This window comes from Topomyia yanbarensis, chromosome 2 (genome assembly GCF_030247195.1).
Source record: "Topomyia yanbarensis strain Yona2022 chromosome 2, ASM3024719v1, whole genome shotgun sequence".
In the NCBI taxonomy this organism is placed as follows: domain Eukaryota; kingdom Metazoa; phylum Arthropoda; class Insecta; order Diptera; family Culicidae; genus Topomyia; species Topomyia yanbarensis.
This window is the reverse complement of record NC_080671.1, coordinates 443,401,983-443,522,123: the sequence shown is the minus strand read 5'-3', so window position 1 is coordinate 443,522,123 and position 120,141 is coordinate 443,401,983. Positions and strand designations below refer to the sequence as shown.

The window sequence follows — 120,141 nt, the reverse complement described above, 5'->3', positions numbered from 1 at the left end:
GCATTAAAAAATCATTTTTCTTATACATATTTTTCATTCGGGGAAATCAAACCAGACATTCTTACTCGGTTGTTTCATTTGAGCTGGAATTCTGCAAGAAACCAGTTGGAATTCCGGATGAGTTTGACTGGGTAATTAGTGCTGTCTTTTTTCACTCGATTAACGCAAATAATCCATTAATTTCTAGAATAATAGAAAAATCAATAATCGATTACAAGCTTTCGGTATTATCGAGCAAATCGAGTAGCTGATATCAATTAATCGAGAGCATAATTAATGAAGGGTGGCATTGAAAACAAAAGTCGCAGAGCCAAAAAATATGACCAAACTTCTCCAAATTTTTCAAAATGTGTAGAGCGATCTTTTTTTATTTTTTGGTTGACAAACTAGGATTTACTAAGTAATCAATTATTGATTTTAATCGATTATTTTGGTCGATTAATCGAATGAATAAATCAAGCCTTCAAAAATGATCGATTAACGGATAATCGATTATTTGCAAAAATCAGGCAACACTATGGGTAATGACAATATCAGCTCCAGCTCAAATTCTCGCTGCCAACAGTGGCCAACAGAGTGGCGGCGAGAAGCTGAGATAGGGCTGGTAATATCAATAGGATGCGAGAAACCTGCTTGCAGGAAAATAGAGCAGGTCAGAGTAAATGTATGTACTCCGAGAAGATTTGCTCGGCTTTCACTTAGACATCATCCCTTTGATTTGCTGGAAGCAGTTTTCTCGCATATCGCATTCTAATGTCAGCTTCAGCTCAAGCTCTATCAGTACCAGCTCCACTTCTTGCCATCACTGCTGGCTAACTCAACGTTTACCTGCTGTTTACTGGGATGCATCGCAGGGTTAAATTATTTTACCTTGCTGTCATGTAAAAAAATCTGTACCAATCTGTACTTTTTAACAAAAATCTGTAATCTGTACCGTACAATATGTACCAAATATGCTTCAAAAATCTGTACCTTTCTAGATAAATCTGTACTTGTGGCATCACTGGTGATGACCTATCCCACTGAGACGTCCAAAAAATTGTTTCAAAATCGTTCAACACGGGTCCAACGATGGACGTTCGTTGAACGGTTATTTGGACGCTGTCCAAATTGGTCCAACGAACGTCCTTCATTGGACGATTTTGAAACCAACCGTTCTTAGAGGGATGCGATGCATAATGGTCGAAAGACAAAAGGTCGAAAGGACAAAAGGTCGAAAGGGAGAAAACGTCGAAAGGATACAATATTGAAAGGCATTAAACGTAAGGGACAATAAGACTTTTTCGCGCAGTTTCTTATTCCATCGCAGTATTTCTTAACATAGATTTTTGATTAGAAGCAAAACTGAGGATAAACAACCAAGACGATCGATTACTGTTTTCTACTGTCTGTTGTTTTTCAATTGCATTTCATTAATAACCATGTATTTTGGTTCGCTGAGTTCGTTACTATCTAGTGTTTAAGTGCAGTGGACTATTCCTTTTTATGTTTGCCTTCACTGACTACTATTAACTGTGTGTTGTTCTGTTTTCATGGTGATTTGGGGCCTTTGAATTAGATAGGAAACCTGTCATAACTGCTGTGTTGCCGTCTGTTATGTCATTTATCATCCGTTTCATACGCATTCTAATTATACTCTCTTCGAGTAGAATTTTCTCAACTTTGAAACCTGCGCTGGTTTTGGCGTAGAGCAATTGGCAATTTTTAAATATAAAAAAATCTGAATAAAGCTATGTTCTTGAAATTACTGAAAGCCGATTTTAACATATATGTTAATGTTAAACAAATAATCAAGCCTACCATTAACTTGAATTTCCCAAAAAAAAAATGATTATAAAACACAACAAATTGAATTGGAGTTTAACCTTCTTTATAACATAAACTGTTCTTTATATGATGATTGACTTGCCAATTATATTCCTTTCTCAATGAGGATTTGAGTTTTGGAGTACAACACATCATATTTGGATCGCCAATCGCAATTAATTATACAGAAAATAGTACTGAAATATTCACCCGAATAGAAATCTCGCCAAACATATGATTACGGCTTAAAAGCCAGCTGTCAAATTTTTTGTGTCTAACTAGTGCTAATTTGGGTACTAGTTTTAGATACATCGTCTAACTAGACACCCAGATGGTGCTAGTTACTGACGAGATGAATTCGAAACACAAAAAAACAAAACTTAATTGTCAAAATTCTCTTTGAAAGAAAATTCCGGATAAACCGTTAATGGCTAAACGCAGTTTATAGCAGTTAATGAAAGAAAAAAAATCTCTTTTGTTTACTACTAATATCTGTGATTGGCGAGTAACGGTTTGTGTGGAATTTCTTTTCAAAGAGAATTTTGCCAGTTGGTTTTTAAGCCGTAATCATATGTTTGTCGAGAAATATACAGTTACAAAACCATGATTTTCGCTGTGACAGTACAGTAATTTTACAATAATTTACAGTAAGTTTTAGTGTTAGGCTACAATACAAAAACAATAAATTTTAACGTTTTTACAGTAAATTTCATTGTAAAATAGACTTTTACAGTGAAAAAGGGAATGGTTATGTATCTTAACATTAAAAAATATCATTTTTTCTCCATTTAAAATTTAATGTGAATGCACTGTATCAGTTTTTTGCTGAACAGTGAAATTTATTGTTGCATGAAATTTTATTGTAAATCTACTGTGAGAACTTGGCATCGAATAATGTTGAAACAGTAATAACTATAATATTTATTGTTTTATGATTGTTTGTATGGTAAATGCAATTGTAAAATTTTATCCGGGCAATAGTCCAAATTTTTCCGAAACTACCAGGCACAAAATATGTTCGATGAAGCTAGGACGAAACTGCTTTGAAGTGAAGTGCAACCGCATAGCCGAGTACAAGGAACAGAAGCGGCGCAAAGCCACTGAGCATCCGCTGGACGATGTGGCCGCCGACCCGCCGTCGGAAACGGCAGCTCCTCGCAAGCAAACCTGTGATCCACTCATTTGCCCGGCTTTCTCAACCATAGGGTCGATAAATTAGTTTAGGTCCGACTGAGCGGAGCGACGGCAATGTTGATTTATTTATTTATTTTACTCTTCTGCTTTAAAAATGATGAACTAACTATGATTGGTATGCGACATTTTTAATTCTATATACAATATTGCTAAACTTTTTTTTGTTGTACTATAATATACAGAAAAACAAATAATTCTTAATATATTATAAACAATCTGTCTGCTTTTGCGTTTCCCGGATCACTCAACAAGTGGTTTAAGTGGCACCTCTTACGAGGACCATTTGTCACTTTTAAAGTTTCCCGACCAGAAAGCCAGCCCCAGGGCGGGTTACTTTTAATAAAGTTCAGGGGAAACGAAACGGCAGATGCTAAAGCCGAAGGGTACTCGATCTCGCGGGATGATACCAAACAGTAATCAAAAGACTAAACTACCAACTCCAACTCCAGACTATCATCACTGGCAGAGTCCCTGATAACTATCAATAATAAGCCAGCTTCCGAAACCAGAATGGGGACTGTTTTCCTGAACAGTCTTACCCGGAGTACATTGGAAAAACTACTGGAATATTAACATGAGACCCTTCAACTAAACAAATCTACAGAAATATCACTTCAAACACCTCAACATTGATTAATGGGGCACGCAATCAATTTTAAAGGTATACTCCACAAAAAGAACATAATTCTTCTTCAAACATTCTTTTTCTTCTGTTTTGCCGGTTTGGGGCCCTAGCATGTGCGGGTGGAGAATCTATTCTACGCTCTAATTTTTACTATTTGGCTTGAGCTTTTTCCACCCTGCGCAGAGACCCGATTATCTCACGCTGCTGCTTTTGATACGCACTCACACCTTTAAAATGTTGACGACTGCTGGTACCGCACTGCGTGCACCAAATTTGATGAAAGCTATTCGACGACGACGCGGCTGTTTTGCGCTGCCTAGCGCCGAGGGTGTTGTTAAGGTTCTTGGATTTCGGTAACTACTGGTACCCTGTCAAAAAATGCGGACGAACATGGTCAGGCGATTTAAAAAGTTTGACGTTTGACTCAACTCGCCTGGGCAATTAGCCCCTCGGAACAAATGCAATTTGCGAATGCGATTTAAAGGCAATTTCAATACTTAGACAAATTTTCTGGCGGCTGAAATGGACTTGGTTGTTTTTCGCGTTTTTCAAACATGGCGGTTCATGTCTGGTTTAAGCTTAAAATTGTTTTTTGAACAATTGGTGTGTTTTCACTTGTACTTTGTTTGTCTAGTGCACTTCATTTAGCCAACGAATGTGGGAAATTGTGGAATCGTGTGTATGTATAGTAGAACAAGATCTCTGACCTAAAGTCTTAATGAACGTCAGATTGTGATAAGTTTTGAAGTGCAATACCAATTTCACCATTGATTCTTCCTATAATTTGGTGATGATTACTTAGTATACTGGTAAGTATATGTAAGTAGATAATGAATCCGAAAATAATTATTTTTAATTTTCATATTAGGCACTTAAGGGCGATTAAATGGACGGGTTGGGCGGCAAAAAAAGACGGCGGCAAATCGCCCAAATGTTGCATTTGAAATAGCCCCCTAAATGCCAGCAATTTGCTGGCAAATTGAAGGGCAATTAGCGCATCCGAGTTGGCAAATAGCCCCCCGTTAGCCAGCAACTTGCCTTTTTTGACTGGGTAGTGTCGGATCGCCGGGCAGCGTACCAGAAACAAAATACGGATGCTACCGATCCGACTGACAGCGTTTAGTCATGCCGCCTTACGTACGTGGCGGCGTGTCTTTGTCCGGTTTTTTTACTCCAACGGCGGACTTCGTATCGCCTGTAAGTCCAAAGTCCTCGCAAAGAGCAAAAAGAAAACGATATGGAGAGAGAACGTCGTTTAGCTTCTACGCAAGCAGAACATTTGTTCTATCCGTCCGGTATTCATTCTTCATCATAGGAGATGGAAGAAGTGAACAACCTATATTTACAACAGGGAACTGGCGTTATTGAATTGGAAGCTATTTGAACTCTGATACAGGAGATTGCTACAGAACATTGCCAATCCTTTAATGTTTTATCTATGAATATATGCCTATGATATTTGATTTTTCATTCCTGGAAGGGTACTTTGTTCAAAAAACGAAAGGTTAGAAATTTGGCTTGAACTGTAAATTTATCGGATCTTTTGTCTTTTCGAACTTTTGTCTCTTCGAACTTTTGTCATTCGACCTTTTGTCCTTTCGACCTATTGTCTTCCGACCTTTTGTATTTTCGACCTTTCCTCCATTCGACCTTTTGTATTTTCGACCTTTTGTCTCTTCGACCTTTTGTCTTTCGACCTTTTGTCATAGATTCATTGCGAACAAATTTCTATTGCGTAATTGACGAGTAGGAGCATATAAATTTAATTTTGACAATATGTAAGATCAACAAATTCTAAAAGGTTTGTACTAGTTGAACGGCCTTAAAAAACCCATGTTGTGAATTTGTTATTTTATGTTTGACTTGGTTGAAAATGTTTTTTATTTATGATGGATTCGAAAAGACAGAATGGCAATACCACGATAATTGCGAATATCAGATTTTTTACCCGATATATAAATAGGCATTAAAAAGATTTTTTCCAGTCTTGGAAAAATACCAGATTCTAGTGACTTATTGAACAGCCAGAATAAAGGTGACGTGAGCTCAGTTGCTAAATTCTTTACGAAAGCAGGTGGAATTCCATCAGGTCCTGAACCTTTAGTGGCATCTCGATTATTGAGACCAGACAAGATATCTTGAACATTAATGTGACTGACATATCTCAATACGTGTGGTGCGATGGAAAAAGTAGGAGTAAGCATTATATCAGCCGAATATTTCGCCAAAAGTAACTTTGCTATCCTTGTTTTGTAAGCGACTATAGAATAAAACTGATGCCATTTTCACTGCCTTACTGTGATATGCTCTAGCACCGCGGTCGACTTGATTTGGGAACGGAACGGGTGCCATTTTTCCTTCTAAACAGCATTTGCTAATCAACCTGTCACCACAATCAATCAACTTGTTTCCTTTCACATGGAGTCGCTCCTGGGGGCAGATCACTTCTGATGTATTTTTAAAAATCAGCGAAATTAAATGCATTTCTTTCCATCAAAATAGAAATTCATAATGTATTTTGCGCTGCGTGGATTAATATATATGACGACCGGGGTAGAGCCAACAGTGATGCCAAAAAATAACTAGGAATCGACACGGGGGTTGGTCGATTTAGTCTTCAAAATTCGTTTTTTTTCCCGGGCAGTCTACTGCGCAACGTACAAAGGTTTACCAAATGTACTTCAAACGTCCGCTTTGTTCGAAATTTCAGTTGCGGATGTGCACATACATTTCGAATCGAGCCTAAAGTCTGTTATCTGTGGTTTCATTTTGCGGTAGGTTGATACAATCTGAAATGCATGAAATTTGTCGACATTATAGCTATTTAAAACTTATCGTTCTAGGCAAACCAAATCGAAAATATTAATTAACGTAAACAAGGATTTCGATTTTGTTATAATTCAAAATGCAAAAAGGCGGACATGTTTTAAATTTCAGTACAATGGCACTCTTTATTTTCATAAAGGAATTTCTTTCGTATTTTTATCAAAACTATTCACGCATGTCAATAAAAATGTAATTAATAGAACGAAAAATACGTGAATTGTTTGTCTGAAAATAATTGTTTTTTTTTATGTGAAACAAAAATAAATTTAGTATCAGTAACCATAAAATCCTTTCTCCGAAAAAAAACTGTTAAGCACTGAGGGTTCTTTTACATGGTCAATAAAAATTCAATTTCCTAACAAAGTCGCGACAAAAAAACAAAGTAAATTTCCTACACGTCGTTTTTACATGGCCTAATAGGTATAAACTAATCGAATCGTCTGTTGAAAATAGCGTAAAAATCGAGCACACCGAGAAATGTTTAGAAAAAAAGTATATTTATCTAATAACGAATATTTCATAAATCATTCTTTGCTTTTATTATACACATTTGGAAGCTAAAACGAAAATGATTCTCGCTCACGATGTTCGATACCTATGTGACACGCTCACATTTGAAGTTTCATTCGATCGTTAGCAGTGAAATTATTATTTTTTGTTGTCTCTGCATCATTTCCCCGCAGTTCAATTTTCTTTCCACAATGTGGACTCACTTCTTCCGAGACCGCAACACACTGGCAGATCCGCTTACGCAATAGTTTAATTATTTAACAGATAAATTAAAAAGAATATGAGGTGTGTATGAATAAATAAAAATATGCTCCATTTCGTCCACCATCCGAGGAAGGTGAAAATGACAGTCAGTATCATAATAACAACACTTGTACGTCAACAAAACCGAATCCGCTGTATTTGCGTTTCTTCCCGCGGCGCTCTGTGCTTAGCCCAGCCGACTGACTTCCGCTGTTCCTCTTGTCGCTGCGCCTAGTCTATTTCAAACATTTATTAATTTCCTTCATTTTCTCGCTAAAAATAAGCTTTCTTCTATCTCTGCGGTAGAACCGACACGCATCTAACGAGAGCAGGTTACACATATTTAATAACTTTTTCTTTCGCTTCTGTGAAAATTTCACTTTTTTTTGTTTAGCTTAACTCCCGTGTCGCTAGTTCATGTTATTTTTTTCCTACGTCACATGTTCGTTTTCTGTTGATCCATGCTTAATTTTCACAACCTGTCGTACCGCACACACACGCTACACCCCCTCCGCGACACTTTTCTTTGCGCTTTCTTCTGCGGGGCATACTTTTGTGTGAATTCATTTGTTTTCTTTTTCTTCAGCACACATCTCCCTCTAAGAACGGTTGGTTTCAAAATCGTCCAATGAAGGCCGTTCGTTGGACCAATTTGTACAACGTCCAAATAACCGTTCAACGAACGTCCATCGTTGGACCCGTGTTGAACGATTTTGAAACAATTTTTTGGACGTCTCAGTGGGCTCACTCAACGTTCTCGCAGTCACACCCTTGTCAAGTAACCTACTTTTGATTTTCCTTAAGTTTTTTAATAAACTCCTGTTGATATTCGCACTTTAGTTTAATGTCCGGCGGGCAAATCGAAAGACGAAACTCCAGCGAATCATCCTCGCTTAGGTAGCCCTCCTGGCGCAGCCGTTCGTGGTGGATGTACTGCGGCCAGCCCCAAATCTTCTTCAGCTTGAACACGTTGACGCCCTCCATTTTTATGTTGGCCGTTGGGTTCTGATGCAGTAGCTCCACCCGGTACTCGAATCGGCTGTGGAGATTCGAATTAGAATTAGAACTTGGTGAATAAGCGGTAAGGGGTTATGCTAGATTTGGCACTCATTTCGTTTTTATTAATGTCAGAAGTGGCATTTGACATGTGCCATAATTCGTACAGGTTAGTTCGAGATATAGTAGGCGCGTTTTTACGTGAACCTAATGGCGATTTCGCTTGAACCTGAAACTGAGTCAGGTTCTAACCCCAACTGCTGTCAGTTCATACATTTTGACAGCAGTTGGGGTTAGGAACTGACTCAGTTTCGCTTCAAACGAAAACCACATAAGAATTTACATACCTTCCGGAAACGCCCTCGAATAGTATCAGATACACGCTCAAATGGTTTTCTCTTCCTTCGTTGTGTCCGTTAGTGTAGATTAATAGTCGCCAGGTGAAACCTAGGTCGTCGCACAGAGGGTCAGAATAGACAAATCCATCCTTCTGTTGGAGCTCGGAAAAGTTCCTCAACGTGTAGGTGATTGTGTTGAATTCCGGTATTAGTTCACTGGAAATATAGTAAGAAAATGTCAATTGAATTTGTATATTTTACAGGTCTGCTTTTTTTTTGTCTTTGGATTTAGTGTTGCAACCCTGAAAACGAGATTCGCCCTTCATTAGGTATAGGGTAGAACGTAATAGTAATGACATCGTGTTTACGAGGACATTTTTTGCTAACCAATTACCCAGTAAAGTTTCGGAATTCCAGCTCATTTCCGGCTGAACTTTGCTGGTATTTCATTAATCCATGTGATGCGTAGATCGGCCGGTAAGCTAATGGCTGGCGATCGAGAAGTCCAGTTAACTCTACAAAATTACTCCGCTGTTTGACTAAAACGAGTTTGTTCGAATGGAGGACAGAGCTAATCTACGTATTCCAACGATCCTGCCATATCAGCATAGAATCACGCAGCTGATTGTTCAGCATTACCACGAGAAGAGCGGTCACGGATATCGACAAGCGGTGAAGAACGAGCTGAAGCAGCTGTGATCCGCAAGGTGTCGTCGTCTTGCGTATGGTGTAAGGTCGAAGTCGGCCTCGAGTTCCACGAATGGCTCCGCTACCGGTGCAACGGCTAACACCGAGCCGTCGTCCCTTTAGTTGCAAATGTGTGGATTATTTAGGCCCATTTGATGTTACTGTAGGACACCGAACGTAGAAGAGATGGGTCGCATTGTTCACCTGCTCTGCTTGGTAACCCACGCAGTGTACCTGGAGGTGGCTCACGGACTAACTATGCAGTCGTGCTTGATGGCGCTTGCCCGGTTCATTGGTCGGCGAGGTTGACCGATGGAAGTTCTGCCCGACAATGGGATGAACTTCATAGGGTCCTGTAAGAAACTGGTGGGAATTGTCCGAGAAGTAGGAGAAGATTGGGAGGAGTATGAAAGCGTCTCGTTCGGTCGGTTAAGGAGGCATTCGTGGCGCTTCATGAATGGAGACGATTGACAGACGAAATGCTGCAGACAGTAGCGGTTGAAGTGGAAGACATGATAAACTCTTGTCCGCTAACGTACGTGTATCAACAGTCTGTCGAAGCAGAGTCACTCACTCACTCCAAAACACTTTTTGCGGGCACTCTCCCCAAATCAGCCTATCGTGAATCTTCCCCCACCTCATCCAGCAGTAGCACTTCGAGACGCGTTCCAGCGTCCGCAGCAGTTGGCCAGCAATTTATGGGAACGTTGGGTCAAGGAGTACGTTCCTGCGCTGAACCAGAGGACAAAGTGGTACGGTGAGTCGACATCGTTAAGAGTAGGAGACTTGGTTTACGTGGTAGAAGGTAGCAACCGGAAGGGCTAGATCCGCGGGGTGATAGAAGAGGTCATCGTGTCCGGCGATGGACGAATTGGGCAGGCCTGGGTACGCACCAATAGTAGACGATATAGACGAGCAACAGCAAAACTGGTAACTCTGAACCGGATGCAAGCTCCTGGACAGGGTTACGGGCCGGGGACTGTTCTGGCATCACTGGCAGTTGCAACGTTGCACCCGTGTCGAATTGACAAATGCAACAAATTAGCTGTCATGCCGACAGATGAAAAAGTGTATCGCGTAGGTAGAAATAGAACGATTGAAGAGGACTGAAACATAGGTAAACAAACAACATAAGAGGGAAAGCAGAATCGAAACCATTTTGAAACTGTAGACAGTAAAATACGTTGGAGTAGGAAATTAGCATTTGTGCGTAAGAAGATTATTTTTGGATAGTGGATAGATTGCAGATACAGCTGTACAGTAGAAAACAAGTCCAGAACACATACGCGGAGACAAACACTGGACCAGTACGAACGGTGTAGTTTGAGATTAGCAATTCCGTGATAAAACGAATTCAATTGCGATAGACAGCTGACCAACGCAAGAGGTTGCAGCTTGGTGGAAACCCTGGTGAAGCTGGATGTAAGTCTGTGCAACGAAGGTTCCACTAGCACATTTCGTAAAGATGGTCTGAAATCCATCATGGACATAATAGCGGAAGTAGAAAATAAAGGACTTCGATAATGATCTTTTTGTGGAAGCACTTCATGCTGACAGCCTCGCTCCAATTTCGAATGCCGATGAGCTGTCGGAACAATGTCGAGGAAAATGGAGCCAGGAAACTACTGGCGTCCGGCGTATTGACGGAATGAAAGGCTCACCATCCTCCGTGCTGCCCGCTTAAAAGCCACAAGACGCGTTCAGGGAGCAAGATCTGTGGCAGTCTAGGGAAGGGCGAAAGGTGTCATTCCGGGCGGCCAGCGCCACATTTAAACACGAGAAAGTACTGAACAAGTCCACCTGTTGCACAGAGCTTGGCTGAGAAGTGAACACTAACCCCTGGGGCAATGCTTAGCGGGTCGTGATGGCCCTGATCAAGGATCCAACGACGCCAGCTAAAATGCGCGCTGACAAACTGAAAATTATTGTGAAGGATATGTTCGCGCCTCTGTTCAGTGCTAATAACTGCCAAGTAAAATTATTCACACGATTCCATCACAATCGAGCAGAATCTCCAACCGGTAAGAACATTCCAGAATAAACAGTCAGATATTTGACTCGCATACAACAGTAGTAACAATAGCAACAGCAGCAGGCGCGGTAATTCATCATCGTCAGTGAGCGAATGTACCACGCGTTTCTAGAACGCGTGGCGTGTAATATAAATACGCGCGTTCTGCGCATCGCAGCAACCAGTATTATTCCAACAAGTGAAGTGTAAAGTACAAGTAAAGAGTGAAAATACAAGACGCGTGAAGTGTAAAAGTGTTTTCTCTTCCAATCAATCACATCCAGTTAGCAAGTGGTTTTCCAATATACAGTCCGCTAAAGTTGTTTGTGGTTTTGCTTTGAGTGGTCCATCCAAGAGTTTTATTTGTCTGCGGACAAGTGTAAACATAGCCAGCCACCAACAGCAAGCTGCAAATTTCCCACACCAAGGGCCACCCCTAAGCCCAAATAGGATCTCTTCTCGAAGCATGACCGACCGCATGGCCACATTTTACATAGTAGTGGATAGTTCTACAGAAATGCCTGAACAAAGCATGGAAGAAGCTGGCGTTGCTGCCAAAACCAAGGAAACCAGGAGATCCAGCATCGTAGCGGCCTATATGCTTGCTAGGTACTCTCGGTAAACTCCTGGAAAGGGTCATCCTCAACAGGCCTACGCTGAAAATGAGAACGGACTATGGCAGAGGCAGTTCGGGTTCCGGAAAGGGATATCGACGGTGGACGCCATTCGCTCAATCATCGCGAGCGCGAAGAAAGCATTTAAGCAAAAGAGAAGGAGTAATCGTTACTGCGCCATGGTAACGATAGACGCTTTCAACAGTGCTAGCTGGGGGGCTATCGCCGTAGCGCTGCACAGAATGCGGGTTCCGGACTATCTGTGTAAGGTTCTGAAAAGTTACTTCCAGAACCGAGTACTAATCTACGGAACGAACATGGGGCTGAGGTCGAATAGGGTCACGGCGAGAGTACGTCAGGGCTCCATACTCGGCTTTGCAGATGATGTTGTCCTGACGATAACCGGCGAGACCCTTGAAGAGATGGAGATGTTGACGGCAGAGACAACATGCATCGTGGAAACCTGAATAGCTGACGTCAAGTTTCAGCCGGCGCACCACAAGACCGAGGTAGTGTTGGTCAGCAACCGTAAACAAAATCCGGCGTGTCGAGATCAACATCGGGGGACAATCTATCCCATCGATGCAAGCGCTGAATCACCTGGGTGTGATGGTCAACGATCGGTTAAATTACAACAGCCATGTCGACTATGTATGTGAGAACGCTGCGAGGACAACTAATGCGTTGGCAAGGATCATGCCGAACATCGAAGGAGCAAGATACAGCACTGGTGGATGTCTCATCCTCAGTGGGGTATGACGTACCGGCCTGGGCTGCTGCTCTGAACTCAAAGCGGAGCAGGACGAAGTTGACAATCACGTATAGCCTAATGGCTGTTCATGTCGCGAGTGCGTACCGCACAATGTCGTCGGAGGCGGTATGTGTATATACCGGGATGATCCCCATCTGCACCACTCTTGCTAAGGCCGTGGTATGCTTCCAGCAGAGGAAAGCACGAAATGCAAGGGTCAGAGCTGACTCGTTGGCCAAGTGGCAGCAAGAGTGTGACACCACGAAGAAAGGGTGCATAGCAAGCATGGAGAAGTAAACTTCCAGATGACGCAGTTTGTATCGGTTTGGACATGCTGCGTTATCCCTTTTCCCGGAGTGATACAAGAGAAAAAGCTGAACAACAGCTGTTCAAGTCACTATCCAGCTAAATTGTTTGTTGGATGAATGTGAAAGAGACTCCGGAACATGTGGTCTTCGAATGTGTAACCGTTGGTTACACCGTTTATTGTTGGCTTCGTCACAAATTTGATTTGCTCAGTCCTACCTATCCTAAATCCTACCCTGAATATGATGTCAAGCTGTGTGAGTGATAGCCCACCAAGTCTGACGTTTCGTCTGGGACGGAGGGGTCACTCACGCAGAACCGCTCACAGATACACGTTAGGGATACCGGTCACAACGGTTTGAGCAGGCCCCTGCTTGTCCTAGCCAACATCTGCCTTTGTTGAAATCAAAACAACCCAATGCTATTGCACGGGCGACATGGGCCTAGAGCCGGCTAGGCCCACATATGTTGACTACTGTCAAAGTCTGTATATCTCAATAGCGGATGACAGGAGTGACACCCTCCTGGGTTTGAGCGAAAGGTTTCGCGCAGCAAACCATCCACGGACGTTGCAGCCAGTGGAAGGGTTGCCAATTCTATGTGTCAAAGCTTTTGTCAAATACCCGATCGTATGTCATCGTAGGTTTTTGTTTGATATAGCTTAGCAAGGAGACGGACCGATCTCTTTCTGTTCCCAACCTTCCAACGAGTTAGAAGTGCGCGTCGTGTTATTTCGTTTATGTCAAGTAATGTCGTTAGAGTGAAGTGTGTATAGTTGTTAATGTTGTGCATTTCATTGTAGGTTAGATAATTAGATATATAGCGGTCAGTTAAAGTAGATACAGAAAGTGACGTTTGGTGGTAAGATATTAAGGAAGTTTAGCAAAATAGAGATAATAGATAGATTTTTCAATAGATTTAAGTGGATAGAAGAAAAGCGAAATTCGCTATTGTTAAAGGGTACAATACAACAGGTGAAAGGTAATTGAATAACTCAATTTAAGGGTTGATAATGCGCAAAAAAGTGACGTCGCTGGTACTAATTCACTGGGAAGGTCCCCCAGCGGACCTTTTTATCTTGGGCCGAAACACAATTTCGGAAAATTTCTTCCCCGGATCGCCACCGCCTCGATAGACCACCATTTTGGTATCTCCGGTCGCCATCTTTACGGATTAGAGTCAGCGTGGTCAAGAAGCTGACTAATCACGCCTGTGTGGATCGAAAAAGGGCAACGGAAAGTTAGTCGAAGTATTTCGTCGTACTCCTGGGTCGGACACGACCATAACAAACAGTTACCAACCGCCGTAACCATTCACCAGCTAGAACCACCATCGGAAACTATCATCGCCGCCAGCCAACTCCACTACCAGCAAACCACAACAGGAATCGCCCCGAGTACTCGTCGCAGCTACCGTCACCGTAATTGCAACACCGTAAAAGCGCAAGTACCTCTGTGACGTCACAATTAGATATATGCCTTGTAGGATTAATAAAATTGTAATATGTATCGAATTTGGTGGTTTGGTAGTGTCCTTTAACTACAGTGAGCCCTGCTTAACTTCTATACACGTGTTTTTCCATCTTTCGTATTCCGTGCTCGTTAAAGGAGTTTCAAGCCTCATCGTTGGATGGTGGCATAGAAACTGGTCGTTTGTTGCCTGCTTTTGAGCTTTCGTCTTTTATTTTAGAGTCTTTGAATCGGCATTCCTTCACCCTGGATGAATACGTCAGTTGACGGACCCGTTTCCACCTGTTCCCGTTGACGAATGAGTTACCTAGTGAGTATGTGTGAAGCATTGGATTGACAACATTGAACATATTTCCCCTCCCAACACCCACTGAGCAAGTCGAGTGGCTACAAATGCCCTGAGTTCGAAAGGGTATGTCTGGGGTAACAGTTGACAATATCGTCGAAAAGATGTGACACGATAAGTATATCTTGGATGCTGTTAACAAAGTAGTTACGAGTACACTCTCCGAGTTGCAGACAAAGTGGCGAAGGGACCAACAAAATAGCGTCACCGGCGTAAAACCACAAATTGGGTTCCGAACGAAATTCCGTGGGTGTAGATTAGATTCACCGCCGGGGATTGGTAGTGTAGTACGCAACATAGCACCGTGTTAGGGTCGTCGGTGCGCCAGCGAACTGGACGTCAGGCTCTACCGGAACCACCAGACCGACCACGATACCCAACCGTGTTACTCGCGAGTAGACTAGATCCAACGCTGGGGATTGGAGCGAGTAGATTGCATCGAACAGTTAGCACAAATGAATCGGAAGCTACGCTCCACTCGGAATCGCTGGACAGAATTCAACACCTGCTGGTTGGCCCGTTGAGAAGGCTAGGTCCACCACCGGTGACTAGATCGAGTAGAACAGGACGAAGCGGGGAGCTAAATAGCTTGAGAAAAGCATCGGTATCGTGATAAATCCACCGCTGAGAAATTCACAGTGGGGAAGATTCTAATTGGCGGGAAGCTAATTGGCTCGCGAAACAGGCATCGGTATCGAGAGAAATTCTGCCGCCGGGGAACTCTCAGTCGGAGTAGGTTGAGTTCACCGCCGGGGGCTATCCGAGTAGATAGTGATAAAGGTGGGAGTTGAATAACGCACGGTAACAGGAGCTAAATGTCTCAGGAAATGAGCAGCTAAACTGTTCACTGAGACAAATGAACTAAATGGTGACGTGGTGACGAAAAGCAAGAGAAGAGTTTACCATTTCATGGATCGTGTGTGGCTCCGAAAAAGCCACGGAAAACTCGTAAGTAAAAGGAAGCACCTCGCCCGATTTGAATCTTCCTCGGTTAGGGCTCGATATCGCACACGTTCAAATCGCCGACGATCGGCACTTTGATGGATACGCAAGGATTTGATTTCATTGGATGGCGGAGACGCGATCAGTTCACCGGTTTAAAATTACGATTTCGATGAAGTTTAGCCTACTTTAGAATTTGCGCTCTTGATACCTGTGATAGGTTCGCATCCAGTTGATGTTGTTGCGCTAGAGGTTTTTCAACATGGTTTGCCGTAGTGTGTCTTCTTGTTAGAAGATTGACATTGATTTGAGATTCAATTTCGTATTGAAAGTTCAGGTAGGACGGCGTAGGTTTTGTCACTCGCATTTTCACCACACGAACATCGTTAGATATACCCGGAAAAAAATTTCTCTAGGTTTCATATTTAACGGATTTCACCGTTCCGTATACCGACATGATGGTTGAAATGAATTTATCGGTAGTACACGGGGATAGATCGTGTAGACGCACATTAATCTTATCATCGTCAATATCACCGGGTATCTTGATCCTAACATTATCATGCTCAACGACGTGTTGCATATTGTTTTCCATAGCAAAACTTTCCGCCAATCAATTTTGACGTGTGAGTCGATCCAGTTATTGTCGGGCTTCGAAACTTATCTTGAATCGGGTTTGTAGTACGTATATGGATCCTGCTGCCTCTCTTGTAGCAATCTTCAGCTTTGGGTCGGTTCCTCGGTCTGCATGCACCAATTTTTTATGGAGAAGGGGTCAGTGTGGAGATGTTTATGGTTTCCTGATTCATTGGTGACTCTTAATAACAGCACTTGCCGATCAATTATGTTCCCAAAGATTCGCCGTCTCAGTCACGGCGAGAGAGCACAGCATTACACTTGTTGGATGGCTCGTTGAGGAGTTTAACGGTTTGCTAGATACCTACTATTTTACAGGAAGGAGCGTAGTGGCGTAATGTACCCTGTTTGCAGATGCAGAGCACTGCCCCGTGACGCTATGAATCACGCTAGAGTTCCGTCACTGCACTTTCGTAGAGGTCACCGGTGAACGGAACCATCGCCCGTTTTCAGTCTTCTTCGTTTCCGGTTGGATATAGCACACGCGTATCAGTAGTTAACTTTCGGTACGTTGATGGAGACGCAAGTTTTTCGCCGCGTTTGAATTTACTTGGGGGTGAAGGTGCGATCGATTTGAAATTTCAATTTCGATGAAAGCGCAAATAGTTTACCTATTTGAAAGTAGGCACTCTTATTACCTGTCACGGTTATTACTTTCAAACAAATTATTTATTACAGTTTTCCGCGAAAAAGTCGTAGTGGACATCAACTTTTAATCGATTTGGGTGGTAGGCCAAACCCATTTGAGGTTTGGCCAACAAGGCCCAGAAAGCCAAGAAGCGATAGCCGGCATATATGTTTTTCGCACTACTGACCGCGTGATGAAACACTACACTAGCGTAAAGCTATCACCGGGTTTCGTGAAGTACCGTTACTAATAATGCTGAATGGCGGGAAGCCGCGCTGATAAGCTCCGGGTGGGTGAATTCGAGATTCGGGTAGTCCGTATACCGAGCACTTGCTTTTTCAAGCGATCACGGGGCCAAAGCGAGGACGCAACCGTTCACCCCCGAATAATTGATACAATCTGAATAAGTATACTATGAATAGCATGTATTATAGATTGAATTCAATGCAATGTTACAAACGCAGTTAGAAGTAATTTTATCTTGCTTCGCTGTAGGGGTGGATTCACGTATGCACCTAGCATACTATTTCAAAAAGACACAACAATCTGGTGTAATGATTTGGTAAACAATGCGAAAGTAGCAGTGTTTCAAATAAACCACACGATTCACTCCAAGGAGCCTGTTTCCAAAGGAGCGGTGGAAATCAATCATTGTTATGCACGTTTCTGGAAGTGAGTAAAAAAATCAAAGCAATCCAAATAAATTTTGACTTTTATGTTTTCACTCCTGGTTTTGGCTCCTCTAGTACACTCCGGTTTGTGATTTTTGTGCTGTCGCCGCTTCTAAAACGAATTTCATTTCAAACTTTGCCAACAGTTCTTCAAGATTTGTACGTTTAATTTCTTCATTATTCAAGCAGCACGTATAAATTGAAACTAGTCTTTTGTTTTCAATTTACTTTTCCTTGACAAATATATTATTAAAACAATAGTCACGGGGAAACATCCCAAATTCGGTGAAATATGTCTGCTGAAGTGAAAAAACCAAATTGTTCAAATGCGTAGTGGAAGGATGTAAAGCAGGTGTACTATTTATTACTGTAATAGCCGAGTACGCTAACCATTGAATGCTAACCTACGAGGTCTATCAAAAAATAAGGTTTCGCCACGAACTGTTCCAAGGTTCTGTTTTGCTTTTGTGCTTGATAAAAATGAACATTAAAAATCTAAATTGGGTTCAACATCGGGCTTTTAAGCTGTATGCTGCAATTATAATCTAGTAACCTGTTTTCAATCCCTGGCGGTTTTCACTCCACAGGAGCCAACAAACCATGAGTGATGAAATCATGGATTTTAATGATTCGAAAAACTATGGTTTTTTTCAACGCATGCTGATTGGAGTGATTTTTGAAACACGGGAAAGTAGGATTGTAGATTGAAGAATAAAATAATAATAAAATAATTTTATACTACATACATCGAAAAGCTCAACAATTTTAATATATAGTATTTTTTAATGATTACACCAGTCGTTTGACACTATCGGTAGTACTTAACTGCGATTTCAGCCACAAGAGTCAGCTACTTTTACAGTTAACCAAGCAAAAGAATGGGTTTCAAGGCGGTTGAATGAAAAATGTTATCGACGTTCATTTTAGCTATTGAAAAAAATGCCTTTATAACGTTAAAGATATTCAGGACATTCAGTGTTCGATTGATACCAAGTTTCGACGGACTGTTTCAATCCATCTGCGGTACTCTGGTTATTTCCTTCAACTATTTTATTCCACAACCGAGCTTTCAAACCGTAAAATACTATATGGAGATCTAGTCGTTTGATGAAAAATGTCTTATAAAATAGAAGTATTTTCCAGTTCATTTGAAATCGAGCCGTAATTTAACAACTTACCGTCGCAGCATCTCGTTCTCTCGCTTCGCATCCACCCGTACTAACTGTTGATATTCGCACTTGGTCTTAAAATTAGGAGGTCTGAGCGAGAACCGGAAGTACAGGGCATCATGCTCTTCGTTAACGAATCCATTCGCACAAATCATATCTAGCCGTGCAAAGCGGGACCATCCGAACCGCTCCTGAATCTCAAACCTTTCCGTTCCTTCCATCTTGACTGTCTTCGTTACGTCGTTATGTAGCAACTCCACGCAATAATCATAACTGGAACGAAAATAATGATTTATATTAAAATCTATTTGTTAGTACACCTTTTCAAGCTCCAACTACCTTCCAGGAATCCCTTCTAGTAAACGCAGATACACGCTCAACCACTCGCCCCGTCCATCCTTGTCCCCATTGGCGTACGCTATCAATCGCCAGCAGCAGCCCAAATCATCGTAACTGTTGTCCGAACAGATATCCTCGTTGTTTTGCCGCAAACTGGTAAAGTTGCGCATAACAAAGATATTAGAGTTATATTCCGGATATGCTATGCTTTGCAGCGAACTATTTTCCTCCCGTAGATTCCTGATGCGCGTTAGGTGTTGGCTCAGTTGACTGTTAAACTGGAAGAGTATCTTCTCCTCCTTGAGCGTTTGGTATTCCTCCTGGTACTGACAGCGCAAGGCCAGCGTCGCCGGTCTGATCGACAGCCGAATGTAGATAGAACCATCCTCGTTGAGGTACCCCTCCTCTAGGACCCGTTTAACCCGAATAAACTTCTGGTAGCCTCGGATTTCGCCTACTCTGAAGTGATCTTCTGACTGGAACTTTACCTGCCGATGCGTGTCACTGTGCAACAGTTCCACAATGTATTGGTATCTATGGACGGAAGAGAGCCGATAGGTTACTAGTGGCTGACTAAGTTTTAAGGGAAAGGGTTATGTCGTACTTTCCTGCGATACCGTCACACAATTCGACGTACGTGCTGAGATAGCGGTAGTTGGTATTGTTACCCTTGGGGTATACGTTAAGGCGCCACCTGGAGCCTACCGTGTCCGTGTACTGTTTGGAAAGCACAATAGATGTCATTGGATCCCGTATGTTGCAGATGGTGATCACGTTGCTGTCATATTCACTGAAAGAGGAAATGAAGATATTTGTTTAGAATGGTGCATTTCATAGTTAATCAAAAACATCAGCAGGCCTCGAAGGAAAGTGACGTGATTTTAGATTTTCCGATTATATTCCCTCATATTGGAGTATAGCAAAAATTAAGAAGATGACAATCGACTAGAAAAAAATGGATATACAGGACAAGGTTGTCCAAATCGGTGTCGATGGGTCCCCTGTAAGACCAACTAAGAAGAAAGTGACGAACGGTAACGGGTATCGAAGAAATTGAAGCAATTAATGGATTCAAATCAGTAAACGTCCATGGTCAGGTTGAAACAAACGGATTAAGTAAACCTCTACGAGTACCAAAAGGATCTCCAGAAACGAATAGCAGGTAAGGATTTTGGAGTTGAAACAGGAAGTGAAGCGGTTAAATTCGTTAAGCATATTTTATGTGTAAGCTGTATCGTGTTTATGGAAAGTCGTTTCGATTCGTTCCAAAACAATAGCGAGAAGAACGCCACAGGTACAACAATGTGATCAAAGAAAAGCAGTTAAATCGTTCCAGAACGACTCGGAGCAACTTTTCCAAATCACCTATGAAGATCAAACGATCACTCTCTCTCTCTTTTTCTTCCTCTCTGTACAGGTCTCACGGCAATCCCATCGGCTTCCGAATCAGCTGTTCCAATTCAATGTTCATCCACACCCACCCATCAAACGTGTTTGATTTATACACCCATCGGCGGAACACCCCCAATCGAAGCAGTATGGCCCAAACGCAATCCACTCTCATCACATGACTTTGAAGGAAAAACACAACCTGATTTAACGCGAATAATTAGTGCACAAGTTTAAACCACATCAAGGTTGGTGATTCTTTTTCTCTCTTTCTCCTCTACCATACGGTTTCATAGTTGCTAAAAATATCGATTTACATAAAGATCGCCCCGCCATCGCAAGTCAGTAGCAGAACCCGGTCATTTCACGTACGCGCTTTGAATGCGGGGGTGCGTGTTGTCCGGCGGTAGCGGATTTTTCGGGGGGGCAGTACGGTCGAATGTTGTTACAAGGCGCATACCTATTTGATGATCTTAATGATGCGTAAAAAGCGGTACTGCGCCAAGAAGAAAATTTCCCCCGAAGTAGCTGGCAAATTTGTTGGATAAATAGCGGCACTCCGGCTCATTTATGGAACTCTTCAGTTCAGTTTTTGGATGTCGGGGGTACACAGTTTGGAGGGTTTATCCGCACCGTGGTTTGATTGCCGCTGCTGCGGTCATATGTTACAGAATGCTCGGACGAGCACATACATATGCAGTGTATCGCAGCATGCGTCTGATGTTGCATAAAGGCCAATTGGAGGCGATCTTTGCACATCAGCAAAGTGGCACTGACTGAATACCAGCCGGCAGTCGGTCCGTGGCTGTAATGAAAGATGCAAATGACCGACAATTAATTGTCCGCTTGGTTTGATTTATCTGGTACGTAGCACACATCGCTTCTTGAATTCGTGTCACTTTTCATGAGAGCCTAAAAATAAGTTTATCGTAACTGGTGGCAGTCGGTCGGTAGACGAAGAGACTCTTCGTTTATGAATGTAATCTACCGAAGCTATATGTGCTCCCGGTGGTGAAAGTCGCCGGGATTTCCGCGTTTCGCTGGGTAATCGATGTCATGTTTTTGCTGGGAAACTGAAATCAAGTTTCTGTTTCTCGGTTTTAATACATGAGTGAGGAAGAGGAAAACTAAGAGTAAGGATTTTAAACCAAGTATATCGGGAACCGTCATAAACACTGTCCGAATATTTTAGTTTAAATTATTGCGGAATCGTAAGACTAATTGATAAAACTACAGAACATGTAGTAGTCGTGCTTGAATGGTTTGATTTTATTTCTAACACTCATGATGACTCCGGAGGGATCTCTGAGTCTCCGGGTATTACGTCAATTTCTCTGTGCGAGGCGATGGAGAAGAAGCATTTTTTGGTTTGTTGATACTGTGGGACGGAAGTCCTGTCTGAGTTGCGACGCCGTAAGAATGGTGGAATCAAATGAAGCTGGTCAGTATGTTCAGGCTCATGGCCATGCGAGGTGCGAGCGCGTATAGAAATATTTCATTGGAGGCAGTGTGCTTCATTGCTGGAATGATTTCTACTGGAATATGAAAAAGACTATCAGTGCTTAAGTGACTTAAGTTTTTTGATAAGAATATTTTGTCTCACATTAGTGACAGCTTTAAAAATCATCAGATACCCATATGACTTACGTGTTTTAGTAAGGGAGAAATTGGACACTTGTTTGTTGGGGGCGTGTGATCCCTTGACCACATTTCGTAGTCTGTATATTATGATGATAAAGAATAATGGAAGACAATACAATCACTCTGAACCTCGACTTTTATAGCGAGACCCTGAGTGCTGAGTATCATATATCATTACACCTAGTTCGTCGAGATCTGGAAACGTCTGTGTGTGTTTCTATAGTAAGTTTAAAAAGATCCAAAAGCCTGACCTGTGATGAATTGGCACTGGCTGGGACTCACTTCCATAGGCGGTTCCAGCTAGCTGATAAAGGAGGGGCACGTCTTTCTGAAAAATATTTCTTATAGACGATTTAAAAAATAATTACACTTGGAAGCATAGAATTTTAGAAACTCATTTCTTAACTCGGTTCATATTTAGGGATTGGCGACTAATTAATTAAACACCATCCTTGCATGAAATCACAATTTTTATTTATAATTCGTTTATTCTATACGGCTTATTGCGGTGTCTTAACAGAGCCGAGGATGTTTTATATATTTATAATATGTAAATAAAAACAAAACCAAATGTTATTGAGCGTTCCTCGGATTTTGTACGTGCTACTTTCTATAGATTCTTTCGCGACGGGGAAACACTTGTCTGGTCGCCTGCTGCATCTTACGCTTTATTTACTTTTCTCTTATCAGTCACATAAAGATGAGAAATCCGTTCGAGAAAGGCTGTTCGGCCATCTATGGAAGTTGTCCTTTAATGTCAGCTTCTTTCTCCGAACAGCCTAGATAAGCCGTGTAGTGGTTGCTTCAACCGGCTAAGAATTACACTACGGACTACCTGTTCCAGTGGTAAAAATCCACCAAACAGGGAACCCCAATTCCATAGTGTCATGCGACCCGTGCTATGGGTAAAATTGTTGAGGGGGTTTAAAACATTCTCAATGGCGAACGGAGCCTGGGAAGAGCCGGGCGAACTCCCCAGTATGCTGCATTACGCAGCGGAACGTTCACTCTACACACCGAAGTTTTTTCACCGATGATCCACTTAATCTTGCCGAATTTTTGTTGGCTGGGGGTTTGCTGAGACTCTCGGTTGATGGTAGTTCGGTGAAGTTTTGTTGAGTTTCGATTATCAAATTTCGATGTGTACAGATGAACCTGCCCAGAGACCGTGTGGTATCCGGCCTAGACTTGAGCTACTGGTGTCCTGCTACCATGTCGTAGGAGGCGACTGAAAGTAGGACACCCTAAGTCAAGGTGTAGGTCCGTTCCGAGGACTTAATGACTGGAGGGTCTAAAATATGCCAGTCGCGCACGGAGCATTTTGGGTTTTGCCCTTACTGTGTTATGCGAATCTCTGACACAGTGGACCATTATTTTCTTCGCAAATAATGGGAATCAAATGATCATGTCGCATTTAAACCTGATAATGCTCGCTATATGCGTTAACATCCCAACTCGCTTGTTCTGTTACCGTACCGATGCAACAAGGCTCATACGGCAGAACCGACTCATTTGCTGGTATCGCAGGGTCGGCTAGCTACCGGGTAATCAAGGGCTACGCGGATCAAGAACAAAAGCCTAGAGCTTTCACTTTTCTTGAACTTTTTATTCAGGTGTATTTGTAGTGTGTGGGTGTGGGGTGTAATTTACAATTTTTACTGTGGAGTGTACACTATTATTTTCACCAAACGTACCGTACTGTTGCTGCTTCTGTTGATTTGCGTCGCGACGCTGACGATGCCGACGGGCGAGATCCCCTCACGGACGTCGGCGAAACGGATGAAGGCCCCGGTACGATGGTGATCCAGATGGCAGTTGGACGGACCAGCGGGCGTTGCTGGCTTGGATGCAGGCAGGCGTGTTCCCTCCTTGGCGAGCATCGGCGTGACCGCGGCTAACTGCAATGGCCACCACCGAGAGGGGACCCTCCTTTTCGATTAGGGCCTTTGCCCGAGGGTATGAAGCGATGGCGCGCAGCGCCGGATGACGAACGACGGTCCTTTACGATTAGGCGCGGAATCCTCCCGGATTCGCGTGCCGAACCGTGTGCTGGTGTATGGTGCTAAGAAGCGCTAAGAGGCACTAAGAGGTCCTGGTGAAGAAAATTGCAACGCAAAGTTGCTAAATAACTCCATCGATTCCACAGGGTAAATCTTTAACTACCTGAACGAATCGCAACAATTGAAACCAACTTCCCGCCCCAAAGGGGGGGGGGGGCTATACACTTAACTTCACCAGTTAAAATAAACTACAGCACACGGACGCCTGATATTAAAAGAGACCAGAGCTGAGAACTGCTGGTCATTTTATAAGAATTTCAGGTTGCATTTCCCTCCAATTCCTTATCCGCAATCCATTTTTAAAAGTTTCGCGCCATCCGCGATCAGTGCCATACGTTTTCTTAAAGATGGCAAACTCTCTTTACAGCGGTACGAACCCTTTAGCTTCCGTACTTACTGTTGTGTATTGCAGCACATGAAACGTGAATGTTCAACAAATAACACATATTATTTACATCAAAAATCTAAATGATGGAACCAACGGTTACAGTCCTCTAAACGTACAGCAACTGTGAATTTATCTCGACTAATGCAGGAAGGTAAAATTGCCATAGCATTGGTTCAAGAATCGTATTTCCATAAAGGAAACTTCTATTTTGGAAAGCTACTTAACGCTGCCTTCATTGCTTACAACAAGACAGGCATGACTAACCCACGCGAAATGCCTCGTGCTTGCATTCTTGCAAATAAGTCTATTGACGCGTGTCTCATATCGGAGCTCACAACTCGCGATATCTGTGTTGTCACAGTTACACTGACTGTCGGAAACGTAGACAAAATATATATATATATATATATATATATATATATATATATATATATATATATATATATATATATATATATATATATATATATATATATATATATATATATATATATATATATATATATATATATATATATATATATATATATATATATATATATATATATATATATATATATATTGTTCAGCATATCTACCGCATAACAAGTCATCTCCTTCTCATGATTTCAAAAGCGTTGTATCATATTGTAGCAGAAATGGGCTTCCGCTCATTATCGGCAGTGATGCGAATGCTCATCACATCATTTGGGGCAGCTCAGACATCAATCTGAGAGGCTCTGAACTGATGGAGTACATAAGTAGTACAAATCTCCATATTCTGAATGTGGGAAACCGACCAACTTTTGCGAGATCTGGGAGGGATGAGGTGTTAGACATAACACTTTGCTCTGATAGAATTTTGCATGAGCTGGGAAATTGGCAGGTTCCAAATGAAACTGAACCGTCTCTATCCGATCATAAATATATATTTTTCGATCATTTTGATGTCACCTTCAATGTGGTAACTTATCGTAATCCTAAATCTACAAACTCTTTTTAGAAAACTTGGCGACTAAATTTCATGGATATTTTCCAACAATTAGTCAACTAGACGACTTAGATGACGTCGTGGATACGACAAACTCATTCAGAATTAGCATCCTACGAAGAAGCTTTTCCACTTCGTACTGTTAAATCGACTAGGGGAACCCCTTGGTGGAGGGCTGAGCTTGAAAGAATGAAGAAAGTTATGAGAAGAGCTTGGAACCGGCGCCAGCGTGATGCCTCCAGGGCTTTCAGGTCAGCTCGTAGTGCATATAAGAAATGTCTTAGATCTGCAGAACGGGCTGGCTAGCAAAACCTATGCACTAATGTCTCTAGTCTGAACGAGGCTAGCAGGTTAAATAAAATTCTCTCTAAATCGAATGATTTTCAGATGAGCTCCTTAAAAACCAGAGATGGTGTTTATGTGACGGAAGAAAAAGATGTTCTTAATTGTCTGTTCGACACACACTTTCCAGGTTGTATCGATCCGGAGTTGATCAATGTTCACAGATCTCATTCTGGTGATTCGGACTCGTGGGCGCTAGCACGCACATTGGTTTCCACTGAATCGGTCAAGTGGGCAGTTGACAGCTTTGCTCCATACAAATCACCCGGAAAAGATGGAATACTTCCCGTGCTACTGCAAAAGGGATTTGATATTCTTAAACATGTCTTGAAAAAGATTTTGCTTTCCAGTCTTGCTACCGGGTATATCCCGAAAGCATGGCGAGAAATAACTGTTAGATTTATTCCAAAAGGGGGGGGCGCTCAAGCTATGAAGAAGCCAAGATTTTTAGGCCTCTCAGCTAAAGTTCTTTTCTTCTGAAAGCTTTGGAACGGATAATCGATCATCACATCAGGAACGTTAGTTTAGTTGAATATCCACTGCACAAAATGCAACATGCATATCAGTGTGGGAAATCCACGATCACTCTGCTTCACGATGTTGTTTACAACATTGAGAAAGCCTTCTCGCTCAAGCAATCTAGCTTGGGTGTATTCCTAGATATTGAGGGTGCTTTTGACAATGTGCCCTTCCAGTCTATTCTGGAAGCGACGCGCGGTCATGGGATACCTGCATGTATCTCGGGTTGGATAAACGCAATGCTTAGTAACCGCATACTTTGCTCGTCACTGCGACAGGCTGAGATACGGAAGTTAAGTATTTGCGGTTGTCCTCAGGGCGCCGTCACCTTTGTTATGGAACTTGGTAGCTGACGACTTGTTGAAGAAACTCAATGAGCTTGGATTTCCAACCTACGGGTTTGCTGACGATTACCAAATACTAATTACTGGATTTTGCATCAGAACAATCTTTGACTTAATGCAACAGGCATTAAGAGCTGTCGAACAGTGGTGTCGACAAGTTAAACTATCAGTTAACCCAAGCAAAAATTTAATGGTTCTTTTCACGAAGAAGCCGGGGTTCGTCCCTTGCAGTTCTTTGACTCTGAGCTACTGTGTGCAGATCAAGTCAAATACGTTGGAGTCATATTGGATTCCAAACTTAATTGGTCTGCATACATTGAATTCAGAGTCAAGAAAGCGTGCATGGCCTTCGGGCAGTGCAGACGAATTTTTGGAAAGACCTGGGGTCTCAAACCTAAATACATCTATTGGATTTACACGACAATTGTACGTCCAATACTGTCATATGGATGCCTTGTGTGGTGGCAGAGAGGAGAGGTGGTGACAGTCCAGTCAAAGCTAAACCATCTGCAAAGAATGGCGCTCATGGCGTTGACTGGTGCTTTCACCACGACTCCGACTGCTGCTCTTGAGGCACTTCTAAATATCAAACCATTACACATACACCTCAAACAAGAGGCACTATCATGTGCATACTGACTGCAGGTTACTGGGCTTTGGAACAGTAACCATGTTGATCTTGCTACCAGTCATACACGATTGTGGTCACAAATGGTTACATGGGGTGAAGATATTCTTGCTCCCAGCGATATTACACTCACATGTAGTTTTCCTTACAGGACATTCCATGTGAAGATTCCCTCTCGAGAGGAGTGGTTGTCTGGCTTTATGGAAAGACAACAACAAACGCAAGTGGTCGGTTCTCTGATGGAGGGACGTGCTGGTGCTGGTGTCTACTGTCGTGAAATGAGATTGGAACAATCTCACTCACTAGGTAGATACTGTACTGTATTCCAAGCAGAAATCTTTGCGATTATGTGCGGGGTGCAATCGGCCCTTCAACTGAGTTTGTCCGGCAGAGTTATAAACTTCTGCTCCGATAGTCAGGCTGCAATCAATGCCCTTAGCTCAGATAAATCCCAGTCCAAGCTAGTGATCGCGTGCCGAACCCAAATCGAAGAATAGACCATAGACCATGCGGTAGACTTGGGTGCAACGCCTAACTCCTACTCTGCAGAAGGCAAAGAATTCTTCACATTTCCTTTCGATCATGCCCATATGAGCCTGCCTAGTTCTAGTTTTCCGTTCTATGTTTATAACTGATTCGCTCTAGAATACCTATCCGTCTTTCAATTTCATTGCTTTCGTTTCTCTTAGTCTCAAATTTGCCGAAAATAGCCAACAAAATCGATACAGTAGAACCTTGCGGCAATTAAAACATAGTAACATAATAATGGTTTATGTACGTTTCTTTTCAACGAATTTTGTTGTAGAAACTGCTAGTCAACAAGCGGTGCTGCTTGGGTTGTCTCTAATCTCTCAGGTGCCCGACACTCGCCAGGTTCTGCTCCACTTGGTCCAGCCACCGGGAACGCTGCGCTCCTCTCCGTCTTGTTCCTGCCGAGTCGGAGGAGAAAACCAACTTGGTGGGGTTGTTGTTCGGCATCCTCACAACATGCCCCGCCCACCGTACCCTTCCAGCTTGAGCTACTGTCCGGATACTTGGCTCACCATAGAGTCGAGCAAGTTCGAGGTTCATCCTTCTCCTCCACACGCCATCCTCCTGCACACCACCGAAGATCGTTCTCAGCACCCTTCTTTCGAAGACTTCGAGCACTTGCAGATCCTCCTCGAGCATTGTCCACGTTTCGTGCCCGTAGCGAACCACCGGTCTAATCAGTGTGTTGTACATGGCGAATTTCGTGCGGTGGTGAAGCTTCCTGGATCTCAAAGTTTTGTGGAGCTCATAGTAAGCACGACTTCCAGAGATAATACGCCTTCTGACCTCCCGGCTGGTGTTATTGTCCGCAGACACCAATGAGCCTAGATAGATGAACTCGTCAACCACCTCGAACTCGTCGCCGTCGATCGGAATACTACTGCCCAAGCGTTCCCTATCGCGATTGGTTCCGCCAGCCAGCATATACTTCGTCTTAGACACATTTATTTTCAGTCCTACTCATGCTGCTTCGCGCTTCAGTCGGGTATACAGATCTGCTACCATCTCCTTGTTTCTACCGATTATGTCCACGTCGTCAGCGAAGCACACGAACTGTCCGGATCTCGTGAAAATCGTGCCCCGCATGTTGAACCCTGCTTTTCGCATTACACCTTCCAGCGCTATATTGAACAGTAGGCAGGACAACCCATCGCCTTGTCTTAGTCCCCGGCTTGTTTTGAACGGACCCGAGATGCCGCCCGAAATTTTGACACAATACCTTACACCATCCATCGTAGACTTAATCAGTCTTGTCAGCTTCCCAGGGAAGCCGTTTTCGTCCATCATTTTCCAAAGCTCTACACGGTCCACCGTGTCATATGTGGGTTTAAAGTCGATGAACAGGTGATGTGTCGTCACAGGCCCGATGAGAGGGGGAGGCAGCCAGGGCAATTGCTCTGGGGCCCGGGTCGTATTTGGGGGCCCGCGTTTTTACCCGGAAGATGGGCGAACACGTCCGGTATTCATAGAAGAGCAAAAAAATAGCAATAGTCATTTCTTTGTAATCATACGCCTTTTTAAATTATTAGATGATGAAAGCGTAAAAAAATTAAAACTTTATTTGATAGTTGACATTTGTTATACCAAACGTTCTTAAGGGAGTTGTCTACTTTGTGTACAAGTTTAAAATACGAGTTTTATTGCTTGAATCGACGGAATACACTACAAAATATTGAGAAGCCATTTCAAAGTATTTTCGAAGAAAGCACTAGAGCGTCAAACAGAAATGCGAGCCAACGGACAAACGCATCCGTCCTCTTCTACGTTCGCTTCTTTGCTGGTGGTTCCGGTTGTTGGCTTGGAGTTACTGGGCGTGATTGTTGTTGAGTGAATATTTGTTCATATCAGACCCGTAGGTATTTGTTTTGTAGCCGTTTGTGGTTTAGCATAAGATAACGGTGTGTTGTTTACGGTTATAGTAGGTGTGCTTTTTTTTAGCTACTTTTGCACAAAGTTTTCCGTGGTGCAGGGTCTTTGTGTAGAATTCGCGCATAGGAATCTACCATGGTTGCATAACCAGTATTGTCTGATGAAACGTCCCATTTTTGGTTGATCCGCATAAAATGGTTACGTATGAAAAAGTTGGTTTGTACGGAAGTATTCTCACCACAAGAACAACGTTAGGGACACCCGGTAAAAGGCGAAGCTGCAGCTCTTATGGAAGCCACTTCTCCGTATCTTGACATAAATTTGTTAATCACGACATCACGCGTGTGTAGATAATTCGTGTAAGCACATCTCTCTAGAGCCCTTACCTATTTATACTGGGATGATGTTAACGTGGCAGCTTTCGTTGGTATACTGTTTCGTGAAACAAACGATGTTTGATATGGTGCATATGCAGGGCTTTAACTTCTCCCGGATTGAGCACAATCTGCATATTTAGTAAGGCCATTACAAATCTTTTTTAAAAATTATGTTTTTTCTTTTTACATTTTCTTTCTATTGTTCTCGTGGACGTTTCCGCAGGGTGATTTCGAGGTTGAGCTATTTGTTTTATTTGTTTTTGCCTTTCTCAATAGAAAGGTATTGCAATTGCTCTGAAAACCGACTTCTTAACGGAGGCCCGGAGGGCCGAGTGACATATACCATTCGATTCAGTTCGTCGAGTTCGGCAAATGTCTGTGTGTGTGTATGTATGTGTGTATGTATGTATGTGTGTGTGTATGTGTGTGTGTATGTGACCAAAAATGTCACTCATTTTTCTCAGAGATGGCTGAACCGATTTTGACAAACTTAGTCTCAAATGAAAGGTGCAACGTTCCCATAGGCTGCTATTGAATTTCTAATTGATCCGACTTCCGGTTCCGGAATTACAGGGTGATAAGTACGAACACGCAGAAAATGTCGATTTTAATAAATTCTGCAATGAATGTATAAAGGTGAAAAATTTTCCAAAATATGACCACAACTGCTTCGATTTGTAGTATTAGGTCACTAACATCCATTCAAAGTCTATTTGGCCGCATTGGCCACCATCCTCGGTTCCGGAAGCCCCGGCGGAAGTATCTAAATTCAGAATAACAGTCACATCGGTTTCTCGGAGATGGCTAGACCGATTCGACTAAACTTGGCCTCAAATGAAAGGTATTGCGTCCCCGTAAATGGCTATTTAATTTCATCCCGATCCGACTTCCGGTTCCGGAGTTACAGGTTGTGGCGTGCGATCACATAGCAAATTGTGATTCAAACCGATACTCCGATGAAAGCAAAAAAGGTAAAAATTTCGCTAAAATGTCTCTCAAACAACTTAAATTTGCTGTTCTAGGTCACCGACGGCCAACCAAACTTTCGTTGACTACATTAACCACCATAGACGGTTCCGGAAGTGCCCGGGAAAAGCGGCCATCTTTCAAAATTTACGAACTCACATCAGTTTCCCGGAAATGGTTGGGCCAATTTTCACAAACTTAGTCCCAAATGATAGCTATAATATCCCCATAGATGTCTATAAAATTTCGTACGGATCGCTTATATGGTTCCGGAAATATAGACTAAACCGTCCGGTCACATATGAAATTCCCATATAAGCCGGAACTCAAATTTTTTTTTCAAAGGGGGGACCCCATGAAATTTCAGAAATCGAATTCGTATTTTTGATGCCAAACATCTTTAAAATGCATGAAACGTCGAGATTTTATGTTATCTCGAAATTTTTTTTTTATAAAAATCGACTTTTTGGGACTTTGCCGATTTTGCACCTTTTTTCAGTTCAATATTACCGTGGCTGTTTTTTCTTTTTCAAAATTTTAGAACTCGAATAATGATTTATTTTCCTGTATATAGTTGTCATGTGATGTATAATAATAAAATGTAATATATGCAATTAAAGCTTTTAATGAATATAAACAACGCACACATTCTCGTGATTCATGATTGAGAAAGGCACAATTGCACCGCTAGGTGGATTAAAATAGGTTTTTATTTAAGCAAACATTACTGAATCAATCAAAAGTTCACATTGGAAAGGGATGCTAAAGTTTTCGTTTTAAATAATTTTCCGAACAGTGCAATTTCTAAAATCCCAATAAAAGCTTGAAAGTTCTCTAAGAACTTAATGTAAACATTTAAGAGTACATTAAGGTATTAACTTTTGGTTGCTTGAATAGGTTTCGTTCCGTTGTGGCGGCACATGGACCGACTGTACACACAAGGCATGAAAATCGGTCAAAGGTGAACATGCTCGATAACAATGTACAGAAACAGGATTGCAACATTTCACTTTTGGAAAACATTCTGGAATGAATCCAAAGGTAAAGTGTGCGTCAATGTAATTATTCATCTCAGATATGGTTTTCTCTGATATTTTTTTCTATTGCGTATTTCGTATACAGTAGCTTGGCGAACGTACATCCTGTGCATACTATACTTTTTCGAACTCTAGTGGAAACATCAGCTTTGGTTTATCGCTTGTGCTTGAAGACTTGTAGATTTGTTTGCTTGGTACATGATAGTAATTCGGCTCGGTTCCGTGTACATCTTCGAAATCTTTGCATGTTTCTCCATCTTGTTGCGCAGTAGGTAGCCACATCAGAGAAACTCATTTGATAGTCGTACGGATTTATGAAATGTATAGCAATCATCAGTTCATTTTTTGCCTTTTTCATATAAGGAAGACTGTGCAATCACTCTGAAACTCGACTTTTTAAGCTACACCCGTCATATATCACTAGATTCAGTTCGTCGATATCTGAAAACGTCTGTATGTTTTATAGTATGCTTAAATAGCTTCAAAACTGCATTGGCCCTAGGTGGGACTCACTTTTGTGCCTAACCACTACTAACAGTCCTCACTTTTCTTCCTTCCTTTTGTTCCACGAGACTGCATTGAAGCGTTATATCGTAGGGAGGCTGATTCAGTCTTAAGACAAAATGATACATTAGAGCGGTTTAGCTCCGAACACATATCCGGCTAATCGCAGTGGTGAACTTCCGTTAGCCATTTGGTTCCCGTTTCTGTGGAACATTTAGTTCCTGTTTTCGCGAGCCATCTCAATTCCTCGTCGGAAGTTCTCCCGATACCGATGCCTGTTGCGCGAGTCATTTAGCTCCCAGTTTTGTCGCAATCTACTCGCATAGTCCATAAATCCTACTCAAAGGGCCAACCAGTACTTGGCGAGGACAATTTGGCGATACCGGATGGAGCGTAGCTTCTGGTTCGCTGCTTTCGGTTCGTTGAAAACTCGACGACCCACCGCTGGTGCTTCACTCGACCTACTCGATCTTGTTCCTGACGGTGAAACTAGTCTGCCCACATGCTTCGGTCCAGCGATTTCCGCTGATTCGTGGTGCCCAGTACACTGGCACCTCAAGCAAAGCTGTGGTTGCTCTCACAGCCTTCCCCTTACATAATCATCGTAACTTTAAAAGTTCAAATCGATGATATATTTTCCGACCGCGCTGTCTTTCGGCTGCTAGTCATCACCAACTCTGTTTTATGATGGGCAATCGTCTCCGTGTCGAGTGTCTCCTCTTCTAGCGATTGTCCGATTACTTGGAACACCACATCATCCGTGAAGCCGAAACTCGTTATGTCTCTGGGAAGGTTCAGCTTCAATACTTCATCGTACACTGCGTTCCACAGCGTCGAGTCGAGGAACGTCAGTTGTAGTTGTGATTCCCCCTTGTCTGTCTCGTAGATCAGTGTTCGGTACTGAAAGTAGCACTATAATATCCTGCAGAGTTACTCATGCTGTACAGCGAATGGGCGATTGCTTCCCAGCTAGTACTATTGAAGCATTCTTCACGCCTAAGGGAACCACCACGCCAAAACGATATCCTTATCTCTGCTGTCTCCACAGTCCCCACAACCGTTTGGATGGATTTCACTGTAGACCTGCCTATAAGGAAGCCGAATTACATGAGATGCCGTTCTCACGGTCCGCGTACTTCGTTAGCTTGTTCAGGATTACTTAATCTCTCTAACATTACCAGGGATATATTAACTACGCTGAAAGATTTCCATGTTGTCCCGGCATCGGAAGCAACATCAGCTTTTGTCGCTTCCAATTATCGGATCGTTTTGAACATATCCGGGCTCTCATGTATCGCTCCACTTTTATGGCTTTCGCCATCTCGATAAGCTGTTTGTTGGTAAATCGATCTTCATCTTTGTGATCATCCTCCTCACTGTACGGCGAAAATAGATTCATGTTGTGGGGAAAACCTTTCGATGATGACCTCCATCTTTTCCGGGCACCTTTCAGGTGGTGCAGCTGAGCCTTTTATCTTTGTTATGCCAACTTTGTAGGTCTCTCCTAAGGAAATTCGCGTTGGCTTTGTGGCAAGGCTTTCTTGTACAGCTTGACTGCTTTGTTGAGAGCGGTTCTTGCAGCTCGTTTCCCTCGAGCTTTCTGACTTCTTTTTAATTTTAAATATATTTGACACGGCTCAATGCGTTAGCACAACTGAGCCGTGGAGCGCACCTTGGGGGTCATTTGGTCCGTCTTCTCTTGAGTTTTCGTTTACATCCATGTCATCATCGGTACTGCATTCATCTTGCTCATCGTCGGATGTTCTTATTTGTTGTTTGTGCTTACGGGTCGCTATTGTAAATCCTTCTTCATCGGTATTAGATTCCTTATTGGTGGTGTTGGTTGTTGGTTTAGAAACATTTGCTGTAATCGTTGTTACTTCGATGTTGGTAATGGCAGTTAGTTTAGTGGTACTGGGACCGATCGTTGTTGAGCTGGTGGTTGTGAATGCCCGGTCTGCAGTCGTTGGTTTACCAACTGGTTGTGGTTTAACATACGATGATTGTATACCGGCTTTGGTCGTATCAGGTGGAATTTCTTTAGCAGTCTCTGCGCAAGGTTTCCCGTGGTGTAGCGGATGATCACAACATTGGCAGGTAGGAATCTGTCCTGGGTGCGTGACTAGTGTTCGTTGAGAATATTCAACACCATGAGGTGATTTGCATGTGAAAGTCAAGTAAGAGGGAATAGGTTTTGTCGGACGCATTCTCACCACACGAACTCCGTTGCGGCGTCTTGGGAAGAAGTTCCTCCAACTATCTTCCTTAACACGTGGTGCCAGGTCATGTCAACATTTATATACGTTGGGATACTGTATAAAATGTCATTACATTCGATGACGTGTTTCATGTTGTTCTGGGAAGCGAATGATTCTGCTTGACTAATATTTTTTAACATATTCAGTACCGCATGACGTAAATGGTGGAATTGCACCGCATAAAGTACCGCAAGCTACGTTGAACTTCAAGTTCACCTTCAACATTTGCTCCCCTTCATGAATTGATGGTATTACCGGATATTTCGTGTAGTCAACAGCAACACAGTTTGCCCGCATCGTGATATACTTTAGCTTGGCATTGTCACTCATTGTTTGTTCACGTATCACACACTAGGCAGAAGGAATCAATTTTTGCTAAGCGTCGCGCGGGTAAATTTGATTACTTGCCCTGCTATTGCAGCGGAGCGATTTCTAGCTTCTGAACTGAGCGAGATGAGAAACCGAAGTGATCTCCGACTTCTTCTCCAAGCTCGGAGGCAACTTATACGTAAATCGATAATCGTTGTATTGCACCCGGCGACCGTTTCTCAGTTTCCCATCTCTTGGTATGGTCGCATTACACGCCTTTGTTAGTAGTGCCGTGAACTCGTTCGCATTTAGGTTGAAGAGGATACCCTCAAATTCAAGTTCTTCGACGGACACGTTCATGTGAAAAATCGCTGTTTTCCATCTTCACTCGTTTATATATCTCCCACATATTCATATTCATGTGTAGTTCATAGTCCTGTTATCAATGCTGTACCAGATCGCTTGGTGGTCGCTGTGGATATATCCTCTATATTTAGCTTTGCTAGAGCATTCTTGATCGCTGATGGCCAGACAAAGTTCTTTTGATTCCAGCGTCTATCTCGAAAATTTCGCATGTTTCTGGTTCTTGGAATATTTCAGAATTAATGTCTCTTCGGCTTCTTGGAAAACGGCTTATTCGATTTTCACAAGCTTAGCCTTAAATGGAAGGTTTGGTAGCAGATTTTGATCTGATCAAGTTCATAAGAATCGCACATATGGCTGCGGAAATACGGTATGAATACTACGATCCCATATGAAATCTTTAAATGTCAAAAACCTTTCGCTAAAGCTCATGTATATTGAATATTGAACCACATATAAATCTCCAGGAGTCTGATTTTAATTCAGGTTGTTTCTTTATCTAAATTATTTTCGAATGCAACGATCGATTATGTCTCTATCGACTGTGGCGTTTAAAATGGAATCGATTCAGAAGTCGGTCTGTATTAGCCTTTCCATGAGATGTTTGTTTGATAATACACAGATGGGTCCTTCCTTCCGCGACCAGCAAACGTTTCACTTGATGATGGGATGGTAATTTCTAAAACTACCATAATAGTTTTCAGTTACGAAAAGCAAAACTCTATGGAAGTTATTGTTGTTATATAAAACGTGAAAATTTTTTGAATTTTGATTATTTTAAAAAAAATTATTTGCCCCCTGATTTTTTTCAGCGATTTTGAAGGGGGGGGGGGGTGACATAATTTTTAAAAAATATTTGTAATGGCCTAATTGTGTTACTTCCAGAATTGATGGTCTTACAGGACTTTTTCAAAAATCAATAGCAACACAATTCGACTGCAGTCGTTTTTGCCGTGTATCGATAGCGGAACGATTTTTAGTTTCTACTATGGGCGAGATGAGAAGGTAGACCGACCTTAACCTTAATCACCGGTTATAAAATGAATAATTGTATTTTTATAACAAGTTCAAGGAATTTTTCTTCTAAAGGTGCACTATGTTGAGATAGAATGGTGATTTTGGGCCTCGCCAAAGATGCGTGTGATGTCTATAAGAACCTCTAATTATAATGTGCGAAATAGAGAAATCAAATCAGTTCAGTTCATCCAATAGCAGCAGTACACGGTAACCCGTTGCACTTGCAGTTGTTTAATTTGAGTTTTATTATTGCGTTCTGTGTCTATATTGTTGTCGGGTCCTCACAGCATATCAAAACCGGCTCCTGCGTTAGACATATCACATTGTTTATTAATTAAACCTGCATAAAATCTATTATTAGAAATGATTTTATTGGATTCAATATGAGATAAGCTTATGTAAATTGAAAATCCTTTTGATTTAGTAATGTTCAATGAGAATTTCGAACTGATTCATCTACCTTCTCATTTTGCTTACAACAAAAGCTAGAAACTGATCCATTGCTACCAGCAAATAAATCAATCCGTGTGTCGCTTTGTCTGCACAGTAGAAGCAAAATATCGTGTGTCAATATTTCGAAAAATATGACTGGCGATTACAAGCAGAAAAATATGACTGGCGATTACAAGCAGTTTTTAGAGACGGTCTTTAAGGTCTATTGTTAAAAGTACAAAGGGAGCTAAAGATGTCCACTGTTTACACCCTACAATTTCACCATGTTAGACATAGCGTACTGATTATGTTCCAGCTTCAATGCACCTAAAATGTAAAGCATTAAATCTAGCACTATATTGACATACAGAACATAGACATCGCGCTAAAAAGCTTTTGAAGATAAATGCTATGAAGCTTTTATAGAAAACTCTAAGTGCAAATATAGAATCTTCTTATACTGTTTTGAGACACCGAACAATAACAAATATACATATGCGGCACCTAAACTCGTATGCCTTCATGTAATAAAGGATGATGCAATAAACTTAAAATCAAAATGCAAATTCTGCATATTTTTCGAAAAAATGCAATTGCAAATATAATCCATGTTTGCGTTATTTCAACCAAACATCTAGATAGATTTAGCATTAAACCAAGTATACATGCAAATCTTTTTACAACTCAGTGATCAAACGCGTATACCAAATTGAGACGAGGTTTTCGACTGCGGATCGAATCCCATTTCTATAGGCACTAAATCGTCCATTTAAACAGTCCGCATGTCAAACGAAAAAAAAAGCGAGGAAGGGTGGGTACGTTATCGAAAGATACTTTTTTTCATTTACTGTGTCGATGAAGAAGGGAAGAATAAAGAAGAGCTGTTTTAAAAAAACACGTCTCTATGTTAACCCATTCATGCCCATGTTGTTTGTGGACAACAACGTTTTAAAACAGTCATAACTTTTGATTGAGGCAAGATTTGCTCACAAAAACAAGTAAAGCTAATAAATGTGACTAATGCCTTTCATTTGAGTATTAACAGTTACAAATATCAGCTCTAGAACTGAAGTTATTGCAATTAGTCTGATAAGATTCCGACGGAACAGTGCTGCCAGGGACAGTTTGCTTTGCGTTGATGACGGCAAATAATTTTTTCATATATCTTCCTTATATTGCAATATTATTGAAAACTGATAAATCTTATCAATTTAGACTGTCTTCCGCTACGTTTTCCACGCAATTAGACTATTGTAAATATTCTTGGAGAATTGTATTGAGCATTGGAAGGTAAAAATTGAGTAGCTTGTAACACTGCGAGGGAAGCATCTTTTTGAAAAAGAGGCTTTTCGTGTGTCTTGACCCCACCGTTTTCAAGGAAAAATAGTTTTGAAACTCTACCTGAACTAGAAAAAAGTTGGGCATGAAAGGGTTAACATTGCTAACAACCATTAAGGTGCTTCTGAACTAGCTCTATTCTGGCACACTATTTCGCGTTTTTTCCGACACTAAGTGTGCTTTAATGATCTCCATAGAACTATGAAACCGTAAAGAATATGTGTTGTATGCGAATATAGAACATATCCAAAGCCATTAAATAATGGTTCGTGGTCTCTTGGGTATATTCCTTACCCCTGACCTAACCACTTCCCCAATCCTTCCCATCAGGGAAATCATGAAAGACGATTCATTGCAAGGCACAAATATCCGATCAACATTGGGAACGTACCATTTGAGCTAGACGCCACTGATTCCTCAGTATTCGCTAATTGAAAAACTCGTAGCTATGACAGTTTTACCCGATTTGGATACCACGGAATAAGAAGTTGTCGAAATTCATCTGTCTCGCACGCTATCTGTGGGTGTGGCAATATGAGTCAACCGGAGACTAATCGAAACCACGGACTCACGAGTTTCCCATGGCTGAAGAGATACTATATCATACTGAACTAGAGGGCTTAGGTTTAATAGGGCCCGGCAGTAATGCAAGCCTTGGGGCCCGACGCGGCTCTCGACGGCCCTGAAGTGTCGGGACCTGGTATTCACGGCATTTTTGGAGGATTTGCCGTATAGTTAAGATTTGGTCGTTTGTTGATCTGCCGTTGATGAAACCGGCCATTTACCAGCGGTGATATGCGCCGGAACAGAATCTGGGATAGCACTTTGTAAGCGGCATGTAGTTTTCACAGTCCAATTTGTCGCCTTACTTGTATATCGGGGTGATGACCCCTTCCTTCCACTCCTCCGGTAGCTGTTCTTCTGTTGTATGATCATGAAAAAAAATCATATTTATTTATATGTATGAAACTCGACCCAAGATATGTAATATCGGAATTTACTGTGAGTTATTTTGCCCCTTTTCTAAGGATACACAACAATAGTTCACGCGATCACGGAATATTACCAACGTGTACGGTAAATAATGAAAGCAAATCTGACGCTGACCTCCAAACTACATTTCGTACATTATTTACAATAGTACCAACTGCCAATAAAGAATCCGCTATGGAACCTGCAGCACCTCGTCTACGAAACTTCATGGATATGTGCCACTATTGTACCTACCCACTTATTGAATCACGATCTCACCGATCGCAATCATCAATGGTGGTTTTATGTTTCGGCATGGACTACTGGATCAGAAGCAACTTCACGAGGTTTCAAAATAAGCACTTGAAACGCACTCGAGCACTTCGAGTAGCACTCAAATAAGGAAACCGCCGTAAAAGGGAATATGTAACAAGAAGGTCATTCAGTGAGCCCTCGAGATCGGAATTACGTGTGTGTACCTTTTACTGGTGGATCTAGCTTCGATTCGCTATGATCTTTGCTTGTCTTGTTTAGCATAAGTACGGCGAAGGGTGAACTGAAGAATTCTGTGCAGCTAATACCACGTTGGACTAATGTGTGAAGATCAATCATGAAAATTTTAATTGGCTTCTAGGATAATCACTCTGCAGAATGTTTCCTCGCTCTTCTCTTGTTTGATCGCAACCTGATCGTCATGGAGAACGCCGACGAGTAGCCCCGCCGGATATAAATAGTTTTCTATGCGGTAAGATCATGATTCTGCGTCCCTTTTTGCACCGGTCCAACACCACAGGATGCACGTGCAAAAAAATTGCACGATCTTGTTTACATTCAACGACGAGACGGGAACGGTTTAAAGAAGGGTGAAACTGTGATTCATTGGTTCAGTGCGGAACATATTAAATGCAGGTTATTTATTCGCACCAATGTGCGCTTACAAAAAGGCTTTGCGCATTACACCTTTCCTTTCACCATGGATCCAAATTCTTGGTGTTGAAGACTTAGTAAGTGTTCGTCTTGGCCGCCAGTCAATAATGGTCACGCCAAAATAAACATTGTTTCGAGAGCGATTCAATTAAGGCATAATTGAATCTAATTTAAATACTACAAATTTCAGGCTAACCACTTGTTTGACCCATGCTAGAAGGTGTCGCCGTTTGGCGCTGAATTCGAAACAGTTTAAGCTGTCGTAGGAACGTGAGGGACACGACGAGTTGGGTTGGCTGGCTGACGGGAGAAATTGCAGTGCGGCATCAGCTGTGATCGTGGTTGACATTTTAGAATTGCTTGAACTATGCTCGAGGATGGTGGTGTGTGCTGATTGTGGTGTGGCATCCGTTGACTACGATTAATTCATGTTGCCCGCGGGATTGAAATGTAACTTTCTAGGAAAAACTGAGCCGTAAGCTCGGTGATCTTAACTAGCCACAGTTTCAAGTGTCGAACAAGTCTACCAAGAATGTGCGCAAATTGATTATTTTTATGTTAATAAAATCAAATTACTTTTCTTTTTGAAGTTCAATTAATTTAGCTAGGCTTTCGGTTGAACGAATCCGAATATTCAGGCATTTGGTTTTATTCTAGTAAACTTGTTCGCTTTGCTCGCCGCAGAACGACTGCGATATCCTGCCGATCTAGGTTTCGTGACCATTTATTACGTTGGTGATAGTTGACTTGGCCATTTTAAACGACTTCGCTAACTCGGAGATCGAAAAGTCAGAATTTTAGAAATGCGCCAATAAAACTTTGATGTGTTGCTCCGCTTGCTTAGATGCTATTTGTGATAACTGATGAGCAAATATCAAAGGTATAATTTTTCACGCACACACCCACAAAATGGGAAGCATTAATGCACGGTTAAAATAAATATATCAAGTTTAAGGTAATTTCAAGGGAATCGCACTACTCTAAAGAATAGAACGCGAAGGCACTGAACTGTCAGTCAGTTCCTTAAAACACGTACCACTTGTGTAAACTGTTTTTATCGATTTGAACACACCTCGCTCGCTACGAGGATAAGTGGATTATTTCCATCAGAGAAAGACATAGTTCAGCTTAGGATCGGTGCACTCTGACATACTTCATTAGATGTCGACCCGACGCAACGACGCCGCCGCCGGTCGAACCGAATGTGAGGGATTATTTCGAAGCTCGGAGACTCGGGGGCCATGCAGATTTAGCCAAACAACACAAGTAGCGCGCCATTGAGCCGCCAAAACATTTAGGCGCCCGAGCAAAAAAAAACATTCGACTGCATTCATTTTCGCCTGGTTGAGGTTCAAAAGTCGTAGGCAAAGGAAGGGAGATGTACGAAAGGAAAATCTCGTAATCGCACTTTCGAAGGCCTGTGCGATTGATGAACGTGCGATTTGATCTTGTTTTGGTTTTGGTAAGTACACTTGGCTACTGGTTTTGGAGCGCATTTTGTGCCGACGAATTGAAAGTTTTGCAGTTGATGTTTGCTTCAGCGTTGTACCTTTCTTTGAGACGAGATGATTTTTCAAGAGTATGCTTTAGATAGAGCCGAAGGTATGCTCTGTGTACTATCATTTGGTCATTCATCACCATTATTGTACTTTTATTTCAGCGTGAAATAAACCAAATGAATGTTAAGAAATGTTATTAATGATTTGGTAATTTCTTTGAATTTAATCACTGTGTACAAAAAAGAGTCCTACTTAGGACGAAACATTAGTACAACTTCATCGAAGATAATAAAGCGCATCCTTAGAATTTAGATAAATTAGAACCACACTAGCCCTCGTCTCAATTGAAAGAAATAAATTCAAATTTACAAATTACCGTATAGTTTTGACATTACCTACATTGTATAGCAATAATTTCTTGTATGTAGCATAGCATAAACTAAGCCACTAATGATTTCCTGCGCTGTGAATCACCATATTGAATTGACTACATGACTGATGACTATGCTGCAACATAAACAGAGCAACCTGTTTGCTCTAACCGGTTGCTTCACCGCACGCACGTGACCGTGAAATTTCCCTGATAACCTCAAAATAGCATCCAATGTGAGTATGAACCTGTCACTCAAAAATGCGTTCGGAATGGGGCTGGTCTACGCTTGTATCGGTGTTGATCGTTGTCTTCCGTTGGTAGTTTTGTTGGTCAAGGTCATCAAGGTGGATGTGAGGAGAGAGTTATTTCTCAAGTGTTCTCCATCATTTGCCTGTGTTTACGTTTACTGCCTAACTACCGTACCCTATTCGTTATTGTTACTTTGCCCATTTGAAGACACAGGTTAATATAGCGCACAGTAGAAAAAATGATCAAAACGTGACTTTACTTAATAGCTTCATAGAAGACTAAGTGCGGTTATCGAAAAATTATTACTGGCTATACAACTTGGAAGAAATCTGAATGCGCAGGACCGGCGGAACATTTTTTCCCGAGCAATATTCGGAATGATTTCTACCCGTGCTGACGAAAGTTCAGACATGGCGTGTGTAGTAAAATGTAAATTTCCTGATAATAGTTGGTGGCCATTTGGAAACCTGCTTTGCTAACGGGTTGTATTACCGACGGCGCAGCGAAAATGCGTTTGTTGATTACTGATACTACATGGGACATTTGTACAGCTACAACATTCGTTGCATTGATTTTCTGTTCCCAGCGGTAGAACCTGGGGCTACTGAAGCCTGCATGATAGTATTGACTAATGGTATCTCTGACGACCGACATTCAGGCTTAATGTAGGACGATTTGCATATTTTTACAATGGCAGAAATGTCGATAAGTCTCGTCTTCAATGTAAACCATATTCATCTAATACAATCGGCCCTTGGGTGGTCTTCTTCCGGACGCAAGATAAGCTATTTGACATCATCGATATATCGCGTGATCAACCTAAACAACAACCGGGCGTGTAGCAATAAGTATTTTGTCTACGTACCAGCCCGGGAAGTAGAAATTGATGGTTTGGTCTCCGGGAGGGGCCCCAATTACGTAATATGGGGTTGGATCCTACCAGAATCCTTCGCTTCAGTCAGTGGAAATTCTGGTATGCAAATAATTACGTGCTTGACTTTTGTCTTCTGCTGATGGGGGTCGAGCTTAGGCAGCACAACTACGAATCACTCAAGTCCACCAGCATGTCTCCTGGCAAAGCCAGACTTGTCCCTCTTTACCGTGAGACCTCTTGGGGGCGAACTGGAGCTATCGGAAAAAGCTCATATTTTGCATATAATTTGTGCATCACATTACGATTTGAATTAGCAGTGTTCCGAAAAAAATCAATATTGTTGCCGGTCTAATGACTATATATCCTGGAAGGAGGCTGATCAATCAACTGTAAAAAACACAGCGCAGTGATCTGCTTCGCCAGCTGTTCAACAGGCAACTGAGCTTGTCTGGCCAAGTCCGTTCTTTAAATAGTCGATGATGACGTCATTCATAGAAGCGTAGCGCGCTAGGTGCACAAATCTGTCTTGCCGGATTTGGGAAGCGCTACCTTCTGTGTGTAAATGCGCGATATTTTGACTAGGTTGTACATTATTTAAATTTTTAATGCCATGATATTAAAAATCTTTGGGTTTATCTATTGGAATCTATTCTTAAAAGTATTTCGGGACGATATGAACAAAAAATTTGAAAATTTATCGTGAGATGGCTGTATTACATGCGTTTAAAATTGGACCACTTTTCGTTACATACCATTTTTGTAGAATTTGCAACGTGCACCCCCATATCGAAAACAAAAACGTAGTCCTACGTCAAAAATAGGATGTACCTATTAATGTGGGACACAGTGAATAATAAATACAGTAAAGACCCGTTTTTATCAGCCTCATGGTGTGTTTTAAGCTGACATTGACTAAATCGGGACATATTTTTTTTCCATCTCTATAATAAACTCAAGCTGTTAAAATATTCTTCCCTTCCCTTGATCTAGTCTGATAGGTATTTCGGATTATATAATATAAATTTCTCTTAAAGGGGCCTTCTAGTGCAAATTTAAGAAAAAAAATGATTTTTTTTATGTTTGCATATTTGCATCTTTAAGATAAGAAAAATATGCTCAAGAAAGGATTTACTCGAATTCAGCCTTGTTCGTCTGCTAGATCCTACCAAACATATTTTCATATGAGGCTGACAAAATCGGGGGCTGATCAAATGGGGTCTTCACTGTATTATAATAGATAGGGAGTATTCGAAGAAGTTTCTTGTGGACGAGTGTAGAACGACTTTGTTTCTACTTACTTATGGTCAGCGTCGTAGCTAGAAATTCGATTTGGTGGGGGTTTGGTGAAAATCGATGTCCAATTGGCATAATTCCGAAGCTATCATATTTGAAGTTTTAAAATTTAGGGAGAATTAATTTTTCAAAAAATAGTAACAGAATTCGTTTATTTAGCGAATTTGTTGAGACTATCATTTCAAACATCTTTATTGCAGGAATGAATACTACGTGTATCCTGAAGCCTTCTCTTGACTACGTCGTTGCTTGGAGTTATTTATATAGCTTTTCACTTTCCAAGATATGTTTCAGATCGATCCGATGTTTGTAGCTTAGAAACTTTGCAGTTATCAGGTTCGCGCAAATAAAAGCTTTTGCATCGACTAGTGATCAATTTCCATGTAGACAACTTGGAATTGTTCGGCGGTTATTTCTAGTGATTGTAAATAGAAAAAGGAAATACGAAATTCGTTTTATCGAAATAATATTTGGCTAATTTAAATGCTTCACTATTAGATTGAACAATAAATAGGCGACAAAGGGTAATCCACAAACAACTTTTAAAGTATTCAAAATAGATATTGGATGTCTTCAGTAAAATTATTCGCAAAAATAAGAGCTACAAATTTGCTGAACACATCATTTCAATACAATCACTTCTTAGAAAATTTCTGAAAATATCTCACTTGTAGGTGATTTATCAGCAAAAAAATAATTCCAAATGAAAGGCCATATTGCACCCATTAAATTCTCCGAAGATACTATTGACCAAAAATTAGCCGTTTTGGCGTTGAAAATAGATTGCATGTGTTTGGTCTTATTTGTGGATATGGGAAATGATAAAAATCTTTCGTCCATATTTAATGATAAATATCTCTTTTGATAAAAGTAAGATTTCAACAATCTATAGCTCGTTCACAATCGTCTGAGCTCTCGATCGAAGCAGATCGTTTTCTTGTACTGTGCATATATATATATATATATATATATATATATATATATATATATATATATATATATATATATATATATATATATATATATATATATATATATATATATATATATATATATATATATATATATATATATATATATATATATATATATATATATATATATATATATATATATATATATACATTGTGAAGGTCAACCATTGCGTAAGGCTGGCTTTGTTCGCCGGTGCCCAGGCTGGTGAAGTGAATACCAGAATAGCCGGACACGCCGCTATATAAACTAAGTATTTTTTTTTTACTTTTTTTTTTACTTCTTAGATCCCTTCCCCCTGAATATAAGTTTAATCTCTCGTTTACACCACGTGCTATCCTCGTGCCTAAATGGCCGAGGGCGAAGTAACATTGGATGGGAATGATGTTCCCATGGATTTACCGGATAAACCCGAAATAACTCCCTCCACTGATTCCCCCAGTCCTCCTCGTATTAAAACATACCCACCCAGTTCAATTGGGCCCTGGGTGGTCTATTTCCGGCCCATCACGAAATCGCTTAATATTTTAGAAATCTCACGAGAGCTGACTGCTAACTACCCGGCCGTAGCTCAGATAACACGTGTTAGAGCTAATAAGATACGCATATTAGTGAATGACCTCGACCAGGCAAACCAGATTGCACGCAGCGAGCGTTTTACAAAGTAATTTAAAGCGCATATACCTTGTTTAGCAGTGGAGATCGACGGGGTCGTCGCCGAGCCGGGTTTGAAGTGCGAAGACGTGTTGAAGTACGGAGTTGGTTGCTTTAAGGACCCCTCACTTGAACATGTGAAGATTCTGGAATGCAAGCAATTGTATTCCGCAAAAACTGAGAATAATAAGACAACTTATTCATTGTCAGACTCGCTTCGGGTGACTTTCTCCGGGTCTTCCCTCCCCAACTATCTCCTCCTGGATAAGGTTCGGCTACTTGTTCGCCTGTTTGTACCGCGGGTAATGAACTACAGCAATTGCAAGCAGCTGGGCCACACAGCCACCTATTGTGGCAATAAGAAAAGGTGCGGCAAATGCGAGGGAGAACATGAGGATGACTCTTGCGGTGGAGAAACTGAAAAGTGTATTTACTGCAGGGGCCTTCCGCATGATCTTAAATCATGCCCCGCGTACAAACAGCGCGGGGATAAAATTAAGCGCTCCCTTAAGGAACGCTCGAAGCGCTCTTATGCAGAAATTCTTAAGAATGCTTCGCCATCTATCCCTTCCGAAAATTCCTTTGCTCTTTTGGCTGGCGTTGAGCAAGAATCTGACGACCCACAAGAGGGAACATCATTGGTTAACCCAGGGGAATCCAGGAAGAGAAGAAATCTAGCCTCCCCGTAAGGATGCCAAGGTGTCGTCCACTCAGAGTGCGCCAACTACAATCAATCAATCCAATGGAAGTGATGCACTAAAGCCGAAGCAAGTTGCTCCAGGACTTGGAAATTTTAATTCTAACAAGGAGTATCCATCACTTCCAGGGACACCAAAAACCCCAAGTGTTCCCTTTTTTCAAACAGATACTCAGTCCAGTAGCGGACTAATGAAATTTTCTGACATAGTGGACTTAATTTTTACTTACTTAAATTTTGGCCCCTCCTTGCAGCGATCGTATCCTTCGATGGCTAAGTCATCAAACGAGGTCACTGATTCGATCACTGTCCTACAGTGGAATTGCAGAAGTATCCTCCCGAAAATCGATTCCTTCAAATTCTTACTAAACAGTTTAAAATGTGATGCTTTTGCATTATGTGAGACCTGGTTAACTTCTGATATAAATCTCAACTTCCACGACTTTAATATAATCCGTCTGGATCGAGAAAACCCTTATGGAGGAGTACTTTTGGGGATCAAAAAGTGCTATTCTTTCAACCGAATTAACCTCCCTTCGACACCAGGCATTGAAATTGTCGCTTGTCAAGTTCTAATCAAAGGTAAAGACCTTTGTACGGCACGGTACGGTATGGGGCTGTCTTCATGATGATAATAGATCAACATTAATCCAAGATCTTTGCGACAATTTCAACATGACCATCTTAAACAGGGGAGAAATGACTCGGATTCCTACATCACCAGCACGCGCAAGCGCGTTGGATTTATCGCTTTGCTCGACATCGCTACAGTTAGATTGCATGTGGAAGGTGATCCCTGATCCCCACGGTAGCGATCATTTGCCTATCGTGATTTCAATTGCTAACGGTTCAAGACCATCGGAAACAATCAATGTCTCGTATGACCTCACAAGGAACATTGATTGGAAGAGTTACGCGACCGCGATATCCGTTAAAATCGAATCCACTCAAGAACTTCCTCCGGAGGAAGAGTACGGGTTTTTGGCTGGCTTGATTCTCGACAGTGCGAATCAAGCTCAGACTAAACCAGTACCCAGCGCGAATACCCATGGACGGTCTCCCACCCTGTGGTGGGATAAAGAGTGCTCAGAGCTGTACGCGGAAAAGTCCACTGCATATAAGGCCTTCCGGGAAGACGGGTTACCCGCTAGCTATCAACAGTATGCGTCGTTAGAAAGGCGAATGAAGAGTCTAATGAAAGCCAAAAAACGCAGTTATTGGCGCCGGTTCGTCGACGGGTTAACGAGAGAAACTGCGATGAGCACTCCTTGGGGGTACGGCTCGACGTATGCGTACCAACGAGAACGTGGAATATTCAAACCGTTGGATATTCGCTTTCGCCAAGAAGATCTGTCCGGACTCTGTCCCGGTACAGAAAACGTGCCGCGCCGCGTCTCCTCACGATACCGCGAACGAAACACCGTTTTCGATGGTGGAGTTCTCACTTGCTCTCTTATCATGCAACAAAAACGCCCCAGGGTTAGACAGAATCAAATTCAACTTGCTGAAGAATCTGCCTGACACTGCAAAAAGGCGCTTATTGAATTTATTTAACAAGTTTCTTGAGGGTAACATTGTCCCTCATGACTGGAGGCAAGTGAAGGTCATCGCCATCCAAAAACCAGGAAAACCAGTCTCCGACCACAACTCGTATCGGCCGATTGCAATGCTGTCCTGTATTCGGAAGTTGTTCGAGAAAATGATCTTGTTTCGCCTCGACAATTGGGTTGAAGCAAATGGCTTACTGTCAGGTACACAATTTGGCTTCCGCAAAGGCAAAGGGACGAGCGATTGCCTTGCGTTGCTTTCTACAGAAATCCAAATGGCCTATGCTAACAAAGAGCAGATGGCATCAGTCTTCTTGGATATTAAGGGGGCTTTTGACTCAGTTTCTATCAACATTCTGTCAGAGAAGCTGCACCAGCATGGTCTTTCACCAATTTTAAATAACTTTTTGCTAAACCTGTTGTCTGAAAAGCACATGCACTTTTCGCATGGCGATTTAACAACATCGCGATTTAGCTACATGGGTCTTCCCCAGGGCTCATGTCTAAGTCCCCTGCTCTACAATTTTTACGTGAATGACATTGACGATTGTCTTGCCAATTCATGCACGCTAAGGCAACTTGCCGACGACGGCGTGGTCTCTGTTACAGGGCCCAAAGCTGCCGACTTGCAAGGACCATTACAAAATACCTTGGACAATTTGTCTGCTTGGGCTCTTCAGCTGGGTATTGAGTTCTCCACGGAGAAAACTGAGTTGGTTGTTTTTTCTAGGAAGCGTGAGCCGGCGCAACTCCAGCTACTATTAATGGGTGCAACGATCAACCAGGTTTTCATATTTAAATATCTCGGGGTCTGGTTCGACTCTAAAGGTACCTGGGGATGTCACATTAGGTATCTGAAACAGAAATGCCAACAAAGGATCAATTTTCTCCGAACAATAACTGGAACATGGTGGGGTGCTCACCCAGGAGACCTGATCAGGTTATACCAAACAACGATATTGTCGGTGATGGAGTACGGGTGTTTCTGTTCCCGCTCCGCTGCGAACATACACTTCATCAAACTGGAGAGAATCCAGTATCGTTGCTGGCGCATTGCCTTGGGTTGCATGCACTCGACCCATACTATGAATCTCGAAGTGCTGGCGGGCGTTCTTCCGCTAAAAAATCCATTTCGGGAACTCTCATATCGATTGCTCATCCGATGCGACATTCTGAACCCGTTGATAATTCAAAACTTCGAGAGGCTCGTCGAGCTTAATTCTCAAACCCGATTTATGGTCTTGTACTTCGACTACATGGCACAGAGCATTAATCCTTCTTCATATACTCCCAACCGTGTTCGTTTCCTAGATATTTCTGAGTATACTGTATTCTTCGATACATCCATGAAGGAAGAGATTTGTGGAATCCCGGACCATATACGCCCGCAAGTGATCCCCAATATATTTTATAATAAATTCCGAGAAGTCGACTGTGACAAAATGTTTTACACTGACGGATCAAATCTCGATAGGTCCACTGGCTTCGGTATCTTCAATGATAATGTCACCGCTTCATTTAAGCTCAATGATCCTGCTTCAGTTTACGTCGCCAAATTAGCCGCTATTCACCATGCCCTTGGGATCATTGACACTTTGCCCACAGATCACTACTTCATCATTTCGGACAGCCTCAGTTCTATCGAGGCTCTTCGTGCGGGGAAGCCTAAAAAGCAATTCCCGTATTTTCTGGGGAAGATACGGGAGTCCTTGTGTACGTTATCTGAAAATTGCTCATTGCTCTATCCCGGGCAATGAAAAGGCCGACTCATTAGCAAAGTGGGCGCATTAAATGGTGACATATACGAAAGACCAATCTGCTTCAACGAATTTTTTAGTATTTGTCGTCAGAGGACACTCAACAGTTGGCAAACCTCGTGGAGCAATGGTGAACTTGGACGATGGCTACATTCCATTATCCCAAAGGTATCAACGAAGCCTTGGTTCAGGGGGATGGATGTGGGTCGGGATTTTATTCGTGTAATGTCCCGACTTATGTCCAACCACTACACCTTGGATGCGCATTTGCGGCGTATTGGGCTTGCGGAGAGTAGTCTGTGCGCTTGTGACGAGGGCTATCACGACATCGAGCACGTTGTCTGGGTATGCGCCGGGTACTTGGACGCCAGGTCTCAGTTAAAGGATTCCCTTCGGGCCCGAGGTAGACCACCCAATGTCCCAGTCCGAGAAATGCTGGCAATCGTGATTTCCCCTATATGTCCCTTATTTATACTTTCATAAAAACGATAAATATCCCAATTTAGCCCCTCGCTTTTTATTTCTCGTTTTAGAAGTTTTCTTCTGCCTTGTTGGACCGATCAGCTCCAGACTGAAACTATGTAACCGCCGTCGCACTTACCACTACGGAAACTGAAGCGAGAGCGACTCGAGGTCCGATGACTTTTGAAGGATTCCCCGCGGGTCCGAAGAATACCATCCTCGAATCCGACCTACTAGACTGAGGCGCTAATTTGTTTCGCTGATCTCCCGTTTGCCCGAAAGTTGCAAGTTTTGCTCTTCGCTCCCGGTCACCATCTACGCTTTCTCTCCCCTGTCCTTGATACAACTTCTACAGCCCCCTCTGAATATCTTGACCAAGCATAAGTCTCCGCTAAAAAAGTTCAAATTTGTGTTCTGTATTCCTAGTTTTAAGATAGTTGTAATTTTACCTCTTTGTTAAAACTATTGTCCCCCATCTTGTAAATAGAATTGTATCCCTAGTTTTAAAATACCTGTGAATTTTCTCATAAATATTTGTTCTCTCTTTTGTGTACCAAACTATATTGTTAGTTTTAAGATAACTGTAAATATTTCCTAAAAAACTATTACTATTGAATTCCTTGTTTTAAAATTTTCATAAAAAAAAAATCTTTTGTCCCCTCTCTTGTATATATAATCCTATTACTAGTCTTAAGATAGCTGTAAAATTTTTCTCTTTAAAAAAAAATTTCAACATTGTAACCTTCTAGTTTTAAAATATCGAAAATGTAAAAATAAAAGAATTTAACACCGCCAAGCTAACGCATTTGTGCCTATCAAATAAGTGAAATGAATAAAAAAAAATCTATAGCTCGTTCGAAAGGTATTCGTATAGGCTGTCCAAATATATATAAAGCTTTTATCTATATTGTCAATTTCTGCAGATAATTTAAAAACTGCAAAAAACACCATTTTTACACTTTTAAACATTCATATCTTGGAAACTAAACATCAGAATCAAAAACAAAACAATAGCGTTCTGTCTGGGTCTTTCATTTAAAATTAGTTTGGATACGATCGGTTCAGCCATTGCTGAGAAACACGAATGAGAGTTTGTCCGTTGCATACATACACACACAGGGCAACATTGTCCGAAATCGTCGAGCTGATTCGATCGTTGTATAAGACTCGGCCCTCCGGGCCTCGGAAAGAATCTTGAAAGTTTATGCGAATTCTACAAAGAATTTTATAAGAAATGTAAAAAGTTTTTAACAAAAGTTGCCTCACTGATATTTTTAATTTTTAAGCTGAGATTTTCAAATAAAAATCAAAAAATGTATTTTTTACTGACAGCAGATTTCGAAACATTTAACATACAAAAGAAATAAAAGCTGCATTGTAACATTTTTTTCAACATTAAACATTAGATCTCCACCCTGACATTGCTGTATGGGGACTTTTTTCGGAGTACCAAAACTTGAGGTGCGTGTTTGAAATTTCAGGAAGACCATAAATATTTGCACTCTGCCATGTATCACGTATACCGAGGACACAATTTTGGGAGCTGATTGGTGGATTGTGATTACGGTGCATATCATTAGATTTGAATTACCATTCCAAGAGTCGTCACAACATTTTGATTGTATTCCAGACTAAACCCACTCATCTTTTTGCACAAGCAAATGAAACATGATTATGATCTACTGCTGATTAAGTTTTTCACATGTTCTTCGTTCCAGTTTCTAATAAAATAGATTGAATCCATATATCGTGTGAAGACAGATGACCACGTCATTCCTTTGCTATCGAATTCAGATTGTTCTTCAAATTATATCCCCATGATTTCTAAAGATTTTTTTCCATAAAGAATACTTTCTGTCTCTTCCTTCCTATTCTTCAATTATCACTTTTCGTCTGGCTCTAGGTTCGTGCATAAATAAACTATCCTGAATTGACCCAAATGTTCCTAAAATGAATGTCGAACAAGATTCGTCGCAACATACTCCAAGCTCCCATTTAAAATCAAACACATTGAACTGGGTTTGACCATATCCGATCTTCTTTCGGATCAAAGATAGTTCGCGAAGTATTTTAATATTCCGCAAGACGCAGAATAACTCAACGCATCAGCTATCTCGAAAGTTTGTCTAGATAAGCTCAGAATTGCGAAAATTTGTCTAAAGCAAACAAATGAGGTTACTGGCGACAAGACATTCATGAAGAACTAACGCGTTTACATGCCCGCTCACAAAGTTGAGATCGATGGTGTAGTTAGTGATTTGAACTTGGCATGCGTGGATCTACTGAAGGAGGGGATTGGCTGTTTCAAAAACCCCTTGCTCCAGTGAGCGAAGGTTTTGAGTGAAAATCGCAGGGCAAGACTTCTTTGCGTCTTCTTCGACAAGGATCCTCTGCATGATCGGTTATTTGGGTCGCGCTTCATGCATGCAGTATTGCATTAATTACAAGCAAATGGGTCTTTGCATCAATAATTATTTCTCTCTCTTGAAAGACCGCCAAATATTCCAGCAAGCGAAAACTCTGCCATAAATCCGAAGCAAACAGCGCCTGGTCTTAGACAATTGAGAAGAAACAAAGAATTTTCAATGCTTCCAGGAACACCAAAAACCTCATGTGACATGTCAATTAGAGATTCAACTTATTCAATACAGTGCATCTCAGCATATATAACCCCTTAAAAAAACACGGAGGAAGCGAAAGCGGGAGCCAGTGAGACGCCAATGAGTGACCGACATATCCGTTCTGTGAAAGAGTCAAGACAGGAAGATGAAGCGGAGAAATTTAAGATTGTTCAGTAGTTTGGCAAAGTACGGAGGAATGATGTAAAGATGGACAGCAGTGGATATGGAACAATAGATACCATAGAAAAAAGATCGAAAACATAGACTGAGGAAGAAAATATAAAGAAAGAAGAGCTTCGGCCGCACCAGCTGATTTATCTTGAAAACTAAACACTGGAATATAAAACAAAATTACGGTGCTCATTTCTAATGTTGGACTTCTTTTAAACTGGTTTGGTTAAGAACGGTCCAGCCGTTCCCAAGATCCACGTCTGAAAATGGCGCACACGCATGTATTGACCCAATTCGCCGAGCTGAGCCGAAAAGCATATATGACATAGCACTCTGAGCCTCGGAAAAAGTCTCCAAACGTTCAGCGATTTATATACCAATTTATTATGAAAAATAAAATTACTAGAAAATGACGCAAGTGTGTTTAGTCGATTTAAAAAGTTTAAAAAATTCATTTTGATCAAAGTGACAAATATTCAAATTCATTGAATGAAAGTTGATTATATTCAGTCGCAGCCATTTTCAATATTCAGTGATGCAACTGAAAACATCAAACTAACAAACTGCCCATTCATTCCATATAGGTTTTCATTCGTTTCCGCTTATTGCACGAAATGAACGTGCAGCAATGAATCAAACGTATCAAAGTAGGCACTGGCACAATGTAAGCGAAGATAATTATTATTGTATATGCTTTACCAACATTTTAAAAATATTATTGTACGATATTCAACTGAATGAATACCATAGATTTTTGAATGATTTTTTTTATTCATCACGAGTCGCATCAAGTTCATTTTTAGCCGTCAAAAAGAGCTTCGATTTTTTTAAGCTTCGCATTTGATATTATTACTTTTATTTTTTTACATTTTAACAACATTCAATTAGCTAGAAATTACTAGGTAGGGAAAGTTATGAAAATTAGAGTCATAGTACTCATGAGTGAGAACAAGGATGTGAAGTAAACAGATAGGAAAACTAGAAGTGGCAGGGTCATTAGAACAGGCTCAATATCGTACGGGCTTAATCTTTGTCTTCTGTTAATGAGGGTCGAGCTTAGGCAGTATATTACTTTTATTCCTATCGATACTAATACCATGTTCACACTACAGAGTTAAAACATGTTATAATAATTAGCAACAAGAAAAATGTCATCAAGATAGCGTTAAAACACGTTTTAACTCGTAGTGTAAACGTAGTATAACACTTCTCTTACATATCCACTAAAACAAGAACGTTTGTTTACTTTGCTTAGGTAGCCGCTGACATGTTCCGTGGATATATTTGGCTTCAATCTCTACGGGCTTTTATATAACGCCTTTGGTGCAGAACGATTCGCATGCTGTACTTACACGAGTTTTCACTTGCTCGAACACGGGTGCTGCTACCACCGCGGTGATGCTAAACCACCCGGACGAAATGGTCAAGGTGCACTTGCGCTCGGCAACGGATCGCCGCTAGTATTTAATTCGGATATAAGATACACCACTAGCGCTTGCCAAGTACTAGGATAACTGATCTTGGATTTACAAGGAAATACTATATACTACATAAAATGCCCAAAAATTAAATTAATCTTAGAAACTAATTGGTAGTAAAACACATTAGTAAACATGTGTCTTTTCTGAAGTTACAGTGCATTTCCTTAAGGTGGAATGCTTACCGTAAACAAGTATTATTCCTAAAGAGAATTGTCATGAATACATGTGAAGAATGGTTGCGTCAAGAGATGTGAGCGCCGTGAGTTGTTAATTGGAATGGCCGCAGAGTGGCGATTTTATCATCGCTCTAATTAAGCTGTATGTTAACTTGTCTGAGTACGAGACAAGCATTTGAGTACGCAGCGCGACAATAGGAGTACTGATTATTTTCAGTTTCCATAGAGACGAATGGTAGGTTTCTTTGAAAAAAAAACTAATAAAAATTCTATACTTACTTGACATTATCTTTGCGCGTTCGGTCGATGTACTCCTGCTGATAGCGACTCTTCATCACGATCGTCGGCGGCCTGACGGAAAACTTAATCCTGAGTGTGGCGTTCATGGCACTCAGGAAGCCCTCTTCCACCAACCGTTCGTTTTCGATCAAATCGTGCACCGGTCCCGTTTGATGCCACTCGAAATGATCGATTTGGGTTAACTTGATCGATTTAACCGGATCGGTTTCATGCAGCAGCTCGATGCAGTACTCGTATCTGGAAGTATGAAGAATAACGCTATATGTTCAGTCGTTTCAACGCGTCAACTATCGATTCGAACCTTCCAGTGACACCTTCCGTCATTATCAAAGTAACCGAGAGGTGGTCACTTTTCCACGCATGCAGACGCCAACCGAAGCCTACTACGTCGTACAAAACGTCGGATGTGCGACACTCTTCGATCGGTTCGATCGCCTGGTAGTCTTTGATGATGAAGATCTCTGATCGGAACTCAGGAATAAAGTCGCTGCAAATGAAACAAAAATATTTTCACGCCTTCGGACATAACAATAATATAAATTACCATTCCAAATCTGTCGGAACGGGCTGGAGAACAATAGGCCCATCTGGATTTTCTATCAAAAGACTACATCTTCTGAGAAACTCGCCGTCCTTCGCAACCAGCTCTGGCTTCGAACATGCTTTCAGTTCGGCTTCCAATTTGTTGTATGCCGATGTCACTCGAAAGATTTCGTTGGCAATGGTATCTTTCTGGTCCTGAAGAAGTGTTAACTTTCGATTGATTTGCCGTTCGATACATTCTGCTTCGGAATGCAGCAATCGGCTCAGTTCCTGGAGTTTGCGAGCTTTGGATGTTTTCACCAAGTCGATGTTTCGTTCTACGCTTTGGATAACTTGCCCATTACGTTCCAAGTATCCAGTGACGGCAGCAAGTTCCTGCCTAATTCTGTCCAATTTAGTGTCATAGACCGTGGAAATTTTTTGCAAAGAATGATTAGAATGTTGACCATCGTGGAAGGCACAGGTTTCGCAGATGCAACAATTACAGGACAGGCAATATAAAATTAGTGGCAGTGAATGTAGTGTACATAGGAGTTTATTGCCGTCCTGATCATCTACCGATGGAAATGACGGGGCTCCCAGCGAAACAATATGCCCGTTAATGTTTGGTTTGATTTTGTTCGGTATTACCGCTTCGGGTGTAACCTTTTTAGCCGTCGTCGCCGTCGGGCCAGAAATCTTAAATCCATTCTTGCGATGCTGAGTTGCATCTTTCTCGGATTGTTCGCTTCCATTATCTCCATTTAAATAACTTTTTTCGGATATTCCTTTATTGCATACAATTCCATTGCTAAGAGATTTAAGATTCACTTCACCCTCCGTCAACTTTCCACTGTTTTTCGACTGATTTTGTTGAGTTTGTTGTTTTCTGTTCACATCCTTTGATTTCTTCGCTTGACGCCCATTAATGGCAAGCATTTTCCCCGGCGCGGCACCATTAACCATAGACTCGGTGCCAGCTGCATCCCCATTCATCAACCGCCCGCCGAGCGAATCATTCTCGATCACTTTCACAACCAATTTTATAGAACCGGACTCGACTCCATTCGTCCGATACAGTTTCCCATAATCGGCGACATTAGCGTCCGCTCTGCCGTTCGTCAATAGATCTGCGGCACAGCGAACCAGATCGTCGATCGGTAACTTCGATTTGCAGTTAGGACACTCGCTGGTTTTGGTTTTATTGTCCGTCAGCCACTTCCTAATGCACTGGAAGCAGTACTGCTTCGAACACTTGGGACACAGACACTTTGGGCTACGGGCTTCCTTCCAGCACAGAAGACACTCGTCGGATTTTTTCGATTGAAGTTTACGCAGGATGGTTCCGTTCGGTAAGACACTGGTTACGTTGTTGTTGTTCCGATCGCGACCATTGCGATTTTCCATTATACGTGGGACGCCAGATTGAATTGTGTATGTGCGTGGGAACTGGGGCAACTAGAGAATACCTGCTGTACTATTGGCAGCAGAAAAGGGTTATATATTACATGGATTATTTTATCTTTTCACGGAGTCTAGTACGCTGTCATAGGATTGATGTTTAAAGAAATATGTTCAGTTTTAAAACGATACGAAAAATTGATAAAATTTGTAAGTGGAACAAAACGAGGTAGCCCAGATAGAACTCGACTTGCGGAGCATTTATTTGAGTAGGTATGGCCGTTTTGCTACGAAGTTTCATCTTTTTGCTACGAAATCATTTTGCAACATTATTACGTACCTCGCATATTACACAGCAAAAATCATAAATTCTTAAATTCAAGAAAATCACAATTTCATGAACCGTTTACGAAAATCGTGACTAGGCTCTCGGAATCACGAATAATTAATTTCTTATTCATTAAATTATTTGTGTTTTCACAAAACTATTTCACGTCAAAAATCGCCATACATTACACTCAAATACTTCGTAGGGTTATTATGGTTATGTCCTGCATAAATTTAGCTTTTTGCCTTTCTCATATAAAGAAAGGCCATGCAATCACTGTAAAATTCAACTTTTTAACCGAGGCCCGGAGGGCCGAGTGTCATACACCATTCGATTCAGTTCGTCGAGATCGGCAAATGTCTGTGTGTGTATGTATGTGTGAGTGTCATTTAAACTCACACAATGGCTGAACCGATTTTCGCAAAGTTAGTTTCATCTGAAAGGTATAACGCTCCCATAAGCTGCTATTGAATTTTTAGTTGATCCGACTGCCGGTTCCGGAGTTACGGGTTGAAGAGTGCGGTCACACAGCAAATTCCCATATAAACTGGTACCACCATGATGTTCAAATGATGTAAAACATATTAAAATTGACGTAACATTACTCTAGTTTGCGGGTCTGGATCACTAATGATCAATCAAAGCAGCCCCCGGGGAAACCGGCAAGTTCCGAAGCTAATATCACACCCATTCCCCAACGAGTTCTCTACCGATTTTTACAAACTTGATTTCAAATGAAAGATACAGTAATACCATTGACTGCTTCTGAATTTCATTCGGTTCTGATTCTTGCTTTCGGAGTTACAGGGGTGTTAGTAAGCATACACTGGAATTTCCCATATAAATCGGTACAATCGTAATACCTCAGAGGCTAAAAACTATTGAAATGGTCACCAAATTACTTCTAATCGCAGATCTAAATCACTGATTGCCAATCAAACATTCTTTGAATATATTGTCCACTATCGACGATTCCGGAAGTCCGGAATTCCGGGCATATTCCATAATTAAAGTCACATCGGTTCTTCGGTGATGACTGAACCGATTTTCTCAAATCAAGTCTCAAATGGAAGGCAAAATATGCAGTTGAGTATTGTGTCGCCGCCCCTCCCCCCGCCTTGCCCTTACACCTCCCTCCTTCATAACTCCCCTCCCCTTGGACCACCCTCACGCCCGCATTTCCTTCATCGACCCCGTATACCGAAATAAGATGAAGGATTTCTGACGCATCCTCCACTCCCACTCTACTAACCCCCCATTCCCTCCACTTTCAAACCCATTCCACCAACATTTCAAAATATAATCACATGAAGATAACATTGAACTCATGCTGATAAAGCTAATTAAATATTATTCTTTTGCCTTTCTCATATAGAAAGGTTATGCAATTGCTCCAAAAACCGACTTTCCAACCGAGACCGCAAAATATCTGTGTGTATGTATGTGTGTATGTATGTGTGTATGTATGTATGTATGTATGTATGTATGTATGTATGTATGTATGTATGCATGTATGTATGTATGTATGTATGTATGTATGTATGTCTGTATGTATGTCTGTATGTATGTATGTGTGTGTATGTGCGGATTTGTTAACAAAATGTCCACATCGGTTTCTCGAAGATGGCAGAACCGATTTTTACAAACTAAGATTCAAATAAAAGGTATAATATTCCCATAGGTTGCTATTGAATTTCATTTTCAACCGACATCTTGTTCCGGAGTACGAGTTGAAGAGTATGGTTACAAAACAAAATTTGTTGATTTGTCCACATCGGTTTCTCGGAATTTTCTGAACCGATTTTGACAAACTTGATTTTAAATGAAAGGTCCATCAGCTGCTGTTGAATTTTGTGTGGATCCGAGTTCTGGTTCCTGAATTACAGGGTGATACGTACGATCACGCAGCAAATCCCGATTCTAACGAATTCTGCGATGAATCATAAAAAGGTGAATTTTTTTTTTTCCAAAATGTAAACACAACTGTTGAATTTGTAGATCTAGGTCACCAACAGTCATTCAAAGTCTCTTTGGCCACACTGGCCACCATCGACGGATCCGGAAGCATCCAAATTCAGAATACCCGTTATTTTGGTTACTCGAAAATGGCTAGACCGATTTGATAAACTTAGTCTCAAATGAAAGGTGTTGCGTTCCCGGAAACTGATATTAAATTCCACCTCCATCCGACTTCCGGCTCCGGAGTTACGGGTTGTGGAGTGCGATCACATAGAAAACTCCGACTCAAACCGATACCGCGATGAATGCAAAAAGGTGCTCTTATATATACTTACCAAGTGTAATAAGAACGAAAGACATTTCCATAATGTTATATTGTACGAACCAGCTATAAAATAATAGTTTGTAGAAATGAGAAAGGCACAATTGCACCTGTAGGTGGATTAAAACAGGTTTTTATAATTATAATTCATAAATTGATGACACATAGATTTGTTGTAAAGGGAGGAAAAGGGTTTCAGCGTAAAAAAAACATTTTTTTGTGATTTTTTCAGAAATTTGGGTGAAGCGAATTGGATGAAACTTTTGTTCATTATAACAATTATTTCAAGAACATTCTGTAATTTTTCCATACAAAATATTGACAAGCGACTCGGTGACGAAGATTTTTGTAGAATGTCTCGGGAAAAACACGATTTGCAGTGTTACCTGCCATTCGAAAAAAACTTAATCGAATTATTTCAAACTTTGCATACACTTTATATGTAAAAAATACCTAACCCCCTGGATTCTGAGATAATTTTTCTATGGGTTTTTTGTTTCGATTGTAGAGGTTTTAACTTTAAAGTCATTCACCTCTTCGGGTTAAAAAAACTTTTTAGAAAAATCTAACTCGATAGGCGGGGTTGGGATTTGAACCCATGCGAGCTGCGTACAAGGCAATCGATTTACCAACTACGCTATGCTCGTGCCTAATTAAGGGGGTTTTTTACTCATAAAATGGCGAATTCTTGACCGATTTTTACAAACTTGATTTCAAATAAGAGATACAATAACCCCATAGACTGCTGAAAAATTTAATTCGGTTTCTGGATTCTGGTTCCGGAGTTACCGGTTAGTTAGGAAAGTCACACACGGTGTCTTTGTCGAACAACTTTATTCAAAAAAATTCCGCGAAACTTCACGATACGAAAGATCGGACTGTTCCCATTCATTTGCAACCGATCGAAAAATAATCGGTCAGGGGGCCTAGAACAACTTTTTATTTCAAAGATTTTTGGTTTGGTTTGGTTTTGCAATGATACTAGTTCACACTTTTTCCATCAGGTGGTACTATAGATATTCAAATAATACTAAAATTGAGAATCTGATGAAATTTCGTTGTCTACAACATTGTAGAGAAATATAAATTTATATATAAGCATCCGAGAAAGTTTTTAACATTTTACCCGTTTTTATATTTGCACTGGTTAAAAATTCGTTTTGCAAGGACTGGAAAAATGATGGGTTTAGTTGAACAGTGTATCAGATAAATTTAAGTGTTTACAAAGTCCCATTTTAAACGGAAAAATTATGTTTTCAGATTCCGGCGGTTCTTGAGCGCCAATGACATTTTATGAATATGGAAGTATAGAGAAATGTTGACCATAGATTTATTCGATACTCTTACTTTTTAAAGATGTTAATTAAAATAGTTAACAGATTCTATTTTTTCAATCTTGTATTCATGACTTCTTTATAATATCTATTTCTGTTGCAGGGGATGGCTATTGTAATCTAGAATTACTCTTCTTCCTGATCAGATTCTGCATGGTAAAATACAATAGGTTTAAATTCACAATTTTCTATTTTAATAAACTTAATCAGGCTATTCAAGTCATTATAACACATGACAGATTTTATTTCAACTTTTGATTGAAAATTATGTTAGTTCTTTTCAAGGTTAGAAGAAAGAAGATTGAAAGAGAGAAGCAATTTTGGGTTTTAGGTATACGTTTGATAATTTTTGGAGAAGATTCCATTCATCAGAATGTAAAAATGTTGGGTTTCGCTTTCACTCAAACCGCGTTATTTTCAAAAGAAACACACTTCCCAAAGGCATCAAAAACAAGTTACATAATTTTCTATAAAAGAAATTCCGGAAACGTTACTCGCAGAACATGGATCACAACAGTGTTTACAAGACATCGCGCTGAACCATACATTCAGTGAATTCTTCTAGTAATTTATGTCTTTAAATTGAATATTTCTCGCATAATATGAGCCTAGACCGTATATCTGAAAACTCAGTACAGAATCTAGTGACGACCAACCCCTCTTTCGGGTAAAGGTTGTAATTTCTATATCTACTTTTATGTGAACCTCCGTATTTTCGTACAATAGACAAAACTTTTATTTATCATTGAGTATTGCGATATGTGTTCAGCGTATAGCAATTCCGGAAATTTTGTTCTCAAAGAGAATTATGACAGTATGCTTTGACATCTTTCTCCTAGGTTATGTGAATTGTGTTCCTTTCAAAGCCAAAGTGTGATTGGAGTACAAGAAAGGCCTTGTAGGTATATCGTTCGATGAACAGAAATCCTCCAATTTTTTCTAAAAGTTAACAAACTCAAACTAACTCATAGAATTATTTTTTTTTCATCATTTTTATAATAATTTTAAAACAATCAGGATTTTTAAATGACTAAATATCTAAATATCTCCAGAACGAGGGTAGAAATGAAAAATAAGAAACGAATATAGTTATGCCAAAAAAACTGTTCCTTTTTACTACATTCCTTAAAAAGAGTCCCAATTTAATACCAATTTTGTATCGTCTTCTATATACCTCCTTGGTCATAAGATATCATTTGTCTGTAAGAACCGGTGGAATCTGGAGTTATGTTTTCCTGCTTTCAGGTGGGATTTTGCCAGCACTCAGATTTCTCTGAATACACTGCTCAATTAAAGCAAATCATGTTTCACATATGAATTTTTTTTTTAAATTGGCTTATTAACCAATAGGCTCCATGTAAATTTAAAACTTTTGCAAAATTTAAATAACGATTTTAGATCGATTTGTACATAGTTGTAGACAATTAAATTGCCTAATCGATACTCACTTTTAGTAATATTTGAATGTCTATAGCAATACCTAGTGGTAAATTGGAAAACCTACGTTTTCAAACAAAAAGTCTTTAAAATAAAAAGTTGTTCTGGAGCCCCCGACAGAATATTTTACTTTTGAGCGTAAATGAAAGGGTAAAGTCCATTCTATGACACACTGATGTTTTAAAGACGCCGATTTTTCTCGAATAAACTTGTTCTACCAAACACACCGTGAAACTGTAATTTCCCATATAAACGGTTACCTACAATCGTAATACCTCAGAGGCTATTGAAATGGTCACCAAATTACTTCGATTCGCAGATCAAGATAACTGATTGCCAATGAAAAATTCTTTAAATATATGGTCCACTACCGACGATTCCGGAAGTCCCGGATTCTGGGCATATTCGACAATTAAAGTCCATTGATTCTTCAGCGATGACTAAACCGATTTTCACAAATCAAGTCTCAAATTGAAGGCATAGTATGCAGTTGAATATTGCATCGCCTTCCTCCTTCCACCTCCCTACTTCATCACCCCCCCTCCCCTCCCCCGCCTCCGTGGACCACCCTCATACCCGCATTTTCTTCATCCATATCGCATACCGATATTAAATGAAGTATTTCTGACGCATCCTCCACTCTCATTCTGCCAGCCCTAACCCACTCCCTTTTCAAAGCCATTCTCTAAGCATTTCAAATTATGATCACATAAAAATAACATTAAACTCATGCTGATTAAGCTAATTAGGGCAATGAGCCTATTTTCGCCAAGCTTGGACATTTTCGTGCACGCATATTTGCGAACAGCGCAATTGCTACATATTTTCTATTCGACTTCACAGCCCATGATATTCATGGCGTCATATTCAATTCGTGTATTGATTGACACATTTGCCGCATAATGAATTAGTCTAACCGAAATGGGATTCAACTCATAATCGACACTGATGCGAATGTCCATCACTTAATTTGGGGCAGCTCAGCTAACACTTTGAGCACAAATCACACACAATTTGCACGGCCTGGCAGGAAATTGGTGCTAGATATAACTCGCTGCTCTGACGGTACTACGCATAAGTTCGCAAACTCGCTCGTACCGCTCGAGCTCGAATCGTCGTTATCTTATCATCATTGTCATCATCTCCGAGCACTTTAATGTCACGCTAGATATCATCACATATCGTAATCCCAAATCTACGAACTGGAACCTCTACCGACTGAGTTTTATGAGTATTTTCCAACGAATGAATCTCCAGGTGATTTAGGTGAGGTCATAAAAAGAACAAACATACTCCTAGTAGCCGAAAACCAAGAAGCTTGTCCGCTTCTGTTTCGACGTGCTGGTGCTAGGGTCGGACACCGTCGTGCTATTGCTGGTACATGTTCGATCGGCATGCGCCAGTTCACGTAAACGAAAACCACTTCTACCACTACCCAGCCCCACCAATCAGTGTTATGTTAGGGCTTTCCAAGAAGGACCGTCTGGCTTTTGCGTGGTCATATACAGGCCCAATGATAAATGTCATTCAAAAAGCGAAGTACCTCACAAAAAGGTATTCGGTCGTAATCAAAATTACAAAAGTTAGACCAAACAAGGTTCGCGTTATTTTGTCTAACCTGAAGCGACGCGTCTAACGCGGTTGTTTGCGATCAGCTATTCACGTTGGAGTACCAAGTATATGTACCTTTACGGGACTATGAGAATAATAATGTTACTAAATCGAGACGGACCGCCGAAGACTTGCTAAAGCACGGAGTTGGCCGTTTCAAGGACTCCTCGCTTCAGTCAGTTGAGATCAGAGCCGTAGCAATTCTGTTTTGCGTGAGCGGGAGCAATTTTTTTTACTAAAATTTAGGTCTATTTAAACTTTTTATGTTGCAATGACATTGATTCAGCAAGGAACTGGAAGACAAGAAGTATTTTTTTTAAATATTAAGAGCCATAGTAGTCAAGGACACTGTCTTGATTCCTGCAGTAGAAGACAAAGGGATAAGTCTTTGGGAAATTCTGATCTTGCTCATATTACCCTATTCCACGCTTTTCTAAACATTATTCCTTCACCGTTTCGCTCGTTACAGCAAAAAATGACTCATTCTTAGTCGTTAATAAAAAGGAAAAGAAAGAGAACCATTGCAAGAAGACCCACCCGTTGATCAGCAGCTACTACGTGATTTGGTCTTCAATATCGACAAAGCGGTTGCACAGTATCGCGGCATGGACCCAATGTCGCACCCCAGGATCCCGAAGATGCAGTATTCTTTTAAATTTACTTGTGAATTTCTTATCATGAATGCTAACGTTATTCCGATGTACCTGGAATTTGTGCAGAGCCTGAAAGATCTGCAGCTAATAGTATTCTGTGCTGCAGTGGTGTCCGCAAGATGTTTAGGATACCGACTTACACGTAGAGGCGACCCGCCTCAATATCACCGGGATCTCGAGCACACGTGCCGCTATTGGGCTATTGGCGTACAGAGGCGGCAAAAGATCGGTGAAATTTTGTCGATCATTGCATTTACTGAGCTTCACGTGTGAGGAGCTCATCGGAAAAACTCGACGCACTAGAACAGCAATAGAGTGTCTTATAAAAATGGCCAAGGTGATACACTTCTATGTCATTATTTGGGAGACCCCCGTTCAACATCGCGAAGGACAACCGCGGCTAAGGCGCGAGGAGTAAATTTAGAAACTGATATCTCAGTGAAGTGATATTTGTTTGCAGATTTTCAGTGAAATATTTTCCGAGTGTTAGCTGAGACAACGTAACTTTTTCTGAGATCTCAGCAAAAAAATTGTTTACTGAGATCTCAATTGTTGAGATTTCGTCAAAAGATGCGAAAAAAAAATCTGAGATTCGACAGAAAAAATTAAGTGTGTACGCGAACCACGCTTATTACCGGATTCAATCACCCGTGGTACTACAATTCTCCTCCCCAAGGACAACAACACGTCCAACCCATCAAAGTACAGACCAAGTCCGCAATAAATCATGAGCACCTTTATCACCACATACGTATGGGCACACTGTAAGTAGAATAGCATCCTGACAGAGGAGCAGAAGGGATACAAGAAAAACACACTTGACTGCAAAGATCAAAGCATCATCGATGCAATCGTTGTTAAACAAGTAGTGTGTAACCAACGGAACCTTAGTATGGCCTAAATCGATTACAAGAAAGTATACGACTCCGTGCGGCACTCGTTCCTCATCAAGGTATTGGAGATGTATAAAGTAAATCCTGCAACCGTGAGATTCCTGCGGTAGGCGATGGAGAGGAAGACGGCGACTCTGCAGTTCAGACTTGGGAAATACGAGTTGCAGTCTAGAACGTTCAGTAGGAAACTCAATCGAAACGGGCATGGATATCAGATAAGGTATGAAAAAAGCTCACCGGAAGAGATTACCCATATCTTCACATGGACGATTTTAAGATCTATGATGACTCAACGGAACGACTGGATGTAGTCATCAAGCTAGTCGAAAGGATTAGTGACGTCATCATCATTACATTTGCCCTAGAGAAATTCCGATCTGATCAGCTACAGCTACCGGGGCGATTAGTCGACACTGGTGGCTGCGAGATCGACGAAGGTGTGCTGATTCGGGACATAGTTCTTTTCTGTACGTGGGGCATATGTGCTGAGCAATAACACGTTTGCTGTCCCCGCGTTGACCTACAGTCTCGGCATCATCAAATGGAGCTGGACTGACCTGAAATATCTTGAGAGAAAAGTGGGGAAGGCGTTTAGACAAGCGGGAATGCTTCATCTGTAGTCCACGCTGGAGAGATTCACATTGCCAAATGACAAGGAATAGTCGACATCCAGGTACTATACGTAGCGCAGGTGCTACTATTGCGAGAATACTTTGTGGAAGTGCAAATCGACATGGACTATATTAAGCAGTTTGTGCTGCGAACCGCAACTACAGCGCACTTCACCTAGCGTAAGCGAACCACAACCTTAAATGCAATCTACAGACTGCGGAGGAAAAGACTGCAGAGGGGAAGAAGAGAGCATGGTGCCCACTAGAGTGACAAGAAAAAAATTACCCCCTTCGGGCCACCCCTGAGTCGATTCCTAGTCCCACTGAGAGTGTCTGCTCCAGAATTTGAGCCAAATCGGATAAATTTACTTAGAGGAATCAGCTAATCACTGAAAATGATAATAAGAAAGATAATTTTATTGTCTACAACTTTGTCGAAGACTGCAAATGAATTCAACTTCTTAGGAGAAGTTTTTAAATTTTTAATGAAGTTATGTCTGAGTCAGTTTGGTATGAGACCTATCAGCACATCGTATCAGTAGTCAATTTCCACGAACTTCTCATTGCGGAATACTGGTTGGGTTTAGCTAAATAGTATGTTTAAAAGAATTGGAGAACATGCTATGCGTCATGTTTTAACTAGCAATTTTAGTACTATATTTCACCACCTAGAGGGCGCCAACGCTAACAACAAGAAGAGCGAAAAGAGATAGAAATTAGGTAATTCTTTAAAGTTGTAGAACAAGCCTTTTCCAGTAATCCTTGTAAACATGTCCATATTATATCTCTCTTCTTTTAAAATTTAGTTTCGGCGCCATCTATGTGGTGAAATATGTAACTGAAATTTCATGATCAAAAGATGACTCATATCATGCACAAAAATAATTATAAACATACTATTCAGTTAAACCCAACAATTATTTCGAAACAAACTATTTTAATTTACCTAACAGTGTGATGATACATTTATTATAACTCTTTTCGCTTTCTTCGGGTATAAAATCGATTGAGAAAATTTAGAGCTTGATGCTTCGCGATGTTTTTGTTAACACATACTACATTGGATAGTGGCAGGACTCAGAGAATAGCTTAAATTAGCATAGGACAATATCAGTGCAATAAATCTCAAATGTTAAACCAATTTAATGACAAAGCGGACAAATGGCCCATAAACTAGAAATACAAACGAATTATTGCTAATGCTCCGTAAATGACATATATAAATTCTTCAATCAATGCATTGTGTAGGGAAAACTGAATTTTTCTAAATGTTGTTGTGCTAAGTCAAAAAATTCGAAAAGCAAATTTTCGAATGGATTTTAAGTTCATACTCTCAGTAGCGTTTACTTAAATTCCTTACGCGGCTAAGAATTAAGCACAGAAATTTCAGCTCTTGATATCTCGCTACTTCTGAACTGCATGCGTGCACAGTTCAAACTTTACTTCGATATCGACTTTTTCTAAAAATGACTTCCCAATAGTATCTTTGATCTTTGAATTATTATTCCTAATCCTAATGCCTAATGAAATTCAATAGCAGCCTACCCAAGTAACAATTGAAGTTTTATAGCACGCTACAACTGCAATCTAAGTTTTATCAGTGGCTATAAAACTATCATAAAACCACAATTGTTACTAGGGTATGGGAACGTTGTACCTTTCATTTGACACTTAGTTTGATGAAATCGGTTCAGCCATCTCTAAGTAACCGATGCGCATATTTTTGGTCACATACATACATACATACATACATACATACATACATACATACATACATACATACATACATACATACATACATACATACATACATACATACATACATACATACATACATACATACATACATACATACATACATACATACATACATACATACATACATATACACATACATACATACGCACACACACAGACATTTGCCGAATTCGACGAACTGAGTCGATTAGGTTGACGATGTTCAGAGTGATAGGAGAAAGGCAAAAACTCTCGAAACCCGTTAGGGAAAATCATTATCATTACTGGAATTTTTCTTTTTCACGAAACTTTTCGATAACCTTCCGTCACTTCTACTAAAAAATTTCAAATACTTCATAATTTACAAAATCTTATTAGGAACAGTTGTTTAAGAAGCTTTTGTAATATTATGTAGGAAAAGCTGAAAATTTATGTATTTTCTCTATTTACAACATATAAACCCTTAAGCATACCAATTAATTTAAGATACTCTTTTAACATAAACTATCGCACAAATGGAAATAGGTTCGCCGAGTTTTGGAAGAAGTCGATAAAATAACCCCTTCAACACTACCTAAAAATTGGTGTAGTTCGATGCAATTGAAAGAAAATATCCTCAGAAAATGGGATTTACCTATTACTGTGAATAATAAATATAGTAAAAACCCGTTTTTATCATCTCCATGGTGTATTTTAGGCTGACAAAATGGAGACATTAACTAAATTTTTTTTCTTCATAATAAACTGAAGCTGTTAAAATAATCTTCCCTTCACTTGATGTAGTCTAATAACTATTTCTGATTATTTAATATAGTCTTCCAGCGCAAAAATTTAAAAAAAAATGATTTTTTTTTAATTTTTGCATATTTGCATCTTTAAGATAAGAAAAAAATGGTCAAGAAAGGATTTACTCAAATTCAGCCTTGTTTGTTTGCTAGAGCCCATCAAACATATTTTCATATGAGGCTGATAAAATTGGGGAGTGATCAAATCGGGTCTTCAATGTATTATAATAGATAGGTAGAATTCGAAGAAGTTTCTTGTGGATGAGTGTAGAATGACTTTGTTTCTATTTACTTGGAGTCAGCAGCGTAGTCAGAAATTCGGTTTGGTGGGGATTTGTTGAAAATATAACTTTCTGTTCAAATGGCATAATTACGAAACCGCCATCTTTGAAGTTTTAAAATTATGGAGAATCAGTGTTTCAAAAAATTGTAACAGAGTTCCTGTCTTTTGCGATTTTGTTGAAACTTTCATTTAAAGCAACTTAATTGTAGGCTGAATATTACGTATATGGAGTATATCGAGTTATAAAATGATATTTACGAAGTGTTCCTTAATCTATTTTCTTTCTATTGTGAGCTTCACAAACTCAAGCTTTGGATAAAATGTAAATTTTATCGTTTATAAACAAGAGATTTATCATAAGCAGTAAAATCATAATAATTTGATTTAAAATTAAATAGAAATTGCCTAAAATATGTTAATACATTGAACACATGGAGTCTTCATGTCTTCAACAAAGTGGTTTGTAATAGCACTCCCCAAAATTTTGCTGAAGACATTAAGTCTGGAACTAAATTTGTTTGAACAGTAAATTCGCCATAAATACTTCTTGGAGGATATAACGCCAAAATTATTTTCAAATGATGTGCTGTTTAACGTTTGTAAAATTCATCGAAGATACTAAACCTGCGAAATTGGCACAACGGAAAACGCAATTTTTCATAAATTCCCTTACTTTTGGAAGGTGGATTTCGCGTTATTAATTCTATCATGTTTTCGTCTCAACTCGACGCGTTTCCAAAATAAAAACATTTTCAGCAAATGTTGGAATTTATGCAATTTTTTGGTGAGCAATTCTAAGTTTCATAGACATTAAAGCAATTCCAGTTTCGCTTCTTATTAAAAAAAAGACATTACAGTACACCCCTTCAAAACTGAACTCAATGTGATAGGAAAGTATGATTATGATTGATTTCAGAACTCTGGAATGAGTTAATTTTTTTATCATTATGTCAGGAGTGGGCGGAGATATATCGTGTAAGCGCACCCCTGTTTAGAGCCGTTGTCTATATATACGGGGATGCTGTAGTTAACGTTGCCGCATTCGTTGGCGTGTTGTATGTTGTATCACGTAACGAATGACTGTGGTTAATGTTTGATATGTTGCAATTGCAGGGTATTGGCTCCTGCCAGATTGAGCATCTTCTCTACTTTTAGTAATTGTTTTACTTCTCGAATAGCTGGTCTCAAAGAACATTTCCAAAAAACCAATGGCAACACAATCCACAATGGGGCTAGTTTTTGCCGTGGATCTATAGCGGAACGAGTTTAGCTTGGACTCCGGGCGGGATAAGAAGGTAGACTGACCTAAATTAACCGGTAATTGAATTAAATTTTTATTTGTATTTTTAAAGCACGTTAATATAATTTTTCGTGTTAAAATGGAACGCTAATTTGGGCCCTCGCTTGAGATGTTCGTGATATCCATAAGAATCCAATGGTTATGTGCGAAATAAGGAAATCAAATCAGTTCAATTCAGTCACCAGTACCAGCAGACGGTTGCCCGCTGCACTCACAGTTGTTTTATTTGCGTTTAATTCCTTATTACTGCGTTCTGTATAATTTTTTTTTCTCTGTTACTGCATATTCCAATAGTGTATTAAAAAGGACTTCTACATTAAAACGACACATTGCTTTCCCAAAAAAAACCTTCAGCTATGATTAGAAAATTTTCTCGGTTGTTCTATATTTTTAAATGAGAATTACGAGCTGCATTTGCTACCTTCTCATCTTGCTTACAACAAAAGCTGAAAATTGCTCCACCGCTACCAACAGAAAAATCTACCCATATATCGTTTTGTCTAAACCACAGAAGCAAAATATCGCACTTCAACCTACTGTGTCGAACGTCAATAAAAATGAATGACGATCAAAGCAGAGAATGGCCCTACTTTGGTCAAACTGTATTCCTGTTTACTTTTCGAGATGTCTCTTGAAATCACATGTTGGAGAAGTGAAAAAATATCAAATTTGCAAATGGAAGTAAAGATGATCAATGTCTACACCCTACAACTTCATAGTTTGACATAGCGTACTGATTATTTTTAAGACTAGTAGAAGCGTTCGATGCGCAAAATGAAATATATCATTGAATGTGGCAACATGAAGTCAGTACCTCTGTATATATAAAGACGATGACACAAACAAGGTGCGAATACACGGATTAGCTATATATACCTCTAATAAGGTTGTTAACCATTGTGTATATTTTCAACAAGCCAAAAGGGTAGCCGGGAACCCGCAAATTGAAAAACTCGTACCAGTGGAAATTTTAGTAACAGTAACATAGTTTGATATATGGATGAATATATACAATTCCTCTAATCAAGATTCAAATAAGTAAGTTGAGAAGGGCCCGTCAGTAACACTAGCCTTGGGGCCCGCCGCGGCTCTCGACGGCCCTGGCTATAACATGAGAGTAATGCTTTCTGATTGTCAGTTGTGAGTCCAGGAGCATTCCGAGGTCTCTGATAAGTATCATTATATCTAGTGATTCCCCGGAGATGGTGTAGCATTAGAGTATTTATTTGTTTCTGTGTGTAACAGATATTATGGAGCACTTGGACACGCTGAGAGCCAGAAAGTTGCGATTATACCAATTACAAAAAGTATCTAAGTGTCGTTGTGGTTCTAATAACCCCACAATGAGAAATAGTTTGAGATCCTCGTTGTATATAAGTTTACACCCTGCCAGTATAACATAACAAACGTCATTGAAAAACAACGAAACAACAACGGTCCTAGATAACTCCTTTGATCCCGAAAAGTTGATGAATCTGCTTGGCTCATTATTTCCTTATTTTACCGATAGAGAACGATTTTCGAGATATGATTCAAGCCACCCTGTAAAATTTGATGAAGCCCACAACCGTTTTATTTTTGGCAGTAAAAGAGAGTGATTTACATAATCGAATGCAGCCTTGAGATCCGTGTATACAGTATCGACCGGAGATCCATAATTCAGATGATACACGTACATAATAAATTCTAAAGATATACTAAAATCACCCACAACTTTGTGGCAGACACTATGTTTCTATATTATTTAATTTAATTTGGTACGATAAAGCGCAAGGTGCTATGTATGAACTTTGCCAAAGACGCCATTGCTCTAAAACGAAAGATAAGAAGAGGACTTACAAATTGGTCTCCTTTGGACGCTAGGTATAACTGTGATAAAGAGCAGATATACTGCGAGGAAAAAAAAACGTGTCGCGGCTATGACTAGGACTTTTTCTGTGATTCGCGAAGTCAGCTAAAGCAACACAAAACTTGCTCTATGAAAATCGCTGATAATCCCTGTTGCTTTATACGGTCTAGAAGCATTGGCGTTAAAGGAAGCAGACTATCGAGTGCTAAGTGTGTTTAAGATAAGGACGTGGCGTTCATTACTCGACAGTTTATTAGAAAATGACGTAGACCATGAACCACGAACTGTATCAAGTTTGCAAACATGCTGACATCGGAAGGATGATAAAAAACGGCAGACTGAGGTAGGCTGAAAATATGCCGCGAAAGCCGGAAGAGGAACTAGCTACAGTTATATTCAGTAGATGACCTAGAACAGGTCTTCGACTTTGAGATTGACCACGCAGCGACAGCGCCTGTGGCGGGCAATCCAGAAGAATGGTGGCCCAAGATCGAGCTAACTGGACATCTAAAATACATAACTCGGTGCATCCGGATTTTTCAACCGCAATGATGTTGATGATAATCTTGAAACATAAACATCAGAATTTAATGTAACTATCAATTCAACACTTGTTTGGTACTAAGCGCTCCATTCAACTTGTTGATATATAAGGCTCAACCCTTCGGATCTCAGGAAAAGTTCGAGCGGATTTTAAACCTTTCATTCACAAGAAAAGCAAAAATTGGTATAAATATCAATAAAAATTATGATTGCATAATTTTAAAGAATTTTGTAAAAGTCACTCCTCTTTCTTTTGCCCATAAAGTCGGAATTTCCATGCGGTAGTTAGAAATCTTTGCAAATAATCGAGCTTTTTTCGGATAATCGTAACCTTTTATCAGACTGAAGATCACTCATAAAAGTTCGAAATTTAATCCTTTTCATTGGTTAGAAATGTTAAATGTTAAATTAACGGCCAATAAATATATTTTCAAAGTGTACATCAGACTCCGTGAAGTGAGATAAAATTATTTTTATAGCACATGATTCCTATTCTTCAGCTGCTGCTTTATGACGTACTTTAAATTTTATTAGTATGCTGCAGTTTTCTTCGCACTAATCCATACAATCATCGAGGAAATAACATTCAAACCAGCCGACAGAGGCACTTTACATCTTTTTTTTATTACACATTTTGACTCTCATAGTCATTTTTCCTCACTTCATCTCTATACCTTCATTGGACACCACTCCCCACTACACACAGCTGCGAGAAAAAAAACACATCGATTTAGTATAAGCAGATAACCACTATCTAGCAACGATTTGCGATACACTAGTAAACTCAAATATAAACAAATAATTTCGAATCATAAGAAAATTATCCGAACGGGTTCCATCCTATCTGCACCGATCCATCGAACGGCACGAGTAATTGATCTCGAACGTAATCCACCTCGTTGTCGATTCTCGCGCACGAAACTATCCACTCCTTGCAAACCTGTCTCAACATTCAGCGCATTTGGATTCGGGTGGGTGGTGGAAAATTTCCCAACTTTCCAAGAATTTCATGCACAATTTACACCTTAACGTGTGTTGCCACCTCACAAGCGGCTGCGGCGCGCAAAGTGCAAAATGGAAGCAATTCGCGCGATGTTTTTCACCACCGCCACCGCCACCGCAAGTAGACCGTGTCACGATTCGTGCGTACCCGAGTGCGTTTGATGTGACCCTTTCTGTATTTACAAAATAGTAGCGACACTCGGACGGCTACTAGCGAGGAGGCGACATGTCGACGTGCATATCGTATTTCGAAGAATGTATAATTGTGCGTTTTTAACACTTTTCTCTCAATTAGTGGGTGTTTTTCTTTCACTCCGGGCCACTCACTAATACCATAACCAAGACTAGTAGTGAACTTTACAAACACTTGCGCTTGTGCAGATTTTTCGCTCTTGGTACTCCTTCTATCTCTTTCTCTCTCTGTCACACGTACACTTTTCTCTTGGATTTTCCTTCACTGAGTTTTCCGTTCACTTGACCCGGGTTTTCTTTTTCATTGCAAATCACTTCGACAGAGGAAGGAGTTCAAAGAGGAAAAATATTTTTAACCCACTATTGCTTATTTCCGTTCTTCTTAGTTGTCCTTTATCCCTCGATGTGATCAAGCGAAAAAATCAACTAATTCTCGGTTACTTGATCGTGTTGCTCCCACAATCGTTCGTTTCATTCAACTTTAGCTGGCAACTTGCTAACTTTGGGCGAATTTCACTTTTCACAGGCTTCTACGATCGTCCATTCAAACTGTGCAGCTTTTGGTTCACCTACGTACTTCACCATGTCACGTCGTTCAACAAAAACGAACTTAACTATCAATATGTCAAATGATGAACCAATTAACGAAAAGAAAAACTTCGTACCAATTAAGTAACCACCAGCATATCCAAACTGAGGAGAAAAAAGGCAGCTCCTCAGTAGGACTTTTTCCACCACGATTTTCCGCACAGTTCGATCCACACGCGGTTTTTCCTCTTGGAGAGCTCCGAAAAGAGAGACGAGTTACGAAAAACTGACACGGGAAAATCTCGTACGCACCGTTCTAGTCCAAGATGCGACTTGCAGGGTGGCAGTTGGCGCCTTACGCATGCGCCCTGCTAGCGAAAGACACTCACCATTCACTGCCGAATGCCGATGCAAGCGGATGTCGCCCGAATGTACGCTACCCGCTGCACGTCGTTTCTGGCAAGCAGTGCTGCAAGCCACGAGTTTTCACACGGCGGTCACATTTTATGTGGGTTGTGGCGGCCTATTTATAACTGACGCCGACACCTTTTTACCGCGATCATCTCTCCAGGGGTTTTTCTTTAACGATTCGGTCGGAGAAAGCGGAATCATGTTTGGTAGTTGAAAAGGGGCCAAATAATTCATAATTAGTGGAGGTTAGCGATCTAACCTGTTGAAGATATTTGTCGAGATTGCGATGATGTTTTAATACTTGGCTGTAATCTGCAATCTTTTGCTTATCATTGCGCGAATCAGTATGTACGAAAGAAATCATTAAGTTGGTTATGATTTCAATATTAATTAGATATTTTATTTTTGTGGAGGTTATCTACTCAAATTCATTGACTAACCTTACTTACTAATTTTTTATTCACTTTACTTACGAAGCTCCTATGATTTCTTTGATAAACGTGAAAATTTCCCGATTGTCTTGAAACGTGGATTTTAAATAATTTAAATGGATCCATCGTACTGTTGCTCTAAATCCGCCGCGCGATTCGGTCGGATCTCGTCCGTTCCGTTTAAAACTTTTTCTCGTATATTTATTAAATGCAGTGTAAAAATTTTGTGCTCATAATTTCTCGAAGATAGATATATCGATTAAAAAATTCATGCCGGCGCCGGTGGTTGAGTGGTAAGCGTAAGCGCCACTTATCCCAATTGGTCTGGGGTCAATCCCAGTCGAGGTCGATGAGATTTTTCCGAGGTGAACAAATCTGTGGTGACGTCTTCCTTCGGAAGGGAGAAAAGCCGTCGGTCCCCGGTCCCTGAGTTGATGGGTCGATATCTAATACAGATAGTGGAGTCCTCTCTCTGGCGTCGGTAAAGAAGATGTATAATCCAACTTCCATAGTTACAACAAATATCTCCTCTTCCCGTGATGCTTATGGAGTGCGCAGTAGTATATACGGTCTCTAGCAAAAGCAAGTATTGGACTAACATTTCCTTCCGCGATCTACGTTCGGGCCTGGCCGGCGCCGGTATTGATCAATAAAACACTTTAGGATTACCAGGAGTTGCACATTGAAGAATGTTTCGCTACTTCCAAGCATAATTACCAACTGATTCCCTGTGCAACTTCAGCTAGTCCAGATCGATAACGGTGTAGCAGCCAGGGTGGTCGCATAATCTCAAGCATAATTTTTTGAAGATAGATGAATCGAATAAAAAAAATCGTTGATTATTACTGTAAATATATAGTTCCCCGTACGCCGCAAATCATCCTTGAATTAGGTCGGAACTTCCTCCAGTGTCACAGACTTCGTTGAAGTTTAGAAAAAAAAATTCTGGAGGTCAGAAAATTATTTTGAATTTAGTAGAATTTAGTAGCCTGCATTTCGCGAGCGCGTAGAAATTGTACGAGTTCGTATACATTCTCTGTAGAGTGAAAGATTTCACTGAATACCTTACGAGCTTCATAAGCACATTGATTCACCTTCTTTGGAGCTCAACTTCATTCCCTAAAGTTCACGGAGAAATGGAGTTCGACAAAAAATTCCTCAAATTTATTGGATTTTCTTGCATGCTACGTAACTGATTTTAGCTCCGATGAATCTCAAAGTCTTATTCATTTCGATAAATCTCGCGAAAGATTTTCTTGAAATTTTTAGGACGTCTCTATAGCTTGTAGGATACTTTATATATTTATGTGATATACAAACCAATTCCACAATACGCTTAGTCTAGAAACTAAAAAATCACTCACTCGTTGTTACCGTTTTGGATGCTTTACCCTACGATCAGGTTCCGAACGAGCGATAGGTAGTAAGTATATGTTTGTGTGTAGTATAGTACTGTTCGTCTTGATCTGTCGTGAAAAATTGTAAATCTAAATTGTAAGCAATATAGTATGTAATTATTAAATTAAGCTTGATTGATATTGATTTCATTCCTTTTATCAACTGTTAAATTAAATGAATAATTAAATTAATGTAACGCACATAACACATGACACATTACACATACAAAGATATCGTAACGGGAGGAATTGGATATGGAATTAACGGATGGAATTAGGAAATGGGGGACGAAGAAGGCGGAAAATGAGGTGGGATAGGGAAGTGAAATTGGATTAGGTATTAACCATTCTTTTCCACGTGTGCCACCGAGCACTACAGAAGTACTAGATAGTTTTTTGAGCCAGTTCTGCTAGAGATAGTTTTACCGTTTATAGACACACGTTTCATTAGTGGCTAAAAGTGCAGTGGAAAAGAAGTTACGAGTCTGGAGTAGTTCGACTCAGGTAACCTAACCTAAACAAACACCCAATGGCATATAAAAATCCTAAAGCATTCCCCTACTCACCCCTTACGTTTTGGCTGGAAGTTTGTGTGGCCAAGTCCCACGGAAAACCCCGGAAGTACTCTACGTGGAGATCACAATTCGTGACACCATAAGTCAACAAAGTCAACAAACCTAGGCCATGACCACATTTCTGCCCAGTTTCACGTCTGGACGGTGTTATGTGATTAACATCTTACATAACAGAGAAAGAGTATGGAACGTCGTGCTCAAACCGACGTTGTTTACACCGTCTTATCTGCTGCTTTGATTTGGAATAAATGGTAGTGTTTTGCAGTAATTCCTCCCTAACAGACCAAGAGATACCATCCGTCATTGAAGATTGCCAGGCACTTCTGTCAGAAATACCTCAAGAAAGCCACTTGGGGCCGTTAATGTTTCTGCTATACTTTAATTTAATGTATATTTAGTTCTTAAGACTGCACGTTTGTCCTTGGCGGATGATCTCATGATTCTTTGTCTGATTCGTTTAATTGAAGATAGCAGCTTTCTCCAACAGCAGCTTCAAGTCTTTGCTGATTGGTGTAACACGAACCGTATGTGTGTAAACCCGAAGAAGTGTTCCGATTACCATTCCGAAGCACTAATTAGAGTATGCGTCACTTCAGTTGTCGATTTCAACGTTTTTCGACGAACTCTGCGTCTACGATTTGCAAGACTTTTTAAGATATTTGATCTTTTTAATCGTTTTTTGTTAATCATTGTATGAATATTGCTTTTATGTACCATATGATTGTTATAAATAAGATTAGTATTAAGGGATATATCATTGTGGCTTGGATGTGCCTGCTGATGTAATAAACAAATAAATTTTACTATAAATGAGCTTATTATTTATGGGTAATTAGGACCTTTTTATGGTGTTTTGTTGGTTGTGAAACTTGGAAGGGAGCATATTTATAGTCGTTTTAAGAGTCTGTATGATGACTGAGCCCATGAGAATTTGCTCCGGTAATACACATAAATCTGCATAAAGGACACATCTGCTACTGATACACTGGAACTATTTAAAAAATCTCCCCGATTTTGAGGGATACCCAATTGTAAAATGAGCATAACGACATGTTTTGGAGAAATTTCCTCATAGCTTTATGTCTCTTTGTCTGTTGCGACCATGCAATTTTCTACGGAAGTAGTGCGATTTGAATCAGTGTTCTTTCGGGAAAATTGGCAGTATTCATTTGCATTATTGGGTGACAGCCAGTCAAGCTACCTCCCATGCCAACCCGCACAATGTGCGATTGGTAGAAGTACTCGGTGTAAAGATACCAAATTGCACGCGTTTAAAGAAATTTCATCAAGTTGAACACTGTTTGGTCATTGATTTTTTCAGAATCGTTATGGTCGATCAGATTGCGCTGCACCTTTCATCGGATGGAATGGAAAGGTCAAAACAGACATTTATTTGGATTTGGAAACTAATGTTTGCTTAAGCGATAGCAAATAAAAATAAACCGGTTGATAGCCTTAATTGATTAGTTTTAAGTATACACCACTCGCCCTGACAACTGTCATGCGAGACAATCTACGCGATTGAGCAATAAACACAAGCCACTTTCGCAACCATCTTCCGCTCGATCACCGACAACTGGTCAGATCGGCGAACAAGTGTATTTTTCCTATGCATAAATACAGTGCACCCAGTATTAGGAACCGTTACGTGATTTTAGTATTAAATTTAGTTCTTACGGCGTGCTATAAATACTCGCGTCGCGTTTGAATCTGAAAATTTGTTTCATTTTGGCAAATGACGAACCATTCTTCTGGCGTGTTTCGCTCCGCCAGTGCCTCGCTCCGTCCTCAATATGCTAATTGTAACGGAACGAATCAAGCAGGAAGGAGTTTTTCATAGAATAAATCCGCTCGGCCGTGTGATAGATCACATGTTTTAGATGGTTGTTAGGGGTGTGTCGAAATCCTCTCGATGGTCCACTTCTTTTATTTTTCTTTGGAATAACGGTTCAAAGATTGATAAAGAGATCCTAGGAGAATATTTAGTGGAGCTGGTATATTAGCATTTTCTATGTTATTGATTATCATTTATTAAACTATTTAAAAACTTCTTGACAGCATCCATTTGAGTCTATAAGATCAGTGCAATAATGAAGCTTTGTATTTTTCCAAAAACATCTATTAAATAGCACTTAAATCCACGTAAATTATTAGATAGCTGTTAAGACGCATGTTCATGTTTGTTCAAAATTTAGCTAGATGGCTAGAAGAATTTCCATCGACCGTAAAACTCGGTCGACAGAAATTCCACGTACGAATAACTATAGCATGAAGTTTCGGTGACACTTGTACCACTGTTTTCATCAACAAGTTTCAAGTTTGTCAACTCGTATTGCATTTATTGCACGATGACAATGATTTATAGTTCCTGCTCGTTTAAATAGCTTCCCGCTCGCCTAAGTTCTGGAAGAACTAAAAATAACTATTTCTTCGGGACGGCTCCGTCGTCGTTTCGAGCGCAGTGAAACGCATCCGCCGACGCTGTCCATTATTTTGAAACACCACTATTTACAGCTCGTCGTCGTTTTGGAACAGCTCCCCGAATTTAGCGACACATTCAATTCGAAAACCCCGCCCACAACTGACTGCACGGGATCATATCGGCGACGTTTAATTATGGCGTGAATATGCGCACATATGCGTGATTTATAGCTCGATCATGCGTCTCCTTCTCCCCATTAGCGGTGGTAGTAGGCTGATGATGGAAGCGCAGGGTAAAACTATTAGCAGAGGGTTCGCACGTGGCCTACGTCTTGTCAAAGTGCGGGCAACATAACTCTTACCGCTACTGGGTGACGGTGCGGATGTGGTGGCTGCTGTGGTGTGAATGTGTCACTCGTTTTTCACGAAAACTGCTCATTTCGTAAGTAATTATAATATCATCTAGCTGCATCTCGTGCTAGCGTGTTTCTAGTAGAGATGAGCAACACTAGACAGCAAACCGCCAGTGATGGCGTTGGTTTTATAAAGCATGGCATCAGTTAGGGTTCGTCGCGGTTGCGGTATTTACCGCAACCGCGCGGTATTTACCGCACCCGCACCGCAAAAACTGCGGTGCGGTAAGACACTTTTTCTTGCGGATGCGGTGCGGGAAATGAGCATTTACCGCGCGGTATTACCGCAACCGCACTTAAAAAAATAATTGATAAGTCTGCAGTCTGCATTAAAAAGTGAATTAAAACTTTGACTTTTACCATTTAAGAACGACGAAACTTATTACCTTACAATAGGGAAACATAATAAACATTTGATTGCTCTAATTTCCATGGACTTGACAATGATTGGAAAATAAATCCGAATATAATCTGTATTCGACCTATCGCTACTTGATTTTTTACATTTTGTTTATTCTAATATGAAAAAACAATATGTTACTAAAACATAAAATCTATAAGCTGTGTCCAATATAATTTGGCATCAGTATTTTTACGACATATTTTGAACACTTTTAAAAATTTGCAAGTGAACCTTTTCAAATATATAAAATGAACAATACAATCATTGAAAAACAATTGAATTGCACTATCAAATCCAATTTAAAAATGCATCATTTCTCCCGATTCCTCTTGACAATCGTGGAATTATGAATCGTTTACGATGACATTTTCTCAACTGTGAATTTTGATTAAATTGGAGAACTTTTGATTAATTAGGAGAACATAAAAGTTTTCCTATTGATTGCTGCGGAAGAACGTTTTTGTATGTATAATGATGAAGTACATGTAGGGTTCGCAATATCGACCCTTTTTGTTGAGAACCGGTACTACGGTACTGAAGCCCTTTTTTAAATTCGAAAAGAGCTTCAAAATGAAATTGAATGCTGAAACTGATGACCTTATTCTCAGACGATTGATTTGTGCTGATCAAAAAACATGTTTATTGTTTTTAATTAATTCGGAATGGCATGACTCATTTCAGCAGAACATATTTTTCGTATGCGGCACCTTCTTTTATTTCGAAATCTAGGCCACTATGAAATCAATAACTGCTAAGCGGTGCGACTTTTATCGACTTTAACAGATGGTAAAAGTAAGAAACACTATTAATAACAGTAAATCAAAGCGAGAATGGCAGTAAATCCAAGCAGGTTGCTCGCTTTTCCTCTCTTGATTTGCTGTAAATTGGTTTCGACCTGCATACCACGGCTCTTTGCTTTCCTGTAAACTATGGAGTTTTGCTGAATTTTCCTATCACTAATAATCACAAATCGCCCCAGTAGTAGCTCACCAAGTCTAAAATTGTTAGCTGCTAAATCGCTGTTCTTTATTTTATAAATAAAGGTTTAATAAGACCATAGTCTTATTACGTGCCACCCAGTAAAAATGGAAACCAATCAGAATGTCGCTAATAAAAAAAGATGTGAATATTATGAAATTTAGTACAAGATCGTTAAAATTTAATAATAACAATATAAAGAATTTAAACATTCCGTTCAGTACATCGGGAGCTAGTAATGTTTAACTTATAGAAGGTAATTAATATAATTAAAAGTCATCTTGCAGACCAATATTTTGAAACATTTCCCCCTAGAGAATCCACATATTTTTCATAAAAAAAATTGTATGGTACCGAAAATACCGGTACTGGCTTTTCTTCAGTACGGGTATTACGGTGCCAAAAATGGGTCGGTATTCCCGGGATTTTCGGTACTGGTATTACCGGTACCACAACCCTAAGTACAGCTACATTTCATATGACTTCAGTGCTATGCTAAGATTTACCTTGTTTCGAAAGTATTTATCTCAAAATGTACGGAATTTTATTAATAACACTTGCAAAGTGTCAGCTTTTTTAATTACATTCTGAGGAGTCCGTCAAAGCTGATGTACGTGTAAATAAGAGTAATATTTTATTATATTTGGTTATTCAAAAAAATTAGTAATTTTTCAAAAATACAGAATTTTACCGCATTTACCGCATTACCGCGCGGTGCGGTGCGGTAAATGCAGTGCGGTTGCGGTAAGCGGTGCGGTTTTAATATTTTTTTGCGGTTGCGGTGCGGACTATCCATTTACCGCCCACATCCGCACCGCGACGAACCCTAGCATCAGTGATGTGGTACCTCGTATTGTAGTCGTTATTTTTCACGCGTACCTGTTACGTGAAATGAAAGCTTTCTTTGTTGTCTGTAGATTAAGATGTTTAATCTGTAATGACGACATTGAATTCGAACTGCTTCCCGTAGGCGTCCCATGGGCATTTCTTCCACACTTTACAGCGTATGTAGACGTATGACACATTCTTCCTTGGATAATCGCTGTTTTATGGTATGTGGAGACAGATAATGCGTTATTGACAATGTCTGTTGAACCCGAAAAAGGGATGCTTCAAGGCATGTGTGCAATCCTCTTCAGTACATTAGGGATAGTGCAACTTTCCTTGCTATAAAATCGGATAAAAACAAATAGCACACGGTGTAGTTCTTTTTTCTTGAGACCTGACGGCATATTATATGGATATGGCGGTGTCAGATATCTGCAAGGTTGCCGTTTGCACGTCGTTACACCCAAAACGGCGCGCTCAGATTTTCTGTTTGTGGGCTTACAAACTCATTCCCAAAAGCAATCCTTTTTGAACATTGAGCTGTTCGCGCACAATTCGAGATGAGCGCAACGCCCACGAAAAAAAACCTGTTGTTATCCACCTGCAATTGTGCCATTCTCATTTATCAAAGATATTTAATAACTAGTTACATTCAATATAACATTGTGGAAATATCTATTACATCAGCGATGATCGGTTCTTGTGACAGTATGAATTCTGTAGAAAATGTTATCATGCAGCTTGTGTAGGAGTCTAGCGAAACCAAGAAGAATTTATTTCGCATTTCATGATTCCATTATGTGCACACTGCCAGCATAATCTAATGGCAGGCATAGATACACGAAAGGTGCTATACCAACAGGAAAAACTATTTGAATCTATAACTACACAAACGGACTGCAACTTACAAATAGCAGCTGACATAAAAAAGTTCAATTGTTGGCTTATTCGAAAATGTCGAGTTGCAGCTTAAAGAATCAGTGGCGAATGTGAACAAAAACACATCGTCGCAAGTGGCAAACGCTGTATCGGCACTATCGCAGGCTATTGACAGCAATTCTTTTAATAAGGCCGATGAGCTGGTCACATTAAAAAACCATATCACATCACTGTTCAACATTTCTCTGGGGTCCACAAAAAACACATTGAGGAGTATGTAAATGATCTCACTGCCGATTTGACCAGAGAATTGGAAAAAATCTGCAGCGAAGTTCAGAACATAAGCACCCTTACCATAGATATGGCAGCTCATTGCAATGAACACTACATGAGCGAATCGCGTCCTGCACGTGAAGTTTTAGACGAAGCGAAAACTTTAACAAATTCAGTTGGCTGTGACATTCTCAAAGAAGTACAATCTCTTGCCGGCACAATTGGATATACGCGATGCTTGTTTGCCACCAGCGGGCCCCAGCTTGATGGACGAATTAAATGCCCAATCAACAAAATCGGGTGACTTAGGTCACCGCTCCACTGCCGAAGCCACTGAAGGGTGGCGCTTTTTGGGTTCGAAGAAAGTGTGGCGCTCTGACTGGACGGAGTACGATGCACGTAATCAGCGTAGAATTCAACAGCAAAAGGTGAAAGATAGGGCGATGGCACGAAGAAAAGATAATAAAAAGCAGTTGTATCGGGTAATAAATGATCGCAATGAAAACAGAAACCAACATAGCCGTAATACCAAATAAATATCAGATATCCAGAAGCAGTTATTACAACTACAACCTTAATGACAACAACAATAGCAACAACAATCGTAACAACAATAGCAGCAATAATCGCAACAACAATACTCAAGGCAGTCGTCCAACAATTAGCAATTTTCTTCCCCGGGATAAGGATCTACTTGCGGCGGCAAGGATGCAATTCTCTAGGCCTCCGCTTGAAAATCAGCGTGGTATCAGGTTTCAACGTGGTGAAACACTGAATCCATACCCGGTTCTACATGGATTTAACCGACGACCCCATATTAAGAAGACTGATATCTTTTTCCTTCCTCCATACAAACGAAAAGCGACAGAGGTTCAAGCGCCTCTACTGGAGGAAGGTAGGAAGCTTAATGTAAAAGTGTATATGTGTGTGTGCATCACTATGGGAAGTACCACCTTTACCCGCAAGTGGCGTTACTGTGACTGTCTCCAGATTCTGGACAGAGTTGCCAGTCTTCTTGATATGCAGTCTTCGATTATACTCAACTTCCGCTCCAGATAGGTTTGTAACCCCCGTCTTGACGAATTCTTTTTCTCAGCGCTGTTCGGCTTGTTCGTGTTTTCGTCCAACCTAACGAACTCTTCAGAGGCAGACCATGACGAACCGGCTACGGATGAAAACGGATCAATAGGTTAATTGCCATTAACCTTATCAGAAACGCTCTCAGAAATTTTAATATATTGTCAAAATTTTAATCGTATGCAGAGCGCATCTGAAATAAGCAAAATTTATAGTAATGTATTGAGCTCATCTTATTCTGTTATTCTAGGCACTGAAAAAAGTTGGAACGATAGCATAAAAAGTGAGGAAATTTTTGGTAGTGATTTTAACGTATTCAGAGACGACCGAAATCTTCTAGAATCTCAAAAGAAGTCTGATGGCGGAGCTGTTATAGGCATTTCGGCTCAATTTAATTCTGAAATTCTTCCCACAGTGAAGTTTAAGGAATTTGAACATGTGTAGGTTAAAGCGGACATCTCAGGCGAAATACATGTTTTTGCTTCTGTATATTTCCCACCAGAGCATGCTAATATAACATCGTACGAAGCCTTTTCAAAATTACTGAACAAATTTTATTTGAACATCCAGCCGAGGTTAAAGTTCACATTTACGGAGATTTTAACCAGCGCAATGCCGACTTTATTCCGGATTCTGAAAATGAAAATATTTTAATCCCAGTCGTAGGAGAAAACGAAACATTGCATTTCATCTTTGACAAAACTGCCAGCATTGGATTAAATCAAATAAATCATGTAAAAAATCAACACAATTGCTATCTTGACCTTTTATTTACAAACACTCAGGAAGATATCTGTGTATCTGAATCTTTGGCTCCTTTGTGGAAAAATGAAGCTGCTATTGAGTTTTCTTTGTTCATACATGAAAATCAAGTACCCTATGACTATGACTTTGAAGAAGTCTTTGAGTACCATGAAGCCAACTATGACAATATTAGACGGAAGGTAGGTAGTGTAGACTGGCAAAAGACTCTTAGGAATGAAACGAACATTGAAACCATGGACATATTTTACAAAATAATTTTCGAAATTATTCATGAAAAGGTACCTATTAAGTAAAAAAGACGACACGGTAGCTCAAAGCATCTTATTTGGTATAACAGGCTAATTATAAACAAAACAAAAAGCCCACAAGCTATATAAGAAAAATCAAAATAATGAGCACTTGGAACAATATCTCGACATCTGCGATAATCTAAATATGGCCATAGATTCTGCACTGGGTCAAAACTAAATAAAAATCAGACAATTTCCCATCAACAATGCACTTGGACGACAACGTACATAATAGCCAGGAAAAAATCTGCAACCTATTTGCAACATTCTTCCAAGAAATACTTACAACTTTTTCTGAACAAGACCGCAATCGCGATTATTTTGCTTTTCTTCCGGAATTTCCTATGGATATTGACGTCAGTAATGTCATAGTTGAGGACATTTTCAATGCTCTAAAGCTTTTGGATTCATCAAAAGGTGCTGGCCCTGATGGAATTCCACCATTATTTATGAAAAACTTACAACTCCATTGTTCTGGCTTTTTAATATGTCTTTACAGTCTGGAGAGTTCCCCAGAACATGGAAGAGCTCTTTCTTAGTACCCATATATAAATCTGGAAAAAAAATCTGACGTTCGCAATTATCGTGGAATAGCCATAATATCCAGCATTCCGAAACTTTTTGAATCAACCATTAACGAAAAAATATTTCATCAAATAAAAAACAGAATTACTAACCTCCAGCATGCCTTCTTCAAAGGTCGATCGACCTCAACAAATTTACTAGAATTTATTAATTTCTCACTGATTGCAATGGACAATGGAAACTACGCGGAAGCACTTTACACAGATTTTAGTAAAGCAGTTGGTGACCTAGATCTACAAATTCAACAGTTGTGTTTACATTTTGGAAAAAAATTCACCTTTTTACATTCATCGCAGAATTAGTTAGAATCGGGATTTGCTGTAATTCAGGAACCAGAACTCGGATCCACACAAAATTCAACAGTAGCTGATGGACCTTTCATTTAAAATCAAGTTTGTCAAAATCGGTTCAGAAAATTCCGAGAAACCGATGTGGACAAATCAACAAATTTTGTTTTGTAACCATACTCTTCAACTCGTAATCCGAAACAAGATGTCGGTTGAAAATGAAATTCAATAGCAACCTATGGGAATATTATACCTTTCATTTGAATCTTGGTTTGTAAAAATCGGTTCAGCCATCTCCGAGAAACCGATGTGGACATTTTGTTAACAAATCCGCACATACACACATACATACATACATACATACATACATACATACATACATACATACATACATACATACATACATACATACATACATACATACATACATACATACATACATACATACATACATACATACATACATACATACATACATACATACATACATACATACATACATACATACATACATACATACATACATACATACATACATACATACATACATACGTACATACATACATACATACATACATACATACATACATACATACATACATACATACATACATACATACATACATACATACATACATACATACATACATACATACATACATACATACATACATACATACATACATACATACATACATACATACATGCATACATACACACATACATACACACAGATATTTTGCGATCTCGGCAAACTGAGTCGAATGTTATATGAGACTCGGCCCTCCGGAGCCTCGGTTAGAAAGTCGGTTTTTGGAGCAATTGCATAACCTTTCTATATGAGAAGGGCAAAAGAATAATACTTAATTAGCTTAATCAGCATGAGTTCAATGTTATCTTCATGTGATTATATTTTGAAATGTTGGTCGAATGGGTTTGAAAGTGGAGGGAATGGGGGGGTTAGTAGAGTGGGAGTGGAGGATGCGTCAGAAATCCTTCATCTTATTTCGGTACACGGGGTGGATGAAGGAAATGCGGGCGTGAGTTATGAAGGAGGGAGGTGTAAGGGCAAGGCGGGGGGAGGGGCGGCGACGCAATACTCAACTGCATATTTTGCCTTCCATTTGAGACTTGGTTTGAGAAAATCGGTTCAGTCATCACCGAAGAACCGATGTGACTTTAATTGTGGAATATGCCCGGAATTCCGGAATCGTCGATAGTGAACAATATATTCAAAGAATGTTTGATTGGCAATCAGTGATCTAGATCTTCGATTAGAAGTAATTTGGTGACCATTTCAATAGTTTTTAGCCTCTGAGGTATTACGATTGTACCGATTTATATGAGAAATTCCAGTGTATCCTAACTAACACCCCTGTAACTCCGGAAGCAAGAGTCAGAACCGAATGAAATTCAGCAGCAATGAATGGTATTACTGTATCTTTCATTTGAAATCAAGTTTGTAAAAATCGGTAGAGAATTCGTTGTGGAATGGGTGTGATATTAGCTTAGGAACTTGGCGGGTTCCCCGAGGGCGTCATGAACCGTCATAGGTGACTGATGTGGTCAAAGCTGCTTTGATTGATCATTAGTGATCCAGACCCGCAAACTAGAGTAATGTTACATCAATTTTAATATGTTTTACATCAATTGAACATCATGGTGGTACCAGTTTATATAAGAATTTGCTGTGTGACCGCATTCTTCAACCCGTAACTCCGGAACCGGAAGTCGGATCAACTAAAAGTTCAATAGCAGCCTATGGGAGCGTTATACCTTTCAGATGAAACTAAGTTTGCGAAAATCGGTTCAGCCATCTCTGAGAAAATTGTGTGAGTTTAAATGACACACACACATACATACACACACAGACATTTGCCGATCTCGACGAACTGAATCGAATGGTGTATGACACTCGGCCCACCGGGCCTCGGTTAAAACAGTCGATTTTTACAGTGATTGCATAGCCTTTCTTTATATGAGAAAGGCAAAAAGATGGGAATCCTATCATATCTATCCAACCGCCAACATATAATCAAATTCAAAGGAAAGCAATCTAATCCAATTGAAGTCACCTCAGGAGTTCCACAAGGCTCTCATTTAGGCCCTCTATTGTTTATTTTATATGTGAACGATATCTCCTTTATTCTCAAAAAACTGAAAGTATTAATCTATGCAGATGACATGAAACATTACTTGGAGATAAAAAATGCCGAGAATATTAATACATTCCAAAACGAAATTCTAGTTTTTCACACGTTGTATCAAAAAAGCCTCCTACAGCTAAACGTGAAAAAATGCAATTCAATCACCTTTAGTCGAAAACGACAAACACCGAATGTTGTGATTAGCTTAGGAAGTCAGACTATTGCAAAATGTGAAAGAATTAGGGACTTAGGCGTTATATCAGATTCCAGGTTAAATGTTATTGATAATTATAACACAATTATTCACAAAGCTAACAACATGCTCAGTTTTATAAAACGCTTTAGTTATCATTTTGTAGATCCGTATACAATCAAAACATTATATATTGCTTATGTTAGGTCGATATTGGAATATTGCAGCATCGTTTGGTGCCCTTTTTCAAGCATACATGAAGAAAGGATAGAATCTGTACAAAAACAATTCATATTATTTACCCTCCGTAAACTAGGCTGGACAGCATTTCCCCTGCCGTCTTATGAAGCACGCTGCATGCTTATCAATATACAAACATTGAAGGAACGTCGTGAATTTGCAATGCTTTCGTTCATTAATAATATCGTCTCGCATCGTATTGATTCAGCTGAAATTTTATCCAAATTGAACTTTTATGCACCTTCTCGACAGCTACGCAATCGAAGTATATATTCAATAACTCCACATCGTACAAACTATGCAAAATTTGGTCCCATAAATCGAATGATGGCTATTTATAACCAATATTGCGAATCAATTGATTTTACAATGTCCAAACTAAAACTAACACAATATTTTATACATAAAAGAAATTCTAACGCATAAGAAAATGATTCTGTATAAGTTGAAATTGCTTTATTCATAATAAAATGACGTATATATAATTTAGTAATTAAGAAAAAATGTTACTATTCCTGTAACTATACATGTCTACATCGATTGACGAAATAAATAAATAAATAAATTCTTACTACTCTTGGTAAGTATATATGAGTGCAAGACTGCCACGAACCTGATGAGCACCATATCGACGCTGACACTCTTTAAACAAACAAATATATAATATGTAATGAGCTTAATCAGCGTAAGATCAATGATGTCTTCATGTTAACATATTTTGAAATGCGGTGTTGAGGAGGGGTGTGGGAGGAAAGAGGGAGAGCGGTGGATGGCAGGGTGCAACACCAAACTGAATATTATACGTTCCATTTGAGACTAGGTTAGTGAAAATTGGTTCAATCATCACCGTTCTGGAATATGTCCAGAACCCGAGACTTCCGGAATTTTCGATAGTGGACAATTTATTCAGGGAATCTTTGATTCGCCGTCAGTGATCTAGGCCAGCGAATCAAGATAATTTGATGTTAATTTCAATAGATTTTTAACCTATGAGGTATACTGATTGTACCGGTTTATATGAGAAATTCCTATGTGACCGCGTTAACCACGCTGTAACTCCGGAACCAAAAGTCGGTACCGAATGAAATTTAATAGTAGTCAATGAAAGTATTATATCTTTCAGTTGAAATCAAGTTTATAAAAATCGGTTAGGAGCTCGCTGGAAAAAAGGGGTTGTGAAATACGCTTAGGAACAAGCAACATTGGTTGGTCGTTAGTGATCTAGACCCGCAAATCCAATTAATGTTGAACCTATTTGAATATGTATTACAGTGAAGACCCGTGTTTATCAGTCCCTTGATGAATTTTAAGCTGATAAAACGGTACATTGACGAAATCGGGACATATATTTTTCATTCTTTTTAATAAACCGAAGCTCTTAAAATATTTTTCTTTAGTTCCTAGGTATAGCCACACAACCCTTTCTGATTATTTACTTTAAATTTTCTTTAAGGGGGTCGAGATTCGCCACCGTGAACTACCCGATTGATTCAGGACAAAAGGGGAGCTAATTTGCTTACGAAACAAACTCCGGCAACGAAAGAAATTCCCTTGACGGGGAGCTCTCAGTCAGATATCTGAGTTGATCTCAACAAAGCTGGGAGCTAAATGGCGGGTATCGGTGTCGGGGGGAATTGCCCCGTCGGGGAACTATCGGTCGGAGTAGGGTGAGTTTGCCGTTGGGCCCTATCCAGGTAGATCGTGAGTGGGCCGAAAGTTGAATGACTTACGGAAACTTGAGCTAAATAGCTCAAGGAATCAACACCTAACCGGCTCACGGGAACGAGAGCTAATGGCGACCTAATAGATGGAGACAAGAAGTAAGAGAAGAATCGAGAGTTAAAGCAAAGCTCATAGGTCGAACCATTCCATGAACCAAGTGAGGCTCCGAGATAGAGCAAAAGAAAAAGGTGCGACGAAAGCACAACGATCCCCCCCCCCCCCCACGAAGTAATACCTTGACGTAGTTCCGGGGGGAAGAAGGGTTTGAAAAGGATTGTTTTTAGTGGCTATGCACGAACGTGAGTCCCACACAGAGCCAATACATTACAGGCCAGGCTTTTGATGCTTTTTAAACCTTACAATAAAAACCTGTATTAATCCACCTGTCGCAACTGCTCATTGCGCCGCACCATACATCCAAACACAACGATGGGGCACACCTATATTAAACATCTTTTCCACGTCATCACCCCTTTATTTAGGACGCCGCTGGCGCAAGTATGAACGAGGAGAGGTAGATAAAAGGTCAGTGAGGGTGAAGAAGAGATAAAAGAAGTAAACAGATCGTGAAGTTAACATTTCTAAACCTAAACCTAAAATTACTTATGAGCTAGTTAAAATTCTTAATCTACAATTGTATAACGCTAATTAAAACCTAAATTGGATGCTCTGCCTGAAATTAATCACAGTTCAGTTAGTACATGCGGTACTGCATTCATCCCTAAACTTAAATAGAGCAGTTCGTACAAGTCCTTAATTGACACTTAGTTGCTATCTTAATATCTACGGAAACAAGCAAACTAAATCAAACGATCAAGCGAGCGTTCGAAAAAAGCTTACCCACCACCGATCTACGAACTAAACGTAAAGGAGAACAAACACAGAAGAGACACTAAACGGATTTTTTAATCGTCGCGCAATTATCGTCGCTGAGTGCGCTGAAATACACGTCGTTTCAAGAAATCGGAAATCAGTTACTTTATTCGTTGCAAATTGCAACATTTTAAAAAATCCGTTTAGTTCGCGATCGGGGAGGCTTCAACAATGTCCAAGAAGGGGCGAGAAAATGTGCTGAAACCGGGTGTGAGTTGTGGTGTGTGCGATGATCCGGACGACAGTCGGATGGTATGCTGCGACGACTGCGGTAGATGGTTCCATTTTAGGTGCGTGGGCGTTGACGAAGGGATCGAGGAAGTCGACTGGAATTGTTCATCGTGCGAAAAAAGGCGGACAGCTCAGGTCACTCCGACCCTTTTAACGGTTCCAGTGCCAGGAGGAACAAATCAACAGACGGAAGGCACCCAAGAGCAGCAAAAGAAGTTAGTCTTGGAATTTCGGAAGCAAATGGCAGATATGGAACGTAGGTTCGATGAACAGCAGCAGACATATGAGAAAATGCTTCAGGAGAAGGATCGCGAGTTGAAGAATGCGGTTAATGATTTGCAGCACCAGTTCCAACGCCGCCTGGAGAAGAAAGAGCAACAAGTTCGAGATGAGTTGTTTGCCCCGCCGGCTGTGCCGCCACCTAGTGCGAATTCCACTACGCTAGGAAATGAGAAACGCGTGGCGACGGATATGTGTCAGGTGCTCGAGCGAATGGACAAACGGCTTCAGGAGATGGCGAAAAAGCAGAGTCTAGATACGAAGCGTCTTGAAGGAAGATTAAGAGCGATGGAAATCAGCACTCGTGACCAAATGCAGAGAAATAGCAGTGGTTTGAACGTCGATGCGGATCCATTCGAGCAGAATCATCATTCTGACGTTCCATCAGAAGCACCGTCTCACGAACTAAGTAGAAGTCAGCTTGCAGCGAGGCATGCAGTGGCAAAGGAACTGCCCATCTTCACTGGCAATCCTGAGGAGTGGCCTCTGTTTATCGCCACTTATGAAAGCACCACCAAGATGTGCGGTTTTAGTGACAAAGAAAATCTGCTCAGACTTCAGCGATCTTTAAAAGATAAAGCTCTCGAGGTGGTAAGAAGCCGATTACTATATCCAGCTGGGCTTGAAGGTGTTATTCATACGCTACGTACGCTATTCGGTCGTCCAGAGATTATCGTACACTCGCTAGTGTGCAAGATTCGGGAGATGCCTGCACCGAAGACGGAGAAATTGGAAACTCTGATTGATTTCGGTGTCGCAGTCCAGAACATGTGTGCAACGATAGTGGCTTGTGGATTGAACGAGCATCTGTGCAATGTAGCACTTCTCCAAGAGCTTGTTGAAAGATTATCACCAACCATTAGGCTCGATTGGGCGAAACACCGACAATCTTTACAAGGAATCACACTGTCAGACTTCAGTACCTGGTTGGGTACGCTTGTGGAAGCAGCATGTGTAGTTACGGTTCCGTCGTCAATTAGTATATACACCGGCAAACCAGAGAAGCGTAGTCGAAAGGAAGAGGTCCACGTTCATCTCGAAACTAGTTCTGGTCAGGCATCGAGCTCAATAGAGTCTCCGAAATCATACAACAAGCAGTGTGTAATTTGTCTAGGGGGATGCAGCAGTGTAGCTTCGTGTAAGAAGTTCCAAGAACTAGGTGTCGGGGCACGATGGACGGCACTAAAGCAGAACAAACTCTGCAGGAAGTGCCTGGTTAAGCATTTCGGAGCCTGTTCAGTAAAAGAAGCTTGTGGAAGAAACGGTTGTTCGTACATGCATCACAAACTGCTACACGATGATTTCAGATACCAGCGAAATGAGAGCACACAATTATCGATTCCTCGGGCTGGTGCAGAGACGCCTAACGAAATTTGCAACATCCACGTCAACAAAGTTAGCAAGGTTCTTTTTCGATACATCCCAGTGCTTCTTCATGGGCGAGGAAAGACTGTACGCATCTTTGCCTTTTTAGATGAGGGTTCATCAGTAACGCTGATGGAACATAGCTTACTGAAGGAACTTAATATTGAAGGCAAACCGCATCCCTTGTGCCTTGGTTGGACGGCAGATCATCAGCGCCAGGAAACGAACTCCGTGGTGCTGCCGTTGCAGATTTCTGGAACAAACGATTCGAGCAGATACCGGATTTCTAAAGTGCACACAGTACAGAGTCTCGCTTTACCTCGTCAAACTCTCGCGATGAAGGAACTAGAGCAACATTATCAACACTTGGAAAATTTGCCGGCTGACTCCTACCGCAATATTCGACCGCAGATACTGATAGGAATGGACAACTGCCGGTTGGGTCACGCGCTAGATAGCAGAGAAGGAGGATTCAACGAACCAATCGCCACCAGAACGCTTTTGGGCTGGACAGTATTCGGCCCCTGCTCTATGGCACCACAATCAGAGACGGACTTTACAGCACACCACAGCTTTCATGTGTGCCCGTGTTGCGAGCGGAACGATACCGAACTACATGGTGCGATGAAAGCATTCTTCTCATTAGACAGCGTTAGAGTAATGAATCCTATCAAACCACCTTTGTCGAAAGACGATGAACGAGCGAAGCAGCTGCTAGATTCTCTGACACATGTGAAGGAAAAACGATACGAAACAGGACTGCTTTGGCGGTATGACGATGTCCGACTACCGGACAGTAAAATGATGGCCATGCGACGACTGATATGTTTGGAGAAGCGAATGCAGCGCGAACCGGAACTAGCTGAGGTGTTGAAGCAGAAAATCAGAGATTACGAGTGCAGCGGATATATTGAGAAACTGAATAAAAGTCACCTGTCGAAAGAATTTCCACGAGTCTGGTATCTTCCCATATTCCCCGTCGTGAATCCTAACAAACCAGGGAAACTTCGCATAGTATGGGACGCAGCTGCAAAGGTTGCAGGAGTATCTCTTAACACTTTCCTGCTAACTGGTCCGGATCAACTTAGTTCTCTTCCCTCTGTCCTACGCCGTTTCCGAGAATATCGAGTTGCCGTTACAGGTGATATTCGGGAAATGTTCCACCAAATTTCGGTGAACAGGAACGACCAACAATGTCAGAGGTTTCTGTGGCGTGATGGTGAGCAAGATCGTAGTCCAGACGTCTACGCAATGAAAGTGATGACATTCGGGGCTAGCTGTTCACCGAGCTGCGCGCAGTATGTGAAGAATCATAATGCGCAACGATTCCAGAAACAGTTTCCGAGGGCGGCTGAGGCAATTGTCAAAGAACATTATGTCGACGACATGCTGTCTAGTGAGGAGTCGGAAGAAGATGCGGTGCAACTTGCGAAGAATGTTCGCTACGTTCATGCAGAGGCCGGGTTTGAAATACGCAACTGGCTATCAAACTCACAAAGAGTGCTGCGAGAGCTAGAAGCCAGGCCGGGTGAGAAAAGCTTAAACCTATCGAATGAGATGGGAACGGAGAAAGTTCTCGGCATGTGGTGGTGCACTGCTACGGATACGTTTACATTCAAAGTATCGCCGCGAATTAGCTCCGACTTACTCCAAGCTCGTATAATACCAACCAAGAGGCAGGTCTTGAGTACTCTGATGATGATCTACGACCCCCTGGGATTATTGGCACACTTCCTAATGTTCCTCAAAATACTACTTCAGGAAATCCGGCGAAGTGGCGTTAATTGGGACGATCAGATTAAGTCCGAGCAGCACGAGAAGTGGAAAACCTGGTTGCGAGTCCTCCCGCAGGTGGAAAATGTCAAGGTACCGAGGTGCTATCGAATAAAGACCGGCGTAGGAGAGCAGAACGTGATACAACTTCATGTGTTCGTAGACGCGTCGGAGAATGGGTATGCTGCTGTTGCGTATCTGCGGTTTGAGGAGAATGGTGAAGTGAAGTGTGCGCTTATCGGAGCGAAGACACGGGTAGCCCCATTGCGGTTCGTGTCAATTCCAAGATTGGAACTTCAAGCAGCGATAATTGGAGCGCGTTTGGCGAACGATGTCATGGAGACACACAAGCTTAAACCCACCCAAAGATTCTTCTGGTCGGACTCACGTGATGTTCTCTGCTGGATTAACTCTGATCACCGAAAATACAGCCAGTTCGTAGCAGTGCGAGTCAGTGAATTATTGGAGATGACTGAACCGAACGAGTGGAACTGGATTCCGTCAAAATTAAACGTAGCGGATGACGCCACAAAGTGGCAGAAACTTCCAGATTTGTCACCTGAAAGTCGATGGTTCCGCGGCCTGGAATTTTTGTGGATGTCGAGAAATCAGTGGCCTGTCACAATGTCGCCAATCGGACAAACTGAAGAAGAAAAGCGTCTACATGTGCTTCATCACTCTGTACAGCGTTCTCTATTTCGGTGGGAAGATTTCTCCAAGTGGAATAAGTTGATGCGTGTCGTAGCGTTTGTTAAAAGATATCCAGCGAATCTCATCAGGAAACTGGCAGGAAAGCCCATTGCCACCGGTCCACTGACTCAACTGGAGCTTAAGGAGGCAGAGCTGTTTATTCTGAAGCAAACGCAAGATGCTGAGTTTGCTGCAGACATAGAGCGACTGAAGAAACCGAACCCTGTGCCGTGGAAACGAGTGATACCAAAGAGTAGCACTCTATACGGTCTCAGTCCCACGCTGGATGAAGATGGACTGCTGCGAATGAAAGGTCGTATAGACGCTTGCGAATTTGCAGAGGAGTGTACCAAGCGCCCGATACTGTTGCCGAAACGTCACCCAATAACAGATCTCATCATCATGAGCATCCATCAGCAATATTGCCACATGAATCACCAAACCGTGCTCAACGAAGTGCGCCGTAGATTCTACGTACCTCAGCTCCGTTCTGTGTACCGTCAGGTACGAAATCACTGTCAACTCTGCAAGAACCGTCAAGCGAAGCCGGCTACACCAGAAATGTCTGCTCTTCCGCCTACGCGATTGAAGGCCTTCTGTCGTCCGTTCTCTTATGTCGGCATCGATTACTTTGGGCCAATGTCCGTAGTTGTCGGCCGGAGGACTGAAAAACGGGGGTGTGTTAATCACCTGCCTGACCGTACGAGCAGTACATCTAGAGGTGGCTCACAGCCTTACAACTGACTCGTGCATTCTCGCTATCAGAAACTTCATTGCCAGAAGAGGAACTCCGGTAGAAATAATCAGCGACCGCGGAACCAACTTTATCGGTGCTAGCCGAGAACTTAAAGAAGCGCTGCAGCAAGTGAATCAGGACCAAATGATGAAACATTTCGTCACCACCGAAACAAAGTGGTCGTTCAATCCTCCCGCATCTCCGCACTTCGGTGGAGCTTGGGAACGCCTTGTTCAAACCGTTAAAAAGGCCCTCAAACACACCCAACTCACACGCACACCCACCGATGAGATACTGAGGAATATGCTAAGTGAGGTCGAATTAATCGTTAACTCTCGACCGCTGCTAGAATTGCCGCAAGACGACGAACTGTCATCTGCGCTAACCCCGAATCATTTTCTGCTCGGGTCATCAGACGGTTCTAAGCCCCCGATCGCGTTCGACGACAGTAGCTATGCACTGAAACAAAGTTGGAAGATGTCGCAGGTTTACGCTAACAAATTCTGGCGCCGTTGGGTTGCTGAATATCTACCATCCCTGACCCGAAGGACGAAATGGTTTCAACGTGTTAAACCTGTGGCTGAAGGAGACATTGTTGTCATCGTGGATGAAACCTTACCGAGAAACTGCTGGCCGAAAGGTCGAGTGGTTCGTGCAATCCAGTCCAAGGACGGGCAGGTTCGTAGAGCTCTTGTGCAGACCACTACTGGAGTCCTGGAGAGACCAGCAGTGAAGCTCGCAGTTTTGGACGTTGGTGCAACCGTAAGTACATCGAATCAGTGATCTCGAAGTACTGGGGGGGGGGAGTGTCGCAACTGCTCATTGCGCCGCACCATACATCCAAACACAACGATGGGGCACACCTATATTAAACATCTTTTCCACGTCATCACCCCTTTATTTAGGACGCCGCTGGCGCAAGTATGAACGAGGAGAGGTAGATAAAAGGTCAGTGAGGGTGAAGAAGAGATAAAAGAAGTAAACAGATCGTGAAGTTAACATTTCTAAACCTAAACCTAAAATTACTTATGAGCTAGTTAAAATTCTTAATCTACAATTGTATAACGCTAATTAAAACCTAAATTGGATGCTCTGCCTGAAATTAATCACAGTTCAGTTAGTACATGCGGTACTGCATTCATCCCTAAACTTAAATAGAGCAGTTCGTACAAGTCCTTAATTGACACTTAGTTGCTATCTTAATATCTACGGAAACAAGCAAACTAAATCAAACGATCAAGCGAGCGTTCGAAAAAAGCTTACCCACCACCGATCTACGAACTAAACGTAAAGGAGAACAAACACAGAAGAGACACTAAACGGATTTTTTAATCGTCGCGCAGTTATCGTCGCTGAGTGCGCTGAAATACACGTCGTTTCAAGAAATCGGAAATCAGTTACTTTATTCGTTGCAAATTGCAACACCACCTAATGGTGTAATTGTGCATTTCTCATTTATCCAATAGCAAGTTATGTTCAATATATTTGTGAAAATGTCTATTATATTCTTATTACACTTTGCACATATTTACAAGGGCACGACTGCCACGAACCTGATGAGCAACATATTGACGATAACGCCCTTGGAACAAAAATATAATATTTAAGTGGATAAATCAGCATGAATTAAATGTTGTCTTCGTGTTAACATATTTTGGAATGCAGTGGGAGGGAAAAGGGATTATAACTGTAAAAGAGGATGTGAGAGAGGCCTAGTTGGTGAAAATGGATTCAGTCATCACCGAATCCGATGTGACTTTAATTTTGGAATATGCCGGTTTAAATTTCTATGTAACTGTAGTAACTCCGGAATCAATAGTCAGATCTAAATGAAATTCAATAACAGTCAATGGGTGTATTGTATTTATCATTTGAAACCAAGTTTGTAAAAATCAGTCAAGAATTTGCTGAGAAATAGGTGTGACATTATCTTACGATCTTTGATTGTTCCCCGAGAGTATCAAGAACCGTCATAGGTGGACAATATTTTTTTGTTTTGATTATAGAGGTTTTAACCTTAGGGTCATTCGCCTCTTTGTCGGGTTAGAGAAACCTCTTTAGAAAAATCTCTAACCCTATGTGCGGGGTTAGGAATTGAACCCAGGTGAGCTACGTAGAAGGCAATCAATATACCAACTACGCTATCTCCACCCCCCTAAGAGGTGGCCAATATGGTCAAAGCTACTTTGATTGGTTTTTAGTGATCTAATCCAAGTAATGCTAAATCCGTTTCAAGATGTATTGCATCATTTGTACATCTTCATTGTGCAAGTTTATATGGGAATTTGCTATGTGGCTGCAGTCTCCATCCCGTAATTCCGGAACCGGAAGTAGGATCAACAAAAAATACAATAACAGCTTGTGGGAGCGTTAGAACCGTTCATTTGCAACTAAATTTGTGCAAATCGGTTCAGCAATCTCTGAGAAAATGGAGCACCCACAGACATTTTGCGGTCTCGACGAATTGAATCGAATAGTATGTGACGCTTAGCCCTCTGGGACTCGATTGGCAGCTCGATTTTTTGGAGTGATTGCCTAATATGTATATAAAAAGGCCAAAAATCATTTATATTTCCGGTATTGCAGAGTATATTTGTTTCGTAATGAAATATTTGATAGGTCGATTGATTTGAGATAACAGTTAATGAAAGTAGTACTGTTTGTGAAATCTTTTTTCTGGTTGTAGCTTCGTTAAACGGGTGCCTTTTTAGTTTAGCTGTGTAAATATTTTTTCGTAATAGATGTTCAAGATGTAAGCATGTTTGGTTATATTCAATATGATGCTGTTCGAATAATACTTCTAACGTTAAGCAACAATTTTAGCTGACAATTAGGTAACATATATATTTTCGAAATCTGAGCGGATCTGATTTTTTTCAGATTTGGACGAATCTGAAGCTGACAGGTCCATACAAGTAACAAATAGTGTTATAACTAGTGTATTAGGAGAAGCTTGAAGATTTAAAATAACTCATTTGCTCCATTTATAAACTGGCGGTCCAGAAATGGACGAAAGCAAACAGAATAAAATCGAATACGATTTTAAATTATTCAAGTTGTTTAAAACACACAAAGAACATCAATTTGAAGGAACAATGTGAACAATGGACTAGTTCGCTATGGGCGTGTGTGACAAAGATCTTTTTTGCGAAGAGTACAGTCGCAATGAGACGATAAGGTATGTAAGTAGGGGTTTGCCCACTACTCGGGTTCTTGTTTGCCCGGCGTACCCTTCTTTTCAGGGCGGCCTAGGTGCCTCTACAGAATTTCGGATTTTCGTCACAACAAAAAAAAGGTAAACAAAACAAATAAATTTAATTTTACCGTGTTTATTTCCTCCAACTCTCTCCACTGCTGCTGCTGCTAATCTGCTACTGCTGGGCGGAAAGGCGGGTGGTCTCGTCCGACCGGCCGGGACAGCAACGGCCAAGTTCTCCCGATTTGAGTTGACTGCTCCTGCAGCGGTCCTTGACAATTAGCTAGGGAGGTGAGCTTAGCTCCTTTGTTGGAACCTCCCTAGCGACGATGGCGAATTATCGCCGGATCTACTCGCTCCCCGCGAGAGATCCCAGAAGTCACCGCAGTGTACTTCCCAGGGAGCACCTTTGGCCACCCTGCTTCGCTCTCCTTGACGTTTAGCTGTGAAGGAGAGCTAGGCTCGTTCGGCTGATCCTTCACAGCGAGAGCGGAAAGGCGTCTTCTGGGTCCTTTATGGTTAGCCGGGGAAGCGAGTGGCTCCTTAACGCACACACGCGTTATTTGGCGGGTTGGACTTTCCAAAAACAAACCGGTCACTACCGAAAACAAACCGAACTGCAACGTGGTCCGAAACTAACTAACCTTTTCACGATGGCCGCCTTTTCCACTCACCCAAAACAAAAACCAAAACCAGCACCAAAAAACAGTACCGCCGCATAGCTGTCATCGCTATGTGCAGCATATCCAGCACACTTATTGCAGCAAGAGGAGAGCGGTGGCCTACCTAAGCCCTATGTTATTTATACAGAAATATGAAACAAAATTTTCTACACCTATCTAGACCAACAAAATCGTTCACAAAAGCTAAAACAAACAAAATTTACGAGAAAAAGTGAACGATCATAAGGAACAGCGGTGAGTTATGTTGCAATAACAATACACTCTACGTCATTGTCATGTTTGTTACTACTTCAAGCAAGGTACCTTCAATGCACATTAGGGTGGGACAAAAATAGAATCCAGCTCCGAGCAACTTTTCAGATACCATTTGGGTCCTAGAACAACTGTGCAAATTCTTAGCTCGATCCCTGAAACTATATTTTTGCGCCCACTGTTTAAAGTTTACATGGGATTTTGCATGGAAAAACTAACTTTCACAAAATAATTCCTCCGGAAGTCGCCCATTGCTTCCTAAAAATAAATCGTTATGTGGCTTTGATGGGAAATTTAACAAAGAAACGAAGTCTCGAAAACCACGAAACGATCTGACGCTTGAGGAAAAAGTTATTAAGCAGAAACCGATTGATGCTCTGACGATTGATAAAATGTTCATTTTTTCTAGCACCACTGCTGTTGGTTTTCCAATTCTATGTAATTTTGTTTTGATCTTCTCTTAATGTGTTTAAATTACTTATCTATGCTGTTTGGCCACTTCGCAAGGGTTTTGGGGGATAAATTGGGGCTTCTTTTGTACATAATAAGAGAAAGTTAAAAATTTTGTATATAATTCGACCGTCAGCAGCAGTGATGCTATGAAAAGTGAAAATTTCATCGATCTTCAGGGCATCAATCGATTTTTTCTTAATAACTTTTTCCACAAGCATCAGATCGTTTCGTGGACTTCTAGACTTTGTTTCCTTGACAAATTTCCTATAAAAATCAGTCATCTATTTATTTTTAGGCGATAACGGGAGATTCTTGGAAGAATTATTTTGCAAAAGTAGATTTCCCCATACGAAATCCCATGTAAACTTTAAACCATGGGCGCAAAAATATAGTTTCACCGATCGAACTAAAAATTTACAGAGTTGTTCTGGGAGCTAAATGGGACCCAAAAAGTTACTCGGAGCGAAATTTTATTTTTTTCATATAACCATGTCCCACTCTAACGCACATATCTACATTATAGAGAGAACGATACCAATACGATTATTCCCGGATATTCAAAATCGGTTTGGTTTTACCCCTAAAACACCAGTCAAGCAATACTCTGTATGTACAGGTCTCATTTTTAGTTAGTGAAAATTAGTAAGCGAGGACTAAAAATAGAAAATATTTAACAACTACGCCGCTCGTGAACGGATTTTGACAATCCATAGCTTTTTGAAAGGTATTTTTACAAACTTGCTGGTTGAGCTTCTCTTAGATTGATAATCCACCCCTAAGGTTCGCAGAACTTTCATAAAGTTTGTAGAATTCCTCTGAAGTTCGCAGAACTTTTCTAAATTTTGAGTAAATTTCTTACAAATCGCAGAAGTTTGCAGTGCTTCCCTCGCGGAAATTAAGTAGTGTGAAGAAGCTCAATACTTCCCAGGCATGCATAGTTTCTCATAAACCGAATTTACTTGATGTTTGCTTAATGCTGAAATTCCCAATATTTCCCTGAAGTTTACATAAACTTGCATTTATGTTTCAAAAACTTCGCTGAAATTTGTCGAACTTACCAGTTCCTCACTAAAGTTCGTGGAAAATCATAAAGCTTATAAAAGTTTACGAAATTTCAGAAAGCTTTCCTTAGGCTTATATATTTTTCCTGAAGTTACATCAACTCTAATCAAGTTCGTTCAACTTTCCAAAAATATTCGAAACTTCCTTACAATTCCTTAAAGTTCGGCGCTCTTCCTAAAAGTTTGCAGATCAATTTCGAAGTTCGATGTTCAAAGATTTTTCTGTATGATAACAGATTACTATTTCGGACTAAGGTTATTGGCATTCTCAATAGAACACGGATACGGTCGAGCCACAGGAAAATTTACAGAACTTCTAAGGGTTCCAAGTTGCGATGGCCTGATTTGGGTTTAAAAACTCGAAAAGCGACTCTAACCTTTCAATATCGAATGCAGCTATGTTGCCAGTTTCTCAGAAGATTGAATTTTACAGGAATTATGAACTATTGGATCTTCGATGGGATTGAAAAAGTTTAGATAGGGTGATGAGCCCATTTGCGCCATGTTTCTATTATCACCCTACCCATTTGAAGCCGTCGGTTGAAACGAGTTCATAGTCGTTTCATAGAAGAAACAGTTTTAAGTAGATTTAGCCTACACGTATGCAACGTGGAGGACAGTGCTCGAATCGCAAATATAAATTTTCGCGTAAGTGTAATGTGGGAGAAAGGGGGGAAAACTAATATTAACCAGTTGTACCGGAAACCTTGTTTTTTCAACAAAATATCAAGTAGAGAAATAAAATCAAGCAACCGGAAACACAATCAAACCGGAAATCTGTTTAGGGGGAAAATCGAAGAGAAATGTAGCTGGTAGATCGTCGTTCACGGAAGATCGGCTCTTTCCCTTGCGAACCGCCGAGTGAACAACAGTAATTTTTTGTGCTGAAAAAAGTGCAGTGAGAGAAGCTAGTTATTTAGCCCGAAGTAAGAGATAATTGTTTATAAAAAAAAGGCTTCTCTTTGATAGTTTATATTTGATAATTTCAGAGTTTCTTTTCGTAATCAATCTTTTAAAAAGTCGTGAGTGAGTTTAAAACACAATATATATTTGAGATGTGAGTAATTTAATTTCTGAAATAAAAAAAAAATGTAATTTGTTATTAATTGCTTTAGGAAAGTTTAGGTAGAGAGTGAGTTGAAAATAAAGAAGAATAAAAAAAAAGTGTTTAGGAATCGAGAATACTCAGGTAAAGTGGGAGAAAATATTTGAAAGTTCGTATTCTAAAATTTTGGTTGTTCCACAGCGGCCACGTTGGTGGTCAACATCGTTGGGTTTTCCGATTGTTTATTCGCTGGTATAAGGACCTACTAAGTACAGGAGTGCAACGCAATTTCACCCAGCAGGGCGGCGACGGACTAATTCTGCTATTTCTGGTGAGTGCAGTGACCTCGGGTATTCTTGGCAATCCCCCGGATGTGACAATCGCCTCGTGGCTGCGTGCTACTATTGGCACATCTGGAGTGCGTTGGCTGCAATAAAAATCTCGGCCTCGCGGCACCACCCGCCATTACCGGTTGCCACGAAAGCGAGTCGTGTTCAAAGGGAAAGATTTTCCCCAACGCCAGAGAGATTCGCCTGCTACTCACGCAGCTAACAGCCCAGAAGCGACGCTGTACCGCGTCCTCGTCGTGCGACCACGTGTGCAATCCTTGGTGCACGCCATCACCGCCCGCAGTGCACCGGCTGTCAAACGCCGTCCCCGCCGCAGCGAACAGCATCAGTTCCGCTTCGCGCTGCTCGAAATCATCCAACCGCAGCATCAGCAACAGTGAAACCAAAGCAGTACGCTTCGCCACTATCCATTGGTGGCCCGCATCGACCGCCGTACAAATCGTCCGTGGGCGAACCGAAGCAGCACGCTTTGCCACCACCCACTGGTGGCCCACAGTGAACACAGCATCGTCCGTCGAGCATCGATACGGTGCAATTTACCACCCACCCACCGGGTGGCCTACAACGAACGCCTCGTCGCACATCGTAGCAACGAACCAGCATCGCCGGTGGGCAGCGAATCCATCAGCACCCGACGGTGAGCCGAAACCATTGGCATATTCACCACTCGAGTGCGAACCAGGTAACCGTTCCAGTGCCTGTAAGTACGACCAACCACAACCATACATACGAACTTTCATAGTGCGCGTTGAGAGTAGGGAATTGGAAATTGTAAAGTAGGGTAAGAAGTGAGAGAGAGAGATTAGGCCCCGCACAGTTCGGGAAAAATTAAGAAACCAAGGTTAGATGACGTCACGAAGGTAGGATAGCGATAGGAGAGAAACAGGAAAATAAACTCTGAAACGATATTAAAGTCGACGAAATTTGCAATTAAAAATAAAAGGGTTTAAATAAAAAGTTTCTCTAGACTGTTTTAAAGCAAGATAATTGGAATTTCATTATTTTGGAAAGTTTTGGGAATATTCGTAAAGACTGGTAGGAATAGGTATTGGGAGCTTTGGAGTGGGAGATGAACTGGAGGCGGATTCTGCGGTAGGGTTAGGAATTAAAGCTAGCCAGGGCAAACTGATCTGTAATCCCGGCAGACGACTTCGTCGTCTGGCGCATAAGCCGGGTATTTAGAGGCCCTACCAGAATCCCCCTTACATTCCCCCTTACACGGTTAGAGCAGCGTCTGCCATCTTTGTTCAACGCATTGAGTTAAATGGTAGCGCAACAATAGGGGCACTCGATTCGAGTTTTCGTTGCGCTGTACGATTGATAGATTACAGTGAAGACCCGATTTTATCAGCCCCCGATTTTGTCAGCCTCATATGAAAATTGATAGTTGGTAGTTTGGCGGACTCTAGCAGACGAACCAAGTCGAATTCGAGTAATTTTTTTCCTGAGCATATTTTTCTTATCTTAGAGATCCTTAATATGAAAAAATCCAAATTTTAATTTTGTTTTAAATTTTGCACTGTTTGACCCTATTAAGCGAAATTTATACTAAATAATCGGAAAGGGTTATGAAGCTATATCTAGGGACTAAAGAAAAATATTTTAAAAGCTTCGGTTTGTTAAAAAGAAAGAAAAATATATGTCTCGATTTTTTCCCCTTTTTAACAGCCTAAAATTCACCAAAGGGCTTTTAAAAACGGATCTTTACTCAGTCTGCTTCCTCATCTCGTACAGATCAGAAGCCAAAAAGCGACCTGCTTGCGAACAGCACACAAACAAAAAATACTACCCGCGCCGCGCCGCTCTAACGTGTACGTGTAGCATATAGACACAGGAAAGTTCCGTTGCAGCTAACTGCGAGTGAAATGAGTGAACAACAAAATAAATTTCGCCCATTACGGGAGAACACAATCGCGATTGATTTTTCGCAAACCCGTCTTAGACCTTCAGTGCGCGAGGTGGAACAATTGGTCAAGGTGAAAATGGAACTTGATCTTACAGAGATATCACACGTCCAGCTTCACCACACCAGGAATGTAGTACTAATAACGTTCAACTCCTTAGCCGAGGCAGAAAGCTTCGTAGCAAAGAACAACATGCAACATGACGTCGAATATGAAAACGTCAAAACCAAGATCCCCGTGTATATGGACCTTGATCTAACGGAAATTCGCCTCCATGATCTGGCACCTCGTACTAGCACGGATTATATTAAAAGATTCATGTCGAAGTATGGAGAAGTGGAATCCGTCTCTAACGACACTTGGAGAAACTTTTTCCCTGGCATTCTCAACGGTGTTCGGGTTGTGCGAATGCGGCTGTACCAACCTATACCATCTTACTTGACTTTCGAGGGCAGATCATCTCAAGGTGTTAACTACATACAAAGAACCCTATGCACATACCCTGGGCAGGCGCCCACGTGTCAGTTCTGTAATCAGACTGCACACTACGGTAAGCCATGCGCCAAAACAACTAAAGAAAACTCATCTTCAACCACCACTACCAAACAGCCTTCAACATTTGCTGATACACAACAAACAGCCGGCCAACAAATGAATGCCGGACCAACAATATTCCACGGCATCCCAAAGCCAATACTCACCGTACGCAGGGATGAAATAAACAAGAAAGAAGACGGCTATATCAAAGTCACTCGAAAACACAAAAAGCACCAAAAATCTAACAGCGACAACCATTCTAGTGATGACGATATGGACACAAACACAAGCGAGGGGGAAGGCAGACAGACTGATCAGCAAGCAGCAGAAGGTACACCCGACCATCGCTCACCACCGAGAAAGAAAGTCAACACAAGAAACGGAAAGCAGTGCACCCAGGATAGTCGACAAAAATAATGTTCGATGGTTTATATATATTTTGATATCTATTTTGAATGAAATTTTGAATTTGTAATTTTTGAAATGTACATTATTTTCAAAAAGGCGAATGACCCTCGAGGTTAAAGCCTTAATAAATAAACAAACAAACAACAAAACAAACGGATCTTTACTGTATTAGAATTGTCTAAAGTTGATGTTAGTTATTATGAAAATTCTGTGCTATATTTCACCCTAAGGAGGAAAATTTGGTAAAAACCAAAATTTCTCGCTAGGGTGAAAGGTCTCATCGGCATAAACAGAACTTCTGCTCGAACGGGACATCATCTTTGATCAGTCGTTCGATTGAAACACAAAGTGTGTTTTAGTTTTAAGGGATTTGCGTCAAGCCGGCGCTAATCTATTCCGACAATAAGTTAGTGTTGGTTTCTGATGAGGCGAAGCCGAAACGCAACACAGTATGAAAATTCTGCTAATTAACTTGAGTGCTTGTGCTACAGAATTTGCGAAGTTGAATGCTGATGAAGTACTATCTCTGATATTCGACACTAAGCTAACAAGTCACCAATACCTATTAATTTGCGAATAAGTAGTCGAAAGGCATCTTTTAATACTTGGCTAGATTATGAAAGAAACGCTTTTCCTAAACATAAGTGTTATACCTAAATCGAAAATACAGCTAAGAAATCAATCGAATTGAGGCTAGCCTAAACACACAATTAATAAATCGTCGATTAAAACCAACAAACGATACCGAGTTGATAGCTGAAAGTCATAGTAAGAATGACGGTAGATTCTATCATTTAATATAAAATTTGCAGTAAAAAAGTTACGGTTCACAAAAGTACGTTGTAATCTAATCCGCAAGAAGCGAATTGACGATAACGAAATCGGATAGTTTATTTATGTTCTTATTCGTATTCATTACCAACTATTGGCAAATCTTATATCACAAAATGTGTGACAAAATCAATTCATCACTGTAAGATGAATCGATCCGATCTTTTCGATATCAAATTTGAGCTGAGCGACTCCAAATTCACTTATAATATATGGCTATGGGAAAAAATTCTCTAAAAATGTAGGGGGGGGGGGGGGGTGATGTAGAAAGTGAAGGTGTGAGGGGAAGTTGAGAGGGGGCTGATGGAGTATGCAACAACAACCCAATTCTGGAATACGTCCAGAACCCGAAATTTCCGGAACTGTCGATAGTTGACATTATATTCAAAGAATCTTTGATTGGCCATCAGTGATCTAGTTTTGCAAATAGAAATGGATTTTTAACCTTTGAAGTACTACGATTGTACCGGTTTATATGGGAAATTCCTATGTGGTCGCAACAAACAACCTGTAACTCCGGAACCAAATGTCAGATACGAATGAAATTCAATTACAGTCCATGGGAGTATTGTATCTTTTATTTGAAACCAAGTTTTCAAAAATCGGCAAAGATTTCCCTGAGAAAAAGGTGTGAGATTAACTTACGAACTTGGAAAGTACCTAGTGGCATCAAGAACCGTCATAGGTAACCAATGTGGTCAAAGCTGCTTAGAATGATCATTAGTGATCTAGGTCCGCAAATCCGAGTTATTTTGCACCCTTTTTGGTATGTATTACACCATTTAGACATCATGGTGTTACCATTTTATATGGGAATTTGCTGGGTGACGGCACTCTTCAACCCGTAACTCCGGAACCGGAAGTCCGATCGACAAAAAATTCAATAGCAGCTTATGAGAGCGTTATACCTGTCATTTGAAATCAAGTTTGAGCGATTCGGTTCAGCCATCTCTGAGAAAAGTGAGTGAGATTTGAAAACACACACACATACACTCATACACACACATACAGACATTTGTCAATTTCGACGAACTGAGTCGAATGGTATATGAGACTCGGCCCTCCGGGCCTCCGTTAAAAAGTCGGTTTTCAGAGTGATTGCATATCCTTTCTTTATGAGAAAGGCAAACACATATAAAAACCTCGTTTCAACGGAAATGTTCTTGGAAATGGTAAATCATGGTGGTCATTTTTAATGTAGGAAAATTGGGGTTAAATTTTATGACAAAGATCTGTTATGGTTGATTCCACTTAAAATTCGATTTCGGCTGTATTTCGCTCGAACAAGCCTTGCAAAAGTTTTACAGGTGCTGTTCGGTATTTCTAGTAAGTCGAAATTCAATCATGTTTTCAATTTCGAACCAACAGATGGTACTGGGGTGGACTCGTAATTTATTTATATTTTAATAAGTTGATCAACTTCGAAATATATTTCGAAATACATATTTCGATCTAGATTCAAATAATAACCGGGAACATAACTGACTGGTGTAAAGCGGAAAATTATTCGGCTGAAATCTACAGGAATACTTTGCGAATCATAACGAACTGAGGCAACCATCTGACGCTAACACGATGTACGCTTATTGCTATATTGTTGCATTATAAACCAACAATCGCGTGGAATGCGGTCTCGGCTCGGGAGCATTGAGATGTCTTTTCTAACAATTTCTACTATTACGTTGATGAGACGCAGGTGTTTTACTTGTCGTAGAATGGGGTCATACTAGGTGGCAAATTATGACAAGAGCATTTGTCGTTTGCTTAATTAAATAATGCGGTTTCATTTCATCACGGTTACTCTTTTAGAAGAGCTGTGACCGTCTCCAGGACGAGGAACAACTTTCATTTTTTTGTTTCATATAAATTCCAACGTTGCAATTAGTGCTATAGCCCGTTATTGCCCCGACCCAATAACCGAAACAATCATGTTCCGACAAATTGGTACATTCTCCTTGAACGCCAAACCAGAAAATCTGCGAAGCAAACGAAGGTCGCCAACGTTTCGCTCGATTTTTTTTGCACATGTGTACTATTTCATTTCCATTTCGACAGACAAGGTCTTCTCGCCGTCACTCGTTGAGATGACTTATTCGACGGGATAATAAAATTTGCCAAAAACTGAACTGACTTGAAGAATCGAAGACAGTCGCGGCAATCGACCACCCGTGTGAGCTTTGAACTCGCCAATTACATCTCGGAACCTATAATGGGCTGAATAAATTGCATTTTGAGTGAATGAACATGTGTAACCTTAAGCAATCATCGATTCTAAGTTCATCTGTGCTAAGCCATCAACGTTCCCCAAACAAAATTAACAAATAAGAGGTTTGTCTGTCTGCCGCAGATCTAAAGAAAAACTATGTGCCTACCTACAGTCTGATCGTAGAATGATGCATTACCGCCGCCCGAGGGGAGTTGCTGCGCTGGCCTACTACTGTATGGTGCGTGTGTTCATTGAGGAATTTACGATCTCCGCGACGTGACGCGCATAAGTGCCAGCAGTGGCAGTGCCTTGTTTCGTTGTTGCGGTAAAGAAGAACACGAGACATAGCAGGCGGCTAAATCACCGCGGGTAATGAGACTTGTGTGTTAGGTATTGCGAAGCGCATAATCATCTCGCTAATGGACGTCATCAGACGGTTGGCGTATCCAAGAGATGGCCATCCGACAGGTGATAGTGAGTATCTTCTGTGTGGAGATGATAACTGAATGGGAGGGGGGGGGGGGGTTTGGCAAAAGTGACACAGTCAACAAGTTTGTTTACAACGATTACAGTATGAATGAAACAGGATAATTTTTTGTCACGTTACACCTTTATGCTATCGGCTTGTGTGAGATGGGTGGCAATTTGTTAAATTTGATTAAAAATACAACTCTGTCGCCGTTTGACGAGCTCATAAGTCAGGTCGGGTTTCTGTATGTGGCGGCTCTCGCCAGTCTAAACCATCCACCAGTAGTGGATGTGATGATGCCGATGGCCAAACATTCACTTTCCGTATTTTCCCTGTTACGCAGCGAGCCATCAGCCGATCAGGGAATTGAGCAAGGCATTTCGGAGTCAGCGTATTGCGCCATTTCATCACTATCATTGAGAAGAAGAAAAAACTTAACCGGGGGTTTATGTAACTAAGTCTTCTTTATCTTTATTGCCTAGGTGATTTATTGAAACTACTTACTACTGAAAAAAAGGTCACTAATACGCTTCCTCAATACAGGTTGGAAACGAACGCATCTTGAACTATCTTCAGGGGAGCACTGGTTGTACTGGCGCATCGTCGGCAGCTCTTCTTGGTGGTAACGACGGTAGAGCTGCCCTGCTGGCTGTGACTATTGGATTGACTGGCGTAGCCGCTGAGACCGGGATTCTTGATGGCGACATCTTCCAGCAGACCGATCGTACTACTGACCACACTGTGCGGTGTTGTACTAACGTACGAAGCTCCCGTCGAGACAACTGGAGCCACGGTAGTACTTTGAACTGAAGTGTACTGACTCGGACCGACATTGATCACTCCTAGCTGACCTACTCCCCCGCTGGAGAAGCTAGAGTAGCCGGAGTTTCCAAGATCGACGTAGCTTTCGTATCCACTAGCTTCGTGTCCACTACCGCGAGTGAAACTGCTATAGCTGCTTCCACTGGAATATCCGGAGCTGGCGGAGTTACTGCCGCTGGAAGCCACATCGTATCCACCCGATAGCCCAGCCGTTGAGTAAGCCACCGGAGCCGGAGTACTGCTGACGTACGCGTAGCTTGGGCTAACGTGCTGCACGGGTTTGATAACAACCGGCGCGGGAGTGCTGCTGACGTACGAATAACTTGATCCGGACGATCCCGAAGAATAACTCGAAGCTCCACTGTTGACTAGTTTCACAGTATTTTCAGCGCTGTAGACCACAGGGGCGACAGTCGAGGATACGTATTTCACCGGATGTTTATGTTCCTCTACCTTGTTCTTGTACTTGATGAAGTAGACTTCAGGTTTGTTCTGTTTAGCAGGTTCGGGTTTCTGGAGGATCACTTCTTGCTTGTGCTCGGGTTTCTGATGCAGAACATAGACAATGGTCTTTTCTTCATTCTGTGGTTGTGGTGGGAGTACGACCGACTTCGGTGACGGAGGATTCGGAGCCTTGATGAAGATGATTTTGTAGTGGGTCTGCTTGTGAGCTGCGGGTTGGATAATCTGCGGAACTTGGTAATCTTCTTTGTCCTCCGGTGGGACATGCACATAAACGTGTTTGTACACTTCTTCGACGGTATGCTGAGGTTTAACCCAGATGCTGGATTGCGCATGTTGATGTTGATTCAGGGCAACCCAAGGTTTAGGTTGTTCAGGTTGCTTCCAAACAATTGGTTCCGGTTTTTGCACATTCCAGCCAAGCGATTGCTGCTGATACGAGTGACCTTTCAGCTGCTGACTTTCGTAGGACACTTGAGTCTTCAGTGGTTGCACTATTGTAGTCTTCACCGGTGCTTGATATACGCTAGACGTATGCTGAATTGGAGTATAAATTGGCAAACTCTGTTGAACTAACACTTCTTGGTGAGGTACAGGTTCATCACAATCGTCACTTGCGTCAGTGTAGGTCGGTGCCGATGGAAAGTAGAGAGTACTGCTAACATCCGGTCGATCGTAATGATATCCATCCGGAGCGGCGTAGGCCGTAGCCAACACACCGAACAATATCACGAACTTCATGCTAGCCCTGCAATCACTGAGGCACTCCCGGACACCCCGAACGCACCTTACTCGAAGCCGAAATTACGAATAACAAGGGACATTCAAAATGCTCCAGTTTTATATAGACTCTAAACTCGGAAGGACATCGACAACAACTTTTCCAGTTCAACAGCCTCTTTGTGGTACCTACAAACTACGAATGCCGTCACCATCAGCTTTGCTCCATATTAGTATATAAAGATTACATAATCGGTGACCGAAAGCCGAAAAATCCGCAGCAATCACAATGGCACTCGTTGTCAGTTGATTTTATTCGGACCACTTGCGGTCCTACCCATAGTCTGGCGTACCGGGGTACATGCATGTCAACAGTGTATTTGTGACAGTGACACCCTAGCCGAGGTTTAGTGCATAAATCTCGACAGCCCTCGAGGTGTGACCCCCAGGACCGAACCGGTGGAGCAGGTTCCAATTTCGGCATAACCCCCATCGATTGTCTTGCTATTTATTTTTTATTATGTCGATCAATTTGCCACTACCTACCTACTTTCGTTTCATTATCACCATGCTGCATGCTGCTGTTTGTGACACTGTACATAACTCAGCGCTTGCTTTGTGCGGCAAAATCTACCGCATGGTAGCGAAACAAAATGCTGCTTTTTTATTCGACGTACGGAAAGAAAAGGAGGTAACAGATTCTTTTTTTCATTTTCCGCAACCCGTAGACAATATTGTAAAGACCGTACAGGATCGAATCCCAAATTGGAACATTTCATCAAGATTTCTAGTTCTTGACAATAAGTGTTATAAAGACTCATCCTGATCCAAAATTCTCTTTATTTAATTTTGATCCCGTGCATGCCCACAATACTAACCACCACGGTAACACATACACCGCCCGAGGTCACCGCCAGGAAAGTGAAAGAGCCAATGCAATAGCTAATCGATCAATGATCTCCCAGTTAAGATCGCCGGACCGGTTATTGCACACTGATCGCACTACTTATTCCACCGAGCTGCAGCGTGCGGCTTACATTCGGAAATGTAATCACGCGCTTCGACAAAGCGGCAGCGAGTAAAGTACATTATTGTTCCCACCAGCACCAGAGAACGAGAAATTCCTCCACATGCCGCTGAAACAAGAGCCAGAAAGAGTAAAAGTAGTATACCCTTGAGGGCAAAAAGAACACCACCGTTGCATCATCTGGATGCATGTCAGCATTGAAGGGATGCAGGCATTGGAACTAGGCCAATGGATCGAATATCTTTCCTCTCGAATCATCCCGGCCTACTAGATTGCTACACGGTGGCGTTATTTGGGGGAATTATGCAACGTGCAAGGGATTGGATACCACACATAACCTTCTTGTTCCTGCTGCTATGACTGGCAAAAGTCCAGCTTCGCACCGATAGTAGCTCTAGCTGGTGGGATTTATTGCTGCAAAAAAACCTTTTCTTTTCGTCTGCAAAATGGAAAGGAATCAAGTTTCATGTCTTCACAGCAGTTGATGCAAGTTGACGTAATTGGCAGATTGGAACCAAAAAAAAGGCGGCTACTAAAAAAGTTGTGTAACACTAACAATATAAACAAATGATCTCGAAGCTTCGGGCTGAATTTGAGAACATTACTCAAGCTTCAAATTGTTGAAAAATGAGTTTGCGAAAATAGAAAGAATTGAAATTGTTATGGAGCCGGGTTAAAGGTGAAGTGCACGCTTGGAAGTTAGAAATTCATTAAACTGGAGTTAAAGATGCAATTTATTTTAAAAAATAACTTGCATTTGGTTCAAATTTGTCCATTTGGCATTTTGCTCTAGCAATTGAATAGAGCAATTAAAACTAGGGAAACACATTCAAAATCTTTACAAGGAAGATCAATTACGTTTTGAAAAACTATTCACAAAATGAGTTAATTTCACCATCGGTGTAGCCGTAACCAGTGGCAGGGATAATAGGAACACAAACTAGCAGCTTTATGACAAACGAAAGTTTCGCGTCATCAATTGCAACCTTGAACGGACAAGACAATAAAAAACCAGGTCGACGGAATGTTCTCCTCGGACGCCATGAGAACTCTTCAAAAGAGATTCGACCTTCAGGTCGCTCTCGCTTCAAATTCAGATAAGGCATAATGATTTTTTGAAAACACTGTCGGCCCACACCTAAGTCGATTCCGAGTCACACCAGGAGTGCTTGCTTCAAATTTGAAGCAAATCGGACAAGTCTAGCTGCTGGACCAACGTGCTGAAGTTTGTGAGGGATTTCTCGACAATTCGCGGGAAAAAATCCGTTCATAAATTCAAGCACAAACAATTCGCGAAATGAACGCTCTACGAAAATCGTGACCAAGTTCATGGAATTATGAATAATAAACATCGTATTCATGACACTATTTGCGTTATATATGGGGTTACATTGCGATGTTTGGTTGGGTCACTGTCTTTGTTTAGTTTTTGATAAGATTTTTGGCACTGGTTTATATAAACTAAACAAACCGACATTTAAACGATTTTCATAGTTTCAAGAGCTTTATCGCGATTTTCGCAATTTTTTGTCACGTTACCGTGATATTTTATTCATGAATCAACTGGCAGATTTTTCTCTCTGAGTAGAGTGGTTTATGTTCATGATTTCAGGTTCTCAGTCCCGATTTTTGATATTTTATTTATTAATTAATTTATTTATTTTATCCAGCATAGGTAGACTACATAGAATGGTAGTACAATATTTTACTTATATAGTATGCTTTATTTTTACGGTTAAGTTGCAATTTAATTTGTTTTCTAGACAAGGAGAGGTAAATTCTTTCAAAATTTTCATAATGGCATATCATTCTATTAGCGAGATTATTTTTAACATAGTTTGTCAAAAAAGATTATTCTTAGAATAATTAACGAGTTCTTAGATGACGGTTAGGTACAAAAAAAATAATTGCGAGAGTATTTTACACGTTGCAAAATAATGTCCTTGATAAAGTAAGATAGGGAAAATTCGCGGCGTGCTTTGAGTGTTTATATGTTGATGAGCATTCAACGTGCTTCATACGATGGAAGAGTGAATGCCATCTACTTTAGTTTATGAAGTGCGCACAAAAAGAATTGTTTTTGGACTGATTCAATGCGTTTTTCGTACATGACAGTGTATGGATTTCATTTTTTTCTTGCAAATAAGTCTGTTGACGCGTGTCTCATATCGGAGCTCACAACTCGCGATATCTGTGTTGTCACAGTTACACTGACTGTCGGAAACGTAGACAAAAAATATATATATTGTTCAGCATACCTACCGCATAACGAATCATCTCCTTCTGATGATTTCAAAAGCGTTGTATCATATTGTAGCAGAAATGGGCTTCCGCTCATTATCGGCAGTGATGCGAACGCTCATCACATCATTTGGGGCAGCTCGGACATCAATCTGAGAGGCTCTGAACTGATGGAGTACATAAGTAGTACAAATCTCCATATTCTGAATGTGGGAAACCGACCAACTTTTGCGAGGTCTGGGAGGGAGGAGGTGTTAGACATAACACTTTGCTCTGATAGAATTTTGCATGAACTGGGAAATTGGCAGGTTCCAAATGAAATTGAACCGTCTCTATCCGATCATAAATATATATTTCATCGATCATTTTGATTACACCTTCAATGTGGTGACATATCGTAATCCTAAATCTACAAACTGGGACCTCTAATTGGAAAACTTGGCGACTAAATTTCATGGATTTTTTGCAACAATTAGTCAACTAGACGACTTAGATGACGTCGTGGATACGACAAACTCATTCATATTAGCATCCTACGAAGAAGCTTGTCCACTTCGTACTGTTAAATCGTCTAGGGGAACCCCTTGGTGGAGGGCTGAGCTTGAAAGAATGAAGAAAGTTATGAGAAGAGCTTGGAACCGGCGTCAGCGTGATGACTCCAGGGCTTTCAGGTCAGCTCGTAGTGCATATAAGAAATGTTTTAGATCTGCAGAACGGGCTGGCTGGCAAAGCCTATGCACTAATGTCTCTAGTCTGAACGAGGCTAGCAGATTAAATAAAATTCTCTCCAAATCGAATGATGTTCAGATAAACTCCTTAAAAACCAGAGATGGTGTTTATGTGACGGACGGAAAAGATGTTCTTAATTGTCTCTTCGACACACACTTTCCAGGTTGTATCGATTCGGAGTTGAACAATGTTCACAGATCTCATTCTGGTGATTCGGACTCGTGGGCGTTGGCACGCACATTGGTTACCACTGAATCGGTCGAGTGGGCAGTTGACAGTTTTGCTCCATACAAGTCACCCGGAAGAGATGGAATACTTCCCGTGCTACTGCAAAAGGGATTTGATATTCTTAGACATATCTTGAAAAAGATTATGCTTTCCAGTCTTGCTACCGGGTATATCCCGAACTGAAATAACTGTTAGATTTATTCTCAAAGGGAGGAGCTCAAGCTGTGAAGAAGTCAAGAGTTTTAGGCCTATCAGTTTAAGTTCTTTTCTTCTGAAAGCTTTGTAACGGATAATCGATCATCACATCAGGAACGTTAGTTTAGTTGAATATCCACTGCACAAAATGCAACATGCATATCAGTGTGGGAAATCCACGATCACTCTGCTTCACGATGTTGTTTACAACATTGAGAAAGCCTTCTCGCTCAAGCAATCTAGCTTGGGTGTATTCCTAGATATTGAGGGTGCTTTTGACAATGTATCCTTCCAGTCTATTCTGGAAGCGACGCGCGGTCATGGGATACCTGCATGTATCTCAGGTTGGATAAACGCAATGCTTAGTAACCGCATACTTTGCTCGTCACTGCGACAGGCTGAGATACGGAAGTTGAGTATTTGCGGTTGTCCTCAGGGCGGCGTTCTGTCACCTTTGTTATGGAACTTAGTAGCTGACGGCTTGTTGAAGAAACTCAATGAGCTTGGATTTCCAACCTACGGGTTTGCTGGCGATTACCAAATACTAATTACTGGATTTTGCATCGGAACAATCTTTGACTTAATGCAACAGGCATAAAGAGCTGTCGAACAGTGGTGTCAACAAGTTAAACTATCAGTTAACCCAAGCAAAACTTCAATGGTTCTTTTCACGAAGAAGCGAATAACAACCGGGGTTCGTCCCTTGCAGTTCTTTGAATCTGAGCTACTGTGTGCAGATCAAGTCAAATACGTTGGAGTCATATTGGATTCCAAACTGAATTGGTCTGCTCACATTGAGTTCAGAGTCAAGAAAGCGTGCATGGCCTTCGGGCAGTGCAGACGAACTTTTGGAAAGACCTGGGGTCTCAAACCTAAATACATCTATTGGATTTACACGACAATTGTACGTCCAATACTGTCATACGGATGCCTTGTGTGGTGGCAGAGGGGAGAGGTGGTGACAGTCCAGTCAAAGCTAAACCATCTGCAAAGAATGGCGCTCATGGCGTTGACTGGTGCTTTCACCACGACTCCGACTGCTGCTCTTGAGGCACTTCTAAATATCAAACCATTACATATACACTTAAAACAAGAAGCACTATCATGTGCATACAGACTGCAGGTTACTGGGCTTTGGAACAGTAATCATGTTGATCTTGCTACCAGTCATACACGATTGTGGTCACAAATGATTACATGGGGTGAAGATATTCTTGCTCCCAGCGATATTACACTCACTTGTAGTTTTCCTTACAGGACATTCCATGTGAAGATTCCCTCTCGAGAGGAGTGGTTGTCTGGCTTTATGGAAAGACAACAACAAACGCAAGTGGTTTGTTACACTGACGGTTCTCTGATGGAGGGACGTGCTGGTGCTGGTGTCTACTGTCGTGAAATGAGATTGGGACAATCTCACTCACTAGGTAGATACTGTACTGTATTCCAAGCAGAAATCTTTGCGATTATGTGCGGGGTTCAATCGGCCCTTCAACTGAGTTTGTCCGGCAGAGTTATAAACTTCTGCTCCGATAGTCAGGCTGCAATCAAGGCCCTTAGCTCAGACAAATCCCGGTCCAAGCTAGTGATCGCGCGCCGAACCCAAATCGAAGAACTAAGTATTGTCAACACTATCTACCTTGTCTGGGTGCCCGGACATTGCGGTATTACTGGAAATGAATGGGCTGACGAATTGGCCAGGGCAGGTTCAGCGATTGACTTCGTTGGTCCTGAGCCTGCGCTGCCAATTTCGACAAGTTGGATACGGGAAAAAATACGGTCCTGAGCTTCGTCCGAGCACCGCAATTATTGGAGTTTCTAAAACAACCATGCCCAGTGGTTTCGAAAAATCTCTTACATTTTTCGAAGCTCCACTGCGGCATGCTGACCAGGGCTTTAACCGGCCACTGCAAACTCAATTATCACATGGCAACTATTCAGCGCGCTGAGTCTTTTTCATGTGATCTTTGTGAATCTGACTACGGAACCTCATATCATCTGATATGCAACTGTCCAGCGGTAGCGCAATTGCGATTTCGAGTCTTCAGCCGTCCTTATATAGACGAAACCATGTTTGGACGACTGAAACTCAGAGACATACTAAAGTTTCTTATCCAATGTGGTAAAGAGCTTTAGGCTTATTCGCAGACAAGTTGAACTACTTGTAAGTTTAACTTACCTGTTGTTTATTTTTGTTTTGTGCTGTTAATTTTCCCACCCTTCCAATTCTACTTCCCCACTCCTCCTTGTCCTTTTCTTTCGCTCAGGAAATGATGAAAACACACGGCAAGGCACAAATCCCCGACTATGTACGGGGAACGTGCCATTTGAGCCAATATATTCTGATTCCTGAAGAGGTTACACAAATCTGGATTCACCTTGATAAGTAATATGATCTATGCAGCTCTCTGAAGTGCTGTCATGTGTTTATTATTTTGAACAGCCGGCTGCTGAGAATTTATGCTTGATTTATAGTTTGTCGAATTAATTTGAAAATGCTCGGTTCGTGATAAAGCAACATAATATAAGTGTTGGCGCATACTTGATTCATTGAAAATTTGTTAAATTAGTATTTATAAGAAAATCCTATTTAATTAATATTAGTACAACCCTATCAGTCGATTGATAATAGATAGCACAGGAAACGGTAGGAAATGATAAACTAAAGCAGGAAATCATACTCGTTAACTCTCTCGTTATATATCTCGATTTTGTTTCTCGCATACTGTGCAATTTTCTGCTTTGTTTTGTATATAAGGATTGCGCAAGAGCAAATCAATTAGTCATTATAAACTTATCACTCGAGGACGGACCTCAATAAACTTGTGATTTACCTACTACACGTTGTTTCGGATAAATAAAGTCGTTTTTTTGGTTAAAATTATCGGCTCGTTGACATGGTGTCGTTTGATGATCCGTGGAAATCTCAAATCCGGATTCAACCGTTGGTGCCGAAACCCGTGAATTTCGGCTGCTGAATCGTCATTTCACTGCTTAAAAGGTCAGCGTGGGATCACTATCGATCAATCATCATCGCCTCGTTGGATTGAATTTGGATTCCCACGACGAGCCACACATTTGAGCGCTATCCGGATTTACGGAATCCAGAAGGAACATATCGGAGGAACATATCGGGTCAAGAGTACGATCGGACACGTGGTAGTAGGTCGGCCAAGCGAGCACAGGTAAAGCCACTCCAACAAATCAGGTGAGTGACCATCTTTATTATTCGAATAAAAGTGGATTTCGTTTATACTACCGTTAAGTGGGAAACCCACTCGAAAAATGAAAAGTGATGCGAAGAAGATTACAAAACTTATGGTGCGTCGGAAAAATATAATTGGGTCCGCGAAGCTTAT

General features: G+C 40.9%; 4 protein-coding genes across 9 annotated transcripts; 2 read left to right on the top strand and 2 right to left on the bottom strand.

The window, feature by feature from the left end:
* Positions 1-6,966: 6,966 nt before the first annotated feature.
* Positions 6,967-74,980, bottom strand: LOC131685668 (uncharacterized). Of its 6 annotated transcripts, none has more exons than XM_058969538.1 (10): positions 74,842-74,980; positions 73,502-73,688; positions 55,959-57,413; positions 55,716-55,901; positions 55,394-55,651; positions 19,712-19,897; positions 19,108-19,641; positions 18,778-19,041; positions 8,548-8,754; positions 6,967-8,243 (listed from the first exon to the last, which is right to left on the bottom strand). In XM_058969538.1, exons 3-10 carry the CDS (start codon positions 57,341-57,343, stop codon positions 7,988-7,990), a joined length of 3,276 nt encoding a protein of 1,091 aa, XP_058825521.1. In that variant the 5' UTR covers positions 57,344-57,413; positions 73,502-73,688; positions 74,842-74,980; the 3' UTR covers positions 6,967-7,987. The 6 variants fall into 6 exon arrangements, with proteins under 6 accessions (XP_058825521.1, XP_058825526.1, XP_058825523.1 ...); XM_058969543.1 differs by having other exon boundaries at positions 73,657-73,688; XM_058969540.1 differs by lacking the exon at positions 74,842-74,980 and adding an exon at positions 74,538-74,820.
* A 9,231-nt stretch (positions 74,981-84,211) lies between these two features.
* On the top strand, positions 84,212-84,907 carry LOC131681071 (ras-related protein RabX-like). Its single transcript, XM_058961779.1, has 2 exons — positions 84,212-84,608; positions 84,810-84,907. Exons 1-2 carry the CDS (start codon positions 84,212-84,214, stop codon positions 84,905-84,907), a joined length of 495 nt encoding a protein of 164 aa, XP_058817762.1.
* A 7,156-nt stretch (positions 84,908-92,063) lies between these two features.
* LOC131681070 (uncharacterized) lies at positions 92,064-97,749 on the top strand. Its single transcript, XM_058961777.1, has 2 exons — positions 92,064-96,734; positions 96,880-97,749. Exons 1-2 carry the CDS (start codon positions 92,064-92,066, stop codon positions 97,747-97,749), a joined length of 5,541 nt encoding a protein of 1,846 aa, XP_058817760.1.
* A 13,146-nt stretch (positions 97,750-110,895) lies between these two features.
* LOC131682099 (uncharacterized) lies at positions 110,896-112,386 on the bottom strand. The gene has a single exon (XM_058963312.1). The coding sequence runs from the start codon at positions 112,384-112,386 to the stop codon at positions 110,896-110,898; it is 1,491 nt and encodes a 496-aa protein (XP_058819295.1).
* Between the last annotated feature and the right edge of the window lie 7,755 nt (positions 112,387-120,141).

Excerpts from the sequence above, each read along its gene's own strand:
- LOC131685668 (XM_058969538.1), bottom strand. The coding sequence starts at position 57,343 with ATGGAAAATCGCAATGGTCGCGATCGGAACAACAACAACGTAACCAGT. Across the intron at positions 55,902-55,958 it reads GTTCCGACAGATTTGGAATG|CGACTTTATTCCTGAGTTCC; the intron begins GTAATTTATATT and ends TTTCATTTGCAG. Across the intron at positions 8,755-18,777 it reads GAGAACGAGATGCTGCGACG|TGAACTAATACCGGAATTCA; the intron begins GTAAGTTGTTAA and ends CTATATTTCCAG.
- LOC131681071 (XM_058961779.1), top strand. The coding sequence starts at position 84,212 with ATGAAAACAGAAACCAACATAGCCGTAATACCAAATAAATATCAGATA. Across the intron at positions 84,609-84,809 it reads AGCGCCTCTACTGGAGGAAG|CGCTGTTCGGCTTGTTCGTG; the intron begins GTAGGAAGCTTA and ends TCTTTTTCTCAG.
- LOC131681070 (XM_058961777.1), top strand. The coding sequence starts at position 92,064 with ATGTCCAAGAAGGGGCGAGAAAATGTGCTGAAACCGGGTGTGAGTTGT. Across the intron at positions 96,735-96,879 it reads TCCGTTCTGTGTACCGTCAG|TTGTCGGCCGGAGGACTGAA; the intron begins GTACGAAATCAC and ends CAATGTCCGTAG.
- LOC131682099 (XM_058963312.1), bottom strand. The coding sequence starts at position 112,386 with ATGAAGTTCGTGATATTGTTCGGTGTGTTGGCTACGGCCTACGCCGCT.